Below are 116,181 nucleotides of genomic sequence, written 5' to 3' on the forward strand. Positions count from 1 at the left end.
CGTCACCAATTTATCCTCAATGTAATCATATTGTTCAGCTCCTGCACCACCTCCTCCATCTCCGAAATGACCACATCAGTCACAAGCTGACAGCACTGCAGCACTGCCTTGGCCAAGTGGCAACAGGCTGTGCTGAAGATAACATGCCTAATTGACAAACCGCCCAGCGCTGCAGAGTTGTTGAAACCTGTAACACAGCAGCCTGATCTGTGGCTCTCACCGCTGAACATACAGCCAGGCATGGTCGTGTGTGACAATGGGCAGAACCTGGTGACTGAGAAGTGACACCCAGAGTAGATACGGTTTCCCTCTATGCCAGTCCTTTCACCAAGCTAAATACAACTCTCAACAAAAAAAGCTGTGGACTCGCTCCGTACCGTCTTTGGCCACATTCACCTGTCCACGTGCTTATGGTCAGGCGGTCCTTCCCAGTAAGTGTACTGGGGAGGGCACGGGTAATGTTTTGGGACCCATGCTTGTGGAAGGCGGAGACTATACCGGGAGAAAAAGTGGTGGCTGGGGACTGAGTATGGACACCCGGCCGCCGCCGGCATGAGGTTATGAAAAGTTTCCCCCTCCACGAGCCTAAAAGGCCACATTTCAAGTGAAAGCAGCTTTAGAGGACTTCCTGGGAAAAATGACAGCTGGGTAGATATGGTTTCCCAAGTCCTTTCACCAAGCTAAAGAATATGGCTGTGGTGAAATACAACTCAGCAAAAAAAGCTGTGGACTGGCTCCTTACCGTCCCTGGCCACATTCACCTGTCCACGTGTTTGTGGTTAGGTGGTCCTTCCCAGTAAGTGCACTGGGGAGGGCACGGGTAATGTTGTGGGACCCGTGCTTGTGGAAGACGGAGACGACATCTGGAGAAACAGTGGCGGCTGGGGACTGAGTATGGACACCTGGCCGCCGCCAGCATGAGGTTATGAAAAGCTTCCGACTCCACTAGCCTAAAAGGCCACATTTCAAGTGCAAGCGGCTGTCAAAAATTTGGCAGTATAGTATTGCAGCCTGTGGGTGGATGGGTGGGTGGCTGACTGCATACTTGCGCTTGCATTCCAAGGAAAGGGGTAGGGACAACTGAACGCTGCACTGGGACAAGGATGTGGATGGTGATTGTTGCAAGTCTGCAATGACAGGTGCATGGCGGGAAGCCTCTTCGAATGTGCCAAGGATCACTTATGATGGGCACAATTTTAGGCAGTGACCTGGGAGTCAGAAATGTTTCCAGAGGTCTTCCCCATGCTGTTCCCATGTCTTTTCAGCACTGTATGCATGTGTCTGATGATGTATCACACACCACATGGCCAGATAAGGTTGTAAAATGTTAAAATGACATTTCCCAGTGAATGCATTTGTCTTTGTTGACAGCAATGCAAAAGTGCAAAAACGCATCAAAAACACAACTTGTGAACATAGCCCTAGGTGTGAAGGAGTATTTTTGGTTATTTATTTTGGCTTATATACAAGTCATTACCCTGGAAAGGATGTTCCTTAATATATTTGCCAGGAAAATCCATTTTGGTTTTGTTTTTGTATGTTTTATTGTGAGTCCGTAAAAGTGGCGTAATAGCTCTGACAACGTTGTTGACAGCAGTGATCTGGGAGTCAGAGATGCTTCCACAGGTCTTCCCCATGCTGTTCCCATGTCATTTGAGCACTGTTCCCATCGATTTGGGCAATTTTTAGGCCCTCTGCAGACCGCCGGGGGAGCCGCCTGAAAAATGCTCGAGTTTCCCATAGACTTACATTGGGCTCGTTACTCGGTCCGAGCACTCGAGCATTCCAATTTGCTCGACCCGCGCAACGAGTACCCGAGCATTTTAGTGCTCGCTCATCACTAATGTGAAAATAAATGGAACTAGATTACGACTTTAAGTTATGGGGAGCTTTTACAATATTACACACTGACATGTGACCGGTTGCCCAGGGTAGTAGAGTAGGGATTATGGGAGACTTTACCCAGATATTGACTGGGGTCATGGTTCTGCATCAACTTCAAAGAGTAGTAAATTCCTTGGTTTGTTGCAAGGTAATTTTATGGGCCTGTCCTTGGAAGACCCAACAAGAGGTGATGCTCTCTTTACTTCTGATCATTTCTTACTGCAGAGCTTTAATTAAAACCTGTTCACCTATAAATATACCACCAAATCGGCGGAATGTAATCCCTTGACACCAAACAATGAGTATCTTCTGATTAATAAATAATTGTCACATATGAATATCCTACATAATATAATTAATCAAGAAGCCCAAAGACTGAGGGAATATGAAAAAATATATTGAAGTTTATTACATAATATACAATAGATATAGCACAAAACAAGTAATTGGAAAGAGGAGAGAAGCGCAATAAAAAATGATAGGACAGAAGGAAAAGTCCTATAGATAAAAAATCCCAAAACACAGACTCCAAAACCGAATAAGCTAGTAAAGATCTAAAGATGTAACCGCTAGCATGGAAGGCACCTGCAACACATGTACAGGTATGCCCTAGGTATCCCGAACAGACTGGTAAGTGTTATGCAGAGGTATAAAGTCACACAGCAGTCAATAATAGCTGCTGAGTTAGATCAGAACACATAATTATATAAATACAAATGGGCTTATGGTAACGCTAAGAGAAATAGATTAATTAAAGCCTACACTTTATACCAAAATAGCATATTGTAATGTTATCCCCAGAGAGGGCATGTGATATAAATAGGCGAATCTAGCCTAGTTTTTTATTGTGTGGACTTTTATTTCAAATAAAGGATTGTTTTCAGGCTGTGTTTATTTACAAACTTTTACTATGGGGTTAGTAATGGGGGTGTCTTATAGACGCCTCTCCATTACTAACCTGGGCTTCATGTCAGCTGCCAATACAATTATTATTAATTTATCTAACATCAGCCTTTCTGATGAGCAGATTGAGGTTTTGAGGCTCGGTCTTACTTTTTACCCCCATATATTCATTTGATTTATTTACAGCTATAAAGGATTTACACCTTTTTGCTTGCAAACTTGTTTTGAAAAAACTACATGAAAAACCCAGAACGGAAGACTTGTGGACAGTACAGGAATTAGAGGCGATAAATATCATTGAACAATTATGTGAAGAACGAGACGAGGCCCCCAACTAGTGGTAAGTACGTATTTCCTAAAGTCAATAAATTTCCACCCCTTACTCTATTTCCTAATATTGAACTGTTTGTGAGACTAGTGACAGAAGAGTTTCAGAAAATTCCAAGTGGTATCCACAATGACAATCTTAAACCATCTCAGAGACCAGCCCTATGTGAGTTGAAAAACCTTAAAGGGGTAATAATCAAATCTGCTGACAAGGGTGGGAATGCTGTCATCTGGCCCACCAGCCTATATGCGAAAGAGGCTTTTAGGCAGCTAAGGGATAATACATGCTATAAGAAATTGACATATAATCCCACTTCCTCTTTTCAAGGACAACTTTGTGAGATTGTGGATGAGGCGTTTCAACAAGGAACCATATCCAAGGACAACAAAGACGGTCTTGTCCCAGCATCTCCTAGAGTAGCGTACCCAAGGTACACAAAAACATGGCTAATCCACTGTAACGGATCTGGGAGGTGGAACCTCTGTGCAACTATACAAGGGGGCAGTCCTTGTAAGGAAGCGGGTGGCTCCCAGGGAAGACGGGCAGGTAGTCACGGCAAGTGACAGGGACAGTCTCTGGGTAGAGGGGCAGGTAGTCACGGCAAGTGACAGGGACAGTCTCTGGGTAGAGGGGCAGGTAGTCACGGCAAGTGACAGGGACAGTCTCTGGGTAGAGGGGCAGGTAGTCACGGCAAGTGACAGGGACAGTCTCTGGGTAGAGGGGCAGGTAGTCACGGCAAGTGACAGGGACAGTCTCTGGGTAGAGGGGCAGGTAGTCACGGCAAGTGACAGGGGACAGTCTCTGGGTAAAAGGACGGGTACTCACGGCAAGTGACAGGGACAGTCTCTGGGTAGAAGGACAGCAGACAGGTGGCTGGTGAGCGCTCCCAGGTGAGTGGGCAAGAGTCTCTGGACGGACAGGTGGTCACGGCAAGTGACGGCAGAGCCTCCAGGTAGGCTAGCAGACAGGTAGCAGGTGAGCGCTCCCAGGTGAGCAGGCAAGAGTCTCTGGACAGGCAGGTGGTCACGGCAAGTGACGGCGGAGCCTCCAGGTAGGCTAGCAGGCAGGTAGCAGATGAGCGCTCCCAGGTGAGCGGGCAGGCTGGTCCATAGACAGACTGACAGGTGTCGGAAAGCAGATCGTCGGACCGCAGGCTTGCAAGCAGGTAAACGGATATCAGGCAGGTATCAAGCAGGAATCTGGCAGGTAACTGGCAGGTAACAGGCAGGAATCCGACAGGTGACTGGCAGGTAACTGGTAACGGGACCTGAGGGCTGAAGCAGAGTGAAGGCTTTGCAACAACATTGCTCGGGCACCTCCATTTTGGAGGAGGTGCCTTAAATATGGGAGGTCCTCCGGCAATTGGCCGGGGACTCCTTAGGACGGCACGCGCGGTCCCTTTAAGAGAGGGGGAGCGCGCGCGCGCCCTAAGCACACTGCCGAGAAGGAGCACGTGCCGGAAGCAGCGGGGAGAGAAGCGCTGGAGGACGCCGCGCCAGGAGCGGGGAGGTGAGAGGGACGGCGTCTCTGCCTAGTACGGGGCAGAGACGCCGATGCTACAGTACCCCCCCCTTTAGGCCCCCTCTTTTTTTGGCCAGAAAGAAATTTTTCAAGGAGAAGCGGGGCGTTTATGTTCTCCCTGGGTTCCCAAGTTCTCTCCTCAGGACCAAACCCCTTCCAATCTACCAGAAAAAAGGTCTTTCCTCTTACCCTCTTGGAGGCCAGAATACTCTCTACCTCAAAGACGTCATCAGCGGAAACCGGAGCAGGAGGGACACCTGGATTATTGGAAAAAGAGTTAAAGACAACGGGTTTGAGGAGAGATACGTGGAAGGAGTTGGGAATCCGTAGGGTGGCCAGGAGTTTTAATTTGTAGGCCACAGGGTTAATTTGCCTGAGGACCTCGAAGGGACCGATGAATCGAGGGCCCAACTTGAAGGAGGGTACTTTGAGCCGCACATGTTTGGACGAGAGCCAAACCTTGTCTCCCGGACGGAATTGAGGCGGATCCAGACGTCTCTTATCAGCATATCTCTTCATCCGCTCAGAGGACAGAAGAAGAGCGGACCTGGTACTCTCCCAAATAGTAGAAAATTCGCTGACAAGAGACTCCGCAGCAGGGTTGTCCACAGAAACGGAGACAGGGAGCGGAATCCGGAGGTGCTGGCCATAGACAATAAAGAACGGGGACTTGGAAGAGGATTCGCTCTCGTGGTTATTATAAGAGAACTCGGCCCAAGGAAGGAGGTCCACCCAATCAGAATGGTGGGCATTAACAAAGTGCCGGAGATAGCTGATAAGGATCTGATTGATCCGCTCCACTTGACCATTGGACTGAGGGTGGTAAGCGGAGGAGAAGTCCAGGGTGACGTCCAGCAGTTTACATGTGGCTCTCCAGAAGCGTGAGGTAAACTGAACCCCTCGATCCGACACGATGTGGAGGGGTAGGTCATGGAGACGGAAGATATGGCGAATAAAGTCCTTAGCCAGCTCTGGTGCAGACGGAAGACCAGGCAGGGGAATGAAGTGGGCCATTTTAGAGAAGCGGTCTGCGACCACCCAAATGACAGTACACCCGGCAGAGACAGGAAGATCGGTAATGAAGTCCATAGCGATGTGTTGCCACGGGGCAACAGGTATGGGAAGCGGCAGGAGATGACCAGCTGGTAAGTGTCTGGGAATTTTGTTGCGGCCACAAGATGAACAGGCAGAGACTAAGTCTACCACATCCTTACGCAGGGTAGACCACCAGTAATGCCGGGAAATGAATAGGAAGGTCTTCTTTTGGCTGGCATGGCCAGCTAGTTTAGAAGAATGACCCCAGCGAAGAACCCTCTCACGGTCTGGAGGCGCCACGAACGTCTTGCCGGGTGGAAGACGAGTCAAATCCAAGGGGGCCACATTCATCACCTTGGAGGGGTCGATAATGTGCATAGGCTCCTCCTCTTGGTCGGAGGACAGGAAGGATCGGGACAAGGCATCAGCTTTGACATTTTGTCCGCCGGGCGGAAATGAAGGATGAAATCGAAGCGGGCAAAGAACAAAGACCACCGGGCTTGACGTGGATTAAGTCTCTGGGCATTTTGGAGATATGCCAGGTTCTTGTGATCCGTATAGATGATCACCGGGTATAGGGCCCCTTCAAGCAGGTAACGCCACTCCTCAGGCGCCAATTTAACGGCAAGCAGTTCTCTGTCTCCTATGGAGTAAAAAGCCGCAGGTTAACATTCTCCCGGAGGAAGACTTCTGGGTGAGCACCGCTCCGGCTCCAGAGGAGGAGGCATCAACCTCCAAGTAGAACTGTTTGTTGCAGTCCGGACGGTGCAGCACAGGGGCAGAGGAGAAGGCTTGTTTCAGGGAAAGGAAGGCCTCCTCAGCTTCGGATGACCATACCTTGGTATTTGCTCCCTTACGGGCGCAGTCCGTGACGAGAAGTGAGGAATGAAGAGACGATAGTAATTAGCGAAGCCCAGGAACCGCTGTATCGCCTTCAAGCCCTCCGGACGGGGCCACTTAAGGACAGCAGAGAGCTTCTCGGGATCCATTCGCAAGCCTGTCTGGGAGATAACATAGCCCAGGAAAGGAAGAGAGGTCTGCTCAAAAAGGCACTTCTCGTATTTAGCATAGAGGTGGTTCTGCCTGAGCCTAAGCAGGACCTGACGAACATCCCTCCGGTGTGTGGGAAGATCCGGAGAGAAGACCAAGATGTCGTCCAGGTATACCACCACGCAGGAGTAAAGAAGGTCACAGAAGATGTCGTTGACCAGTTCTTGGAAGACTGCGGGAGCATTGCAGAGACCGAAGGGCATCACACGGTACTCATAGTGTCCGTCCCGGGTATTAAATGCTGTTTTCCACTCGTCTCCCTGACGGATACGGACCAGGTTATAAGCTCCACGTAGATCCAGCTTGGAGAAGATCCTGGCGCCTTTAAGACGATCAAATAACTCGGAGATGAGCGAAAGGGGGTATTTATTTTTAACCGTGATCTGATTGAGTCCTCTATAGTCAATACAGGGGCGTAGCGAGCCATCTTTCTTTTTGACAAAGAAGAATCCGGCTCCAGCCGGGGAGATAGATTTCCGGATAAATCCCCTAGCCAGATTCTCTTCAATGTACTCAGACATGGCCCGGGTCTCAGCTGCAGACAACGGGTAGATACGCCCACGGGGAGGAGTGGTGCCAGGTACCAGGTCGATCGGGCAGTCATATGGCCTATGGGGTGGCAACGTCTCTGCCTCCTTCTTACCGAAGACGTCCGCATAGGGCCAGTAAGGAGCAGGGAGACCTTGTAAATTAGCTGGAGTAGGCGGAGGGCGAACTGGGCGGACCGGAACCAGGCAGGTCCTATGGCAGTCTGGACCCCATCGGAGTACTTCACCGGATCCCCAGTTCAATACGGGTTCGTGTGTCTGGAGCCAAGGTAGACCTAGCAACAGGGAGTGAGAAAGTCCGGACAACACATGGAATGAGATTTCCTCAGAGTGCAGCATTCCCACCTGCAGGGTTATGGGTTCAGTGACGAGCAGGATGGTCTCTGAGAGAAGTCTTCCATCCACGGAGGCGACTGATAATGGTTCAGCCAGGGACTTGGTGGGAATACGGTATCTCTCTACCAGAGACTGGGAGATGAGGTTTCCAGCAGCTCCAGAATCCAGGTGGGCAAGTTCAAAGTGACTGTTTTCTCCCCAAGCAATAGAGACCGGTAAAGTCAGAGACGGAGAGGGCTTACTTTTGTCTAGGACGACCTCTCCGAGCAGTCCTAGACACTGGCGTTTCCCGGCTTCTCCGGGCAGGAACGGATGAAGTGCTCCATACTGCCACAATAGAAACGGCTTCCCTCGGCTTGGTGAGATTCTTGGCGAGATTTGACCATCTTGGTCTGGTCGATCTGCATAGGTTCAGGCGAGGGCGCCCGCGGAGTGACTGGTTGAGAGGCAGGTCTCAGGGAAGTAGGAGGAGAGTAAGAAAAGTCTTTCTCCCAGGTAGTCTCTTTGGCACGTTCTTGGAACCGGATGCCAATCCGGGTAGCTAGTGACACCAGGTCATCCAGAGTGGTAGGAATGTCCCGACCAGCCAACTCGTCCTTAATCCGACCGGAAAGACCCTCCCAGAAGACGGACACCAGAGCCCCATTTTCCCAGGCAAGCTCAGAAGCGAGGGTGCGGAACCGTATGGCATATTGGCCCACGGTGAGACTCCCTTGGCGAAGACGTAGCAGTGAGGAGGCAGAAGAGGTTTTCCGTCCAGGTTCATCGAAGACTTTCCGGAAAGCAGCGAGGAAAGACGGCAGGTCGGAAACCAGGGGATCCCCTCTCTCCCACAGGGGATTTAGCCATGCCAGTGCCTCCCCAGTAAGATGGGACATGATGAAGGCCACCTTGGCCCGGTCGGAGATGAACTGGTAAGCCAATAGCTCAAAGTGCAGGGTGCACTGGTTTATGAAACCCCGAGCTAAAGTAGGTTCGCCGGCAAAGCGTGGAGGTGCCAGAAGCCGAGGTCCATAGTCGGGTACCATGAAGGGACTGGATTGCGGTACCGCAGGAATGGGCACGGCTGGACCAGAGGTAGACATAGACAAGTCACACAATGCGCCTAGACGAGAGTTAACGGACCGTAGATAGGACAGTACCACCTCCTGCTGAGTTTTCTGACGTAAGACTTCCTGGTGCAGATCGGAGATCTGGGGGCCACCGGGTTCCATGGCCCAAGCAAACTGTAACGGATCTGGGAGATGGAACCTCTGTGCAACTATACAAGGGGGCAGTCCTTGTAAGGAAGCGGGTGGCTCCCAGGGAAGACGGGCAGGTAGTCACGGCAAGTGACAGGGACAGTCTCTGGGTAGAGGGGCAGGTAGTCACGGCAAGTGACAGGGACAGTCTCTGGGTAAAAGGACGGGTACTCACGGCAAGTGACAGGGACAGTCTCTGGGTAGAAGGACAGCAGACAGGTGGCTGGTGAGCGCTCCCAGGTGAGCAGGCAAGAGTCTCTGGACAGGCAGGTGGTCACGGCAAGTGACGGCGGAGCCTCCAGGTAGGCTAGCAGGCAGGTAGCAGATGAGCGCTCCCAGGTGAGCGGGCAGGCTGGTCCATAGACAGACTGACAGGTGTCGGAAAGCAGACCGTCGGACCGCAGGCTTGCAAGCAGGTAAACGGATATCAGGCAGGTATCAAGCAGGAATCTGGCAGGTAACTGGCAGGTAACAGGCAGGAATCCGACAGGTGACTGACAGGTAACAAGCAGGAATCTGGCAGGTGACTGGCTGGTAACTGGTAACGGGACCTGAGGGCTGAAGCAGAGTGAAGGCTTTGCAACAACATTGCTCGGGCACCTCCATTTTGGAGGAGGTGCCTTAAATATGGGAGGTCCTCCGGCAATTGGCCGGGGACTCCTTAGGACAGCACGTGCGGTCCCTTTAAGAGAGGGGGAGCGCGCACGCGCGCCCTAAGCACACTGCCGGGGAAGGCGCGCGTGCCGGAAGCAGCGGGGAGAGAAGCGCTGGAGGACGCCGCGCCAGGAGCGGGTAGGTGAGAGGGACGGCGTCTCTGCCTAGTACGGGGCAGAGACGCCGATGCTACATCCACCAGGCCATCGAATTGTGTCAGGTAATGGCAGTTTGTGAACAGACGTGTAAATATTTGGACCATTATCTTACACCAATGGTTGAGAATCTGCCATCATGTCTAAAGGACACCAATGATTTCCTGAATAAAGTGGATAACATCATCTTAGAGGAGGACGTGTGGATGGTAACATTGGATGTAGAATCTCGATTCGTCACGAAGATGGTATAGAGGCAACCAGATTTTTCTTGTCTATGACAGATACAAATCCTTCCCTGGTTCAATTCCTTCTTACCCTTTTGGAATTCGCCTTGAGACACAACCACTTCATCTTCAAAGTAAGGTAACTTCTTTTTACAGTTACAGGGAACGGCAATGGGGACGGCATTTGCCCCTCATACACAAATTTGTTTTTTGGGCTTTGGGAGAGGGGAATTTTACTTTCTAATCCACCATGGTTCATTGAAAATGTCCTATTATGGACTCGTTTTATAGACTATATGTTCTACATCTGGCAGGGGTCAGAATTGGACCTTAAATTGTTCATTCAGAACCTCCGTACCTAACCAGAAAAATATAAGACTAAGGCCACGGCCCCACTATCACTATTTGGTCAGTATTCAGTCAGTATTTTTTCTCAGGAGTGGGAGCCAAAACCAGGAGTGGGTGATAAATGCAGAATTGGTGCACTTGTTTCCATTATACCTTTTCTGTGATTGTTCCTGTGAGGCGCTGGCCACTTACTAAAGACTTTTCCAGCACGGAGCACCTATTTTCATCAATATTATTATTGTGTTTTATTAGATATTTGCTAGCTGTGTCTTATTAATGCTCTGCTTGCTCATCAGTGTATGTGCACTAATTTTACTTGTAAAGTGTCCAGCATTCCACTAATCTCCTCAGTATCTCTGGAGCCTCTAACCATTGTTCCAAAAGCAAATAAGCCCATTGTGTGAGTGTTGATTGTAGACACAGTGGAGTTATCACCACAGGGGGTCTTACATGCAGTCTAAGGTGAAGGCTCTTGGAATATTCTTCATTGTTTCAGCTAAGGCCTCCATTGGTTAAGTAAATGCTTAAGGGGGAGAGTGTCATCACTTCTGACCTTTTGAGGGGGCTGACCCCAGGGAGGAAAAAGGACACATGTTTTAGTGAGTTTTGTGGAAAGACGCCGAAGGAAGAGGATGGAGACTGAAGACTTGGAAGAATGGATAAGCATATTATCATTCATTGTGGGATCTGTCATTTGGATTTAAACTTTCTTAAAGGATTGTTGCTACTGGATACCTGTCTTTCCATTGTTTTATCTGTTGTCTGGAGGATCGTGGACACTGGCTACAGACTATACTGGCTGGAGACAGTGAGTATGGCCTGATACAAAGCCAGTGGAACTACTGATCCCAAGTTGGGAACTTAAAGACTGAGAGAACTGTATTTTGGCCATTTACCTGGAATTGATGTATTACCATGGATGTGATTAATAAAATATTGTTGCATCGTTAACCTGCCTAGGTGATTACTTACAACCCACAACCTCAGATCTTCACAGTTCCTCATCTGGTTTTGGCTCCCACTCCTGAGAAAAATTACTGACCGAATACTGACAAAATACTGATAGTGGGGCCATGGCCTAACAAGCAGGTACAGCCAAAACTTGATGGACTTCTTGGATGTTAGAATCTTCAAAGGTGAGGAAGGCATCATTAATACTGAAGTGTATAGAAAAGATACAGCAGTCAACTCCCTTCTTCACGCCACCTCATCCCACCCTAAACACCTTATAAATGGGATTCCCACAGGTCAGTTCTTACGTACTCGGAGAATCTGCACCATTGACTGTTCTTTTATCCAGCAGGTGGGCCATTTCAGTGAAAGATTCAAGAAGTGTGTATAACTCCAACCGAAGTATAAAAAATGGACTCAATAGGGCAATGCACTCTAGAAAGGAAGAATTGCTCCAGATCAAGCATAAATGTACCTCTGACCATAAGGTGAAATTTATCTCCACGTTTAAGAGCAAGTGGTGGAAAATGAACGAAGCACTCTAAGTATTGGCCTATCTTGAAAGTAGATCAAACTTTGGATGGATTCACAATGAATTTTCTATCAATCACTTATAGAAGGGCACTAGTGATGAGAGCGCAAGCTCGCAACTGCTCTGTACTCGCCCGAGCATCTCACTGCTCGAGATGCTCGGTGAGTAGTTCCGGGATGTTCAGACGAGAGCTTAAGTCCCCGTCCCGCATGTTTGGCACTGTTTTAACAGCGAATAAACATGCGGGGATCGCCTGCCACTCACTGTAATGCTGCAGCCATGTTGGTTGTGGCATTACAGTGAATGGCTGGCCGCATAGACCCGATGACCCTATATCAGACCCGGTGACGCTATGCTCATCACAGTCTACCCTTCAGACAGCCAGAGTAGGGAGAGCTGCAGCTGAGTGAGGGATAGACTTGGCGGTTTATTTAGTTAGGTATTTCAGAGAAAAATACATCTCAAATAACAGTCCTTCTAAGGAGTAATCCAGCTGCATATACACTGCTCAAAAAAATAAAGGGAACACTTAAACAACAGAATATAACTCCAAGTAAATCAAACTTCTGTGAAATCAAACTGTCCACTTAGGAAGCAACACTGATTGACAGTCAATTTCACATGTTGTTGTGCAAATGGAATAGACAATAGATGGAAATTATTGGCAATTATCAAGACACACTCAATGAAGGAGTGGTTCTGCAGGTGGGGACAATAGACCACATCTCAGTACCAATGCTTTCTGGCTGATGTTTTGGTCACTTTTTAATGTTTGATGTGCTTTCACACTCGTGGTAGCATGAGACGGACTCTACAACCCACAGAAGTTGCTCAAGTAGTGCAGCTCATCCAGGATGGCACATCAATGCGAGCTGTGGCAAGAAGGTTTGCCGTGTTTGTCAGCGTAGTGTCCAGAGGCTGAAGGCGCTACCAGGAGACAGGCCAGTACACCAGGAGACGTGGAGGGGGCCGTAGGAGGGCAACAACCCAGCAGCAGGACCGCTACCTCCACCTTTGTGCAAGGAGGAACAGGAGGAGCACTGCCAGAGCCCTGCAAAATGACCTCCAGCAGGCCACAAATGTGCATGTGTCTGCACAAACGGTTAGAAACCGACTCCATGAGGGTGGTATGAGGGCCCGACGTCCATAGAAGGGGGTTGTGCAGGACGCTTGGCATTTGCCACCGAACACCAGGATTGACCACTGGCGCCCTGTGCTCTTCACAGATGAAAGCAGGTTCACACTGAGCACATGTGACAGATGTGACAGAATCTGGAGACACCGTGGAGAGTGATCTGCTGCCTGCAACATCCTTCAGCATGACTGGTTTGGCAGTGGGTCAGTAATGGTGTGGGGTGGCATTTCTTTGGAATCATAGAATCATAGAATCATAGAATGGTAGAGTTGGAGGGGACCTCCTGGGTCATCTGGTCCAACCCCCTGCTCAAAGCAGGATTCACTAAATCATCTCAGACAGATTTCTGTCCAGCCTCTGTTTGAAGACGTCCATTGAAGGGGAACTCACCACCTCTCGTGGCAGCCTGTTCCACTCATTAATCACCCTAACTGTCAAAAAGTTTTTTCTAATATCTAATCTGTGTCTCCTCCCATTTAGTTTCATCCCATTGCTTCTAGTCTTTCCTTGTGCAAATGAGAATAAAGATGATCCTTCTACAATGTGACAGCCCTTGACATATTTGTAGACAGCTATTAAGTCTCCTCTCAGTCTTCTTTTTTGCAAGCTAAACATTCCCAAATCCTGCAACAGTTCCTCATAGGACATGGTTTGCAGACCAGTCACCATTCTGGTCGCTCTTCTCTGAACTTGCTCCAGTTTGTCTATGTCTTTTTTAAAATGTGGTGCCCAAAACTGTACACAGTATTCCAGATGAGGTCTGACCAAAGAGGAGTAAAGACCGATAATGACTTCACGTGATCTAGACTGTATGCTTCTGTTAATACATCCCAGAATTGTATTTGCCTTTTTTGCTGCTGCATCACACTGTTGACTCATGTTCAGTCTATGATCTATTAGTATACCTAAGTCTTTTTCACATGTACTGTTGCTTAGCTCTATTCCTCCCATTCTGTATATGCTTTTTTCATTTTTATTGCCCAGATGTAGTACTTTGCATTTTTCCCTGTTAAAAACCATTCTGTTGGTTGCTGCCCACTGCTCCAGTTTTTTAGGTCTTTTTGAATCTTCCCTCTCTCTTCTCTAGTATTAGCTATCCCTCCTAGCTTTGTGTCATCAGCAAATTTAATCAGTTTACCCTCAATTCCTTCATCTAAATCATTGATAAAGATGTTGAACAATACAGGTCCCAGGACGGAGCCCTGTGGTACCCCACTTGAGACATTCATCCAGCTGGATGTGAAGCCATTTACAACCACCCTTTGAGTCCGATCACTAAGCCAGTTATGAATCCACCTAACAGTTGCCTGGTCCATTGCATACTTAGTCATTTTTTCAATAAGGATGGTGTGAGATACTTTGTCAAATGCTTTGCTGAAGTCAAGATATACTATATCTACAGCATTTCCCTGATCCACCCAGTCAGTGATTCTGTCATAGAAGGAAATTAAGTTAGTCTGACATGACTTGTTAGTTACAAACCCATGCTGACTCTGGTTAATCACTTCATTCTTATCCAGGTACTTACATACATGTTGTTTAATAATTTGTTCAAAGATCTTTCCTGGTATAGAAGTCAGACTCACCGGCCTATAGTTCCCTGGGTCCACCTTCTTCCCCTTTTTGAAGATAGGAACAACATTTGCTCTTCTCCAGTCTTCTGGGACTTCTCCTGTTCTCCAAGAATTTTCAAAGATTATGGAGAGTGGTTCTAAAATTTCTTCTACGATCTCCTTCAGTACTCTGGGGTGTAATTCATCTGGACCTGGAGACTTGAACTCATTTATGTTAGCTAAATATTCCCTCACAATCTTTCTGTTTACAGATAACTTGGATTCCTCTATTCCTTTAAAAGGACAGTGAAGATTAGTTGATGTTACATTTTCTTTCTGAGAGAAAACAGATGCAAAATAGGAGTTAAAAAGTTCGGCCTTCTCAACATCCTCTCTTACCATTTCTCCATTTTCATCCTGTAAAAATCCTATAGCATCTTTGACTTTTCTTTTACTTTTGACATACCCCCAAAATCCTTTTTTATTGCTTTTGACATCTCTTGCAAGCCTTAATTCATTGTCAGCTTTAGCTAACCTGATACGTGCCCTGCAGGATCTGCAGACTGCATTATAATCTTCTTTAGATATGCCTCCCTCTTTCCATTTAATAAACATTTCTTTCTTTCTTTTTAGCATGTGTTTAAGTTCTGTGTTCATCCATCCTGGTTTCCTTAAATGCTTCCCATTCTTCCTACTTTTCGGGATTGTTAACGATTGTGCTTTGAGAATCTCATTTTTAAAAATTTCCCATCCTTCCTGGACATTTTTGTCCTTAAGGACATCCAGCCATTGGATCCCTCCTATTCTCTTTCTGAGTCTCTTAAAATCTGCCTTTCTAAAATCTAACCTTGAAGTTTGAGTCTTCACATGTCTTCCTCCTCTAGTTATCCAAAATTCTATAATAGCATGATCGCTGCCTCCTAGGGTCCCAGCCACCTTTACCTCCTCAACCATTTCCTCCCTGTTTATAAGGATTAGATCCAAAGTAGCAGATCCCCTTGTTTTCTCCCCTACCTTTTGGAAGATAAAGTTGTCAGCAAGAGAGGATAAGAATTTGCTTGACCTGTTAGTTTTACTTGAGAGAGATTCCCAACAAATGTCTGGATAGTTGAAATCTCCCATGACCACTACGTCATATTTTTTGGAGAACTTGGTCATTTGATACATAAAGAGTTCATCCATATCTTCAGCTTGCCCAGGTGGCCTGTAGTAAATGCCTACAATGGTGTCCTTTCCGTTGTTCTCTCCTTGTATTCTTACCCAAACAGTTTCCACAGAACTCCCAGTCTCTGAAGCTTCAATCTCTGTGCAGATATACGCTTTTCTAACATACAATGCGACACCCCCTCCTCGTTTATCAAGTCTGTTTCTTGCAAATAAGTTGTATCCTTTTAGCCTTTTATTCCAATCATGTGTATCGTCCCACCAAGTTTCAGTGATTCCAATGACATCATATTCCTTTTCCTGCATTAGTAGTTCTAATTCTCCTTGTTTGTTGCCCATGCTTTGTGCATTTGTATAAAAACATTTTAGTTTGTGATTGGTTTCTCTTCCTCCCATATTTTTATTATTTAAATTGTTTTGTCTTTGTTCTTCCTTTCCACTTCCAGTAGCAGAGATCTCAATAGTATTTGTCAGCTGTATGGCTTTTTCTGGCCTTTTGCTTCCCTTCCCACATTGTTCTAGTTTAAAGCTCTCCTGATGAGTGTAGCAAGGCGACTTCCAAATACACGTTTTCCAGTCTTCGTAAGGTGCACCCCATCTCTAGCAAGTAGTCCATCGTATAGGTAATTCATTCCGTGATCCAGAAATCCAAATCCTTGTTGACGGCACCATCGACGTAGCCAGTTGTTCACCTGTAGAATCTTATTCCACCTCATTGTTCCATGGCCATCCACTGGGAGGATGGATGAGAAGACCACCTGCGCTCCCAATTCTTTCACTTTCTTGCCTAAGTCTTCAAAGTCACTGCAGATGGTTTCCAGGTCCTTTCTTGCGGTGTCATTTGTCCCCACATGTATTAGCAGGAATGGGTAGTGATCTGTAGGTCTGAAGAGTCTTGATATCCTGTCAGACACATCTTTAATTTTTGCTCCTGGAAGACAGCACATTTCTCTTGAGGTTATGTCTGGTCTGCAGATAGCGGCCTCTGTTCCTCTTAGCAGGGAATCCCCCATGACCACCACTCTCCGTTTTTTCTTCACAACATTCTTCTTTCTCCATCCAGGAGGATTATGAGGGCTTACAAGGTTATTCATTGCTGGCAAAGTCTTATTTTGCGGTATTTCTTCATGGTTCTCCTGCGTGAGAGCCTGGTACTGGTTCCTGAGCAGTATGGGTGCTGACTGCCTCTCGATCCTCCTGCTTCTGTGGGTCACATGCTTCCATTCCTCTGTTTCATCAGGTGCAGTTCGAATTTCTTCTCTTTCTGAATCATGAAGAGATAATTCTGCTCTGTCTAAGAACTCTTCACCTTCCTTAATGATTTTCAAGGTAGTTAACCTCTCTTCTAGATTTCGCAACTTTTCCTCCAACAGGGACACAAGCTTGCATTTCTGGCATGTGAAGTTTGGCTTTTCCACTGGCAAGTCTGTGAACATGTAGCAGGATATGCAGCTCACCAAATGGCTCCTGGACTCTTCCATGTTCTTACTGTTAATGTTCTGAAAACAGTGAAAAAAGCTTCAAAAAATGGTTTACCGATGTCCTCTTTTCAGCTCCAACAGCCAAAATCCAATGTTCTTTGAGCTCGCGGAGACTCTTCACTTACCCCAAAATGCAGTGGGAATATGCAAATTATCTCCTCAGGACTCCTTCCCTGGTTTACCGATGTCCTCTTTTCAGCTCCAACAGCCAAAATCCAGTGTTCTTTGAGCTCGCGGAGACTCTTCACTTACCCCAAAATGCAGTGGGAATATGCAAATTATCTCCTCAGGACTCCTTCCCTGGTTTACCGATGTCCTCTTTTCAGCTCCAACAGCCAAAATCCAGTGTTCTTTGAGCTCCCGGAGACTCTTCACTTACCCCAAAATGCAGTGGGAATATGCAAATTATCTCCTCAGGACTCCTCCCCTGGTTTTGGGTTTTGAGCCCTCCATGTGCTCGCCAGAGGTAGCCTGACTGCCATTAGGTACCGAGATGAGATCCTCGGATCCCTTGTGAGACCATATGCTGGTGCGATTGGCCCTGGGTTCCTCCTAATGCAGGACAATGCCAGACCTCATGTGGCTGGAGTGTGTAAGCAGTTCCTGCAAAAAGAAGGCATTGAAGCTTGGACTGGCCCGCCCGTTCCCCAGACCTGAATCTGATTGGGCACATCTGGGACATCATGTCTCGCTCCATCCACCAACGTCACGTTTCACCACAGACTGTCCAGGAGTTGGCGGATGCTTTAGTTCAGGTCTGGGAGGAGATCCCACAGGAGACCACCTGCAACCTCATGAGGAACATGCCCAGACGTTGTAGGAAGGTCATACAGGCACGTGGAGGCCACACACAATAATGAGCCTCATTTTGACTTGTTTTAAGGACATTACATCAAAGTTGGATCAGCCTGTAGTGTGTTTTTCCACTTTTATTTTGGGGGTGACTCCAAATCCAGGCCTCCATTGGTTAATAAATTTGATTTCCATTGATGATTTTTGTGTGATTTTGTTGTCAGCACATTCAACTTTGTACAGAGCAAAGTATTCAATGAGAATATTTCATTCATTTAGATCTAGGATGTGTTATTTGAGTGTTCCCTTTATTTTTTTGAGCAGTGTATATTGTGAAGACTAAGTCTGATGACGTAGTCTGCCAGTGTGTATCACCAAGTGTGGCATTGAATTAGACCTGAATTAGAACAGAAGGAAACAGGATACCCAGGCAAAGTAAACAATGTTTCTGTTTCTTTTAACTCTCGCCCATATAGTCCTCCATCTCTCCCTTCATCCTCCCCATTTATCTCACCTCCTCCTCAGAACTATTCCTCAACATTCAATCCTGTGTCTCCAAACACTGACAGCCACCTCATGCCATCTCCTGCTCCCACCTACTAACACTTTCTCTGCTCCTTCTGACTGCAGGCTAAATCTCACCAAATCCTGGTCCTCCTCACCACATCCCCACAGTCACTTCCACCTCCTATCCACGATATGTCACAAACTCTCGCATCCTTTCAAACCTTATATCCATCCGCCCAGCCCCCGCTTCCCCAGTACCACTAATAGCTCTATGGAACGCTCGATCTGTCTGCAACAAACTTTCCTACATCCATGACCTTTTCATTACTAACAAACTTTCCTTCCTCGCCATCACTGAAAACTGGCTCACCCCCTCTGACACGGCCTCTCCAGCTGCACTTTCGTACGGCGGATTCCACCTTTCCCACACCTCCCCCTCCAGTGGCAAGCATGGTGGAGGAGTAGGTTTTCTCCTGTCAGATACCTGCGCCTTCACCCAAATCCCACTGCCACCCTCCGTTACACTCCCCTCTTTTAAGGTGCAATGTGTGCGCATCTACTCCCCCTCCAACTGGCAGTCATTTATCGCCTCCCCAGGGCCAGCCACCACTTTCTTCGACCACTTCACCACCAGGCTACTTCACTTCCTTTCTGCCGACATCCCCACTATCATCATGGGCAACTTCAACATCCCCATTGACACTTCCCACTCATCTGTCTCTAAGCTTCAATCCCTCACTTCCTCATTCGGCCTTGCTCAATGGTCTTCCACTCTCACTCACAAAGATGGACACACACTGGACCTCATCTTCACCCGCCTCTGTTCCCTATCTAACCTCTCTAACTCACCTCTCCTTCTTTCTGACCACAACCTACTTACATTCTCTTCCCTCTCCTCTCCAGGTCCACTATCCCTATTTGACAAACTTGCACACCCTTGCAGAAATGTCAAACACGTTGACCTACACTCACTCCCTGAATCCCTTCTCCCTCTCACAGGCATAAGTTCATTACACGATGCAGATGCTGCTGCCGCTTTTTAGAACACCGCAACAGCTGCCCGCCCCTCCCACACATACCACAGCTCGCACACTGAATAGGCAACCCTGGCACACCACCCAGACTAAAGAACTGCGAATAACCTCCAGGGTTGCTGAGCGGAGATGGAAAAGGTCCTACTCCAATGAGCACTTCATCGCATTCAAACAGTCCCTCACTTCTTTCAAGTCTATACTTACTGCTGCAAAACAAACCTACTTCTCATCTCTCTATCCTCCCTGTCTCACAACCCTAAACAGCTATTCAAAACTTTTAATTCTGTCCTCCGTCCCCCAGGGCCTCCTCCCTCTCCTCTCATCAGCCGAAGACTTTGCCTTATTCTTCAAGCAGAAGATTGACACCATCAGACAAAGCTTTTGCTTAAAGTCCCCATAGCCCCTCCTCATATCTACAAAACTCTCCTCCTCCAAAACCAGCTTCTCCACTATTACGGAAGATCAACTTTCCTCTTTACTCTCCAAATCACACCTCACCACCTGTGAACTTGACCCAATCCCGTCCCACCTCATCCCTAACCTTACCAAAATCCTTATCCCAACCCTAACCCACCTTTTCAACCTGTTACTAACAACTGGTGTCTTCCCCTCATGCTTCAAACATGCCTCGATCACACCCATCCTCAAAAAGCCATCCCTTGACCCATCCTCTCTGACTAGCTATCACCCCATATCACTTCTCGCCTACGCCTCAAACCTACTGGAATAACACGTCCATTCTGAACTGTCCTCCCACCCAGGGCCGGCGTCAGCACCCGGGCAAGTGTCGGGGCCCTGAGCAGGCGGGAAGGCCCACTCGCCGTCGGGCTTCCTGCCGTGCTATGGGACCTGTGAGCAGAGGAGAGCGGTGCCAGCGCCTGCTCCCCTCCGCTTGCTCAGGGCCCCGGCACCCGGCGCAATACTTACCTCTCCCCGTGCCTCCGCAGCAGCTCCTGTCTCTTCCGCGGCTGCTGCACAGTGACGTCTCAGGTCAGAGGGTGCGGTGAGGTCTTTCTGCCGCGCTCTCTCCTGAGTCATCACAATGCAAAGCAGGAAGACGCCGGCGTGCGTGAGGAGTCCGGAGCAGCGGTAGCAGGTGAGAAGTGAGGTGAGTATTGGATTTTTTCTTTTTTTATTGTATGGGGGGCATGGGGCATTATATGGTGGGGTGGGGGTGTGTGACATCCTGCATGGGGCATTATAAGCGAGGGGGGTGTGTGACATCCTGCATGGGGCATTATAAGGGAGGGGGGGTGACATCCTGCATGGGGCATTATAAGGGAGGGGGGGTGACATCCTGCATGGGGCATTATAAGGGAGGGGGGGTGTGTGACATCCTGCATGGGGCATTATAAGGGAGGGGGGGTGTGACATCCTGCATGGGGCATTATAAGGGAGGGGGGTGTGTGACATCCTGCATGGGGCATTATATGGTGGGGTGGGGTGGGGGGGTGACATCCTGCATGGGGCATTATAAGCGATGGGGGTGTGTGACATCCAACATGGGGCATTACACTGTGTTCCAAATTATTATGCAAATAATATTTTCTCAGATTTTCCCAAATTACCTATATGAATTGCAGTCATTGTAATTTTCCAGTCAAATAACTATTAGAGTACAATTGAAAGGTTTTTGTACAAACTGCCTATGATAACAGTATATTTTTAAAAAAATAAAAAACTCAAACTGCACTCAAAATGCATGTTCCAAATTATTATGCACAGCAGAGTTTTCAACCTTTTCATTTTAATAAAGAACAAAAAAATGGTAATTTTTTAAATTATAAGCATTAGCAGGTTATTACAAACGGAAATCAAACAGTTTTCAACTCAAAACTTTATTCTAGGTGATGTTACATTTGCACATAGGACCGCTTGTTCGAAAGGAGCTTCTGAACTCTCTCGTCCATTGAATGTCAGGTTTTGAATGGTTTCTGCTTCAATTGTTTTGCATGAGGACAGAATACCCTCCCAGAGCTGTTGCTTAGATGTGAACTGCCTCCCGCCATCATAGACACTCCTTTTGATGACGCTCCAGAGGTTCTCAATGGAGTTGAGGTCAGGGGAGAATGGGTGCCACACCATAAGTTTGTCCCCTTTTATGCCCATAGCAGCCAGAGATGCAGATGTGTTATGTGCAGCATGAGACGGGGCATTATCATGCATGAAAATGATCTTGCTGCGGAATGCACGGTTCTTCTTCTTGAACCATGGAAGGAAGTGCTGTTTGAGAAACTCAACATACATTATGGAGTTCATCTTTACCCCTTCAGGGATCCTAAAAGGGCCGACAATCTCTCTCATCATGATTCCAGCCCAAAACATTACTCCACCTCCTCCTGGTTAGCGCCGTAGCCGTGTTTGCATGGGGTGTCCATCAACCAGCCATCCTCCACTCCATCCATCTGGACCATCGAGATCATTTCATGCATGATAATGCCCCGTCTCATGCTGCACATAACACATCTGCATCTCTGGCTGCTATGGGCATAAAAGGGGACAAACTTATGGTGTGGCACCCATTCTCCCCTGACCTCAACCCCATTGAGAACCTCTGGAGCGTCATCAAAAGGAGTGTTTATGATGGCGGGAGGCAGTTCACATCTAAGCAACAGCTCTGGGAGGGTATTCTGTCCTCATGCAAAACAATTGAAGCAGAAACCATCCAAAACCTGACAAATTCAATGAACGAGAGAGTTCAGAAGCTCCTTTCGAACAAGCAGTCCTATGTGCAAATGTAACATCACCTAGAATAAAGTTTTGAGTTGCAAACTGTTTGATTTCAGTTTGTAATAACCTGCTAATGCTTATAATTTCAAAAATGACCATTTTTTTTGTTCTTTATTAAAATGAAAAGGTTGAAAACTCTGCTGTGCATAATAATTTGGAACATGCATTTTGAGTGCAGTTTGAGTTTTTTTTTTTTTTTTTTAAATATACTGTTATCATAGGCAGTTTGTACAAAAACCTTTCAATTGTAATCTAATAGTTATTTGACTGGAAAATTACAATGACTGCAATTCATATAGGTAATTTGGGAAAATCTGAGAAAATATTATTTGCATAATAATTTGGAACACCGTGTATAAGGGGGGGGGGTGACATCCTGCATGGGGCATTATAAGGGGGGGGGGTGACAATCTTGCATGGGGCATTATAAGGGAGGGGGGTGTGTGACATCCTGAATGGGGCATTATAAGGGAGGGTGTGTGTGTGTGTGTGACATCCTGAATGGGGCATTATAAGGGAGTGTGTGTGTGTGACATCCTGCATGGGGCATTATAAGGGGGGGGGGGGACATCCTACATGGGTCATTATAAGGGGGGGAAGAGCCTGCATGGGTCATTATATGGGGGGGGGGGAACAGCCTGGTGGGGCATTATGTGGGGGGGGGAACAGCCTGCGTGGGGCATTATGTGGGGGGGGGAACAGCCTGCGTGGGGCATTATGTGGGGGGAGCAGCCAGCATGAGGCATTATGTGGGGGCACATCCTGTATGGAGCGTTATATGGGGGCCAGTATCCTGTATGGAGCGCTATATGGGGGCCAGTACACTCATGTAATGTAAGAAGTGAAATCTTTGCATTGTACTATATATATATTTCTCTGCGGTATCTGTGCATCATGAATCGTGGTATGTGTTAAAGGGGCGTACTGAGACTCTTTCACCCAGGGCCCACAAAAACCTGGAGCCGGCCCTGCTCCCACCTCTCCTCCTGCTCTCTTTTTGACCGCTTACAATCTGGCTTCCGACTGCATCACTTCACTGAAACTGCTCTGACTAAAGTCACCAACGTCCTACTAACTGCCAAATCCAAGCGACACTAATGTCCTCCTCCTCTTAGACCTGTCATCTGCCTTCGACACAGTGGACCATTCCTTCTTACTACAGACTCTCTCATATCTGCATCACAGACCTGGCCGTATCTTGCATCTCCTCATACCTAACAGACCGAACATTCAACGTCTCCCACTCACACACCACCTCCTCATCTCGCCCCCTATCTGTCGGTGTCCCCCAAGGTTCAGCTCTTGGACCCCTGCTTTTCTCCATTGTAAGGCAGCGCTCGTCATCATACTGGGGGTAACTCGCTTCGCTGCGTCAATCAATGCACACGTGCAATGTCTTTACGTTTTTCACACAGTGTTGCAGTTTATTATGGCACTTCATAAACCGCTGTTCACACACAGTTCATCTTAGTCCGCCACCGGCAGGTTTACACACAAACAATTCATGAGCCAAGTGGCACACCGGCCCACTTGCTCCAGGGTACAGCTTACGGCAAGGTAATAAAGTAGCAATGTTCATATCACAATGTCCATATAGCACCGGGTATTACCTTTGCCGGGTATAGCTGTCTCAGTCCGTTACTCTGCCACCACTGTGGCTCTGCGGCTTCCCAGGTAGGGGTCTCCAGCCGTCGTTCCCTCAAAGGCCACTGACATCCACACAGGATCCAGGCTCTGCCTTCCAGGACTCTTACTCAAGCCGGCTCTCCCTCAAAGGCCACTGACATCCGCACAGGATCCAGGCTCGACCTTTCAGGTACCAGGCTTCACTTCAAAGCCGCTGCCTTCCAAGGCCACTAGCATCCGCACAGGATCTAGTCTTTGCCTTCAGGCTGCCAGGCTGCCAGGCTTCACGGTATCACGGTATCCCACACACATGGGGAACAGGCCTCACGCCTCTCACACCGAACACACCTGTCTCAAATTAAGCAGGTTTATATATGCTGTGCACAGACAGCCACATACTGACAGGACCTTGCTGATGTCACAGTCATGTGATCAGTCAGCTGTGTGTATAGGTCCTGTGTGCTGTCCCAGTCATGTATACAGAGCTTTACTGTGCATGCAGGACCTGGGTGATGTCACAGTCATGTGACCAGTCAGATAAAGGGGAAGGTACATGGTCCGGTAAGCACATCCTGGACCATTTACAGTAATGCTAGCAACCTGCTGCATTACATATCCCCCCCTCTGTTCAAACTTGTGGGGTTGAACACATAATATACACAATAACATTATAACCCCCAGCTCACATATAGACCATGAACTTTACAATTGTGCTACTCAGCCCCTGGAACCTTAGTCAATGACATTAGCCCATTCCTTAGGGACCTACCATTTGTCACTGTCACTGACTTCGTCAGGTCACCTTTCCGGGTCGTAACTTTGTCAGGTCTACCCCGCTCCCAGCGGTCAGTTGTAACCTTGTCAGGTCTCCCCCGCTCCCAGCGGTCAATCGAAACCCTGTCAGGTCTTCCCCGCTCCCAGCGGTCAATACAGCAGCGCGACTCACATGCCCCGGTATCTAAGGTCCGGTTCGACTCCGTACTGTCCCGTCCTCTATTGGGTCGTTTGTATGGGCTGCTCAAACCGGAGTTACTGGAGGTCTCACTACCTCTAAACCCACACCCTCTACTCTCAGGACATCCTAAAAGGTCCCTAACTTCAGTTGTAGCTGCTCTGTTATTTAGGGGGCCCTTTCTCTGTCGGGTCTCACTATTTCTAGACGGCTTCCATCTTCTGCTGCTCAGATGATGCTGTCTATCTACTCGCAGTCTAGCGAGATTCAATTGTTCTACCTCCTGCAGGTAGGTCACTCGGTACTCAATCAGCATGCGTATATATTCTAGGCTTTCTTCTGTTCCTACAGCAGAGAAGGACACCATGCCGTCTTCGTCTGGTATCCAGTCCTGTTGATCACGTGGACTGCTTACTCTCATCACACCAGACTTTTTGACCATCATCTGCATGGCTCGACCGCTTCTCCCAATGAGCTTTCTCACCAGAACATGAGGCACCCGGATGACCTCTTCACGCATACTGTGAGCTTTCCTCCTAAGCTCCAGTTGTCTAACGGCTTGCTCCGTCTTCAACCGGAGAAACCGCTTCGTGCGAATACATCGCCAGTGCATATCACTTAGGATCGCCACCCTCTTCACTGTGACTTCGGTCGTGGACAGGACCACCAGCTGTTTAGCTTCTGAGGTCAAGTACACCTTACAGGCTCCCACAGCCTTCTTATACTCTTCATGCACGGACTCACGGGTGCATTCTTCCCTCAAGTCCTCGGGTACATCTACGAGGCACTTGTACCGAGACGTTTCGGTCTCACCAGTGGTTTCCAGACGATCAACCAGCTCAGGTTTCAGGGACAACTGACTTCCAGCTTCTTCACCCTGGACGCTTCCCCTGAGCTGACTCACAGCTACCACTTCACAACTTTTCGTCTTGACCACCTCCACTTCACCTTTATCTTCCAACACCATACTTTTAGCTCTCCTCAGGTCCACCTTCTCAGGGTCTAAGGGAGTAAGTGCAACTTGTTTGCCTTTTCCCTTCTCCAAGGAGACCTCGTTCACCACGTGACACTTTGCTAGGCGACCTTTGAGCTCTAAAACTTCTCCTTCCAGCTCAGTTACTCGCCTCTCAGCGGCCCGTCTCTGAAGCTCTTCCTGCTTCAACTGCTCTTCCAGCAGCAGAGCTCTCTCAGACCTCTCCGTCTCCAATGTGCCCACTCGGCTCTCAATAGCCAGTCTCTCACGCTTCTCTTGCGTCCACTGGGTTTGTAGCAACTCCTTGAGCTCCCTGATCTCGGCTCTTACTTCCACTGAATCATCCAAGCTCGCATCACTCGAGGAGGTATCTGTTTCACACCTCCCCTCACCAGCGGCCAACTCCTGGCCCTGGTCTGTGGCTTCTCTGACGGACTCCTCCATCTTTTTCCGCTCAGCTTCCATCTTGCTGACTGTTTCTTTAAGGCACGTCTCCGCCCTCTGGAGAGTATCACAGGACATCTGTAGCTCCTTCACCTGAGCTTCCAGATCTAGGGTCTTTCCCCGGAGACCATCATTCTCCTCACGGGTGTCTTGCAGAGTGGTCTCAACCACTTGGCGCACTTGCTCTGCACCCGCCTTATCCTCCTCTAGTTTTTCCTTCACCTTGAGGAGATCCTCATAATCTCTCTTACTCTGTTGCAGTTCCCTACTGCGTTCACCACACTCCTTCTTGAAGTCACACAGCTCCTGGTTGAGCTGTTTGCGCAGTCGTTCTAGGATTTGTTCACGTCCAGAAACACCATCCTGCCGCGCCTCCTTCTCAAGCTTCAACTGCAAAACCTCTTCCTTGATTTTGCGGCGGTCCTCCTTAATTGCGTAGAACATTTCCTTCCAATGGTTAATTTCCGCGTTGCTTCCCTCCACGTCTCGCTGCCAGTTCCTCATAACCTGGTATATTTTCTGCTGTTCAGACTCCAGGTTCAGCTGGTCTGTGGACACGTCACTCTGACACTGTTGCCTGATAGGCTCCAGTTCCTGGTCATGACTGGCCACCTTCTCTTTCGGGGCTGTCAGATCCTGATCCGTCAGTCTCAGTACCGTACCGGAGGTTGCTACTGGAAACGTCACCTCCTCTTCTACCTCTAAAGGAGGATCCACACTTGAAGCATAGGCACACAGTACTACATTCTTTTTATTTTCATTTTCAGCCAAGTCTACAGGAGCAACCTTTTTGTGGCCCTTGCGCCGTCTACGAGATGGGGACTCTCTCACCTCGTCTAGCCCCTCCTGACTGAACTCACTTTTTACTTTCATAGTGTCACAGTCAGCTACGGGGTCTGTGTCACTACCCATGGTGTTGTGGACTAACAGGTCACCTCCCACTTTGACGTCACCCCCTTCTACTGGAGTTACCACGTTATCAACGGTCACATTGTCATTTTTAGGAGGCACCAACCCACCACCAGTAACAATTTTCAGTTTTCTACACTCCACACTCTTGTGAAAATCCGCCCCTTTTTTAGACTCCGCCGCCTTTTTAACAACCACACCGGCAGGGTAATTTTTACACAAAAAATCAGCAGTAGTCTTAGGACTCAGTTCACAACATCTCTTACCACCTCCCCGGGCACTCTGGGACAACACTGGCGCCCCCGGAGAGTCCATAGAATGGTCCACTGCCGCCATTCCATATGGTGCCCACAGCTCCTGCGGTTCCTGCACCATATCCAGTAAAAGTTTCCCAAATACCTGCTCCGGTCCCAACCGGCCCTTCAACCGCTCAATAGCTCCAGACAGATCTGCTGCTTTGCTCACAGCCATCGCGGTACACTGTTCACACTAGCACTTCATCGCTCTCCCGGAAAAATTTTCGTGGCCCCACCAAGCCACCGCAAAACCGGATTTGAGTGCGATGAGAATCTTCGCAACCCCGCCGAGTTGCCGCAAGATGCTTTATACTTCGTGAGCCCCGCCGAGCCACAGCAAACCAGGTTTGAGTGCGACGCCAATCTTCGCAACCCCGCCGAGTTGCCGCAAGATGCTTTATCCACACTCGTCGTCCTGTGCCGTTGCCCCTAGCAACCGGGGTTGTCGTTGCCACTAGCAACCGGGCTGCCGTTGCCCGCACTCTCGAACCATATGTAAGGCAGCGCTCGTCATCATACTGGGGGTAACTCGCTTCGCTGCGTCAATCAATGCACACGTGCAATGTCTTTACGTTTTTCACACAGTGTTGCAGTTTATTATGGCACTTCATAAACCGCTGTTCACACACAGTTCATCTTAGTCCGCCACCGGCAGGTTTACACACATAAACAATTCATGAGCCAAGTGGCACACCGGCCCACTTGCTCCAGGGTACAGCTTACGGCAAGGTAATAAAGTAGCAATGTTCATATCACAATGTCCATATAGCACCGGGTATTACCTTTGCCGGGTATAGCTGTCTCAGTCCGTTACTCTGCCACCACTGTGGCTCTGCGGCTTCCCAGGTAGGGGTCTCCAGCCGTCGTTCCCTCAAAGGCCACTGACATCCACACAGGATCCAGGCTCTGCCTTCCAGGACTCTTACTCAAGCCGGCTCTCCCTCAAAGGCCACTGACATCCGCACAGGATCCAGGCTCGACCTTTCAGGTACCAGGCTTCACTTCAAAGCCGCTGCCTTCCAAGGCCACTAGCATCCGCACAGGATCTAGTCTTTGCCTTCAGGCTGCCAGGCTTCACGGTATCACGGTATCCCACACACATGGGGAACAGGCCTCACGCCTCTCACACCGAACACACCTGTCTCAAATTAAGCAGGTTTATATATGCTGTGCACAGACAGCCACATACTGACAGGACCTTGCTGATGTCACAGTCATGTGATCAGTCAGCTGTGTGTATAGGTCCTGTGTGCTGTCCCAGTCATGTATACAGAGCTTTACTGTGCATGCAGGACCTGGGTGATGTCACAGTCATGTGACCAGTCAGATAAAGGGGAAGGTACATGGTCCGGTAAGCACATCCTGGACCATTTACAGTAATGCTAGCAACCTGCTGCATCACACCATCTAGACCTTCGGCTTGGGACAGATCATAGAGTCCCAAGGCTTTCAGTATCATCTCTATGCTGATGACACACAGATCTACCTCTCTGGACCGGATATCACCTCCTTACTAACCAGAATCCCACAATGTATGTCCACTATTTCATCTTTCTTCTCTGCTAGATTTCTAAAACTTAACATGGATAAAACAAAATCCATCCTCTTTCTCCCATCTCACTCAACCCCCCTCAATTGACCTATCCATCATAGTCAATATCTGCCCACTCTCCACAGTCCCGCAAGCTCGCTGCCTCGGGGTAACACTGGACTCTCATCTCACCTTCAAACCACATATCCAAACCCTTTCCACTTCCTGCCAACTACAACTCAAAAATATCTCCCGGATCCACACATTCCTCAACCGCGACTCTGCAAAAACACTAGTGCACGCCCTCATCATCTCCCGCCTCGACTACTACAACCTCCTGTTCTGTGGCCTCATCTCTAACACTCTCGCACCCCTCCAATCTATCCTAAACTCTGCTGCCAGACTAATCCACCTGTCCCCCTGCTATTCCCCAGCCTCTCCTGTCAATCCCTTCACTGGCTTCCCATTGCCCACAGACTCCAGTTCAAAACCCTAACCTTGGCATACAAAGCCATCCACAACCAGTCTCTTCCATACATCTGTGACCTAGTCTCCTGGTACTTACCTGCACGCAACCTCTGATCTTCACAAGATCTCCTTCTCTACTCCCCTCTTATCTCCTCTTCCCACAATCGCATACAAGATTTTTCACATGCATCCCCCCTACTCTGGAACTCTCTACCCCAACATATCAGACTTTCGCCTACCGTTGAAACCTTCAAAAGGAACCTGAAGACCCACCTCTTCCGACAAGCATACAATCTGCAGTAACCCTCGCTCCACCATACCGCTGCATGACTAGCTCTATCTTCACCTACTGTATCCTCACTCATCCCTTGTAGATTGTGAGCCCTCGCGAGCAGGATCCAATCTCCTCCTATACCAGTCGCTGACTTGTATTGTTCATGATTACTTATTTTTGCTATGTATACCCCTTTCAAGTGTGAAGCGCCATGGAATAAATGGCGCTATAATAATAATTCGCCGGTAGCACCTTAGCTACCTCCATCAGAGAATGAGGGATAGGTTTCACCAAGATGGCAAAGATAGTAGCACCCAAGCAACTGTTCTTACAAAATTTGCCCCAACTGACTACATCTCACGACCAGCAATCTATGACCGGATTATGTTTCTTCAGCCAGGGAAGGCCCAAAACGATGGGCGTAGGCAGACCCTCCACGACGTAGCACGACAGGAACTCACTATGTGGAGTCCCTATGCGCTAGTTCACATTCTGTATTACTTAGGTCAAATTCCTCTGGCCAAAGGAAGCGGAATCAATGGCAAAAGTAGAATGGATCTGAGCAAAGCGAGCGCCCACCAAACTGACTCCAGCTCAACTATCCCCCAAATCGGAATAGTCACAGTTTTCCCACCCACGTCTATGTCAGCTGAAATGGAAAACAAAGACGTATTATTGGGGAAATGTACACAATCTCCCTCCACACGACCAGGGGGACGCAGCTTATGCAATGGAATAGCAAGAATGGCACGAAATGGACAGACATTGATGTAATGATCCTTAAGACCACAGTAAAAACATGCCCGATTCCCACGGTGAACCGCAGGCAACCTAGTGTGAATGAAGGCACCCCCCAACTGCATGCGTTTCTCTGACAGCACCTGCATGGCCTCCTCCCTAGGAACCACAACAGTGGTCAGAATTGGTGTAGATTTCTCCTTGAGGCATCTATCCACCCTGATAACAAGGGCCATGGCAGCCTCCAATGACCTTAGATTAGCGTATTGGACCAGAGAATTCTGCAGCCTAACTGACAGGCCCTCACAAAAATAACTCCTAAGGGCTGGATCATTCCACTGAGTGTCAGTGGCCCACCACCGGAACTCCAAGCAGTATTCCTCAGCCGGCCGGGCCCCTTGCTTGATCCCACAGAGTCTTGACTCAGCCAGGGAGATGCCATCAGGGTCACCATATACCAGGGCCAAAGCCGAAAAAACTCCTCCACCAACCGCAAAGATGGAGAGTCGGTCGGTAGAGAGAAGGCCCAGGACTGCGGATCACCCCCAAGAAGGGAGACCACAATCCCCACTCGTTGTTCCTCAGGTAGTGAGGAACAAGGACGGAGCCTGAAATATAATTTGCAGGCTTCCCTAAAAAACACAAATTTATCTCTCCTTTCATGAAACCTGTTAGGGAGAGATATTTTAGGTTTAGGTTGAGCCGAGACCCAATACCCAGACATTTGCTGAAGCTGCTGCACCACCTGTGACCGCAACTCAATAACCTCATCTGTCAGGGTCTGAAGCAGCTGTGCAAAAGCTTGAGCTTGAGCCATAGGAACCCCCCAAAAAAATAAAAATGTGCGGGCCGGTTATAATGTCACCCTGGGAGCGAAAGATCGCCCAGTGTGTGGTGCAACATGAGGGAGACACCCGGGAAGATGTAGAAGGGAGACCTTGGCGATAGGGAGAAGGGAGAGAGGTCACCTCCAAACATAAATCTGAGTCTGATCCCTGTACTCCCTATCGCCCCTAGATGGGTCCTTCCCCCCTCCGTGCGCAATCAGGTGCCTAAGCCCTCGCTGTCCCTGGATTACCCTGGCTGGTGCGCAGGCTAGCGAGACACTAGTCTCATCACTGCAATAATACTACACGAGGAAGGTAAGAAACAATGGGAAGACAAAACATAGAATTCACTCAGCGCTTCACAGGAAACTTCACCACTGCAACAGAAACGAACACCACAACTTCTCGAGAGACTGGCTCCTTCAAAGAGGTCAGCATAGAATAAACTATAACCAGCGGACAGCTGATTGGTCATATGGCTATTTAAAGGGAGATGGGAGTGGTACCAAACAACATCAGCTGACCGTCTGCCAGCAAGAGACTAACATTAACCCTTGCTAGACCAAAGGAAAAAAAACTACATTTAAATTCCAGCATACCCAGAGCTACCATGAATCCCCAAATGATTTGTGACAGCCACCTCTCTTGGCAGGAGCTTCTGGCACAGGGTGTTCATGGCCCTTAGTGTCGACCTGGCTGAGCACAGCACCAAGGCCAAAGTCACTGGCGTCTGTCTGCACTACAAATGGCCATATAAAGTCAGTTGTCTGTAGCAACGGGGGCTAGAAATGGCGGTCTTCAGCGCCCGGAAGGCCGTCGTTTGTCCAATCGACTGCGGAGGGTAGCTTCTTCTTGGTGAGGTTCGTCAGGGGCTTCGCAGGCTACTATAGTGAGGAACGAACCTCCTATAGTACACAGCAGTGCCCAGGAAGAACATCACCTGTTTCTGGGGGTGGGCCAGGATGCGATGACATCCACCTTCCTGGACTCAGGCTTTAGAGCCCCCCCCCCCCCCCAGCCTACCCAGTCTCCCAGGTAGTGGACCTTACCCATACCCAGCTGGCACTTTTCCGGCTTAATGGTCAACCATGCCTGGCAGATCCGCCCAAGCACCTGCGCCAGATGCACCAGGTGATCCTCCGAGGTGGGACTGAAGGAGGCAGTGTCATCCAGGTACACAGCCTTGAGCAGCGTGTTGACCATCCGCTGAAAGGTGGCAGGGGCATTCTTCATGCCGAATGGCATCACATTGGACTCGTACAATCCGATCAGGGGAATCTGCCAATATCCCCAGCTCAGATCCATGATGGTCAGGTACTTGGCCCCGGCCAACTGATCGAGCAGGTCATCGATGCATGGCATTGGGTACGCATTGGTGACCATGACATCGTTGAGCCCCCTGTAGTTCACGCAGAACCGGGTTGTCCAGTTGTCCTCCAATCTCGGAGACTGCGAGGGTTTTCCCAGGTACCAAATCCTGTGGCGACACCAGCTCAGGCCGCACAAGAGTCATCTCAGCACCGGTGTCTCACAGTCCCATGGCCCCAGCCTGGCCTATGGAGCCTGTTTGAAGGTTGTCAAGGGACCTCCCACCACCCCACTCACACACAAAACAGTGGACGGTTTCTGGGACGGAGACAAGCCCTTCTGGCACTGGAGATACATGGCTTTGAAGTGTCCCGGCTGTGTACAGAGATGACACAGTCAGGGTTCCCCTACTGGCATGGAGGGGAAAGCATGGGTAGGTGCCCCCTTGGGCTTAGGGGCAGGGACAGCAGGCACCGCGTCCATCTTACTCCCTCTCCAGCTGGCAAGTTTCTTGGCCTCTTGAGTCCTATAGTTGGAGTACTCGTCGGCAAGTGTCGCTGTTGCAGAGGTCCCCTTTGTCTTGAGGTCACAGAGATACTGTTGGAGGTCCTCCAGGCAGTTCCACAAAAACTGCTCAGTCACGATGATCTCCTTCAGCTGCTGGACCATGGTGAGCTCCAGTCCCGTGGTCGCTGGAGATGGAGCTGAACTATTTTTTGCTGGTGCTCGCGCTCCCACTGACGTTCTGTTGCTGCTGTGGCTGCCTTGCGACATTCTGCTATGAGGGTCTGGTAGGTGGCCTTGTCCCCAGCCTTGAGACTGGCCAGGGCAGCTTGTATGAGGTTATACGAGCCTGCCTGGCTGGGGGGATAGGCAGGTGGTGAGAAGACCACTGCGGGACTGACCCCCCCTCTCCTAGAACGACATTGTCTTCCACCTCCTCCCCTCCATCCGTAGAATTGGCCATCTCCTTGGTTCTGCACCTGGGATCCATACTCTGCACCAACATGACATTCCGCACCCCCTCGGGGACACGTAATGTCAGATTGGTACAGTTCTACACAGACACTCCCTGTCCTCATGGGTTCAGAAAGGTGCGGGGAGTGAGAAGAGGTAGCCCACTCAGTCACTGATGTGACACCACACTCGCTCACACCCCTGACAGGCTGAGACCCCAGTGAGACAGAACCCTATCATCCTGGTAGAGCTGCCATCAGTTCCTAGTAGACATAAGCCCCAGTCCATAACGGGAATTATATCGGGCCAGAACCCAGCCCTGGTAGCATGTCAGTTGAAATGAACAATGGACGTGTGGATTCGTGGATCGAGATAAAAGAGCAGCCCGAAGTTAAATTCTATATTTAATCACCTTAAGGGCACACTAGACAATACACTATATACATAAGGGTTATACATACATAATGGTCAGAGATGCAAACATAATAGAAGTTGTACAAACGTATGCAGATATTAAGAGTCAGTTACCAGTCAGATGAAAGGCCTCGCTTGCGGGGGAGGGGCTATCACACGGGAGGCTTGTGGTTCCCTCTGTTGTGTTACTTCTCTCACATGTGTCGTCACGATCTGCCAGAGAAAAAGCAATAGGCCCAGAGATGCAGAAGCTTTTTAAACCTTCTGGGTCACCCCCCCTTCTGCCCCCTGGGTTCGACCCAAATCTCCACCCCTGGCTTATAGCAGCTAGAAACTCCAGAAACTAAGATGAGTCATAACTCCTAAATGGACGGTCCTAGGGAGCCGGTTCTAGTGTCAATAGATCCAGTTGGACCCCTGTTATGCGAGGAGACTAAACACAGTGGCCCTCTGGGTTTCTGAATGGCTGTGCTGTGTATCTCCCTATCCCTATGTGCTAGACTGGGTCGAGATCCAGGCAGACATTACCAAAGTTCTTGGGATTTCAAAAATGTGTTTGAGTTATGCCTAGGAGGTATAGTATTTCCATAACTCGATATGGTCACCCAGTCTCTTGACCCCCCCCCCCCACCCTGCAGCTGCTCAGGGGTCCTGTTACAACTGCACTCTGAAGGGGTTTATAATCCTCTGCCAAATAGGATACAATGATTGTCATGGAATTATATCTCCAATATTCTTCACAATAATGGTATCACTGTGGGGGACATAAAACATGGAAACATAATGATATCATTGTGGGGACATAAAATATGGGATCATAATGATATAACTGTGGGAGGGGCATAAATATGGAAACATAATGATATCACTGTGGGGGATATAATGATATAATTGTGGGGGATATAAAATATGGAAACAATGATATCACTGTGGGGGGTATAAAATATGGAAATAATGATATCACTGTGGGGGACATAAAATATGGGAAAATAATGATATCACTGTGGCGGGTGTAGCGTCGGCGTCCCTGCCTAATGCTAGGCAGGGACGCTGTTCCCCTCATCTCTCCGCTCCGTGTCCGCCGTCTTCCTCCCGCTCTGCTGGCATCGCGCGCTCCTTCCCGGCTACTGTGCTTAGGGCGTGCGCACGCGCGCTCCCCCTCTCTTAAAGGGGCCGCGCGCGCCGTCCTAAGGAGTCCCCGGCCAATGGCCGGAGGACCTCTCCATATATAAGGCACCTCCTCCAAAATGGAGGTGCCCGAGCAATGTTGTAGCATAGCCTTTCACTCTGCTTCAGCCCTCAGGTCCCGTTACCAGATACCTGCCAGTTACCTGCCAGTTTCCTGTTTGATACCTGCCTGATACGTGTCTATCTGCTGACATTCCTGCTGTCCGACAGTCTGCCTACCAGCCCTGCCAGTCTGTCTATGGATCCGTCTGCCCGCTCACCTGGGAGCGCTCACCTGCTACCTGCCCGCTAGCCTACCTGGAGGCTCTGCCGTCACGTGCTGTGACCACCTGCCCGTCCAGAGACTCTTACCCGCTCACCTGGGAGCGCTCACCTGCTACCTGTTTGCTAGCCTACCTGGAGGCTCTGCCGTCACTTGCTGTGACCACCTGCTTGTCCAGAGACTCTTGCCCGCTCACCTGGGAGCGTCCATCTGCTACCTGCCTGCTAGCCTACCTGGAGGCTCTGCCGTCACTTGCTGTGACCACCTGCCTGTCCAGAGACTCTTGCCCGCTCACCTGGGAGCGTCCATCTGCTATCTGCCTGTTAGCCTACCTGGAGGCTCTGCCGTCACTTGCTGTGAACACCTGCCTGGCCAGAGACTCTCGCCCGCTCACCTGGGAGCGTCCACCTGCTACCTGCCTGCTAGCCTACCTGGAGGCTCAGCCGTCACTTGCTGTGACCACCTGTCTGTCCAGAGACTCTTGCCCGCTTACCTGGGAGCGTCCACCTGCTACCTGCCTGCTAGCCTACCTGGAGGTTTAGCCGTCACTTGCCGTGACCACCCGTCTGTCAAGAGACTGTCCCCGTCACTTGCCGCGACCACCCGCCTGTCGAGAGACTGTCCCCGTCACTAGCCGTGACTGCCTGCCCGCCTTCCCTGGGAGTCACCTGCTTCCTTACAAGGACTGCCCCTTTGTATAGTTGCTCAGAGGTTCCACCTCCCAGACCCGTTACAGTTTGCTCGGGCCATGGAACCCGGTGGCACCCAAGCTCCCTCGCTCTCGGACCTATGGCATGAACTTTCCCGTCAGAGGTCCCAACAGGAGTCCATCCTGAGTCACCTGCGTAGTGTTAACTCCCGCCTGGACACATTGACTACCTCATGGGGAGCAGCCTCCACTCGCACACTTACTCCCCCGGCACCGCCGCTGCCCATCAACACTATGGCATCTCTTCCCGGTCCCCGCCTCTCCGCTCCTCGTTTTGGCGGAGATCCCTGCCAGGCCCGAGGCTTCATTAACCAGTGCACTCTGCACTTCGAACTGTTGGCACACCAGTTTTCCACCGACCGAGCCAAAGTAGCCTTCATCATGTCCCATCTCACGGGGGGGGCACTGGCTTGGCTAAATCCTCTGTGGGAGAGAGGAGACCCCCTGGTGTCCAACCTGCCAGTCTTTCTCTCGGCTTTCCGGAAAGTCTTCGACGAACCAGGACGGAAGACCTCATCCGCATCATCTCTGCTACGCCTCCGTCAAGGAAATCTCACCGTGGGCCAATATGCCATATGGTTCCGTACCCTTGCTTCGGAGCTGCCCTGGGATAACGACGCCCTGGTGTCTGTCTTTTGGGAGGGTCTGTCCGGCCGTATTAAAGATGAACTCGCCGGACATTCCTACCACTCTCGACGACTTAATAACTCTTGCCACCCGGATTGACATCAGGTTCCAGGAGCGTGCTAAAGAGGTCACCCGTGAGAGGAGGTTTCCACGTCTAGCCCCTACCTTTCAGAAACCCGTCTCTTCTCCCGCTACTCCCCAGGCGCACTCACCCGAGCCTATGCAGGTCGACCAGACCAAGATGGTCAAAACCCGTCAAGAGTTACGCCGAGCCGAGGGGAGCTGCTTCTACTGTGGCAGTAAGGAGCACCGGATCCGTTCTTGCCCGGAGAGGTCGGGAAACGCCTGTGTCTAGGATCGCTCAGAGAGGTCGTCCTAGACAAGAGTAAACCCTCTCCATCTCTGTTGCTGTCAGTCTCTATCATCTGCGGGGAGAACCGTTATTTTGAACTAGCCCAACTTGACTCTGGAGCTGCCGGAAATCTCATTTCTCAGTCCCTGGTAGAGAAATACCGCATTCCCACCAAACCTCTGGCTGTACCCTTATCTGTCGCTGCCGTGGATGGGGGCCTCTTACCACGTCCCATCCAGCTCATCACCGAATCCATTACTCTGCAGGTGGGAATGCTGCACTCTGAGAGCATCTTCTTTCATGTTCTGCCTGGACTCTCTCACGCCCTCTTGCTAGGCCTACCTTGGCTTCAGAAAAATGCACCCGTGCTTGATTGGCAGACCGGAGAAGTCCTTCGCTGGGGACAGGACTGCCATAAGACTTGTTTAGTTCCCGTCCATCCTATCCGCCCTTCTCCTACCCCAGGCAATCTACCTGGGCTTCCGGTTCCCTATTGGTCTTATGCGGACGTCTTTAATAAAAAGGAAGCAGAGACATTACCCCCTCATAGACCATACGACTGCCCAATCGACCTGATACCCGGCGCTACTCCTCCCCGTGGGCGTATTTACCCTTTGTCCGCTGCTGAGACCCGGTCCATGTCTGAATATATTGAGGAGAATCTGGCCCGGGGATTTATCCGGAAATCCACCTCCCCGGCGGGAGCAGGCTTCTTCTTCGTTAAGAAGAAGGACGGCTCACTCCGTCCTTGTATAGACTATAGAGGCCTTAACCAGATCACGGTGAAGAATAAATACCCCCTTCCGCTCATTCTGGAGTTATTTGACCGTCTGAGGGGGGCTAGAATCTTCACCAAGCTGGACCTCCGTGGGGCCTATAACCTGGTCCGTATCCGTCAGGGGGATGAATGGAAGACGGCATTCAACACCCGGGACGGCCACTATGAATACCTGGTAATGCCCTTTGGTCTCTGTAACGCTCCCGCCGTCTTTCAAGAGTTGGTCAATGACATCTTCCGGGACCTTCTCTACTCCTGCGTAGTGGTGTACCTGGACGACATCTTGGTCTTCTCTCCGGATCTTGTCACTCACCGGAGGGATGTTCGTCAGGTCCTGCTCAGGCTCAGGCAGAACCACCTCTACGCTAAATATGAGAAGTGCCTCTTTGAGCAGACCTCGCTTCCGTTTTTGGGCTACATAATCTCTTGGACCGGCCTACGAATGGATCCTGAGAAACTGTCTGCCATCCAGAAGTGGCCTCGACCAGAGGGGTTGAAGGCTATTCAGCGGTTCCTGGGCTTCGACAACTACTACCGCCTCTTCATACCGCAGTTCTATTCCCGGACTGCCCCAATCTCTTCGCTCACCCTTAAGGGTACTAATCCCAGAGAATGGCCGCCCGAAGCAGAGGAAGCCTTTCTTTCCTTAAAACAGGCTTTCTCTTCCGCCCCGGTGCTGCATCACCCGGACGGCAACAAACAATTCTTCCTGGAAGTTGACGCCTCCTCCTCTGGAGCCGGAGCGGTACTTACCCAAAAGTCGTCTTCCGGAAGAATGGTAACTTGCGGCTTCTTCTCCAAACTCTTCTCCTCTTCTGAGCGCAACTATTCGATAGGAGACCGAGAGTTACTGACCATTAAGCTGGCACTGGAGGAGTGGCGTTACCTGCTCGAGGGGGCTCTTCACCCGGTAATAATTTACACGGACCACAAGAACTTGGCTTACCTCCAGAGTGCCCAGAGACTTAACCCGCGCCAAGCCCGGTGGTCCTTGTTTTTTGCTCGCTTTGATTTCGTCCTTCATTTTCGCCCGGCTGACAAAAACATCAAAGCTGACGCCTTGTCCCGATCCTTCCTGGTGTCTGATCTCGAGGAGGAACCTAAACACATTATCGATCCCGCCAGAGTAATGCAGGTGGCCCCCGTGAATCTAAATCGTCTCCCTCCCGGTAAGACGTTCGTAACTGTACCTGATCGGGAGAAGATCCTACACTGGGGTCACTCGTCTAAGCTAGCTGGCCACGCCGGTCAGAAAAAGACCCTCCAGCTTATTACCCGGCATTACTGGTGGCCTACCCTGCACAAGGACGTAATAGACTTTGTTTCAGCCTGTGTGTCCTGCGCCCGCAACAAGGTTCCGAGACACCTGCCAGCCGGTCGCCTCCTTCCTCTTCCAGTACCTGCTGCCCCCTGGCAGCATATAGCTATGGACTTTATAACAGATCTCCCTGTCTCTGCCGGTTGTACGGTCATTTGGGTGGTCGCTGACCGCTTTTCCAAGATGGCTCACTTCATTCCCCTGCCGGGCCTCCCGTCTGCACCCGAGGTGGCTAAAGACTTTATCCGCCACATCTTCCGTCTCCATGGCCTGCCCCTCCACATCGTGTCGGATCGTGGGGTTCAGTTCACCTCACGCTTCTGGAGAGCCACATGTAAGCTGCTAGACGTCACCCTGGACTTCTCCTCCGCTTACCACCCACAGTCCAATGGTCAAGTGGAGCGGATCAATCAGATCCTGACCAGTTACCTCCGGCACTTCGTTAATGCCCACCATTCAGACTGGGTGGATCTCCTACCATGGGCCGAATTCTCTTACAATAACCACGAGAGCGAATCTTCCTCCAAATCCCCGTTTTTTGTAGTCTTCGGTCAGCATCCTCGGATCCCATTTCCCGTCTCCACCTCGGTGGACAATCCGGCTGCGGAATCTCTCGTTAGCGAATTTTCCTCCATTTGGGAGAGTACCCGATCCGCACTCCTTCAGTCGTCTGAGCGGATGAAAAGAAACGCTGACAAAAAACGCCTGGATCCTCCACAATTCCGTCCTGGAGATAAAGTCTGGCTCTCGTCCAAGTATGTCCGGCTCAAGGTTCCTTCCTACAAGTTAGGGCCTCGGTTCATCGGCCCACTGGAGGTTATCAGTCAGATCAACCCGGTGGCCTATAAATTGAAACTCCCGGCCAACTTGCGGATCTCTAACTCCTTCCATGTATCTCTCCTCAAACCCGTGGTACTTAACTCTTTTTCCAAGTCTACAGGTACGCCCCTTGCTCCGGTTTCTGCTGAAAACGAGTTTGAGGTAGAGAACATTCTGGCCACCAAAAGGGTAAGAGGAAAGACCTTTTTCCTAGTAGATTGGAAGGGGTTTGGTCCTGAGGAGAGAACGTGGGAGCCCTGGGAGAACATCCATGTCCCTCTCATCCTTGATAAATTTCTGTCTGGCCTAAAAAAGGGGGGCCTAAAGGGGGGGGTACTGTAGCGTCGGCGTCCCTGCCTCCTGCTAGGCAAGGACGCTGTTCCCCTCACCTCTCCGCTCCGTGCCCGGAGTCTTCCTCCCGCTCTGCTGGCAGAGCGCGCTCCTTCCCGGCCACTGTGCTTAGGGCGCGCGCGCTCCCCCTCTCTTAAAGGGGCCGCGCGCGCCGTCCTAAGGAGTCCCCGGCCAATGGCCGGAGCACCTCTCCATATATAAGGCACCTTCTCCAAAATGGAGGTGCCCGAGCAATGTTGTAGCATAGCCTTTCACTCTGCTTCAGCCCTCAGGTCCCGTTACCAGATACCTGCCAGTTACCTGCCAGTTTCCTGTTTGATACCTGCCTGATACGTGTCTATCTGCTGACATTCCTGCGGTCCGACAGTCTGCCTACCAGCCCTGCCAGTCTGTCTATGGATCCATCTGCCCGCTCACCTGGGAGCGCTCACCTGCTACCTGCCCGCTAGCCTACCTGGAGGCTCTGCCGTCACGTGCTGTGACCACCTGCCCGTCCAGAGACTCTTACCCGCTCACCTGGGAGCGTCCGCCTGCTACCTGCTTGCTAGCCTACCTGGAGGGTCTGCCGTCACGTGCTGTGACCACCTGCCCGTCCAGAGACTCTTGCCCGCTCACCTGGGAGCGTCCATCTGCTCTCTGCCTGCTAGCCTACCTGGAGGCTCTGCCGTCACTTGCTGTGACCACCTGCCTGTCCAGAGACTCTTGCCCGCTCACCTGGGAGCGTCCATCTGCTACCTGCCTGTTAGCCTACCTGGAGGCTCTGCCGTCACGTGCTGTGACCACCTGCCTGTCCAGAGACTCTTGCCCACTCACCTGGGAGCGCTCATCTGCTCTCTGCCTGCTAGCCTACCTGGAGGCTCTGCCGTCACTTGCTGTGACCACCTGTCTGTCCAGAGACTCTTGCCTGCTCACCTGGGAGCGTCCATCTGCTCTCTGCCTGCTAGCCTACCTGGAGGCTCTGCCGTCACTTGCTGTGACCACCTGCCTGGCCAGAGACTCTTGCCCGCTCACCTGGGAGCGTCCATCTGCTCTCTGCCTGCTAGCCTACCTGGAGGCTCTGCCGTCACTTGCTGTGACCACCTGCCTGGCCAGAGACTCTTGCCCGCTCACCTGGGAGCGTCCATCTGCTATCTGCCTGTTAGCCTACCTGGAGGCTTAGCCATCACTTGCTGTGACCACCCGCCTGTCCAGAGACTCTTGCCCGCTCACCTGGGAGCGTCCACCTGCTACCTACCTGCTAGCCTATCTGGAGGCTTAGCCGTCACTTGCCGTGACCACCCGCCTGTCAAGAGGCTGTCCCCGTCACTTGCTGTGACCTCCTGCCCTTCTACCCAGAGACTGTCCCCGTCACTAGTCGTGACTGCCTGCCCGCCTTCCCTGGGAGTCACCCACTTCCTTACAAGGACTGCCCCTTTGTATAGTTGCTCAGAGGTTCCACCTCCCAGACCCGTTACAGCGGGACAATACACATGGAAACATAATGATATCACTGTGGGGGATATAAAATATGGAAACATAATGATATCACTGTGGGGGGATATAATATATGGAAACATAATGATATCACTGTGGGGGATATAAAATATGGAAACATAATGATATCACTGTGGGGGATATAATATATGGAAACATAATGATATCACTGTGGGGGGATATAATATCATTGTGGGGGTCATAAAATATGGAAACATAATGATATCACTGTGGGGGGATATAATATCATTGTGGGGGATATAAAATATGGAACGCTTCACGAATTTGCGTGTCATCCTTGCGCAGGGGCCATGCTAATCTTCTCTGTATCGTTCCAATTTTAGTATATGTGCTGCCGAAGCGAGCACGAGTTCACAGGTGATTATATGGGTATATATAGTCCATTGACTGAAAGAATTTTAACCTATGGCGATTTAAATGATAATTGATTTTTTGCGTTGCTATCAGTGCACAATGTTGGGTAGCGCATTGTAGGTGTTCTTTTCCATGTATTTCACGTTAAGTTTTGATAGGTTACAACTTTCAGCAATCCATGATGCATCATGGGAGCGGAAAATATGCAAACCTCTGTGAGGTCATTATTAATCGACGTCGCTCAGCCACGGGCTTGTAGCTGCAGCTTGGTGTGTCACGGCCGTTCGCTGTGCAGAGCCCGGCGCTCGGGTGGCGCCGTCCCGGCTGTTCGCTGTGCAGACACTGGTGCTTGTCGCTTGGCTTCCTTTCATTCTGCCTCCCCCTCCGGCCGCACTCTGTCACCATGGACGTGGCATACATCTGTGAGTGGGACAGGAAGCCCCGTAGCAGCCATTGCCCCTCCATCCCGCTCGTCTGTGCCTGGTCTTGTCGCAATCTGATTGCCTTCACCACGGACCAACGGAACGAGGAGGAGAGAGGTGAGGGCTGTGCCCGCAGGCTCCGCTGTCCTGATGGGGAGGATTAGGTTTGGGGGTTGTTTACATGCCAGCCATATGACCATAAAGCTGATCCCTTCCTTAGAGTGGTTGTCCGGTTAAAACCGGTTTATTATTCTTTCATAGGGGATGTGCTAACTTATTGCTTTGTGGGGTCTGAACTCTGGGACCGGCACTCATTAACATAGAGAATTCCTAGACGAAGTTGCATATTCTACTGATACTGTATAGGGCCGCCAGGAAAGATCGGGAACAATCAGCGGGGCACGCGGCATCCCCATCGGGAGCGATCGGCGCAGCACGCCGCGGCATCCCCATCGGGAGCGATCGGCGCAGCACGCCGTGGCATCCCCATCGGGAACTATCCAGCATGCGCCCTGCAGCTCCCTATTAACTGGGATAAAAGTTCCTCATTCTCCCCTTCGGTGAGGATCCCAGTGGACAGACCACCACTATACTGTGGATAAATTATAACTTTTTTTTTTTAACCTAGCAGCCACTTTAAATATGGTCTGTGAGACTCTGCACATATATTAGGCTTTTTACACTACAGTATATCAACGTCCTGACCGATGGTCTGCTCAGGGGCGTAACGATCTCGGTTCCAGTGGATGCGATTGCATCTTGGCCCATCTCAGCTGGATGAGAGTCTGAGGACACACATTCAGCTGAGGTGTATTGTGGTGCAGAGACCCTCTGGCTCCCTGTGCTGGAGTACATACCACCGGCCAATCATGGGCCAACAGCTGACTTTGGTGTGCCGGTCACACGCCATGCATGGTGGTGATGTCATGCGAAGTCCAGGCGAGCACACTGAAGTCAGATGCTGGTCTCTGCTGATTATAGAAGATGCTGCACACCATGGATGGGTAGGAAGAATTGTCTTTTTTTTTTAAAATGTGTCACAGGAGTGCAGCAGAACGGGGAACATTATTTCTGGAAGTGGCCCAGGATGGGAAACATTATAGTAGGAAGGGGCCAAGGCTGGTGACATTGTTACTGGAAGGGGCCCGGTTTGAATGACATTACTGAAAGGGGACCATGATGGAGGACATTATACTAGGAAGGGTGCCAAGATTAGGGACATTATTACTGGAAGGGGCCTAAGATGGGGGACACTATTACTTGAAAGGGCCATCGATGAGGGATGTTATTACAGTAAGGGGCACAGGATTGGGGACTTTATTATAGGATAGGGACATTATTACAGGAAGGAGCTAGGATGGAGGACATTATATGGTGGGGGGAGGGGGGCGAACACTAGTGTTGAGCCACCCCCGTAGGGTTTGGTTCGTCGAACACCGGGATGTTCGTGGAACTGTTTGTCGAACACCGTTAAAACCAATGGCAGGCAAATAAAAACACATAGAAAACACCTTCAAAGGTGTCCAAAAGCTGACAAACTGCTCAGAAGACGCTCACTTTAAAAAAGCCGGCCGGCAATTCAGCATCGGTATCCGACAATTTAGAACAGAAAGAATAGCGCATCACACATAGATTAGAAACATGTCAGTCACATATATATGAAGTACAGTGATAGTGTTGATTACTGTACTTGTCATTTAGTGTTAAAATAAAGGATTTATTAAAAAAATTGGTGTGGGGTTCCCCTTAATTTTAGTCTCTAGCGGAGGTTAAGCAGACGGCTGGGGCAGATGTTTGAAGCCTGGGAAGGGGGTAATACCCACGGAGCTTCCCAGGCTACTAATATCAGCCCCCAGCTGAATACCTAGCCTTTACTAGCTATTAAAATGGGGGACCCCCCAAAAAACTGACGTGGGGTCCCCCCTATTTTAATAGCTAGTAAAGGCTAGGTATTCAGCTGGGGGCTGATATTAGTAGCCTGGGAATCTCCGTGGGAATTACCCCCTTCCCAGGCTTCAAACATCTGCCCCAGCTGTCTGCTTAACCTCCGCTAGAGACTAAAATTACGGGGAACCACACGCCAATTTTTTTTTTAATAAATCCTTTATTTTAACACTAAATGACAAGTACAGTAATCAACACTATCACTGTACTTATTATATATGTGACTGACATGTTTCTATCTATCTAATCTATGTGTGATGCTCTATTCTTTCTGTTCTAAATTGTCGGGTACCGGTGTATGCCGCTGCTGAATTGCCGGCTTTTCATGTTTCACTGTGAGCACTGTTCCCATCGATTTGGGCAACCACTGTAATGCCACAACCACCATGGCTGTGGCATTACAGTGAGTGGCAGACAATCCCTGCATGATGTGAAAAAATCCAGTTACGCTTTTGGTGCACGAACAGTTATCGAACATAACCTCGAACAGCCGAATTTTTTGCAAATCGTTTGCGTTCGTCGAACGACTCGAACACCGCCCAAAACAGCTCGAATTTGAGATTGGCGAACAGTTCTAGTCGAACACCGCTTATCTCTAGCGAACATATGTTTTTATCTGACCAACATACAGGTGGGAGCCATGCTCTAAATTTTGAGCCCTTTGGACACTAGACTTTAGTTATGCCACTGGGTCTGCTAAGATTGTTTGCTGGTCTAAGTTATGTAGGGCCTCATTTATAAACACTAATAAAGCAGAGTAATTGCCTATGACTTATCATATTCAATCTTCCTGTGAAGATGAGAAAATAATCACGGTGACCAGGGTGGTTATCTTAAGAAATGTCTCCATCATGCCAACCTCCACTAATGGGCACTCAGGATGGACATAGCCCTGTGGTCCATGTCAAGGTGACTAGTCATTTGAATAGAAGCTAGACTACAAAATGAGCAGATAATGATATTGAGTATCTTTCTTAGGAGGTTTGAGCTCCATCTTGGTTCTGACACAGTAGTTCCACATTGTACACCTTATTTATACTGTTTTTCCATTATCTTAGTGATGTAAAGTAATGGCAGCAGTAAAAAAAACACAATTTTAATTATCTGCAGAGCTGTGCTCAATTTTGATAAAATGTAAATTGGAAAGTTTTACAAGCGCCTTCCAATTATACTCATGTTTTAAGATGGAAGTGACCCCTTTAAAGATGCCTTAGATCTTAGAAATTGGCATATGCTTTATTGTTTAATAGGTACAGGTCCCAGAGGAGAAATTCTCATCTTAAAGACACTTATGGCATGTTCCTGTGGATCCTGTCCGGATATGCCATAAACGCTTAAAGGGGTTGTCTTGTGAAAACAAGCTATCACCTATCCGGTTACAAAGTGAAGCGGCAGGTTGGATGCCAGACTGGTGCTCCATTCAGTCTCTATGGGGCTGCCGGAAAAAGCTGAGCGCAGTTCTCAGCAGGCCCATGGAGCAGCAGTAGAGCATGCGCACGGTCCATGGGAATAAAAGTGCCCCGTTCTGCCAATTGGTGTTGGTACCAGTATTCAGAATCCTACCCATAAATAAGTTATCACCTATCCTCTGGATAGGTGATAACATATTTTCACTGGACATATACTTTAAACCTCATTCAGACATCAGTTACTTTTTCTTCGGACCAAGTATTGACAAAAAAAAAAAAATGGAAACCTGTCAATTTTTACTGACTGCTAGGAGAAGCTTGAGAAACAACTGTTTTTTTGCTCACTAGAAAAATTGATAAAAATGGACACTGACCAAGTGCTGATAAAAATGTATGCAGGAAACTGATGTTTTTTTTTTTCCCTATGCAATAAAAAAGGGACGTCTGAATGAGGCTTAAAGGGAATCTGTCAGTAGGATTTCACACACAAAACTATATGCACATGTAGCTCTTCCAAAGGAAAGACCAGCAATACCTTTACATGGCCAGTTTGTTACTCTGTTACTGAGAAATCAGCATCTGAATTGATATGCAAATTAGTGTGAAGTGCTATTGGAGATCTGAAACCTGTGTCACTCCAGCTCTATTTTTGTCCAGCACTGCGCCTTTTACTACTTGACCGACTGCCTCTATATTTTGTGACTTTAGGCAAAGGAGCCGTCTGTCAAGCAGGAGGAGGCGATGTTGGGCGAGAAATAGAGCTGGAGTGACAGAGGCTTCAGGGTTACCATAGTCATTTGCATATCAATTCAAATGCTGAATTCTCCATAACTGAGGAATGGACTGAATATCTAAAGGTGTTGCTGGATATGGCTTTGAAAGAGTTGCATGCGCAGATGGATAGCTCCCCACTGTGCATTGTGTAGTTGGCTGCAGCCATATTTAGTCTTCTACATACAGAATATGACTGCTAGATTTAGTGTTGTACTGCACAAGGGTCAATGGTTGGCTGCTGCAGTCATTTCAGAAAGGTGGCAGATTATTTCTCAGACAAGTAAAAAGGAAATGACCAGGAGCACTCCAGTAGAATGGCGAGAGAATTAATAGGTACATGTTGTGATTGTATTATATTGCAATCCCTTACCAATAAATTGTCTTCAGTTTTTAAGACTCAATAAGCTCTTTAAGTAAGTTATTTTACTGTTGTAAATGTTTTTTTGTTTTGTTTCCCGTTGAAGACCTTACACACATGATTCACATCCTGGACACAGAACATCCTTGGGATGTCTACTCCATAAATTCTGGCCACCAAGAAGTCATCACTAGCTTGGAGTGGGACCAATCTGGTAAGTGATGGCAACATTTTGTTTTTTTTCTTAAATGGGGAGGGGGGGGGGGTAACCCCTTACTTTGTAAATGTCTTTTAGACTTTCTTTATATAATGATTTGGGATCTTGATGATCATACTGCATTTTCAGTTTTACAGTAGTAAAGAGACAAAAGTAGTAGCTAGTCTCTTAGAGATCACAAGCCTTTGGATGGATGTATGAATATGTTCTCACTTCTCTTGTTTCATAGGTTCCCGCCTTCTTTCAGCTGATGCAGATGGACGGATAAAATGCTGGGGAATGACAGACCACTTGGCAAATAGCTGGCAAAGCTTGGTGGGAAGTGAAGTGGATGGTGACCCTATAGTTGCTCTTTCATGGCTTCATAATGGTGTGAAATTAGCACTTCACGTGGAAAAGGTGACATGGTTGTTTATAGCCATTTTTCATGAAAGTCTTTATATAAAATATTTTCTAATAAAATGATGTTTATCTCACTGGTTTTATTCTTTTACCAGTCTGGAGTTTCCAGTTTTGGAGAAAAATTTTCTCGTGTAAAGTTTTCTCCATCCCTCACCTTGTTTGGAGGAAAACCAATGGAAGGCTGGATTGCTGTTACAATTAGCGGATTGGTGACTGTGTCTTTACTAAAGCCCAATGGACAAGTGTTGACAGCTACTGAAAGTCTGTGCCGCCTTCGATGCAGGGTGGCCCTTGCTGATATTGCCTTTACAGGTGGTGGCAACATTGTTGTGGCCACTTGTGATGGAAGCAGCACATCCCCAGTACAGTTCTATAAAGTCTGTGTGTCTGTTGTAAGTGAAAAGTGCAAAATTGACACAGAGATCCTTCCATCACTCTTCATGCGTTGCACCACTGATCCTGCACGCAAGGACAAGTTTCCTGCAGTGACTCATCTCAAGTTTCTTGCTCGAGATATGTCTGAACAGGTAAATGCAAAGAGCAAGACAGTCTAGAAAGCAATAAAGTTCCAGAATTAACCCATATAGCTTCCTTTCATCCACATGATGCTCTTAACTCTATATGACCTTGATGGGCATATGTATTTTTTTAACCATATACTGATAAAACTCTTCTGTTTTTCTTAGGTTCTCCTCTGTGCTTCTAATCAGTGTTTTAGTGTCGCAGAGTGCTGGTCCCTGAGGAAAGAGGGGCTTCCTCTTAATAATATCTTCCAGCAGTTGTCCCCTGGAGGTACGAAATACTTCCCTTTGCTGTCCCCATAATGTATACAGTGTGGGAACTATACCTATATTTTACTGGTAAGACATCCTGCACTGATCTTTCATATTGAGCTATAGAATTTACAGGATTTTCTAGGAAAAAAAAATATGCACAAGGACTACCCCTATTGTCGTCAGTGGGGTCTAGTGGGCCTTTTTGCTGTATGTCATGAGAAGGATCCTACACTTTAAATAGCTCTTTTAATTGCTCATTTTTGTCTTTTGAGATTGGATAGCTATTTGATTTTATGCACCAGTTTGAATTGGCATATTAGAATAGCTGGCTACTTTGGACCTTATAGTGTATAATTGTCTATATGTGTGATATGTAAATTCCTCTGTTTTGTCTCTATGCCTTAGGCCAGCGGTGGCGAACCTATGGCACGCATGCCCAAGGTGGCACTCGGAGCCCTCTCTGTGGGCACGGATGCCAGGGCCGCAGCACACACGCTGCTCCCATCCCATGTTCAAATGTATTCGCTTCTTTTAGCCGCGTCTTTTTGATCAGTGCTGCGCCGGGACTGAGGCAGAGGAGCGCCTGTTAGACCCGGGTCCGACGTGCAGCAGTGTGATGACGTCATCCAGCTACTGACCTCATCACACTGCTGCCGGGGCCATAGACGAGCAGAGACAGCATGCTGGTCACGGGCACTAGTAAGAGCTCCACGAGGAGCCAAGCATTAAATGTATTAATGTGAAAGGGGCGCAGTTTGGCTTGAGGCAGTGTGTGGGGATGGGGGGGGGGGCTGCTTTATTCAGAGGGGCAATGTGTGTGTGTGTGTGTGTGTGTGTGTGTGTGTGTGTGTGTGTGTATGCTGGGGCGATATACAAAAAAAATTAAAGGTGCAGTGCCAACCCGGCTGCATCATTACTAGCAGACACAGCCGCACTGCTCGCGGCCATGTCTATTTAAGTGACAGCAGTAAAGCAGAGCACCCTCCACAGCCACAGGAGCTGGACAGGAGACAAGCCGGGGGCAGGTGAGGGAGGCTTGTTGCTGGAGTCACCATATTAAAAAAAATAAAAAATGTGTGTGCATGTATGTTTGATGTGTATATCTGTGTATGACTGTGTATATATTTATGTCTGTTTATATGTATTTTTGTGAATTTGTCTTTAAATATGTGTATGTACGTATCCCTGTATGTGTACTTATCTGTGTATATGTTTGTGTATGCCCGTGCCTGTCTGCACACTGTATGCCCGTGCCTGTCTGCGCACTGTATGCCCGTGCCTGTCTGCGCACTGTATGCCCGTGCCTGTCTGCATTTTGCACAGGGGCAGTGTGTGTGTGTGTGTGTGTGTGTGTGTGTGTGTGTGTGTGTGTAATTTGCACAGGGGCAGTGTGTGTGTGTGTGTGTGTGTGTGTAATTTGCACAGGGGCAGTGTGTGTGTGTGTAATTTGCACAGGGGCAGTGTGTGTGTGTGTAATTTGCACAGGGGCAGTGTGTGTGTGTGTGTGTGTGTGTGTGTGTGTAATTTGCACAGGGGCAGTGTGTGTGTGTGTGTGTGTGTGTGTAATTTGCACAGGGGCAGTGTGTGTGTGTGTGTGTAATTTGCACAGGGGCAGTGTGTGTGTGTGTGTGTAATTTGCACAGGGGCAGTGTGTGTGTGTGTGTGTGTGTGTGTGTAATTTGCACAGGGGCAGTGTGTGTGTGTAATTTGCACAGGGGCTGTGTGTGTGTGTGTAATTTGCACAGGGGCTGTGTGTGTGTGTGTAATTTGCACAGGGGCAGTGTGTGTGTGTGTGTGTGTGTAATTTGCACAGGGGCAGTGTGTGTGTGTGTGTGTGTGTGTGTGTGTGTGTGTGTAATTTGCACAGGGGCAGTGTGTGTGTGTGTGTGTGTGTGTGTAATTTGCACAGGGGCAGTGTGTGTGTGTGTAATTTGCACAGGGGCAGTGTGTGTGTGTGTGTGTAATTTGCACAGGGGCAGTGTGTGTGTGTGTGTAATTTGCACAGGGGCAGTGTGTGTGTGTGTGTGTGTGTGTAATTTGCACAGGGGCAGTGTGTGTGTGTGTGTAATTTGCACAGGGGCAGTGTGTGTGTGTGTGTGTGTGTGTGTGTAATTTGCACAGGGGCTGTGTGTGTGTGTGTAATTTGCACAGGGGCAGTGTGTGTGTGTGTGTAATTTGCACAGGGGCAGTGTGTGTGTGTAATTTGCACAGGGGCAGTGTGTGTGTGTGTGTGTGTGTGTGTGTGTGTGTGTGTAATTTGCACAGGGGCAGTGTGTGTGTGTGTGTGTGTGTGTGTAATTTGCACAGGGGCAGTGTGTGTGTGTGTAATTTGCACAGGGGCAGTGTGTGTGTGTGTGTAATTTGCACAGGGGCAGTGTGTGTGTGTGTGTGTGTGTGTAATTTGCACAGGGGCAGTGTGTGTGTGTGTGTGTGTGTAATTTGCACAGGGGCAGTGTGTGTGTGTGTGTGTGTGTGTAATTTGCACAGGGGCAGTGTGTGTGTGTGTGTAATTTGCACAGGGGCAGTGTGTGTGTGTGTGTGTGTGTGTGTAATTTGCACAGGGGCTGTGTGTGTGTGTGTAATTTGCACAGGGGCAGTGTGTGTGTGTGTGTGTGTGTGTAATTTGCACAGGGGCAGTGTGTGTGTGTGTGTGTGTGTAATTTGCACAGGGGCAGTGTGTGTGTGTGTGTGTGTGTGTAATTTGCACAGGGGCAGTGTGTGTGTGTGTGTGTGTGTGTGTGTAATTTGCACAGGGGCAGTGTGTGTGTGTGTAATTTGCACAGGGGCAGTGTGTGTGTGTGTGTGTAATTTGCACAGGGGCAGTGTGTGTGTGTGTGTGTAATTTGCACAGGGGCAGTGTGTGTGTGTGTGTAATTTGCACAGGGGCAGTGTGTGTGTGTGTGTAATTTGCACAGGGGCAGTGTGTGTGTGTGTGTGTGTGTGTGTGTGTGTGTGTGTGTGTGTGTGTGTGTGTGTGTTATTTTGCAAGTCTCCTGTGATATCTGCTTCAGCCCCAGGTTAATTTGCCGTGTTGGCACTTTGCTATAAATAAGTGGGTTTTGGGTTGCAGTTTGGGCATTCGGTCTCTAAAAGGTTCGCCATCACTGCCTTAGGCTGTCCCATTTTGTCTTGCAGTGAGTGATAAGCAACCAATGATCCTGAAGTGGCGAATATTATCTGCTACCAATGAACTGGAACGCGTGTCTGCTGTGGCATTGCCTAAACTGCCAATTTCCCTTACAAACACAGACATCAAAGTTGCAAACGATACAAAGTTCTATCCTGGCTTAGGTATGATATTCCTAAGATTCAGTGTGCTACAAATGACCTTTTTCTTATATTGAAGGTTAATTTAATGGATGTTATTAGAGTATTTGAATGTGCAAATTCTTTTCTAATGATTAGTCTTCAATCATTTGCAGGCCTTGCGCTGGCATTCCATGATGGCAATGTGCATATTGTGCACAGACTATCCCTACAGACAATGGCTGTGCTATTTGGCTCCTCCATGCGCCCATCAGAAGAACCTAGCTTAAAACGGCAGCGGTCACCTACCCCATGCATACACTTTAAGGCGTTGCAGATGTCTTGGACGTCTCTGGCTTTAGTTGGCTTGGATACTCAGGGAAAGGTTAGTTGAAAGTAAATATAGAACATGTATATGTACTATAATATGTTATCGAAGAAACCTATTTATTTGAAGGGAACCTGTCATCTGATTCATACTGCCCAAACCGCAGACACAATGAATTGCATGATTGCAGCTATGTATACTACTTTCTGAAAAGTGTCATTTCAGAGAGAATCTAGTTAGGTGATCTGGTCTGGCTCTGCCGCTGGCCGGCGCTTTCTGTCACTGCTATAAGTTATTGACAAGTCTCTTGCTATGGGAGAGATCTGTCAACCACCTAGAGCTCCCCTGGGAAAAGGCTGTGGTTGACGTTGGACTAGTGTCTTCTCCAGCTATGGTTTCTGACCTGATCTTTAAAGGTTTCCGTCTCTGAAATGCTGAAGCAATTCAGAGACAAATATACCTGGCTGCAATCCTGCGGCCAGGATCTAGTTTGTGCTACCCGCTGTGTGAGAAGCATGAATCAGGTGACTGGTCCCCATTAATGAGTAATTTTTGTTGCTCGCTTTCATTGTCTGTCAAAATGTGTGTGGGGTTTTTTTTTTGCTTTTCTTTTCTTTTTGAAGGTTACTGTTTTTTCTGTTTACTGAAAGCCATGAAAAGCTCACAGTAGACAATGACAACCAATAGCGTCCACCTGTGGTAATGGTATAATCAAAGTGCTTCTAAATCAGTTTCAATACTAATGGAGAAGAGGGTTGATGCTTCTATTCTACTTAATGTTAATGCAGAACTTTATTTTCTAAACTGTAATAACTTTTTAAAGAAAGTCATAAGGATTATTACAAGTGGTGACTGAGTATTGACTTTGAATTTGGTTTCACAGCTTTATCATATGTTTTCCTCTATTATGAGGAACATTAGAAATATAGAAGTACCTTAGAAACCACTAGATAGTACTCCGGGTCATTTTTCTTATGAAGGGTTCTTTACTGAATGGTTGCAGATCAATAGAGCATCCTCTGCATGAGTCTTTGTCAAATTTCAGTATATTATATGGTCAATCTTTATTAAGATCATTTTAAAGATTTATGTGGGTAGGAAAAGAAAAAAGACATTTTAAAATAAAGGCAACACTAACAAATGTTGCCAAGAATTTAGTTCAGGTGGAGCCGTACATACAGTAACAACATAGTGAGGAATCTTGAAAACAAGGTAACACCCTAAAAGCCATCTACTTTCCAAGATCTCTCCAGAAGTCATTAAAATCCTGGTATAGGTTGGATTAATGGCCTACAAGCCCAGGTATTTATAAACTTGGGCTATGTACACACGACATCTTTTTCAGACGGATTTCGCCTGGAACCCACTTGAAAACTGCTAAAAATTGCCCAAAAACTGAACAAATGCACAGCGATGTTATGTCAACTTACTGGGCATATGTTCTGTTTTTTGTAACCTCTTTTACCTGCTCCAGGCTTCGAAAGCCGTGAAGCTACTAAAAGTGACCTGACAATTCTTCAGGCAGCTTCCGTTTGAAAGCCGCCATTGGCTTATGTGTGAAAAGGATAAAGATAAAAAAAAGTCACAAAAGATATCAAAGAAGTCACTTTCTGGAAAATCATTGCCAGCATTGTCCTGAAGAGTTTTTTCTGCTTCAAAAATGATGTGAATATGTCCTTCTTTCATTCTCATACTGTGATTCATTTCTTTGAGCCACTCAGGAATGGAGGGTGGCCTGCCATCTGCAAGTGGTCCATTTTCATTTTTTTTTTTTGTGTTGAGACTATTGGTTCTGGGGTCATGGGAAAAAGCACAGAGGGGTTTACTATGAGGATTCCACACACCACATAGTAGATATCAATCATCTTAACCCAGGACTATGCAAGTCTGAGGCAAGTCTACCAAATGTGAGTCAAAGGTACAATACCTCTGCGCCAGGGGTGGGCTGTTAATTTTTCCAAGGGGCCACATGAGAGACCCCCAACTCTGAAGCCGGGTGTGCGCTTCTTGGATTCAGAGGAGCAATGATGTTGGCGAAGACAGCTGCACACATGCGCACTTTTTGCAGAGAGCTGGTGATGACGCCGTCTCTTGCAAATCATGTTTTCACGCACGCAGGGGCATGTTAACATGCTGTGAGAGACAACTAGTCTGGGGAAAACAATGCCCCACCAAGTAGTCAAAGGCCTAATTGGCATATGAAATGCAAAGTTTATAAAGCCTTTATTTAAATATGGGTCTAGGTGTTGAACACTATAGAGGGCTGGTTAGGCAGGGAATTTAGCAACAGATATTCTAATGCTGGTGGGTTGGAGGGCATGGGGGACATGACAGGTCCCCTTTTAAGGCTGCATAACAGGAGCAGTATAATTTACAAGTATAGCTGTACCTTGATCCACAGCCCAACTGCACAATCTGATGAAGCCAAATCACCCCCTCAAACAAGTACTGACCAATAATTAAAAAAAAAAAAAGACCTGCTCTACTCACCACCTTCCCTCAGATGCACTGCGTGTACTGAGTGCCCCCACACAGGCATGATGTCGTCGTGCCCATTGAGCAGAGACTTAGCCGCAGAGTCTGAATAATGGCTCAGGGAGCCGGTGGCTTCATGTTCAATCATTGCATTCATCTTGGGAGTAAGATATTGGTGAAATTCGAGATGCTGGTTGGGGGCAGCTGCATGGTGTGGTATGCCTCTGTATCCAGCCCTTTGGCTGTACCAGTCTGCAGGCTGGACAGGGACAGCTGTTGGGCCAGATATGGTCCGTGGGCTGCACTTTTGCCCAGGTCTCCTCTGTGCTCTCTCCAACACAAAGCCAAAAACGGTAGAGTAAGGGTAAGAGCTCTCGTATGATGGGAATTTTAGAATTTTGTTCCTGAGCAGCACCGGCTGTATATGAGCGAAAACAAAGGCTTTAAACTAGGGGTGGGGAATCTTTTTTTTTTTTTTTTTTTTTTTTTTTCCTGCCAATGGCCATTTGGATATTTATCCCACCCTTCGGGGGCCGTACAAATTGCACGCTATCTCCGCCCACAAAGTACGTCCTGGCGCTGGCACTGATATCAGGACGTAATCATTCATTGCACGTGTCTCAGCGTTCAGTAGTGCACACTGTGTGCATGCTCACAGAGCTCACAGGGCTGGCGGGCAGCAAAATACAGCTGCTAGCCCAAGTACTGCGGTCACTGGGAATCTGTCCGGGGGCCGGATAAAAGGTCATTGAGGCCCGTAATCAGCTCGAATGTCTGAGGTTCCCCACCATTGCTTTAAACCAATCCTTTCCAGATATTGGCTCTCCTATTTCCCTTTCCCAAGATTTCTACAATGAGAGACATGACTTATCCATGACGTGATGGAGAGATCCATGCAGAGTACTATCCTTGAGGTGACGACTCTTCAGTATATTTTAAATCTCTAATTTGCTAGTAGATTTAGTCACCAGTATGGTCAGCGTTGGGAGGTGCACACATGCCATTTCTTATTTTTGCAGCTATATTACACCTATAGGCATCACTTACTCCTTACTGTTTTATCACTGACTGTTCAGACGTTTTGTTTTACAGCTCAGTATGCTGAGGGTCTCCCCATCAATGGGGCATGCACTTGACATGACTACATCACTTCGTCACCTCCTGTTCCTTCTTGAATACTGCATGGTGACCGGCTATGACTGGTGGGACATATTGCTTCATGTGCAGCCAAGCATGGTACACAATTTAGTTGAGAAGCTGCATGAGGAGTATACGAAACAGAATGCTGCACTGCAACAGGTGAGTGCGCTTTACTCAATGCTTAAGTACCACTGAATAATGCCAACTTGTAGGTAATGGAGTATTATCATTAAAGTGTTAAGCCATCATTTTGTGAAATGAGAATATCACTAGTATATGCTTGTACTAAACTATGCCACACTTTATTGGAGGTATGATGTGGCTTCCGGAGCAAGTAGTGGCGAAGGGGGGCTGTAGCACTAAAGCAATGCAGTGGCGTTTACCAATAATGGTTCCAGAGGTCAGACCCCTACCACTCACAAAGTGATGGGATATTCTTGTAGTATGCCATCACTTTATGATATGGTAATAACCATGTGAATGGAAACTGTCTCAGAGATAGGTCTATTTCTCTTTTCTGACAGTTTGGACCCTACAAAATTGCTGACAGGTCTTGATAAGGAGACCTGTAAACTTTTCAGGAGGATTTAGCAGCAGCAACTACCTTCAGCTTTCTACAGTAAGCGATCCACAAAACTGCTTTTTGAGTGATGGCTGTAGCGATCTCCAGGTTGGACACTACAGCCAAATTTAAATACAAATGGATGATATATCAGTAAAACAGTTAACTCTTGTTAATCCTTTTAGGTCCTTTCCACCAGGATTCTGTCCATGAAAGCATCACTTTGTAAACTGTCACCTAGCACAATCACTCGCGTTTGTGATTACCACGCCAAACTGTTCCTCATCTCAATCAGCTGCACCCTGAAGTCTTTACTTCGGCCACATGTTCTCAACACTCCTGACAAAAGTCCAGGAGACCGGCTCACTGAGATCTGCAATAAATTTCCTGACACTGGTGAGGGTCTGGAAGCGCTAGTGTTACATTGACACAAGTCGATACCGACTCTATTATGTATTAATATAAGGAAATCCTTTTGTCTTTAGATATAGATAAGGTTATGATTAACCTGAAGACAGAGGAGTTTGTACTTGACATGCCAACTCTTCAGTCTTTACAGCAGCTCATCCAGTGGATTGGTGATTTTGTGTTGTATCTACTAGCAAGCCTTCCTAATCAGGTAATCCAACCTCCAAACTGTGCAGACTATAATTTCAAATTGTTTGAGAATTGAAATCTTTTGTAGTAAGAACTGCGTAGCCTTAAAAATCGTTATCCAGGCTATTCCTTATTTAGTCTTATAATAGCTGCCTATGTTCAAAAATGATGCCAGAAATACAGCAATTGACTGTTGTAGCCAGTGATTAACTGAATTGGTCAGGTTTTGTTGGCACGTAAGCAAATCTCAGAGTGTTGCAGGAGGGTAAAAGAGCAGGTAAGTTCTACTACCTATATTAGAATGTGGCAGTTGTTAAAATAAATTTGATATTATTATTTATTATTATAGCGCCATTTATTCCATGGCACTTTACATGTGAAAAAGGGGTATACATAGCAAAAACAATTACAATAATCTTGAACAAAACGTGACGGCGACTGGTACAGGAGGAGCAAGGACCCTCCCCGCGAGTGTGCGCAGTCTACAAGGAATGGGTGAGGATACAGCAGGTGAGGGCAGAGCTGGTTGTGCCGCGGTATGGTGGAACAAGGGTTACTGCAGGTTGTATGCTTGTCGGAAGAGGTGGATCTTCAGGTCCCTTTTGAAGGTTTCCACGGTAGGTGAGAGTCTGATATGTTGGGGTAGAGTTCCAGAGTAGGGGGGGGATGCACGGGAGAAATCTTGTATGCGATTGTGGGAAGAGGAGAGTAGAGCAGGAGATCTTGTGAGGATCGGAGGTTGCGTGCGGGTATGTATCGGGAGACTAGGTCACAGATGTATGGAGGAGACTGGTTGTGGATGGCTTTGTATGTCATGGTTAGGGTTTTGAACTGGAGTCTCTTGGTAATGGGGAGCCAGTGAAGGGATTGACAGAGAGGAGAGCCTGGGGAATAGTGGGGGGACAGGTGGATTAGTCGGGCAGCAGAGTTTAGGATAGATTGGAGGGGTGCAAGAGTGTTGGAAGGGAGGAGATGTCTGGTCCGGAGAGGAGAGGTAGATCTGTGTGTCATCAGCATAGAGGTGAGACTCTATGAGCTGTCCCAAGCCAAAGGTGTATATTGAGAAGAAGAGTGGTCCTAGGGCTGAACCTTGGGGGACACCGACAGATGGGGGGCGAGATGAGGAGGTGGTGTGTAAGTGGGAGACACTAAATGTCCTGTCTGTTAGGTATGGAGAGATCCAAGATAGGGCTAAGTCTGTGATGCCGAGAGATGAGAGAGTCTGTAGTAACAGGGAATGGTCCACTGTGACGAAGGCAGTTGACAGGTCTAGGAGGCGGAGGACAGAGTAGTGTCGCTTGAATTTGGCGGTTAGCAGGTCATTGGTGACTTTAGTCAGGGCAGTTTCAGTAGAATGGTGCAGTAGGAAGCCAGATTGGAGGCGGTCAAAGAGAGAGCAGGAGGAGAGGTGAGAGGACAGTTCAAAGTGGACATGTTGTTCCAGTAGTTTTGAGGCATAGGGGAGAAGTGATATGGGGCGATAGCTAATTAGAGAGGATGGGTCAAGGGAGGGTTTTTTGAGGATGCATGTGATCGAGGCATGTTTGAAGCATGAGGGGAAGACACCAGTTGTTAGTGACAGGTTGAAAAGGTGGGTTAGTGTTGGGATGAAGATAGTGGTAAGGTTGGGGATGAGGTGGGACGGGAATGGGTCAAGTTCACAGGTGGTGAGGTGTGATTTGGAGAGTAAAGAGGAAAGTTGATCTTCCATAATGGTGGAGAAGCTGGTTATGGAGGAGGAGGATTGAGTAGGTGTGAGGAGGAGCTGGGGGAACTTTAGGCAAAAACTTTGTCTGATGGTGTCAATCTTCTGCTTGAAGAATTAGGCATTCTTCGACTAAGAGGAGTGGGAGGAGGCGCTGGGGGGCGGAGGAGAGAATTGAAGGTGTTGAATAGTTGTTTAGGGTTGTGAGACAGGGAGGATATGAGAGATGAGAATTAGGTTTGTTTTGCTGCAGTGAGTGTGCACTTGAAGGTAGTGAGGGACTGTTTGAATGCGATGAAGTACTCATTGGAGTGGGACCTTTTCCATCTCCGCTCAGCAATCCTGGAAGCCCGTCGCAGTTCCTTGGTTAGGCTGGTGTGCAGGGTTTCCTGTTCATTGTGCGAGCTTTGGTATGTGTGAGGGGAGCGACCGAATTGAGAGCTGCAATTGTTGTGGTGTTATATAACGCGGCAGCAACATCTGCGTCATGTAAGGAACTGAAGTCTGATGAGCTGGATAACCCCTTTATAATGCATATCTCACTTTCTGGGAAACTTTGTGACGTAAAGGAGACCAAAATATAAAATTAGAAAATGTTTTATTATTCCTAATTTAATCCAAAACATAAATTGCTTAAAGAGGACCTTTCATGATTTTTACTTATAATACTGGCTATATCCCGCAGCCAGCCAATTAAAGTATCTGGCTGGTGGGGTTTTGGCCACTGGTGGGCGGGGTCTCGGCCTCCATTTTTTTTATATTAAATTATTTGTGGTGAACACATATTTAATGTTTGGGACCCAAGGGATTTTTTATTTATTTATTTTTTTTGTCAATGTAACCAAATGATCCAGCTAACCAAAAAGAGGCAGATTTCCTATCACCAGTTCTCTTCTCCTGACTCTACACTGTATGAACCAGGAAGTATTGGCAGTGAGGATTACTCACGCTGAGAATTCTTGGTCTGCCCTTCTGTGGGAGTGTATTCTGTATGTTCCCTCTCTCTGACACCTCATTCTTTTATTGACCAGCATCACAGAGGTGAAAATGGTGCACACCCCCTGAGAAGAATCTTTTACCACTCTTTTGACTGAAGGGAAAAAATAGATATCAACTTTATAAGCTTGTGTCTTGGGAACATCAAAGTCCATTACAAAACGAGGAAAAAAGTGTCAATCAGCTCTTCAGTTTCTTTCTGGGGATATAGCCTGTTTAAAAGGTAAGAGTCATGGAAGTTCCTCTTTAGGTAGTAAAAACGATCCTGAGAAGCATACCAAAATGTAAATGCAACAAAAAATCTTTAAAAGGAATCTATCAGCAGGTTTTTGCTGTTTTAATCTAAGAGCAGAATGATATACGGGCAGATATCCTAATTCCAGCAATGTGTCACTTGCTAAACTGCTTGTTGTAGGTTCAATAAAATGTGTTTTATCAGCAGGAGATTTTTAGTGGAGGATTATTTGTTTTGTGCCATGTAGATCTCCTGCTCTGTGTATTGTGCCTTCACATTATGTTTATCTTCACGTTCTAACCCCCTTACAAATTGGATTCTGACATATGCGCCGATGGGGCCATAGCTCTGCTGGCACCATTACAGTTTAACGCGTGCTCTCTCTGACAACTGGAGACGGACACCCAGACGAAGTCTACTACGTCTTGAGTGTCCGCCTCCAGTAGGCGTAAGTGCCCGAAAATGGTGCACGACAGAGTCCACATGGATAACTTATACACCGGCATCCAACTTTTTAAGACCTTCTCTGCCAAAGGTATCTTTCCATGTGGCATTGTGTGAAAAAAAAAAAAATGACAGGCCTCCCTAAGACGCTATTTGGGCAACTGGGTGAGCGCAGATCCCAATGTAGCGATAACATGCTGATAGTCCAAGTATAAGGGCAAGAGGGGGGATGTTGTTATCTTGACCACCATACACCATGACAACAGCTCTCTTGTCACTGTCCTAGGTACCACAACAGAAGTCCCAAAGCCAGATTGTATCCTGGATTATAATAAATACATGGGGGGTGTAGATCTCTCAGACCGGGTCCTGAAACCATACATTGCCATGAGAAAAGCTAAAATATGGTACAAAAAGTTTGCCGTGCACATTGTACAGATGGCACTGTACAATTCTTTTGTGCTGTTTCGATCTGCAGGCAATTCAGGGACCTTCCTTCAGTTTCAGGAGAGAGTTATCAAGACCCTAATGTTTAGCAGTCAGGAAGGTGAGGATCTCAGTTCTTCTGAAACTGATGTTGCCCGTATCGTCCCAGGTCAACATTTTCCAGGAGAGGTTCTCCAAACTGCGAGGAAGGGAAGATCACAGAAAAGGTTCAGAGTATACTCCAAGAGGGGAATACAAAAAGACTCGATTTACCATTATGAAACCTGACCTTTGCATTAAGGATTGCTTCAGAGCGTACCACACATCCATAAATTAATAACATTTGATTTTACCCTGTCACAACACCCTTTTATGCAAAACAGGGGAATAGGAAAGGAAATGTCAGCTCATCACATCAGAGATCACCAGTTCCACCTGTAGGGTCTCGCACGGAACCGTCCTAGGCTGGGACGTGGAAACATCATATGCGAAAAAACAGAAAAATCCTCCAACGATGGCAAATAATATTTAAAAATAAAAATCAGCTATATTATAACAAAGTTAAAAATGAATATACTGGTCACCATGAGACATCCAAGAAAAATTGAAGTCTCTTTAATTGGTTTCTTCAGTTTTTCTTGGATGTCTCATGGTGACCATTCAAACTGCCTCTTCAGAGAGGAAGAGTACCAGAACTCTAGTGCTACGTGCTACTTACAGGAAGTAGCAATCCTAAAAGTCAATAGTAACCCTTTAACGAGCCTTATCACATAATTTAGGATATAAGCCAGAACCTGAAATTCAATTTGCAGACACTGTGTTTCAGGGCACTGCACCTCGTCAGTGCAAAGTGTGAGTTCTGGTTGTCTCTCTGAAGAGACAATTTGCATTCCTTCCCTTCTGAGCCCTGCTGTGCGTCCAAACAGAATACAAACACATGGGCCATGCACACGGTGAACAAGTCTGTAGGAAAGTGTTCACGCCACCAAAAGACTGAAACACACAAGGACACAGTAAAACAAACGTATAAAAATACTCTTTTGTAAAAACAGGTGTGTCTCTAAGGCTATGTGCCCACGATGCAGAAATGCTCCGGATTTTTCCTGAGCGTTTCTGCATCTCCCTGGCAGAAAAAAACGCATGCGGATTGTACATGCGTTTTCCTGCCAGGGACAAGCGGATGTGAAGCGTTCTTCACTTGCATTTCCGTATGCGGGTTAACAAGCGCTTTCCAAGCGATTTTAGCATCACTTGGAAAGTGCTTGACAACTTGGTCACATTATATAAATCCATGCAACCGGCATGGATTTATATAGTGTGACCCGAGAGAATGTCAAAAAATAAATATATACTTACCCTCCGATGGCTCCCGCTGTCTTGCTTCACCGTCCCGGCTGCCAAGAGCGGTAGAGTGAAGGACCTGCCGACGTCAGCGTCGCGTGACCCGTCACATGACTCTGACGTCAGCGCAGGTCCATCATTCCATCGCGAAGTGCCGGGAAGCAAGGAGGAGCGCAGCGCGGGCCGCCAGAAGGTAAGTATACATTTATTTTTTATTTTATTCTTTTTTTACAGCTTTTTTAATGGTACCTGGGTGTGGATGAGACTCTCCTCTCCTCTACACCCGGGTACCATACGCACATTAGAACGCACCAATTACGCAAGTACAGATGCAGTCTTGCGGAATTGGCGCGTTCTAATGCAAGTCAATGGCTGCGAAAACGCAGCACTTCTGCAAAATAATTGGTAGTGCTGCGTTTTTTTCCGCAATGATAATCCGCAGCGGAAATTTCCGCAGCATGTGCACAGCGGATTATCATTGGGGAACATGGCAGGCCTTATACCATGCGTTTTTGCCGCTGCGGAAACGCTTAAAAAACGCATCGTGGGCACACAGCCTAACTCAGGTTTTTTGGCAACATCTATCAGAAGCTTCCAAACCCATGACATCATCATATGGGCAGTCCAGAATTATTTAAAGGCATAGCAATCTTAGTGGATGTAAACTTTTGACTTTGCAGTAAGTAATAAAAATGCCTTAAAACATTCTCTCTCATTATTCTGGCATCTAATTGACCTAAAACGGGAAAGGTTTATTCTGACTTCATGTCAGATATTGAGAAAAACATGCATACAGTGAAGGAAATAATTATTTGCTGTTTTTGTAAGGTTGCCCACTGACAAAGACATGAACAGTCTATAATTTTAAGGGTAGGCAAACAACACTTAATACTTGGTGGCAAAACCCTTGTTGGCAAGCACAGCAGTCAGACGTTTTTTGTAGTTGATGATGAGGGTTGCGCACATGTCAGGAGGAATTTTGGTCCACTCCTCTTTGCAGATCATCTCTAAATCATTCAGATTTTGAGGCTGTCACTTGGCAACTCGGAGCTTCAACTCCCTCCATAAGTTTTCTATGGGATTAAGGTCTGGAGACTGGCTAGGCCAATCCATGACCTTCCTGTGCTTCTTTTTGAGCCACTCCTTCGTTGCCTTAACTGTATGTTTTGGGTCATTGTCTTGCTGGAAGACCCAGCCACGACCCATTTTTAATGTCCTGGCGGAGGGAAGGAGGTGGTCACCAAGGATTTTACAGTACATGGCTCCATCCATTCTCCCATTGATGCGGTGAAGTAGTCCTGTGCCCTTAGCAGAGAAACACACCCAAAAAACATAATGTTTCCACCTCCATGCTTGATAGTGGGAACGGTGTTCTTTGGGTCATAGGCAGCATTTCTCTTCCTCCAAACACGGCGAGTTGAGTTGATGCCAAAGAGCTCCATTTTTGTCTCATCTGAACACAGCACCTTCTCCCAATAACTCACAGGATCATCCAGGTGTTCATTGGCAAACTTCAGACGGGCCTGCACATGTGCCTTCTTAAGCTGGGGGACCTTGCGGGCACTGCAGGATTTTAAACCTTTAAGGTGTAATGTGTTACCAATGGTTTTCTTGGTGACTGTGGTCCCAGCTGCCTTGAGATCATTAGCAAGTTCCCCCAGTGTAGTTTTAGGATGATCTCCCCTTCCTCGTGATCAAGGATACCCCAGGAGGTGAGATTTTGCATGGTGCCCCAGATCGATGTCGATTGACAGGCATTTTGTATTTCTTCCATTTTCTTACTATTGCACCAACAGTTGTCTCCTTCTCACCCAGCGTCTTACTTATGGTTTTGTAGCCCATTCCAGCTTTGTGCAGGTCTATGATCTTGTCCCTGACATCCTTAGAAAGCTCTTTGGTCTTGCCCATGTTGTAGAGGTTAGAGTCTGACTAATTAATTGGGTCTGTGGACAGGAGTCTTTTATACAGGTGACTATGTAAGACAGCTGTCTTTAATGCAGGTAACGAGTTGATTAGGAGTGTCTAACTGGTCTGTAGGAGCCAGAGAACTCATAATGGCTTGTAGGGGATCAAATACTTATTTCTCACTGCAAAATGCAAATACATTTATCTAATTTATACAATGTGATTTTCTTGTTGTTTTTTTTTTTGAGGATATTCTATCTCTCAATGTTAAAATTAACCTACTATTAAAATTATAGACTGTTCATGTCTTTGTCAGTGGGCAAACGTACAAAAACAGCAAGGGATCAAATAATTATTTCCTTCACTGTATGTGTCTTTTTATATAGTGTATGTAAACATCTGGTTTCAACTGTAGGTCAGTATGGATGAAAATGGAGACACATGATACCACTTGTTACTAGATAAATATACAGATGAGAAAAAGGGTAACTGGAAGAGGTAAAAACAGGTGGTGGTAGAGAAGAGTTGATCAGAGAGATGAAAGGGGCCATTCAGTCCAAAAGAGTTCTACATCTGTTCTCCTTAATGTCACATGACTTTTTTTTTTTTCTGGCCCCACCTGCAACTCAGCGGCCCCTGCAACTCTGGCCATGACTTGGGAGATGGCATCACTTTGCTGTTTTGACGGCTGCGTGTGTCCAGAGTGGAGTGCATGCTAACGGAGAATTACAATATATCTGCTTCCCTTGTTTCCTGTTTATAAAGTGAGCGCTTTCAGTTGGAACACACTCCACCTTCAATACTGGCACCACTCAGGAGAAAGATCCTATATTGGTATTGAGAATACTGGGTCCCCTATGTTTACATTGTCTCATACATTATGGTCTCATCCTGTTCCCCTGAAGAACCTCCCAATTTTGGAGAGGAAATGCGCCGGAACCTCTGACAATTACGTGGACCTTTGCTGACAGATAAATGGACTGGGGTTGGAGGGACTCTCATCTCTATTTTGGCATGATGTTCTACTATATACCTTATTATGGATCTGACCTTTGTTGTTTAGTTTTGTAGTTGCAGTTTAGAGAGTAATAAATTGTATATAGGGGAAAACAACAAGGAGTGAGGGTGTCATTGGGCTTTAGGGTGCCAACCTTTGCGGTTATATAGGTGATGTCCTAGAGTTTCATCAGGATCAGAGTTCATATTGTATATCCTTTCCTTTCTGCTTAACCCTTCTTTACCACCAACTAGTTTCCTGAGTTTTTTTTAATTACACCTTAGTTACCCCTTTCTTCATCTATCTGCTATAGAATTGTCTTATCCCGTCTGTCTGTCTGTCTGTCTTTCTGTCCTGGAAATCCCAGGTCGCTGATTGGTCCGGCCGCGGCCAATCAGCGATGCGGCATTTCTGAAAAACATGGCGGCCATTAGCGGCTCATGTGTGGCACGGAGGTCGGCGGCGATGCTGCCGGGAGATGCAGCCGGCTACTCGCAGCATAAGTCCCCCGACCGCAGGCGCCGCTGACCTACATGCGGCTATCGTCGGGAGATCAGCGGCTACGGCCGCTTATCTCCCGAGGACAAGTGTGATGCCCCGCCCCTCCCCTCCCCTCCTCTCCTCCCGTCCCTCCCCTCTCCTCCCGTCCCTCCCCCCTCCTCCCGTCCCTCCCCCCGCTCGATCAGGACCCCGGCACCCGGCGTCATACTTACCCCTCCTCTCCCCTCCCCTCCCCACTCCTCCCGTCCCTCCCCCTGCTCGATCAGGACCCCGACACCGGCGTCATACTTACCCCTCCCCGTGCCTCCGCAGCAGCTCCTGTGTCTTCCGCTGATGCTCTGTGACGTCTCAGGTCAGAGGGCTCAGTGACGTTTTTACACCGCGCTCTCTCCTGACCGGTCACAGCGCACAGCGTCAACATGCCGGCTACGCTGGAGTCCAGAGAAGTAGCTGAGAAGGGAGGTGAGTATTGGATTTTTTTTTTTTTTGTATGGGGCCATAGGGGACCTGCTTGGGGCACTATGGGGGGATGGATATACAGGGGATATGACTTCCTGCATGGGGCATTATATGGGGGGAGAGGTCACATCCTACATGGGGCATTATATGGGGGGAGAGGTCATATCCTACATGGGGCATTATATGGGGGGAGAGGTCACATCCTGCATGGGGCATTATATGGGGGGAGAGGTCACATCCTGCATGGGACATTATATGGGGGGAGAGGTCACATCCTGCATGGGGAATTATATGGGGGGAGAGGTCACATCCTGCATGGGGCATTATATGGGGGGAGAGGTGACATCCTGCATGGGGCATTATATGGGGGGGGGGAGGTGACATCCTACATGGGGCATTATATGGGGGGGAGAGGTGACATCCTGCATGGGGCATTATATGGGGGGAGAGGTCACATCCTGCATGGGGCATTATATGGGGGGAGAGGTCACATCCTGCATGGGGCATTATATGGGGGGGGAGAGGTCACATCCTACATGGGGCATTATATGGGGGAGAGGTGACATCCTGCATGAGGCATTATATACGGGGGATGTGACTTCCCGCATGGGGTATTATATACAGGGGATGTGACTTCCTGCATGGGGCATTATATGCGGGGGATGTGACATCCTGCATGGGGTATTATATACTGGGGATGTGACATCCTGCATGGGGTATTATATACTGGGGATGTGACATCCTGCATGGGGTATTATATACTGGGGATGTGACATCCTGCATGGGGTATTATATACGGGGGATGTGACTTCCCGCATGGGGTATTATATACGGGGGATGTGACATCCTGCATGGGGTATTATATACTGGGGATGTGACATCCTGCATGGGGTATTATATACTGGGGATGTGACTTCCTGCATGGGGCATTATATACGGGGGATGTGACTTCCTGCATGGGGTATTATATACTGGGGATGTGACTTCCTGCATGTGGCATTATATACGGGGGATGTGACTTCCTGCATGGGGCATTATAAAGGAGGGTCGGGAGACATATGCTAGAATACCCGATGCGTTAGAATCGGGCCACCATCTAGTATCTGTATATTTATCTGTTAACAGGGACTATCGCTACACTCTATTTTTACCCATAATGATATATACCGATCAGTCCTCTGACATTGGTCTCTTTTGTAATGTAACGTATCTTTTTTTCTTTTACTTGTTTAAAATGAGCTAATTTGGTAATTCACACTTTGGCGCTACAAGACTGTCAGAAGTCAGGCTCTCTGTTGTCTCACTACTTTGACAGCTTGCTGAGACTTCCCGTCTCTTGGCTGGGAAATACAACTTTGTGGGGATAGACTGTGTGTACAGATCATAAACAGATAGGGAGACACATGCTGCTGTTTTACTTCATGACTGATTGTTATATAAATGGGAAAGTAAAGTGGCGTTCTGTATATTATGAAATTGCATGGCATGTCTACTTATTAGACAACAATCGTTGTGTATTCAAATGTAATTTATAATCAGACATGTATTCAACAGGGCTCCTCTTTCCGACCCGGACACAGTTTTTTGCGTGATGGCACATCACTCAGTACTTTGCGTGAACTGATGGTCATGATCCGAATTTGGGGCCTTCTGAAACCCAGCTGCCTTCCAGTGTACACAGCCACATCAGATACACAGGACAGCATGTCCCTACTCTTCCGTCTTCTTACGCGCCTCTGGATGTGCTGTAAGGATGCTTTTTCTTGATGGTCAGAAATTGTTCTCTGCCTGAAATTGTAAAAAACATGAGCAATGTGATAATTTTCATTGTTATTTTTCAGCTTTATAATTGCTACATATAAAAAGGCTGATATGAGTGGGGAAAACCAATTCTTCTGCTAAGTTAAAAAAAACTCTGACTAGGCATCTCAACCATTTTATGTTTTCTATTGAAAGAAATCTATCGCCATGTGGGTCCATGCCAGTTATGTCCATACACCCATCAATACCACTTAAAAAGCTGACTTGTAATTATTATTTCCGTGTTACTAGAATGATTGGATGTGACTGTAGGAATTTTTTTTGTACTATAATTGCAGTAATGTACATATACAATGACAACTATTTCCAACGTTGAACGAATTGGAGCAAGTTTGAGTTTAGGATATGTAGTGAGAAACCTGCTCAAGTGTGAGAGCCATAGAATGTAAACTCAAATAAAAAATAAGTGCAAAAAAAAGCAAAGCAAGACCATTTCTTAATGTTAGAAATGAACAATTTTATTGAAAAAAATATATTTAAATCTAAAAACGTGTAGATATACATGTGAGCCAATAGGTGGCACCAAATAACAGCATAAGGGAAGAAAATTAGATATCTAGTAATCATAGAAACACATATGAAGAATCATGCAGCAATAACATGTTACCCATTAAGGTGTATATATAACCATCTATACTATCCTATGTGGCACATAAAACTAAGACTCCTTCCAGAAGAAAGCTTCAGCTCCGAAACGCACGTCGGGGACTTGGCACCATCAACAGCAAGGGTAATTTGATTTCTCATCTCATCTCTATACATTTTCTAATTGGTGATGGGGTTTCCTTGTCTGAGTCATCTTATGTGTTTTCACCAGGGCTGTGGAGTCATGGAGTCGGTATAAAATGAACCGACTCCATCTCCTAAAATATATAATAAATTGGGTACAGTAGTTCAGTGCAGTTTGTGGGGAATATTTTTCCATAAGAATTTGGGAAAGTTATTAAATGTCCTATAAATGTCTGTCCTATTCCTGATCTAAGGGTCTAGACTTTTAGCGGAGATGAATCTGTGCTACAGGAAATTCATCACTTAACATAGTCCCGCCCCCCTGTGGATGCCGTCTTCTCATTGGTCTATGCTCAGTTCCTTGTTTGCAGAGCTGCTGTAATGTCTGCAGGTCAGGAGTGTTCAGGAAGAGGGAAGCTGGGACTACTCCACCCATCTGCTGCACATAATGGGCAAGTAGCTGCTAAGTGGAGGCCCAGGAGCTGACACTGTCTGCTGTGCTGATCAGCTCACAGCACAGCGCTGCTTCCTTTCTCACACTGCAGTTTACTTTCAGTCTCCTGAGTCTTCCCCTGGCAGCTCAGGCTGATAGCAGATAACACTAGTATTTCTAGTGAATGACTCCAACAGTGAAGTGCCCCCCTCACCTGGGATATTCTTGGTGCTCCCCAAACTGCTCTTGTACTGCCCCCACATACTCTGCTGCCTCCCCATCCTTGAGTGAGGGTTAACCCTTACCTCACCCTTTGAACTGAGCTTTTTTTTGAGTTATTGTGCTGTTGTATGTCCTGTGCAGGTGAGGTAAGGGTTAAGGCCCCCCTCCCCCATCTGTGACTTATCACAGCCATAGATTGCAATAAAGATCCCCCTCCCTGCCTGTCACCTCCAGCCCCACATGTGATGTGGCTCTATGCATGCGGTGGGCAAACAACTTTTTTCCCAATGCTCCCAATTTATATATTGATTGATCAATTGCCAATGCTTGCTATGATAAACTTTATTGTAGCAATTATTATCAGGCTGTGTTCACACAACTGTATTTTCGGTCCTAGTGCTTTTCGTGAACAAAAAAATAAACCTGACTTCACATGGACAGGACTAGCAGCAATGCTCTGCAGTTGAGCTATTCAGACTACAGTTTAAGGCCACGGCCCCACTATCAGTATTTGGTCAGTATTTCATCAGTATTTGGTCAGTATTTTTCTCAGGAGTGGGAGACAAAACCAGGTGAGGAACAATCAGAGAAAAGGTATAATAGAAACAAGACAACAATTCTGCATTTATCACCCACTCCTGGTTTTGGCTCCCACTCCTGAGAAAAAATGCTGACCGAATACTGACCAAATACTGATAGTGGGGCTGTGACCTAATAGACCAAGTATCCGTGTGAAAAAGATCACTCACGCACCAGTCTCTTCTGTGTGTCGGGTAACATTCACCTATTGAAGTCTGAGTGTGCAACAAAAAAAAATAATTGTATCGCATATCAGTCATCAGTATGGCACCTGATTTTTACAGATACATTTCCATTACAATCATAGGAAACTGTATTCGTTCTTGTATTCACTTCTGATATATAAAAATGGATGACAATACAGATGATAAAAATAGTCTGTCTTTCTGCATGACACTCATGATATTTTTTCTACGCTCGTGTAAACGTAATCATCACCTGCTTTTGATAAAGCAATAAAATTGATATTGTGCAGAATTAAAGGGGCGGTCCAAAACCGAAGGTGAATTTCATACTAAATGTCTATTTAATTCAATCCAATCACTTTTCTAGTACAGTTCAATTAAAAATTCCCTACCATTTCCTCTCTACTTTAACTTCCTGTTTGTTTGTTTTTTCACTTCCAATGACGTTTTGTTGAGAATTCCAGTACATTTTGGGATACTCACATGGGACGTCATCAGGGGACAGAGGATGCGATCACTGGCAACTGCTTTCCCCACATTTAGACGAAGCATCATCAGTGACCTCTGTTTCGGAGGCTGGGTTAGTCCCTGCTTGCTGCGTGGTGTCCTTAAAATTTCCACTGACAGCGCACTCTCTTGCTGGCTCGTCACTTCTCTTTAGAGCCAGCAAGGGAGCGCACTGTCACTGTGCATTCAAAGAAATATAGTGCCGGGCGCTCATTCTGTCCATACTTCATAATTTATAACCGACACATTATCAGTAGAGGAGGGACTAGCCCAGCCACTGAAACAGACATACTTGATGCCACTTCATTTTAAGGAGGGGGCAAAAGCTGCAGCTTCTACCACCATCCTGTGTGAGTATTCTAAAAAAATGCCATTGGAGGTTAAAAAAAAAGACTGGAAGTCAGACTAGAGAGGGTATATTAGGGAATTTGCAATTGTTGTATATTAGAAATTTATGTGAATTAGATAGATGTTTAGTATGAAATTCACCTTTTGGTTTCAGACCGCCCCTTTAAGTTCAACCAACTGGTTCGGCCCTCCACAGCAATGCCAGTTTCTCATGTGGCCCCTTGGGAAAATTAATTGCCCATCCCTGCTCTATATGATACTTTTTAGGTGTTTGCCTAGTATTATATGCCACATAGGATAGTCTAGATGGTTATATATACACACCTTAATGTCTAGCATGTTATTGCTGCATGATAATTCATACTTGTTTCTATGATTTCTAGATATCTACGGTAATTTTCTTCTCTTATGCTGCTATTTGGTGCCACCTATTGGCTAATGTGTATAATGACATGTTTTTATATTTCCGGTAAATATATTTTTTCAATAAAATTGTTCATTTTTAACATTAAAAATTCTTACTTTGTTTTTTTTTTGCACTTTATTTTTTATTTGGTTTGAAAGGAATTGGTAGATATCATGAAACCTGTTCTCTCTTAACTAGCTTTTTGATAGTTGAAAAACATTTCAATATATATATTTTTTTCATGAGTGCAAAGTGACTCGTGTATGGCTTGCTATACAATGCCAATTTATATGATACAAAGGCTTAGGACTGATAAATGTATGGGTATTTAAGTGCTATAATTTTTATCAGCCCCCATAATGCAGATTTTCCTTGTGTATATACTTAAAATACCGACGTCTACTTAGTGTATTACATACCGTTAGGTCTAGAAATATTTGGATGGTGACCGAACCCTCGGGCTTTATGCTCTGCATACCACTATTTTTGATTTAAAATGAAACAACGGAGATGTTATTGAGGTGCAGATGTTCAGGTATCATATTAATCAGTGCAGCAGCCCCAACATGACACTGACTGTAGTTTACTTAGCAAAATCCTGCTGACAGGTTCGCTTTAAAAACAAACATGTTATTTTTGGTAAAAGTTATTTTGTCCAATTACTTTTAAGCCCCTGAAATGAGGAGGCTTTGTAGAAAAATGGTTGCAATTCCTAAACATTTCATAGGATATATTTGTTCAACCTCTTTAATTAACCCTTTAATACCTTCTAGAGAATCCTTTGCAGGCAATGACTTCTGGAAAAAGATTTCGGGTTTGTTCCAGCTCCTGGATTAGGGTTCAAAACTCGTTTCTTTTGCCTTTTTCCTTCTACCTGCGTCTTTCTGCTATTTTTTTCAAGAATATTTCAATAAAGAAAAATAAAATGTAACCTTCATACAGGAGCTGGAAGGTTTCCTCCTTTGTGATGCTTTGCCAGGCCTTTACTGCAGCTGACTTCAGTTGTTTGTGGGTCTTTCTGCCTGAAGCAAACCTGTCACCAGGTTTTCCCCATATAAAATAGGGCCAGCACCTGTAAGCCCCATGTGACAGCATTCTAGACTGCGGTATATATGTCCCCAGTGCACTCTCTGTAAATAAAAAATAGCTTTTATTATACTCCTCTGTGGGGCGGTCCGGTCCGATGGGCTTCACTGGCTTTGGTCCTCCTCTCGTCTTATTTCATATGGATGACGCATGATCCACACAGTGTTCGCGGCATCACGCTCCTGCGCAGGGGCACTTCTCTGCCATGCTGAGGGCCGAGCTATAAAGAACTATAATTCCTAAAGCCTTACTCCTATCAGGATGTTAATATCCTCAAATTAAAGCTGAGTGTCTGCACTTTAAGCCCATATTGATTATATAACTGTATCTTGAATACGTTTTGGTAAACGGCTAAAATGACAAAACTTATGTCACTGTCCAAATATTTCTGCACTTAACTATGTGTGTGTATATGTATATATACAGTACAGACCAAAAGTTTGGACACACCTTCTCATTTAAAGATTTTTCTGTATTTTCATGACTATGAAAATTGTACATTCACACTGAAGGCATCAAAACTATGAATTACCACATGTGGAATTATATACTTAACAAAAAAGTGTGAAACAACTGAAAATATGTCTTATAATCTAGGTTCTTCAAAGTAGCCACCTTTTGCTTTGATGACTGCTTTTCACACTCTTGGCATTCTCTTGATGAGCTTCAAGAGGTAGTCACCCGAAATGGTCTTCACTTCACAGGTGTGCCCTGTCAGGTTTAATAAGTGGGATTTCTTGCCTTATAAATGGGGTAGGGCCCATCAGTTGTGTTGTGCAGAAGTCAGGTAGATACACAGCTGATAGTCCTACTGAATAGACTGTTAGCTGCTTTTTTCTTGCCATAATAAAAATTCTAAGTAAAGAAAAACGAGTGGCCATCATTACTTTAAGAAATGAAGGTCAGTCAGTCCGAAAAAATGGGAAAACTTTGAAAGTGTCCCCAAGTGCAGCTGCAAAAAACCTCAAGCGCTACAAAGAAACTGGCTCACATGAGGACCGCCCCAGGAAAGGAAGACCAAGAGTCACCTCTGCTTCTGAGGATAAGTTTATCCGAGTCACCAGCCTCAGAAATCGCAGGTTAACAGCAGCTCAGATTAGAGACCAGGTCAATGTCACACAGAGTTCTAGCAGCAGACACATCTCTACAACAACTGTTAAGAGGAGACTTTGTGCAGCAGGCCTTCATGGTAAAATAGCTGCTAGGAAACCACTGCTAAGGACAGGCAACAAGCAGAAGAGACTTGTTTGGGCTAAAGAACACAAGGAATGGACATTAGACCAGTGGAAATCTGTGCTTTGGTCTGATGAGTCCAAATTTGAGATCTTTGGTTCCAACCACCGTGTCTTTGTGCGACGCAGAAAAGGTGAACGGATGGACTCTACATGCCTGGTTCCCACCGTGAAGCATGGAGGAGGAGGTGTGATGGTGTGGGAGTGCTTTTCTGGTGACACTGTTGGGGATTTATTCAAAATTGAAGGCATACTGAACCAGCATGGCTACCACAGCATCTTGCAGCGGCATGCAATTCCATCCGGTTTGCGTTTAGTTGGACCATCATTTATTTTTCAACAGGACAATGACCCCAAACACACCTCCAGGCTGTGTAAGGGCTATTTGACCAAGAAGGAGAGTGATGGGGTGCTATGCCAGATGACCTGGCCTCCACAGTCACCAGAGCTGAACCCAATCGAGATGGTTTGGGGTGAGCTGGACCGCAGAGTGAAGGCAAAAGGGCCAACAAGTGCTAAGCATCTCTGGGAACTCCTTCAAGATTGTTGGAAGTCCATTTCCGGTGACTACCTCTTGAAGCTCATCAAGAGAATGCCAAGAGTGTGCAAAGCAGTCATCAAAGCAAAAGGTGGCTACTTTGAAGAACCTAGAATATAAGACATATTTTCAGTTGTTTCACACTTTTTTGTTAAGTATATAATTCCACATGTGGTAATTCATAGTTTTGATGCCTTCAGGGTGAATGTACAATTTTCATAGTCAAGAAAATACAGAAAAATCTTTAAATGAGATGGTGTGTCCAAACTTTTGGTCTGTACTGTATATAGATATAATTTTAAACTTTTGTATTTAAAAATTCCACAGGATAATGGTTACAAACAAATACTGTCATATTATAAGGTCAGGGTAATACCTAACTGTATATTTAGCAAAACTTGCATGTAAAGAGCCATTGTTAATGCATGCTGAAAGAATCACTTGTGTTGAATGACTGATGCTCTTTTGTGAGGTACCCATAGTTCCATTATCACTTCCCCAATGTGTTAGTACTGTGAATTACTTCCTTGTAGATGTACACGTTGTGGGGTTTTCTTATGTTTTAAGTAAATTGAAATGGTTAGACTACAAGTAATGACCTATATCTTATAGGCCGCGATGAAAATCATCCATGTGAGCCGGATGAAGCTTTGATAGATGAGTGCTGCCTGCTACCTAGTCAATTTCTTATTCCTAACATGGACTGGTTGCCCCTGGGAAATGGGTTAATCAGCCGGCTTCAGAGCAAGCTGCCTATACGCCTGCAGTTTGGGAAACCACCTGGTGCCCCTAGCCATGCTTCGATACAGTATGAAGCTTATACAAGGTAAGCAGAGCAGGTTTGCTGGAAATCTCAGAATATTGAGAGAAGCGGGTGAGAAGTTTGTCAGCACGTGACTGTAAGTATGAAAATCGCATGCTTGCAGTCTTGTGACGACCACTGAAACCAGCCAGCAGAGCTGTATCCCAACAGAGCTGAAAGTTTGCCCTAGGTTGAAAAACTCCTTTTAAGATGATTATATTCCTGTTACATTTAGAGCCATTGTAGTCAACTGCCAAAGCTAGCTAATCACAGGATTTATTACACCAGTTATTTAAGAAAATCAAATGGGTATGACCCAATGCCGACGCTCCTGTGCACAGTAGAATGCTACTTTCATCATCTTTCAATGGTAGCCGTTCTGTGGCTTAAGTATAAGGCTGTATGCTCACTATGCGTTTTTTAAGCATTTCCGCAGCGGCAATCCCGCTGCAGAAACGTTTAAACGCTTGGTAGAAGGCCTGCCATGTTCCCCAATGATAATCCGTATGTGCTGTGCACATGGTGCGGAAATTTCCTCTGCGGATTATCATTGCGGAAAAATCCGCAGCACTACCCATTATTTTGCGGAAGTGCTGCGTTTTCGCCGCCATTGACTTGCATTGGAACGCATGGAATCCGCATCACTGCATCTGTACATGCGGAATCCAAGCGTTTCAATGTGCGGATGGTACCCGGGTCTGGAGAAGAGGAGACCATAGAAACTGTAAAAAAAAAGAATGAAATAAAAAATAAATATTATACTTGCCTTCGGATGGCCCCCGGTGTCCTTGTCTCGGCTTGCCGGCAGCTCGCGGTAGACTACAGGACCTGCGGTGATGTCATTTAGTCATGTGACGGGTCACACGACCGCTGACGTCGGCAGGTCCTTTAATCTACCGCGAGCTGCCGGCAAGCCGAGGCAAGGACACCGGGGGCCATCAGAAGCTAAGTACAGTGCCTACAAGTAGTATTCAACCCCCTGCAGATTTAGCTGGTTGACACATGCGGAATTAACTTGGCATTGTGACATTTGTACTGTAGATCAGCCTGGAAGTGGGAAATGCACTGCAGCAAATTTTGTTTTTGTTTTTTTTTTAAACGTAAAAAGTTAATTCAGAGTGTCATTTATTATTCAACCCCTCAAACCACAAGAATTCTGTTTGGTCCCCCTAAAGTATTAAGAAGTAGTTCAGGCACCAAGAATAATGAGCTTCACATTTGTGGATTAAAGATCTCTTTTGTCAACCTTTTCTGACTATTTAAGACCCTCCCCAAACTTGTGAACAGCACTCAGACATGGTCAACATGGGAAAGACAAAGGAGCATTCCAAGGCCATCAGAGACAAGATCGTGGAGGGTCACAAGGCTGGCAAGGGGTACAAAACCCTTTCCAAGGAGTTGGGCCTACCTGTCTCCACTGTTGGGAGCATCATCCGTAAGTGGAAGGCTTATGGAACTACTGTTAGCCTTCCATGGCCTGGACAGCCTTTGAAAGTGTCCTCCCGTGCCGAGGCCAGGCTTGTCCGAAGAGTCAAGGCTAACCCAAGGACAACAAGGAAGGAGCTCCGGGAAGATCTCATGGCAGTGGGGACATTGGTTTCAGTCAATACCATAAGTAACGTACTCCACCGCAATGGTCTCCGTTCCAGACGAGCCCGTAAGGTACCTTTACTTTCAAAGCGTCATGTCAAGGCTCGTCTACAGTTTGCTCATGATCACTTGGAGGACTCTGAGACAGACTAGTTCAAGGTTCTATGGTCTGATGAGACCAAGATCGAGATCTTTGGTGCCAACCACACACGTGACGTTTGGAGACTGGATGGCACTGCATACGACCCCAAGAATACCATCCCTACAGTCAAGCATGGTGGTGGCAGCATCATGCTGTGGGGCTGTTTCTCTGCCAAGGGGCCTGGCCATCTGGTCTGCATCCATGGGAAGATGGATAGCACGGCCTACCTGGAGATTTTGGTCAAGAACCTCCGCTCCTCCATCAAGGATCTTAAGATGGGTCGTAATTTCATCTTCCAACAAGACAACGACCCAAAGCACACAGCCAAGAAAACCAAGGCCTGGTTCAATAGGGAAAAAGTCAAGGTGTTGGAGTGGCCTAGTCAGTCTCCTGACCTTAACCCAATTGAAAACTTGTGGAAGGAGCTCAAGAATAAAGTCCACATGAGACACCCAAAGAACCTAGATAACTTGGAGAAGATCTGCATGGAGGAGTGGGCCAAGATAACTCCACAGACCTGTGCCGGCCTGATCAGGTCTTATAAAATATTAAACCTAGGGGTTGTATAATAATTGACCCACACTTTTATGTTTAAAATTTAATAAAATTCAACTGAGCAACATAACTTTTTGGTTTGTAAGATTTATGCTTCTGTTCATAAAACCTACTCTCGTTTGCAGTTTGAAGGCTCTAACTTATTTGCATCTTATCAAACCAGCTAAATCTGCAGGGGGTTGAATACTACTTGTAGGCACTGTATAATATTTATTTTTACCATTCTTACGGTCACAGTATATAAATCCATGCTGTTTGCATGGATTTATATAGTGTGACCAAGTTGTCAAGCACTTTCCAAGTGATGCTAAAATCGCTTGGAAAGCGCTTGTCAACCCGCATGCGGAAATGCATGTGAAGAACGCTTCACATCCGCTTGTCCCTGGCAGGAAAAACGCATGTACAATCCGCATGCACAATCCGCATGCACAATCCGCATGCACAATCCGCATGCACAATCCGCATGCGGTTTTTCTGCCAGGGAGATGCAGAAACGCTCAGGAATAATCCGGAGCATTTCTGCATTGTGGGCACGTAGCCTAAGGGTAGTTTTTACTGTGAGCACTTGCTGTTTTTCAAAATTTCTTTTGCTTTTTCTCAGGTCACCCACCCAACCAAAAATTGATCATCTGAGAAGACTGCATCTGGGAATCTTTCCCACTGAGGCCTGCAAGTCCTGCACTCGGTGAGCTTAGTGGTGTCTAAGAAACAGTGATGCTATAGTGTATTATTAACCCCTTCCTGACATGACCAATTTTTATTTTTGTATTTTCGTCTTTTCCTTTCCTCCTTCCAAGAGTCATACATTTTTAATATTTTTCTGTTCACGAAGGAGAAGTAGTGGCGCTAGTAGGCTGGTCAATAAGACCTGCAGCGAATTCAGACACTTACCATATGGTGTCAGAAGAATGTAAATAATAGGAATTATGATTCGCGCTGGGCTAGTAGACACAAATAAAAATAGAAGGAGTTAAAATACTCGATTTTTATTTTTAGATTTAGATAAATCATAAAATGGTGCCCACATCCTGGGTTTGTTTCAGATCTAGATGTGGTTGAGGACAGTTATTCTATTGCGAGAAGGAAAGGATAAAATTAGTAGTAATTTATATACTAAATTGGTTTAATATATTATAAAATATTAAAAGACGGGTATACCTGGACGTGGGTGCAGGTACTGTAGCTGTTCTAAAGGGTCCTGAGTAGGGCCTCTGCAGGTCCTGGATGAGGTCTCCTAGGGCTGTGATAGAATAGGTATATTATGGCGGTCTAGAATACTGGTAGATAGAGGAGTGAGACAATTACCTGAGGAGGTCAGTCATGACATGGACGTCCTGGTGGATGTGCTAGATTTTGCGTCCGGGCAGTAGTTTTTATCCTAGGGTGAATTTAGATAACATATGTTATAGGGGGTAAATTATGTAGTAGTATTCCAGTAAAAAGTTACTGGAGAAAGGAGGTAAATACCTTGTGTATTGTAGTGTATTGTAGTGATATGGGTCTGGCGCCTGTTGCCACTTAGTGGCCTGCCAAGTGGTCAGGTTAGATTGGTACCTGGTTCAAGTTTATAGCCCTGGATCTTGCAGGGACTAAACTCGGCGTGCTCGTTGCTTAGGGGAACAAGAAGAAAGAGAAGGAGTCTTAGTGGGGGGTATCGGTCTGGTGCGGCTGAGAGTGTGCCCCTTGGTGGAGCGGAACTACCGTTGGTAGTAGGGGGGTATCTGTGCATTGAGATACCTTGTTAGTTGGGTGGATCAATAGTCCTTGGTGGTACAGTGGCTGGTGAGGGAAGATCCCTCGGTAGTGTGTACTAAAGGCGGGTTCGTTGTGACTGACCTCATCCAAGTGGTCTTTAGATGTAGAATAATCTTAGGAGGAGCGCAGGATGGGCAGCACTGTCTGTGCCGTTTGGTGTGCGGTGGCTGCTCGTTGCTTCCAGGGGTGGATGCTGCAGAAGCTGGCTGGTAGGAGCGAGTGCGGAGTACCGGCCGGTGATGTCCGCCAATTGCGGTCTCCTGGAGGTGTGCGTGTAGCGCTTGTGAGATCAGGCAAGGCGTCACGTGGTGTGGTACGGGAGCTGATTAGGACCAATTCCAATGCGTTTCAGAAGCCACTGCTTCCTTCCTCAGGGATGGTCCTATACTGGTATGGGGTGCCTTATATACTGAATGGTGACTGAATCGTGATCATTCATTTAAGGCAAATAATTCTATTTGTTCCCCAGTTCCTTTGGGACTAAACAGTGAAATCAAATTATTTGCCTGTGCAACTTACCCTGTACGGAAGGCGCTTCTTCTTCCTGCCGTCTGTGTAGTCTTGTGGAGCAGGAAACTTGTGCGCAGGTTCTGGTGAGTCACGCTGCCTTCCCGGCGCCTGCGCACAAGTTTCCTGCTCCACAAGGCTACACAGACGGCAGGGGTACTGCGCATTACGTACAGGGTAAATTGTGCAGGCGCGGGATCCGTCCGGGAACTGCACGTCACAGGGCCCTGTGATGTGCAGGGGAGTGGGGGATATGGAAATGAAGCTAATAGGCGGGGATTTCTTTGCATCCCCTGGACACACAGCTTGCCAAAACTAATTGAATAAAAGGCTATTACAAAGCAAGCAGACCTCTACTATGGGCCATACAGGTAAGTATAGATTCACATCTCTATCACCTGAATGCCCATATTAGAGGTCTGATAACTCCCAGGGGTGACAGATTCCCTTTAACTCTTATTTTTATTTGTGTCTACTAGGCCAGCGCGAATCATAATTTCTATTATTTTTCTGTTCACATAAACGTTTGAGAGCTTGCTTTTTGCAGGACAAGTTGTACTTTTGAATGACACGATTCATTGATACAATATATAATGTAGTGGAAAACAGAAAACCTTACAAGTGCAGTGAAATTGCAAACAGAATTGCAATTCTGACATTGTTTTTTTGGGAATTGTTATTATGGTATACATTGTGTGGTAAAATTGACCAAGCAATATTATTATTCTCATTAGGGCGATATCAAAATTGTCCATTTTCTTATTATTTTAGTGGTGAAAAAAAATCTGAAATTTGTTTAACCCCTTCACGATCTTGCAATTTTTTATTTTTACATCAAAGTAGCCGTATGAGGGCTTGTTTTTTGTGGGACGAGTTGTACTTTTGAATGACACCATTGACTTTACCATACAGTGTACTGGAAAAAGAGGAAAAGATTCCAAATGCAGTGAAATTGCAAAAAAAAAGGTGCAATTTTTGAGTCTCCTATTTGCCGTGTTCACTATATGGTAAAACTGTCCTGGCAGTATTAATCTCCAGGTCAGTAGATGTACGCAGATATCAAACATGTATAGATTCTTATTTATTTAAGGGCCACTTTTCATTTTTACGAATCAATTTGTGAAGCACCTGGGGGTTCCAAGTGCTCACTATGCATCTAGATAGGTGCCTTGGGTGCTCTAGTTTCCAAAATGGGGTCACTTGTGGGGGAGCTCCAATGTTTAGGCACACAGGGGCTCTCCAAACGCGACATGGTGTCCGCTAATTATTCAAGCAAATTTTACAATCAAAAAGTCAAATGGCGCTCCTTCCCTTCTGAGCCCAAACAGTGTTTTTTCCCCACATATGGGGTTTATGCGTGCCCAGGGGAAATTGCACAACAAATTTTGAGATCCATTTTTTCTTGTTACCCCTGCAAAAATAAAAAAAATTGGGTCTAAAGTAACATTTTTGTGAAAAAAGTTAAATGTTCATTTTTTTCTTCCACATTCAAAAAATTCCTGTGAAGCACCTGAAGGGTTAATAAAGTTCTTGAATGTGGTTTTGAGCACCTTGAGGGGTGCAGTTTTTAGAATGGTGTCACTTTTGGGTATTTTCTGTCATAAAGACCTCTCAAAGTGACTTCAAATGTGATGTGGTCCCTAAAAAAAAATGGTTTTGTAAATTTTGTTGGAAAAATGAGAAATCGCTGGTCAACTTTTAACCCTTATAGCTTCCTAACAAAAAAAAATGTTGGTTCCAAAATTGTGCTGATGTAAAGTAAACAAGTGGGAAATGTTATTTATTAACTATTTTGTGTGACATATCGCTCTGATTTAAGGGCATAAAAATTCAAATTTTGAAAATTTCAAAATTTTCGCCAAATTTCTGTTTTTTTCACAAATAAACGCAAGTGATATCGAAGAAATTTTACCACAATCATGAAGTACAATATGTCACGAAAAAACGTTCTCCGAATCAGGGGGATCCGTTGAAGCGTTCCAGAGTAATTACCTCAGAAAGTGACAGTGGTCAGAATTGTAAAAATTGGCCTGGTCATTAACATGCAAACCACCCTTGGGGGCAAAGGGGTTAAATCAGCCTTCATGTGCGGAGAAAGACGCGGGCTCCGTATGAGAGCCTGCATCAAAGGCAGGGACACTACTTTTGACATACAAGTAAAATTATGATTTTTTTTGTCACTTTTTCTGAGACATATTCAGTCAATAAAGCTGTTTGAGGACTTATTTTTTGCGGGGCAAGACAACATTTTTGTTGATATAATTTTGGGACAGATATGACCATTTGATCACTTCTTACAGTCTTTTTTTATGTTTTTGAATTTTTTTCTGCTTGCTGTGTTCACAGATTAATTGTATATTTTGATAGATCAGACTTTTATGTCCACAGCAATACAACATGTGTACTTTTTTTATCATCTTTATTTTTAATGGAGGAAAAGGGTGATTTGAACTTTTTACTGTATTAGTCTCCTTGGGGAATTCCAACAGCAATACCCCAGTATTGCTGCATGTAGTGAAAATCGCTGTCTACTTTGAAGCACGGCCACAGGCTGGATTTCAAAGGAGCCCCAGAGTGACAGGCATGAAGGTCTTCAAAAGACCCCCGGTTGTCATAGCACATATTGGCACATAGAATGATGCTCTCCCACGCCGGCGTGCTCTTAATCCCGCTGTCTGAGTTCGACAGAAGCATTTAACAGTTCAGCAGTGGTGGGTGGAGCCTGTGGCAGATAAAGGCAGATCCTGGCTGTGTGTCACAGCCATTATCTGCTGGGTATGGGTATGGGTCAGGCTCACCCTATGAACCTGCTCCATGCACACCATACATATATGGCGGATGTTGGTAATATGTTAAAAGCTAGTCATTCCCTTCCAAGGTTTCTAATAGGTTTACTTTATCTAATTAGTACTGTTTATGCACAGAGCCATATGGTTTTGTTCTAAATAGTATTTATTTTATTCCCTCACAAATTTCATTTGATTTTAACTTGCAACTATTGCATATATCACGACCTGAACGCATCCAAGCACGCAGGGTTGAACTGGCCCTTTGGCGAATCCTCTGGTAGTGCATCCATAGAGTCTTGGAGAACCCAGTGCTGAATGGTGCCCCGGCTTTGCCACCACCATCTGGATTTCAGTGTTCTCTGTATCTTGGGAGTGCAGATACCAACTAATACATTTGTGGAGTATAGGTAGCTATACAGTGTATAGAGCTGCGAGGGCCATCGTACAGTGTAGAAAAGCTGTGGGGGTCATCGTTCCTCATTTAGGAGAGCTATGGGGGCCATTGCAGTGCGTATAGAAGAGTTGTGTGATCCATCGTACTGTGAATAGGAGAGCTGTGGGGGCCATTGTACTGTGTATAGCAGAGCTGTGGGGGCCATTGTACTGTGTTGAGGAATCAAACATTGCCGGGGTCACACTGGGATCATCATACTGTGCTCTTGTGTGCAGGAATACACTGTGGTCTTTCTACCGTATGTCGGGGCATTTTCGAGACGCCATGAAATAGCTATCATAGTAGGTGTTAACACTAAGGTGCTTCTGTGAAGACCCGGGGTCTTCTGTGAGCGTAATACTACTCCGACAACAGAGAGTGAGGGTAAAACAGTGTGGCAATACTTTATTGAACCACAAAATGGACAATAAACACCTAGAACAGTCCCAGCAAATACCCAAGATGGTACAACATTACACAGTCTCACCCTTCCGCTCCTCCCACTTGGGATAGAACAGCTGCGAATTTGGGAATTCCAGGGTTCAACTACCTCAACCAGTTGCCCCTTGCTTCTGGCATGCCCCCACAGAGAGAAGGTAGCGGCAAGCTTAGGAAGCTTGCAGTCCATCGAGGTACAAGGCCAAGAGACCCGACGGTCCCACCCTGGCCTCTCTGAGAGTTTCCATGGGGCCAGATGACCGGCTGGGCCCAATCTGGCTTCTCCGAATGTCTCCGTGGGTTCCATGCGACCAGACAGTCCCTCCTGGCAACCCCAAACAACATATCCATGGGGCCGGGTGACTTCATCGTCCCAACCTGGTCTCTCTGATGGTCAGTGGAGCAGATCTGTATCTTTCCAGTCAGGTCTATATACCCTTAGACTAGAATCATGTAGAATCCAAATCTGTGTCTCTTTGGTTGGAGCCGCCATGCGTTTACTGTCCTGAAGGATGTCTCTCGTTCTCCTTGTAAAGTCTTTTTGATGCTCCTTGACTCTGCTTCCAGCACTACAGACATCCCTGTTTATATTTACATCTGTGTAAAGTCATCAGTCACAGGTTGGGGAGAAAGGGCAGCCCTCAGATCTCATTGTTTGAGGTAATCAATTTACATAGCTGGTATAGCAGGGGCTCTTTAAATCAACATTCAGCTGACTTAGTATAATATGCAATTAACATAGTAAAGGTTCCACCCTATAAATATTTGTAGCAGAGTACTCGGCTACTAATCGTCTAATTGTCACAGCTTCTATAGGCAAATTACATTGATGACTTCTCTCTCGGATAGGTCATCAATTTTGGATCTGTGGGAGTCCAACACCCAGCACCCCTGCCAATCAACTGTAATAACCTCTGGCAGCTATCAGATGTAAAAGTTTATTGAGCTACACTGCACAACTACAGTGGTGTTAAAAAGTGTTCGGCCCCTTCCTGATTTCTTATTCTTTTGCATGTTTGTCACACTTTAAATGTTTCAGATCACAAAAAATTTAAATATTAAACAAAGAGAGCACAAGTAAACTCAAGATGCAGTTTTTAACTGAAGGTCTTTATTATTAAGGGAAAAAGAAATTCAAACCTACAGGGCCCTGTGTTTAAAAGTGATTGTCCCCTAAACCTAATAGCTGGTTGGGCCACCCTTAGCCAATGTTCTGGAGGAATTGTGGCCTACTCATCTTTGCAAAATTGTTGTAATTCAGCCACATTGGAGGGTTTCCGAGCATGAACCGCCTTTTTAAGGTCATGTCACATCATCTCAATCGGATTAAGGTCAGGACTTTGACTAGACCGCTCCAAAGTCTTAATTTTGTTTTTCTTAAGCAATTCAGAGGTGGACTTGCTAGTGTGTTTTGGATCATTGTCCTGCTGCATATCCCAACTGCGCTTCAGCTTAAGGTCACGAACAGCTGTCGGGCATTCTCCTTCAGGATTTTTTTTGTAGACAGCAGAATTCATGGTTCCATTTACTACAGCAAGTCTTCCAGGTCCTGAAGCAGCAAATCAGCCACATACCATCACATTACCACCACCATATTTTACGGTTGGTATGATGATCCTTTTTTGAAATGCTGTGTTACTTGTATGCCAGATGTAATGGGACATGCACCTTATAAAAATTTCAACCTTTGTCTTGTAAGTCCACAGAGTTTTCTACCAAAAGTCTTGGCGATCATCAAGCTGTTTTCTGGCAAAACTGAGACGAGCCTTTGTTCTTTTTGCTCAGTGGTTTTCGCCTTGGAACTCTGCCATGCATGTCATTTTTGCCCTATCTTTTTCTTATGGTGGAATCATGAACACTGACCTTAAGTGAGGCCTGCATTTCTTTGAATGTAGTTGTGGGGTCTTTTGTGACCTCTTGGATGAGTTGTCACTGCGCTCTTGGGGTAATTTTGGGTGGCTGGCCACTCCTGGGAAGGTTCACCACTGTTTCATGTTTTTGCCATTTGTGGATAATGGCTCGCTGGAGTCCCAAAGCTTTAGAAATGGCTTTATAACCTTTTCCAGACTGATAGAGCTCAATTACTTTGTTTCTCATTTGTTCCTTAATTTTCTTTTGGATTGCAGCATGATGTCTAGCTTTTGAGGATCTTCACTTTGTTAGGCTGGTCCTATTTAAGTGATTTCTTGATTGAAAACAAGTGTGGGAGTAATGTGCGTGGCTAGGGAAATTGAACTCTGCTTCCCAAAGATGTGATAAACAACAGCTAATTTATGTTTTAAGGGGGATGGGGTAATCACTTTTAAACACAGGGCCCTGTAGGTTTGGATTTCTTTGCCCTAATAATAAAGACCTTCATTTAAAAACTGCATTTTGTGTTTACTTGTGTTTATCTTTGTCTACTATTTACATTTGTTTTGTGATCTGAAACATTTAAGTGTGACAAGCATGCAAAAGAATAAGAAATCCGGAAGGGGGAAACACTTTTTCACACTACTGTATCTCCAATGTGTATTTTTGCATTATCATTACAGGTGTTTTCCAGGTCAGGGCTAATCTTCTCCAGGCACTGTGTCACACGGTATACTAACATCGTGTAGTATACTCACTCTTATGATTCAGCTCTACATACCATTTTGATCAGTTGTCAAGTGATCTTTCATATACGATTTGCATATTTGTGGTCATATGCTTACTAACTAACATGTGCTTTAATATTAACGCCTTCCTTCAAAAGGATGTTGTATTCACGTCCTGAGAATGGGTCTTCAGGTGTGGAGGGGGATCACAGGTGGCTGATATCTGATATCTTATATAGCTAACATCTGTCTGTAACAGACACCAGCTTACCTGAGTTCTGGCCCTGGCTGTTAACCATGTAAATGCCTCTGTTAAATGCTGCTGTCAGTGAGGGACTGATGGGTTACTGTGACCTCATCCCCCTTTGAAGTTCATCCATAGGCTGAGCTCCATAGGAGACTGAGATTTTCACTATCCTGCAATACTTTGATATAGCAGTATAGGGTATAAATGATCAAAACCATTGCAGGTTAAAGGGATCCTATCACCAGTTTTTTTTTTACATATAAACTATGCCTATCACCTTTAAGATCATAAGAATGGGGTTCCTGCAACCCCTTTATATCGTCAGATTTGCCCCTGCATATCTCAGAAAAAGTGTTTTATACTTGTCCCGCTCTGTATGTAAATTGTGCGGTTTGGTCTGATGGGTGATTGTGATCAGTGCCGCCTCAGCCTCTTCTAACTGCATGTAATGGATGACCTCTCTCCGTCATCCACGTAGTGCCCGAAGTCTCACCCCTACGCAGTGGAGTCACTGGCTGTTCAATAGGGCACGAGACTTCGAGCACCACATGGATGACAGAGAGACCTCATCCAGATACATGCAGTTAGAAGAGGCATTTTTTAAAGGGACCGAGGTGGCGCTGATCACAATCTGTAGACACTCATCGGACTGGACTGCACAATTTACATGCAGCACTAGACAAGTATAAAACGCTTATTCTGAAGTATACAGCGTCCCGTCTGAGGGTATAAAGGGGTTGCAGGAACCCCATTCTTATAAACTATGCCCATCACCTTTAAGATCATAAGTGAAAAAACTGATGACAGGCAGGGATGTGGAGTCTGAGTCGGTGTCCATTTGGTGGAGTTGGTATCAAATGGACCAACTCCCACTCCTAATATATATAATAAATTGGTACAATAGTTGAATGCAGTTTGTGCAGTAAATGTTTTCATAAAAATTTTGGAAAGTTATGAAATGTTCTATTTCTAATCTAAGGATTTAGGCTTTTAGTTGAGATGAATCTGTGCTGCACTTTATGTACTTGCTCAGCAGTGAGGCCGGGCTGTGGAGTCAGGGAAATTGAGGAGTCAGTCGGTGGTTTGGCCCTTTAAAGGGAACTAGTCATGTAAGAAAAAAAACAAAAAAAACCTATTAACCTGCATATATAGGATTAGTCTGCAGGTTAACCCCTTCCCGACCTTGCATGTATCCATACGTCCAAGTCGGTAGGTAGGTAGTTAACGACCTTGAAAGTATGGATACGTCTAGGCGATCTTGCGCGTAGGGAGGCTGTGTGCAGTCGCCGCCAGATGTCAGCTGATTCTGACAGGTGACACCCGGCACTCAGTGCCAGAACCAGTGCCACACCACGCCGGTACTTTAACCCCCTAAATGCTGCGATCAAAATCAATCGCAGCATTTAGAGAGCAGGTAGAGGGAGGAAGCCCCCTCTGCCCTTTGATCAGCGCCCCTGCGACATCATCGCGAGGGGCCAATAGTTGCTGTGGTAACCTGATGTCGTCATGACGATATCGGGTCACCAGAGCTAGCAAACTTGCTAGATCATGCACAGTGCATGATGTAGCAAGTTTGTCAGTGCAGCGCTGACATCTTGTAAAGCATAGAATTGCTATATTTTATAAGCAATCAGCCTGCAAAAAGTGAAAGTCCCATAGTGGGACAAAGTGAAAAAGTAAAAAAAAAAAAAAAACTGTCAAAGTATGAAAAAAAAATTGCACCCATTAATAAATATTTTAATGAAAAAAAAAAGTACTTATTTGGTATCGCTGCATCTGGAACGACCCAACCTATAAAACTGTCCGTCTAATTAAACCCTTTACTGAACACCATAAAAAAAAAATAAATGAGGCAAAAAACTATGCTATATCATCATACCACCGAACAAAAAGTGAAATAAAACACGATCAAAAAGACAAATGTAAATTAAAATGGTATAGATGAAAATGTCATCCTTGTTCTGCAAAAAATAAGCCGCCATACAGCTCAATCAGCGGAATAATAAAACTTATAGCTCTCAGAATAAAGCGATGCAAAAATAATTACTTTTTCTATAATCGTTTTTGTGTAAAAGCGTTAAAACATAAACTATATAAATCTGGTATCGCTGTAATCGTACTGACCCGAAGAATAAAGTCGTCTAATCACTTACAATGCATGAGGACCGGCGTAAAAAATAAATAAAATTAATTCTTCACCTGCTGTTGATTTATTCATTCTGCCTCCCAAAGATCGCAGTATGGCTCAGCTCACATTTATCCTTCACTCTACGATGAACGCTTACACCGGGGTTTCCATGTAAATCTTTGACATACGTGATTGAGACAGAAGCCCCGGCGGAAGATTCCCTATAATGAGGCAGATGGGGACACTGGACACAGTCTGGCCTGTGATCCGGCGGTGTCTGTCTTTTTAGGTGTGCATAAAAGTGCCGTCGGTGACAGTTTTGTGCACCTCTTGGAAAAGGACACCGCTAAACAGAGGGCAGATGGAGCCCACAGTAACTCTGCTGCCTCATTATAGTGAATGGATCCCTCGGGGTTTCATCTGAATCACGTCAGAGATTTAGATGGAAACCCCAATGTAAGTGCTCAGTGTAGAGCACCGGTTAATTGTAGTCCCAAACGTTATGTAAAATGTTCCTAACAAAATCTTCAACTCAATCCACAAAAAAAGCAAGTCCCCACTCAGGACCGTCATCTGTTTTTGGAAATCTAGGGGGATTCCACGTTACTGGTAGCACAAAGGCTCTGGAAAAGCAAAATGGCTCCTCGCCCTCCAAAGAAATCCAGTGAATTCTCCGCTCCCAAATATCCCCTCTTTTCTGAGCACCAGTGTGCATAAACCACAGTTAGCGTCCAAATATTTGGCATTTCTGTAGCAATGAGCGCTTGCCTAATTTACTAGTGCATGTCTCCAGAAGCACGAGCTGGGCATAATGTACTTGATACTACAATGGCAGTTTGCAATTTTCACTCCCTAACATCCACTGCTGATTTTTTCAGTAAAACATCCAAAATTGTCACTACACTTGTAGATAAATTCCCAAAGGGGTAGAATTTCCAAAATGGGGTGACTTGAGGGGGAAATCTGCTCTTCTAGCACTTAGGAGCTGTGTGTATGGAGTCAGCAAACTATTCTAGAAATATTTGCTCTCCAGGAGACTAATAGCGCTCCGTCCCTCCCGAGTCTCGCCGTGTGGCTAAGCAGTACTGTACAGCCACATATGGGGTATTTCTACATTCAGCAGAAATTGTGGGACAAATTTTGGTGCCATTTGTACCGATTTCCCAGTGTGAAAATGTAAAATCTGGGGCTAAAACAAACTTTTGGTGTTAAAATTGTAATTAATTATTTATTTCACTGCCCAATGGTATAAAATTCTGTGAGCTATCTGTGTTGTTAATGTGATCACTGCACCTCTGCGTGCTCAGCAGAAATTGCACAACAAATTTTAGGGTCCATTTTCTCCGAGCACCCTTGTGAAAGTAAAAAAAAAAAAAAAATTGCGTCTAAAGTAACGTTTTTGTGAAAAAAAAAAAAAGTTAAATGTTTATTTTTTCCTTCCACATTCCATTAATCCCTGTCAAGCACCTGAAGGGTTAAACTTATTGAATGTGGTTTTGAGCACCTTGAGGGGTGCAGTTTTTAGAATTGTGTCACTTTTGGGCATTTTTTGTCATAAAGGCCCCTCAAAGTCACTTCAAATGTGATGTGGTCCCTAAAAAAAAAAAAAAAAAAAAAAATTTTTATAAAACTTTGTTGGAAAAATGAGAAATCGCTGGTCAACTTCTAACCCTTCTCACTTCCTAACATCCTAACAAAAAAAAAATTATGTTTCAGAAATTATGCTGATGTGAATTAGACATGTGGGAAATGTTATTTCTGAACTACTTTGTGTGACATTCTCTGATTTAACCCCTTTATTCCCAAGGGTGGTTTGCACATTAATGACCAGGCCAATTTTTACAATTCTGACCACTGTCACTTTTAAGTAATAACTTTGGAACACTTCAATAGATCCTGAGATAGTTTTTTTGTGACATATTGTACTTCAAGATAGTGGTAACATTTCTTCGATATGACTTGCGTTACTTTGTGAAAAAAATCGGAAATTTGGCAATTTTCAAACTTTGAATTTTCATGCCCTCATGAATTTTGTTGGGAAGTTATAAGGGTTAAAAGTTGACCAGCGATTTTTCATTTTTCCAACAAAATTTACAAAAACATTTTTTTTAGGGACCACATCATATTTGAAGTGACTTTGAGGGGCCTTTATGACAGAAAATACCCAAAAGTGACACCATTCTAAAAAGTGCACCCCTCATTGTGCTCAAAACCACATTCAAGAACTTTATTAACCCTTCAGGTGCTTCACAGGAATTTTTGGAATCTGGAAGAAAACAATGAACATTTAACATTTTTTTTCACAAAAATGTTACTTTAGCCCCAATTTTTTTTTATTTTTGCAGGGCTCGGAAGGGAAGGAGCGCCATTTGACTTTTTGAATGTAAAATTTGCTTGAATAATTAGCGGACGCCATGTCACGTTTAGGCACATCGGGGGCTCCACAAACAGTGGAAACCCCCACAAGTGACCCCATTTTAGGTAAACTAGACCCCTCAAGGAACTTATCTAGATGTGTGGTGAGCACCCTGAACCCCCAGGTGCTTCATAGAAGTTTATAACTTAGAGCCATGAAAATAAGAAAAATCAAACTTTTTCCACAAAAATGATCTTTTAGCCCCAAATGCTGTTGTGCAATTTCCCCTGAGTACGCCGATACCCCATATGTTGCCTAAATAGTGGAAACCCCCCACAAATGACACAATTTTGGAAACTAGACCCCTCAAGGATTTTATCAAGGGGTATAGTGAACACTTTGAACCCAGAGGTACGACACAGAATTTGATAACATTAGGTCATCATATTGAATAAGTTGTCATTAGTCTTGAGCGCAAGTGCTCTCTACTTGAGTTTGCATCGGGTACTCAGGTATGCACCATGTATCTCGCGTGCTCGAGTGACATGCTCGAGTCCCTGCCCGCATGTTTCACGGTTATTAGACACCCCAAAAAAACATGCGGGGATCGCTCGTGCATGGCAAGAAATCCCCCCGTGTTTTATTTTGGCTGTACAGAAGCCTTGAAATATATGGGGCGAGGACTCGAGCATGTCATTCGAGCACCAGGGTGCATACCCGAGCACCCGATGCAAACTCAAGTAGCGAGCACTTGGGTTAAGGGCATAAAAATTAAAAGTTTGGAAATTGCTAAATTTGTCAAATTTCTGTTTTTTTCACAAATAAATGCAAGTGATATCGAACAAATGTTACCACCATCATGAAGTACAATATGTCACGAAAAAACAGTCTCAGAATCAGGTGGATCCGTTGAAGTGTTCCAGAGTAATTACTTCATAAAGTGACACTGGTCAGAATTGTAAAATTTGGCCTGGTCACGAAGGTGAAAACAGGCTTGGGGGCTGAAGGGGTTAATAGTGTGCTAAAGCTGTGTGGTGGAACTGAAAGGCTGGCAGCTGGGAGGAAATGAAATCTCTTCCTCCCAGCAGCCTCTGGCTTCAGTCAGAGGTGCAGCTTCTGTAACCCTCACTAATGCTATTAACCCCATATTTATTATTTATTTTTAGAGCACCATTGATTCTGTGGTGCTGTACATGAGAAGTGGTTACATACAAAACACAAATAGAAATTACTGTGAACAAACTACAATAACTGACTGATAGAGTGGAATTTTACTCCCTTATATAGCACAATTAATTCCACAGCGCTTTAGACAGATCAGACTTTTATGACCGCAGCAATATCCAAATGTTTACTTACTTTTTCTTTTAAATGAGGAGGGTGATGTGAACTTTTATATATATATATATATTATTTTTTTTTTTTTAATTTCTGAATTTATTTACATTTTTTAGTCCCTTTGACATGGCAGGTTCCCTTTTTAAAATACCCTAATGCAGTCATTCGGGCAGCATGTTGGCTTACTTTTTTGCACTGTTGCTTTGCAGTGCTGGGGTCCTGGGTTGAAATCCCAAGGACAACATCTGCAAGAAGTTTGTATGTTCTCCCTGTGTTTGTGTGGGTTTCCCCCGGGTTCTTCCCACACTCCAAAGACATACTGATAGAAAATCTAGATTGTGAGCCCCAATGGGGACAGTGATTATAACTATAAAAATGTAGTATTTTTGATTTGCTATGCCACTTACCTCATGTGCAGGCATTGCAGGACCATAGGTATCCATGGTTACGACCACTAGCAGCTAGCTAACTAACTGTCACTTTATCAGTGGTCGTAACCATGGATACCCAAGGTCACGCAATGCCTGCACATGAGGAAAGAAACATAGCGAATCATAAATACTATACTACATTTCTAATTGGAGGTATTTGCTAATATTATTATTACACCTACTACATATTGGGATAGGATTTTGGAGATGGGAATACCCCTTTAATGAATCTGATTGGTTAATGCCATAAAGAAAAAAATCAAAATGCCAGAATTGTGGGGTTTTTTTTTTTTTTTTTTGGTCACCTCACCTCCGTTAAAAAAAAAAAAAAAAAGCATTACATATACACAGAACTGGTATCAATAAAAACATCAGCTCATAGCTCAAAAAAATAAGCTCTCGGCACAGACAACAGAAAAATGAAAATATTCCAGGTCTTGAAAAATGGTAACACAAAGCAAAAAAAAAAAAAAAAGATTTTGCAATAATCAGAATTTTTTGTTTCCGTCATTTAAATAGAAAAATTTGTGCAGGTTTTGGAATCGCTGATATTGTTCTGACCTGGACAGTCTTGTTTCCAGGTTATTATTTCCATACAATGAATGCCGTAAAAACAACCCAAAAAACAATTGTGGGATTGCTTCTTTTTTTTTTTCACCATTTTATCACACTTTGGGTATGTGCACACGATGCAGAAATGAAGCAGAAAATTTCTGCATCATTTCTGCATCTCCCTTGCAGAAAAAAACGCATGCAGATTGTGCATGCGTTTTTCCTGCGGATTACATGCGTTTCCGCATGTGGATTGACAAGCGCTTTCCAGGCGATTTTAGCATCACCTGGAAAGTGCTTGACAACTAGGTCACACTATATAAATCCATGCAAACAGCATGGATTTATATAGTGTGACCCGAGAGAGTGTATATACTTACCTCCGATGGCCCGCGCTGTCCTGCTTTACACTCCGTTCTCCCTCGCCGGCAACTTTGAATTGAAAGACCTGCCGACGTCAGCGTCACGTGACCCGTCACATAACTCGGACGTCAGCGCAGGTCCTACAACTCACTGCAAAGTGCCGGGAACCAAGCAGGAGCGCTGCGCGGGCCGACAGAAGGTAAGTATACATATATTTTTTATTTTATTCTTGTTTTACAGCTTTTTTAATGGTACCTGGGTGTGGAGGAGAGTCTCCTCTCATCCAGACCCGGGTACCATCCGCACATTAGAACGCACCAATTACGCAAGTACAGATGCAGTCTTGCGGAATTGTCGCGTTCTAATGCAAGTCAATGGCGGCGAAAATGCCGCGTTTACGCAAAATTAATTGACATGCTGCGGATTTTTGAGCGCAGCGTTTACGCTGCGGAAAAATCCGCATCATGGGCACAGCATATGCGGATTTCAATTGGGGAACATTGCTGCCCTTCTACCATGCGTTTTTAATGCGTTTCCGCGGCGTTTACGCAACTGCAAAAACGCCGCGGAAATGCATTAAATACGCATCGTGTGAACTCAGCCTTTATCACATTTTTCCCCTGCTATTCAGTATATTATATGGTATAATGAATGGTGCTATTCAAAATTACTACTTGTCCAGCAAAAAAAAAAAAAAAAAAGCTCTCACACATTTATGCTGACCGAAAAATAAAGAAAGTTATGGCTCTTGAAAGAAGGCAAGGAAAAAATTAAAGCCCCAAAACATTCTGCTCCTTAGAGAGATTTATTTTCCACCTCCGAAGTTCGGGTCCCCATTGATTTTCTCTGGGATTCCGGTTCAAGTTCGGGTACCCGAACTGAACTTTGGACCAAAGTCTAGTCGAACACGAAAATCCACAGGTCCGCTCATTCCTACATGTAACCACAAGAATGGAAATGGCAAATGAGCAATCATGCGATGATCAACAGAGCCAAATACTAACCTTGCTGTAAGTACAGTTCCTGATGAAAATTTAGCTTTGGTCTGAAAAAAACAATTTATTGATGATTAATTGGTTTTGTATGGATGAAAACTGGTTAGGATGAAAGGCTCACTATTAATGTTTGGTTTCTCTTGTTTTGGATGTTTTTTTTAATTTTTTTTTTTGTTCCGGGTCCTCAGATGTGGCTGTGTAACAATGCTCAAGTCTCCGAACAAAGCTACAGCAGTGAAGCAATGGGAGCAAAGATGGATAAAAACCTGCCTATGTGGAGGACTGTGGAGAAAAATGCCCCATACCTATTCATGACCTTTCGCACTGTTTCCTTATATGTTATAAGACTGCCACTGATAGTCGCTCTGGCACTTCAGTAGTAAAACTCTACATATATTGTAGTCCAAAATAACTTTTTTTATCCATCCAGTTTAAGTCCATTGATGTTTCAAATGGGTTACCTAAAGAGGTCACGTAAACCTCAGCAGACTACAGTTGTAAATGAGTTGCCATACTAAGAATAAAAGTTTTTTTGTTATTTATTTTGTCAGAAAACTTGGAACTAGCGTGAAGTAATAGCCTATATTACAATTTTTGTTTTAATTGTACCTGCTGATCAGTGATTGGTTGAGTTTTGATTAAAAGTTTAGAAAGGTGGGTAGCTTTTAGATGTTGATCAGAATGGTTGAGGGTACAATATCGCTGGGTACACCTCTCCCTTTATACAGTTTTGTGTTCCATGTTGCCACTTATTGTTCTCTAGCAACCCTAAGCATTCTATTCTGTGAAGTGGATGGGAAGGGGCATAATTTTCTGCCACTATTACACAAAGTTAATAGTTTAAAATTTGCTTACCAGAGTCCAAATGCAGCACGGAAAGGGTTAGGATTTATCTCCTCTAGTGATGAGTGAACCCGAACAGTAAAGTTCAGGGTCTGTACCGAACATCTACTGTTCGGGCATGGACCCCAAACACGTGTCCTCAGTATCTCTGAAGGATGGAAGGCTGAATGGTCGCGTTCAGCTACAATACAGCCTGCCATCCAGATGTAGCTGGACACGTTGTGGGACACATGGATGTTCTTCACGTCGGAAACGTGAGGATGAGGTTGGTTTATTATTTTATTTTTATTGCAGGTGGCAATGTCTTCAACTGGAATGAGCGTGATGGTAAGTATGGTTTAATTTAGAACATTAAAAGGCGTCTGTGTTTATTTCAAAGTATTTTATTCTGGGTGTGGGTGTCTTTATTTTACATTTCACTTCCACTATGTGGTTAGTAATGGGGGCGTCTTATAGAAGCGTCTCCATTACTAACCTGGGCTTGATGCCTTAGTATATCCATAAAAAACAAAGGCAGCACTCCATAGTCCAATCTGTGAAGATTTATTGACCCATCATGTCAGGGCAAGCTTGAGAAAGGTCTCCACTGTTGGACTGAAATGTTGCCCTGACATGATGGGTCAATAAATCTTCACAGATTGGACTATGGAGTGCTGCCTTTGTTTTTTTTTTTTAATAGATGGATTGATAGATAGATATATAGATAATTAGGTAGATAAATAGATGGACGGATGGATATACATATGCGAGATATATAATCCGTGCTTTGCGTGTGTACCTTACTGTTCATGTAATTTATTAATAAATGATTACATTTCTTAAAAAAAAAAATGGCGTGGAGTCCCCTGTAATTTTATTAACCAGCAGAGGGAAATCTGACAGCTGGGGCAGATGTTTTTTTGCCAGGGAAGGGGGTAATACCCATGGAGCTTCCCAGGTTACTAATAACCCCCAGCTGTATACCTAGCACAGGTACATCAAGCCCAGGTTAGTAATGGAGAGGTGTGTATAAGACACCCCCCAATTACTAACCAGATAGTGGAAGTGAAATGTAAAATAAAGACGCCCACACCCAGAATAAAATACTTCATTTGAAATAAACACAGACACCTTTTTTGTTGAAGTTGTTATTCCAAAAAAATAATTGATTAAAATAAACTTTCATTCATGGGAAAAACCCCTTTAAGCAATGCACTTTATTTGGGATGGGATGCTTGTGCTGCATTCGGACTAAAGGAAAGAAATATTTTAACCTTCCTTATTGTCCTACAGCAAACTCACAAAGTGAATGTCAAAACAATAAGAAATAAAATAGTGGTTGAAAGACTAACTGCAGAAGAAAGCACTTGGATGGTAGAGACTCTGCCTATGGTGATTTCCTCGTGGTTTTCATCAGGAAAACTGATGCCACTTTGATTAGAATAATCATATTAGTTTTCTAGGCTGTGGAGAAATCAGTCATGTGAACCTACAGTATGGCAGACAATTGTTAGTGATGGTCAAATATACAAGATGTCCAGGTTGCTAGTTTGCTGATTTATTCCACAGGGACGCCTCTGAAAGGGAATCTGTCACCAGGGTTTTGCTTCCCATATAAGAGTAGCATAATTTAGCAGCAGAGACGCTGATTCCAGTGCTGTGTCATGTACTGAGCTGCTTGCTGTTGTTTTCTTCAAATCACAGTTTTATCTCTTGCAGATCTAGCGGTTCTCTTAATGCTGAGCTCGGTATAACTCCGCTCCCATCACTGCTAGGTAGCTTTGTGTGTACACGGTACATAGACAGAAAGCTGCCAATCAGTGGTGGAAGGTCTATGTGCTGCCAATAAGATATTAACCAGAAAGTGTTTTCTGTGCTAGTCGCTGCCTGTCAATCTCCAAACTGTAAGATGAAAATTTTCTGGGTGCGGATGACAAAACCCCACTTGACGAAGGAGATCCGGTCAATTTTGGCAGCTTCCACAAACATGGTTCACAGAGGAGAACATGTCAAGGTTCCTGATGGCTACTGATGTCACAACATCTATAGGGGGTATAACACACAGGTTGGTTATTTGCAGGAAGACTGCATTGTTCAGGTACCACTCCCAGGAATTAATTGGCTCAGCAGATATCCAATCTGCCTGTACATTTAGAGCACCTCTGATATGAATGGCTGAAATATTCTCGATGAAGTTCTGGGCCGAGGTTATGATAATTCTACGTTCTTGGCAGCGTGTGTGTGGTCTCGTTCCCCCTCTTTTGTTATATAACGATCGGCACCAATGTTGTCTGACTGCAACCGATCAGTTCTTGAAGAGTGATTGGAAATGTAAGGGACTCCAGTGAATTGTTCTCCTCTCTTTCATGTTGGAGGACATACATTTATCTTGTAGTAAACTTTTCTGGACTCTCTTGAGCAGCACATACTCTGAAACAACGGTCGTCCATTATCACTTGAGGAGAAAGGAGAGCACTTCCATTGGAGAGGTTCAGTTTCCTGATCCATGTGAATAAGGACCAAATGTTATTCTGTGCAGTGAGAAAAAGAATCTCCATGTTTTTTTTTGTTTGTTTTTTTTAGAACTAATGTTACAGAAAGGAACAAATACATACAGCAACAGCACGACTTATGAAAAAGAACCCCATCAAAATCCTTCAGGTCTGTGCAGGAAACAAGAACTGCCGAAAAATAGAACTGTGAGAAAGGAAAGGGGAAATGGGAAAAGATGTGGATATATAAATTGATTACATTTTAAAAATCAATACTTTTATTTGAATTTCTTAAAACCTTATAGTTATAAAATTGCTCATGCATCTACAGATGCATATAAGGCAACCATCCTATATGGTACAGGGATGGTACCCACTAATAAATCTGGCTGAATGAGGTATAGGACAAATTTGGGACGCCTCAGTCCAGTCCCTCTTTTATTGGACTGTGGCTATTGGACCGGTGAAACTGCTCCTCACTGTAACAAGAGATATCGACCGCCTGGCAGTGGTGATAGAGGATAAATCACCCCTCACCGTGATAATACCATTAACCGCTTGACACTTGCTCGTTAAGAGATATACGCTCACAGGCGGCGACCAGCTGTACCAGCTAGGCAAATTGACATATGATGTGTGGTAATATAATCACAATCTGCTATGATATCATCTAGCAATTCAATTAATTTTTCCAATGTTATAGTCAATTCAGTGAAACCGTGTCACTTGACATAAACACCAAGGCAATTTCAACATAGAGGGAGTCCATGTAAAATACAGAGCCACAGTCCAATAAAAGAGGGACTGGACTGAGGCGTCCCAAATTTGTCCTACACCTCATTCAGCCAGATTTATTAGTGGGTACCATCCCTGTACCATATAGGATGGTTGCCTTATATGCATCTGTAGATGCATGAGCAATTTTGTATTTATAAGGTTTTAATAAATTCAAATAAAGTATATGATTTTTAAAATTTAATCAATTTATATATCCACATCTTTTCCTATTTCCCCTTTCCCTTCTCACATGACTTAATTGGTGGTGGATATAGAACTGATGAGAATAGACTACGTCTTGAAAAATAGAACTGACTTGTCAATTTCTCAATGTATAAAGGGAAGTACAGCACTCCTAATGTGTATCAGGTGCACGGATAGGGTCCCAATCCTTCCTCAGAACATACCCTGGAAAAAAGAATATTCAAAATACAGAAATGAAGTAAAAGCTTACGGCAGAGCGCCAATATACAGCAAAGAAAATGTAATAACATAGGTGTGCAGACTTATGAACAGATATCAGAAAAACAAAATATAATAGTTACCTAGTGTTCTATATACATATATGTGTGCACAAGCTTTTAAAGATTCCAGCCGATCAAAATTCAAATTGACAGCCTGTCAGATAAGAGAGGTTATGAGAAGCACATCATGAAAGCAGAAGTAATGCCCCAATACAGTCCATCTTACCTGCATAAGACCCGCATGTGGTACAAATAATCCCAGCATCTGTGCTTACCCATAGATAGCTGGGTGGAGGGCCATCTCTACTCCCTGGATGAGGGGACAAAACAAGTGGGGGGTTGATCAGAGTGATCACCCTAATGTGCTGTGTGGAGCGATGTGCAGGAATTCAGTCTTACCCCTGTCTGTCCCGCGCCGCGACCTCGGTCACAATGCCTGCCTGTTCTTATCTCTCCTCGGCATTCTCCTGCCGTGATTTTATATGCATCATACGGTGTTACCACTTCCGGTCTCCGCAATGGGGAATCATGTGATGTGAGGCCGGCTGAGTATATGGACAATGTGTCATCACATTCTGCAGGGCCCACTAACGCTGCCGTCTATTTGCATTGTGGGTGAAGCTAGTTAAGTGATGCCCGGCACCACATACAAGAAACACGATCCAGCTACTGTGGGGCAGTGTGTATGCAGATTTATATGGGCCAGAGTGTGGTGTTATCAGCAAATCATGACCTGAGCTAGGAACAGTGTGACCTGAGCTAGGAACAGTGTGACCTGAGCTAGGAACAGTGTGACCTGAGCTAGGAACAGTCTGACCTGAGCTAGGAACAGTGTGACCTGAGCTAGGAACAGTGTGACCTGAGCTGGGAACAGTGTGACCTGAGCTAGGAACAGTATGAACTGAGCTAGGAACAGTCTGAACTGAGCTAGGAACAGTGTGACCTGAGCTAGGAACAGTATGACCTGAGCTAGGAACAGTGTGACCTGAGCTAGGAACAGTGTGACGTGAGCTAGGAACAGTGTGACCTGAGCTATGACCAGTCTGATCTGAGCTATGAACAGTCTGACCTCAGATAGGAACAGCATGACCTGAGGTATGAACAGCATGGCCTGAGCTTTGAACAGTGTGACCTGAGCTTTGAACAGTGTGACCTGAGATAGGAACAGTGTGACCTGAGATATGAACAGTATGACCTGAGCTATGAACAGTGTGGCCTGAGCTATGAACAGTGTGGCCTGAGCTATGAACAGTGTGGCCTGAGCTATGAACAGTGTGGCCTGAGATATGAACAGTGTTACGGATCCGGGTGGTGGAACCTCTGTGCTGCGGTGCAAGGAGGAACCAGAGGGGCGTGACTATCTACTCGGCCTGACCAAGGTCATTGACTCCGTGAACCAGGGAGGGACCGAGCAGAGGGACCAGGTGCCACCTGGGACCGACCTTGTATGAGAGCAGGTGACTCCCACGGGTCACAAGGCAGGAACTGACCGGTACAGCTGAAGAGTACGGCAGGCAGGCTGACGGGTGGTCCGGGTAGACAAGCAGGCTGATTCTGGTTATAGCCAGACAGGTGCTCCGGGTAGGCAAGCTGGCGGGCACAACAGGTAACAAGGCAGGTGCTTCCAGGTATGTTGGCTGGTGGGCACGGCAGGTAACAGGCAGGTGCTTCCAGGTAAGCAGGTGGGCGGGCACGGCAGGTAACAGGCAGGTGCTTCCAGGTAAGCAGGCGGGCAGAGCCCATAGACAGACTGGCGGACTGGACTGTAGGCAGACTGTCGGGCTGGAAAGTAGTCAGACTGGTGGACTGGACTGACTTGCAGAGGACCTGAGGGCTGAAGCAAAGTAAGAATAACAGAGCAACAACCTTGCAAGGGCACCTCCATATTGGAGGAGGTACCTTTTAGAGAAAGTCCTCCGGCCATTGGCCGGGGACTTTTTAGTCGGCCCCTTTAATAGGGAGGGAGCGCGCGCGCCCTAAGCACAGTGCCAGGGAAGCTGCGTGCACCAGTAGCAGCAGCATAGAGGCCGGAAAACGCAGGAGCAGGATCGCGGTGGTAGTCCGGACAGCGTCTCTGCCTGGCAGGGGGCAGAGACGCCGATGCTACAAACAATGTGGCCAATGCTACAGAACCCCCCCCCCTTTACACCCCCTCTTTTTAAGGCCAGCATGAAATTCTTTAAGAAGAAGAGGGGTATGGATGTTCTCCCTGGGTTCCCAAGACCTCTCCTCCGGGCCAAACCTCTGCCAATCCACCAGAAAAAAGGTTTTTCCTCTTACCCTTTTGGTGGCCAAAATTTTCTCTACCTCATGGACGTCCTCAGCAGAGACTGGAGCTGGAGTGGTACCTGGATCATCAGAAAAAGAATTAAGAACAACTGGTTTGAGGAGAGATACGTGGAAGGAGTTGGGAATCCGTAAGGTGGCCGGGAGTTTTAGCTTGTAAGCCACGGGATTGATTTGCTTGAGAACCTCAAATGGGCCGATGAACCGTGGACCCAACTTATACGATGGTATTTTGAGCCGAACATGTTTGGAGGAGAGCCAGACCCTGTCTCCCGGATGGAATTGAGGTGGATCCACATGTCTCTTATCGGCATGTTTCTTCATCCGCTCAGAGGACGGAAGAAGTGTGGATCTGGTGTTTTCCCAAATAGTAGAAAATTCGCTGACCAGAGACTCCGCGGCAGGATTGTCCACAGAAGTGGAGACGGGAAATGGAATCCGGGGGTGTTGACCGTAGACCACAAAGAACGGGGATTTGGACGAAGACTCGTTCTCATGGTTGTTATAGGAGAACTCGGCCCAGGGCAGGAGCTCAACCCAATCGTTATGGTGAGCATTGACGAAATGCCGGAGAAAGCTGGTAAGGACCTGGTTGATATGTTCCACTTGACCATTGGACTGTGGATGATAAGCAGAGGAGAAATCCAGGGTGACATCCAGCAGCTTACACGTAGCTCTCCAGAAGCGCGAAGTGAACTGAACCCCGAGATCAGACACAATGTGGAGGGGAAGGGCGTGGAGACGAAAGATGTGATGGATGAAGTCCTTAGCCAGCACAGATGCGGACGGGAGACCAGGCAGAGGGATGAAGTGGGCCATTTTAGAAAAGCAGTCAGCGACCACCCAAATGACTGTACAACCGGCAGAAACAGGGAGATCCGTAATAAAGTCCATAGCTATGTGTTGCCACGGGGCGGAAAATACGGGTAGAGGCAGGAGACAGCCGGTGGGAAGATGCCTGGGAACTTTGTTACGGGCACAGGAGGAACAAGCCGTGATGAAATCCGCAACATCCTTGCGTAGAGAGGGCCACCAGTAATGCCGGGCGATGAGCAGGAAGGTCTTCCTCTGGCCTGCATGGCCGGCTAGTTTGGATGAATGACCCCAGAGAAGAACCTTCTTACGATCTGGAACAGCTACAAAAGTCTTACCGGGAGGAAGGCGAGACAGGTCAAACGGGGCCACGGTCATTACTCTGGAGGGGTCGATGATATGCAGAGGCTCCTCCTCTTGGTCGGAGGACAGGAATGAGCGGGATAGAGCGTCGGCTTTAATGTTCTTGTCCGCAGGGCGGTAATGTAGATTAAAGCAGAATCGGGCAAAGAACAGAGACCACGGGGCCTGACGTGGATTGAGTCTCTGGGCGTTTTGTAAATAAGCCAGGTTTTTGTGGTCTGTGTAGATGATTACCGGGTGCAGAGCCCCTTCCAGCAGATAGCGCCACTCCTCCAGCGCCAATTTGATGGCAAGCAGCTCGCGATCTCCTATGGAGTAGTTGGGCTCGGATGAGGAGAAGAGCTTGGAGAAGAAGCTGCAGGTTACCATTCTCCCGGACGGGGATTTCTGGGTGAGCACCGCTCCGGCTCCGGAGCAGGAAGCATCAACCTCCAGGAAGATCTGCTTGTTGCAATTCGGACGGTGCAGCACAGGGGCGGAGGAGAAGGCTTGTTTTAGGGAGACGAAGGCCTCCTCCGCTTCGGAAGTCCATTCCTTGGGATTTTCTCCCTTACGGGTGATCGCGGAGATGGGAGCAGTCCGGGAGGAGAAATGAGGGATGAAGAGGCGGTAATAATTTGCGAAGCCCAGGAATTGCTGAATCGCCTTCAACCCCTCCGGTCGGGGCCATTTTAAGATGGCTGAAACCTTCTCGGGGTCCATTCGAAGACCAGTCTCGGAGACAATATATCCCAGAAACGGAAGGGAAGTCTGCTCGAAGAGACATTTCTCAAATTTTGCGTAGAGACGATTCTGCCGGAGCCTTAGCAGAACCTGACAAACATTCCTCCGGTGTGTGGGCAGATCCGGAGAGAAGACCAAGATATCGTCCAGGTACACCACTACGCAAGAATACAAGAGATCTCGGAAGATGTCGTTAACTAGCTCCTGGAAAAAGGCTGGAGCATTACAGAGACCAAAGGGCATAACGTGGTATTCATAGTGACCGTCCCGGGTGTTGAATGCTGTCTTCCACTCGTCTCCCTGGCGGATCCGGACCAAATTGTATGCCCCACGAAGATCAAGCTTGGTGAAGATCCTCGTGCCTTTAAGGCGGTCGAACAGCTCCGAGATGAGAGGCAGGGGGTACTTATTCTTGATAGAAATCTGGTTAAGGCCCCTGTAGTCGATACGCGGCAGCAGTAAGCCGTTTTTCTTTTTAACGAAGAAGAATCCTGCTCCAGCCGGGGAAGTAGATTTCTGAATGAATCCCCTAGCAAGATTCTCCTCAATGTACTCAGACATGGCTCGGGTCTCAGCCAGAGACAAGGGGTAGATACGCCCGTAGGGAGGAGAAGCACCGGGTACCAGGTCGATTGGGCAATCACACGGCCTATGAGGTGGTAGTGTCTCAGCTTCCTTCTTGTCGAAGACGTCCGCATAGGGCCAGTAGGGTGCCGGCAGACCAGGTAGATTAGCCAGAGAAGACGGAGGTCGAGCCGGACGAACCGGAACCAGGCAGGTCTCACGGTCATCCTGCCCCCAAAGGAGCACTTCACCAGATCGCCAATTCAGGACGGGTTCATGTCTCTGTAGCCAGGGTAGACCTAGCAATAGGGAGTGAGAGAGTCCGGATAGCACATGAAAGGAGATCCTCTCCGAGTGCAGCATTCCCAACTGAAGGGTTACTGGCTCTATGACGAGCAAGATGGTCTCCGGAAGGAGTCTCCCATCCACAGAAGCGACTACCAATGGTTTGGCCAGACGTTTGGTAGGAATCTGATACCGCGCCACAAGGGCCTGAGAAATGAGATTCCCAGCAGCTCCGGAATCCAGGTGGGTGGTCTCAAAGAAGCGGGTCTCACCACTGGAAATAAAAACCGATAGAGTCAAGGACGGAGAGGATTTACTCTTGCCTAGGACAACCTCTCCAAGCGGTCCTAGACACTGGAGTTTCCCGGCTTCACCGGACAGGAACGGATCAGATGCTCCATACTGCCACAGTAGAAGCAGCTCCCCTCGGCTCGGCGCGTCTCTTCGCGAGACTTGACCATCTTGGTCTGATCAATTTGCATGGGTTCGGGCGAGCGTGCCCGGGGAATTGCTGGTTGGGAGGCAGGTTTCTGGAATACAGGAGCGAGACGAGGAAATCTTCTCTCCCGGGTAGTCTCCTTAACTCGTTCCAAGAAACGGATGTCAATCCGGGTAGCTAGTGACACCAGGTCGTCCAGGGTGGAAGGGATGTCACGACCGGCTAGATCATCCTTGATCCGTCCGGAAAGACCCTCCCAGAAGGTGGACACCAGATCCTCGTTGTTCCAGGCAAGCTCAGATGCGAGGGTACGGAACTGTATGGCATACTGGCCCATGGTGAGACTCCCTTGGCGGAGACGGAGAAGAGAGGAGGCAGTAGAAGTCTTTCACCCGGGCTCATCGAAGACCTTCCGGAAGGCAGTGAGGAAAGCGGTAAGATTGGACACCAGGGGATCCCCTCTCTCCTAAAGAGGGTTTAGCCATGCCAAAGCTTCCCCAGTGAGTCTGAGACATGATGAATGCCACCTTGGCCCGGTCGGAGGGAAACTGATGTGCCAGGAGTTCAAAGTGCAGCGTGCACTGGTTTAGAAAACCCCGACATAAGACGGGGTCACCACCAAAACGTGGAGGCGCAGAGAGCCGGGGGCCAGGACCAGATGCCATGACACTAGTAGGTTGAGGCGCCGCCGGAGCAGGTGCAGCTCAGCTCGAGACGGACACAGGTGGGATGGACAGCGTGTCCAGGCGGGACTTGACAGACCGCTGGTTGGTCAGGATAGTTTCCTGTGGGGATCTCTGACGAGAAACCTCCTGGTACAGGTCAGAAAGTGAAGGAGCCTGGGAGCCACTGGGTTCCATGGCCCGTGCAAACTGTTATGGATGCGGGTGGTGGAACCTCTGTGCTGCGGTGCAAGGAGGGACCAGAGGGGCGTGACTAAGTATCTACTCGGCCTGACCAAGGTCACACGGCGGCTCAGTCGACTCCGAGAACCAGGGAGGGACCGAGCAGAGGGACCAGGTGCCACTCTGGGACCGACCTTGTATGAGAGCAGGTGACTCCCACGGGTCAGAAGGCAGGAAATGACCGGTACAGTGGAAGAGTACAGCAGGCAGGCTGACGGGTGGTCCAGGTAGACAAGCAGGCTGATTCGGCTGATAGCCAGACAGGTGCTTCCAGGTAAGCAGGCTGGCGAGCACGGCAGGTAATAGGCAGGTGCTTCCAGGTAAGCAGGCTGGCGGGCACGGTAGGTAACAGGCAGGCGCTTCCAGGCAAGCGGGCACGGCAGGTAACAGGCAGGTGCTTCCAGGTAAGCTGGCGGGCAGAGCCCATAGACAGACTGGCGGACTGGACTGTAGGCAGACTGTCAGACTGGAAAGTAGTCAGACTGGCGGACTGGACTGAAGAACAGACTGGCGGACAGGACTGACTTGCAGAGGACCTGAGGGCTGAAGCAAAGTAAGAATAACAGAGCAACAACCTTGCACGGGCACCTCCATATTGGAGGAGGTGCCTTTTAAAGAGAAAATCCTCCGGCCAGTGGCCGGGGACTTTTTAGGACGGCAAGGTAAAAGCATAAAGGTAATGCCCTTGAGAAAGCGGTCGGTCACACCGCGAAACGCGCGTCGGGCTCCTGGCACCACTCCATCTCTTCTCCCCCCCTCCACTCTGACTGTGCTTGTCTGTCAGGTAATTACCTATGACTCTGTATACTGATTTGGTGCCTGGTTTTTATACATTACCTTTATGCTTTTACCTTGCCATCTTATAGATGTTAGGTCCTCTTGCTTAGGATCTGCCACTAGAGATTGTTCTTATGCTTATTCTATATATTCATATTTATGATTGATATATACATATATATGTATTTTTTGATTATGGGCATTTGTGCAATTTCTTCTGTTCCAGGCACCTCTGTTATTACCTCTATATTTGTATGCGCCTGACTCTCTAGCATTTATTTCCATCTAGTCACCTCTTTGTGTCTTTCATTTATAATTTTTCCCTATTTTTTGACTTCATAAAACCTACTTTTTCTTGCAATGTTATGCTGGGTTGTTCTCCTTTTTTTCTGAGCTATGAACAGTATGGCCTGAGATATGAACTGTATGACCTGAGCTGTGAACAGTGTGACCTGAGCTATGAACAGTGTGACCTGAGCTATGAACAGTATGGCCTGAGATATGAACAGTATGGCCTGAGATAGGAACAGTATGGCCTGAGATAGGAACAGTATGACCTGAGATAGGAACAGTATGGCCTGAGATAGGAACAGTCTGACCTGAGATAGGAACAGTCTGACCTGAGATAGGAACAGTCTGACCTGAGATAGGAACAGTATGGCCTGAGATATCAACAGTATGGCCTGAGCTATGAACAATATGGCCTGAGATATGAACAGTGTGACCTTTTAATATCTCAATCTGTTATGCATGTTTTGCCGACATCACACATTGGCTGCGTTTTTTGCCATAGCTGCTTGATTCTATTTGAAATCCCTCCACCCAGCTATATATTGGTAAGCATAGACTCTTCCATTGACCTGGGATTACTTGTACCACATGTGGATCTTATGCAGGTAAAATGGTTGCGAATAGGGTCATTAGTATGGGGAGAGAACTCATAGGGTCAGCCATAGTGACCATGATTACCTCATGAACAGAGACTATCACACAACCCCCCGTTCTTTGATTACTTTCTTATCATTTGTTTTTTTTCTCTATTAATCTGGACTATGCTTAAATCAAGTGATGGTATATTCATTTTGGAGATGACTGTATTGGGGCATTACTGCTATGTTTTCATGATGTGTTTCTCATATGCTCTCCTTTATCTGACAGGCTGTCAATTTGAATTCTGATTGTCTGGAATCTTTAAAATGCACATGCACATATACAAGTGCTTCTCACTAAATTAGAAGATCATCAAAAAGGTAATTTATTTCAGTTCTTCAATACAAAATGTGAAACTCATATATAGAGTCATTACAGAGTGATCTATTTCAAGTGCTTGGATACAATACTTTGTGAACAGCCAGCTTTTTTAGCGATGACCTTTTGTGGCTTGCCCTCCTTGTGGAGTGTGTCAATGACTGCCTTTTGGACATCTGTCAAGTCAACAGTCTTCCCCATGATTGTGGAGCCTACTGAAACAGACTAAGACTTTTTTAAATGCTTAGGAAGCCTTTGCAGGTGTTTTTGATAATTATTCTAATTTACTAAGCTAATGACTGGTGTTTTCATTGGCTGTAAGCCATAATCATCAACATTAACAGAAATAAACACATGAAATAGATCACTCTGTTTGTAATGACTCTATATAATATATGAGTTTCACTTTTTGTATTGAAGAACAGAAATAAATTGCAATATTGTTCAGACTATAAGACGCACCGGACCATAAGACGCACCTAGGTTTTAGAGGAGGAAAATAGAAAAAAAATTTAAGCAAAAATGTGGTCATGATGCCCTGTTAAGGGGGAGGGGTCTGCTGCTGACACTGTTATAGGGGTAATGTCCCCCAATTCTGTTAATATCCCCATCCTGGAATATATGGCCCCCTCCTTCCTGTTATACGTGGCTCTCATCCCCAATCTGATATGCATGGCACCCTTCATCCCTCTTCCTGGTATGTATGGCACCCATCATCCCTCATCCTGGTATGTATGCCCCCCTCATCCCTCTTCCTGGTATGTATGGCACCCCTCATCCCTCTTCCTGGTATGTATGGCACCCTTCATCCCTCTTTCTGGTATGTATGGCCCCCCTCATCCCTCTTCCTGGTATGTATGGCCCCCCTCATCTTGGTATGTATGGCCCCCCTCATCCCTCTTCCTGGTATGTATGGAACCCCTCATCCCTCATAGTGGTATGTATGGCACCCTTCATCCCTCATCGTGGTATGTATGACCCCCCTCATCCCTCTTCCTGGTATCCCTCACACTGTGAGATGCTGTGCCGGAATAGTCACTGCTCCCCACGCTGGGACTGTGTGCATGGGAAGCAGTGACCATTCACTCACCTTAATAGCGAACACACTGTACCCACAGTGTGGCTCCTGCTGCCGCTCTGTGGTCTGTGTGCCCGCTATTAAAGACCATGAATATGCACTACAACCAATGGGTGTGGATTGTAGTGAATATTCATGGTCTTTAGTAGCGGACACACCGACCACAGAGCGGCAGCAGGAGCCACGCTGCGGGTACAGTGTGCGTGCTATTAAAGTGAGTGAATGGTCACTGCTTCCCATGCACACAGTCCCGGCGTGGGGAGCAGTGACTATTCCGGCACAGCATCTCACAGTGTGAGGGCGCATGGCAGTTACGCCATGCGTGGCTCACACAGTGAGATCCCTGTCGGCAGCAGAGCAGGACACAGCACTGGAGGACAGAGGGAGTGAGCATAATTGTTTATTTTTTGTGTGCAGCGTGATCGGGATCAAGGGGTGCCAAGCATACCAGGATGAGGGGTGCCAAGCATACCAGGAAGAGGGATGAGGGGTGCCATACATACCAGGATGAGGGATGAAGGGTGCCATACATACCAGGAGCCGCGCTGCAGGTACAGTGTGTGTGCTATTAAGGAAAATTAATATTCACTGCTCCGCACGCCCATGGCCCATGACATTCCTGTATGTATGTATGTATGTATGTATGTATATATATATTACCAGCAGTGTTCTGCAGTGACCGTGGACATTCCTGTATGTATGTATATATGTATGTATGTATGTATGTATATATTACCAGCAGTGTTCTCCAGTGACCCCGGACATTCCTGTATGTATGTATATATTACCAGCAGTGTTCTCCAGTGACCGCAGACATTCCTGTATGTATATTACCAGCAGTGTTCTCCACTGACCGCGGACATTCCTGTATGTTTGGAGTGTGGACCAGGACTCAGTAGCTGCATGCACCACACACACCCCATTTCCGAGGGACAGCTCAACGGTGCTCCCACTAGACAGAAGTGCAGGCACGACAGCATCTGTCCCTGGCTGGAGTGGGGAGGGGGAGGAAAACCCAGTGGTGTAGGAGCAGATAGGGGTGGGTTTCTGGGCATAGGTAGGAGCCCATTGGTTGCAAGTCACCTGGGCTCAGGTGTTAGAAGGAGGTATATAAGGTGGGCACCATCTTAGGACAGGAGCCAGTTCAGAGAGGAGGAGAAGAAGACAGGAGTTCAGCCAGAGAGGGCTGACAGGGAGCTGTGGCTCAGTCTGAGCCCAGCTCCAGAGGCAGGCCTGGAGTGGAGGCCAGAAACAGCAGAAAGAGAGAGGCGAAGGAACGGAAAGGAAAGTAAGAAAGGAACTGGAACAGAGGAGAAAGGAAGCAAGGAGCACAGAGAAAGGCCCAGAGACACGAGGACAGAAGGAACCCCATATGCCCAGGAGATACAGGGTGAAGGGTTGGCAGAACAGAGTACCGGAACCCAAATTGGTGGAGGCAACAGATTCCTCAGCCAAAGACCGGAGGTTGTTACCACATCTTGGTGCGACCCCTCACTACATCCACCAGGAAGGCATACCATATAGGGTCAGGGACGCAGAGATCAGCGTGCCCAGAGAAGGCCCGAGGGAGCTGGACAAAGGTGGGTCACTGGTGGGGACGGCCAGAGAAAGGAAAGGAAGGGAGCCCTGTGCCACGCTCTGGAATTGCCTGGGAGTTGGTCGAGTCCCTTGCCTGGTGAACGCAGCACGGCTCAGGCGGTCCCTCATGTTCACAAGTGACCAGAATAACAACCGTGAGTAAAGCTTTGGAAACTGCAATTACAAGTCTCTGTGTTTCATCGCCGCACCAGCACCATCAGTACTGGGACGCTCACACCATCACTCCCAGCATCCACACTAGCTGCCCTGAGGCAATACTTCTCCCGTGGGGAGTTATCCCATACTCGGCTGCGCAAACAACATCAGCCTCAGCGGTCGGCAGCGCAGCGGCGGTCCCCACTGACCGCAATCCACAGGTGGCGTAGTCGGACATTGTTAGTACTTAAGACTGCCACTGGTTTGACCGCCCTGGGCACGGACCGGGTCACCGCCACGGAGACTACAACCCCCAGCGATCCGGCTCAGAGTATCCCCCTGCACAGCACAGGCCCAGGGGGCGCGTCAACTTTTGGCGTAGTCGGCAGGATCGAGACCAACCCGCCACAAACGGGTATTGCGTGCCTGAAGAAAATTGTACATGTACCTGGAAAAGAAGTCTCCCGCCATTTCCAGAAGTTTCCCGCCCTGGCAGAGCGGACGCCATTATGTGCGCACCAAAAGACAGCAGGAAGCCACCTCCCATCGTGGGCCAGGTCCCAGAATGGCGCCAAAGGAGGAGTCCGCCCCCACCAGCAATGAATGCAGCAGTGGGGATGTCCATCAACGTGGGGGGGCTGCCCCTGAAGGTGATTGTCAGCAGATGCCCCCAAGACCAACCCCCATGGGGGCGGATAGGAAAGAAAACTGAGGGGCTGGGTGCGGCCTGGATCAGTCTGGACCTGCTGCACCCGGAGATGGAGGGAGCAGAGAACTCCACCAGCACCCTGGCCCGCACCCTGCTGCAAGCGGAGCCACCTTGCAGCCTGACAGAATTGCTGGCACAGCTGCCTCGAGACCCGGGCAGTGCGCGCGCAGCGCTGGAAGACCTGAACAGGAGGATGGTCCGGGCGCAGCGGGATGTGGTTTGCCAGGTGGAGAGAGGAGATGGCCCGGCAGCACGAAGGCAGCCAGTGGAGGACCCCACCGGGACCGGGCAGAGTGCTTACCGCTTGGCGCGGAAAAAGAGGGACCGGCAGCTGCAGACGACGCCGCGGAGGAGGCCACGGAGACCGAGGCAGGTAATGGGGACTCCACCACCCCAAGCCCTGGGAACACCAGCCTGCCCTCACCCTCCGTTGCGGGACCCGAAGCCCCGGGGACCGTACCTGACATCATGCCTCCACCGCCGCCAGCTAGGCCTCAGGCTGCAAACGTCACCTTCACGCCACGCCCCGCGCTGTGCCCTCTGAACCCGGGCGCCGTAAAGCGGGAGATGTCACAGGCCAGGACGCAAGGCCCAGTACACCCGGGCGCCGCTGCCTCACCAGCGCCCCCTACCTTGGCGGTGCCACCCCCGGGCGCGACCAACAAGCGACCACCAGCCTGGTCGCACGGCCGAGTGCCCCCGGGCGCTGCCACCCGTCCGAAACCCGCGGTGCCACCCCTGGGTACGGACCTGTACGCCCAACATACTAGCCCGGACGGGCTGCCCTTTGAGTGGCCACCGGAGTTTGTCAACCCCCGTCTTCGGAGAGAACAACCCCTGAGCGAGCCTCTGATCCCGGCCCCGGAGCCCGCCAACATCGCTCCACCCCCGCTGGAGGATGCCCAGTTTGCATGGGACCCCACCGGCAAGAGTCTCATGGGGTTCACCCAGGAGACCCGGGCAGAAGCAGCCCAGCGCCTGGATTGCTGCTGTCAACAGCTGGCCACCTATGAAAGGGAGCGGCGGCATAGGCGCATCAGGGAGGAGCGACTCCAGGCCAGGAGCGCGGAACAGAAGAGGAGGGTCCGACAAGACGCCCACGCCATCCGCGGTCCCAGAGCCACCGGGACCGTAGTCAAGTTCCAGCTAGAGCATGGCTGGGGCTTCATCAGAGACCCGGAGGCTGACACCGACGTCTTCGTCACCAGAAGGGACGTCGAAACCCACTTGCCAGAGGGACATCACGGCCGTGACCTGTACCCCGGTGACGTGGTCACCTACACCCGGCACAAGGGCGCAAAGGGACTGTACTCCCTCCATGTCCACCGTCTAACGGAGGAGGAACTGCGGTACCGCCCAGACATGGACTACCCTGAGGGTCCGGACGGACCTGAAGACTACCCGGAAGAGCGAGGAGGACACCGTTACCAGTGAACGGTAAAGTGGAACTGTAAATAGTTACCCGTCAGGGTACAAGAACTGTTGTGAAACTGTTGACTGTGTGAACTGTTACCTGTGTGCCCCTAATCCCTAACCAGGCTGAGGACTGTGAGCGGCCATTCCCCTATCCCAACTGGCCGAGGACTGAGAGCGGCCAATCCCTTGTATATAGTTGCGCTTCTTAAAGCGCCCCCTACTGGTTTTATACGAAACTGCAACGTCTACCTCGGAATCAAATGGACTGTTGCACCTTAAGAAGGAGGAGCAACCAGTCGCAAGTTGCACGGCGGCCGGTATTCAAGAATCTGCTTGAAAATGTTTTACTTGAAAATGTTTTTGTTTAAGAATGTCTTATACTGAAAAAGTTTCATATGCTGCTAAAGGAGTTTATAGTATTCTATATGTGTGTGAAGAAAGTCTTATAATGTTTTACGATGTTTATACCAGTAACGTTTAAAAGGAAAAGAGTACCTCCCATAAAGGGATGGGTTAATTGTTGAATGTCTTATATGCGAATGCATTCTAAAAATTTTGTATGTTGAAAATTGTTTTATTCTATTCCAGCCCGAGGACGTGCTGTGATTTACCAGGGGGGAATGTAGCACCCCGAGGGCTCGGCTGCTACATGGGTATTGCACCTCAGACCAGAGGTGTGATATTCCACTCCCGGGTAAGGATGGAGTATGGACCAGGGCTCAGTAAGCTGCATGCACCACACACACCCCATTTCCGAGGGACAGCTCAACGGTGCTCCCACTAGACAGAAGTGCAGGCACGACAGCATCTGTCCCTGGCTGGAGTGGGGAGGGGGAGGAAAACCCAGTGGTGTAGGAGCAGATAGGGGTGGGTTTCTGGGCATAGGTAGGAGTCCATTGGTTGCAAGTCACCTGGGCTTGGGTGTTAGAAGGAGGTACATAAGGTGGGCACCATCTTAGGACAGGAGCCAGTTCAGAGAGGAGGAGAAGAAGACAGGAGCTCAGCCAGAGAGGGCTGACAGGGAGCTGTGGCTCAGTCTGAGCCCAGCTCCAGAGGCAGGCCTGGAGTGGAGGCCAGAAACAGCAGAAAGAGAGAGGAGAAGGAACGGAAAGGAAAGTAAGAAAGGAACTGGAACAGAGGAGAAAGGAAGCAAGGAACACAGAGAAAGGCCCAGAGACACGAGGACAGAAGGAACCCCATATGCCCAGGAGATACAGGGTGAAGGGTTGGCAGAACAGGGTACCGGAACCCAAATTGGTGGAGGCAACAGATTCCTCAGCCAAAGACCGGAGGTTGTTACCACATCTTGGTGCGACCCCCTCACTACATCCACCAGGAAGGCATACCATATAGGGTCAGGGACGCAGAGATCAGCGTGCCCAGAGAAGGCCCGAGGGAGCTGGACAAAGGTGGGTCACTGGTGGGGACGGCCAGAGAAAGGAAAGGAAGGGAGCCCTGTGCCACTCTCTGGAATTGCCGGGGAGTTGGTCGAGTCCCTTGCCTGGTGAATGCAGCACGGCTCAGGCGGTCCCTCATGTGCACAAGTGACCAGAATAACAACCGTGAGTAAAGCTTTGGAAACTGCAATTACAAGTCTCTGTGTTTCATCGCCGCACCAGCACCATCAGTACTGGGACGCTCACACCATCACTCCCAGCATCCACACTAGCTGCCCTGAGGCAATACTTCTCCCGTGGGGAGTTATCCCATACTCGGCTGCGCTAACAGCATCAGCTTCAGCGGTCGGCAGCGCAGCGGCGGTCCCCACTGACCGCAATCCACAGGTGGCGTAGTCGGACATTGTTAGTACTTAAGACTGCCACTAGTTTGACCGCCCTCGGCACGGACCGGGTCACCGCCACGGAGACTACAACCCCCAGCGATCCGGCTCCGGGTATCCCCCTGCACAGCACAGGCCCAGGGGGCGCGTCATATATATATTACCAGCAGTGTTCTCCAGTGACCGCGGACATTCCTGTATGTATGTATTACCAGCAGTGTTCTCCAGTGACCGCGGACATTCCTGTATGTATGTATATATTACCAGCAGTGTTCTCCAGTGACCGCGGACATTCCTGTATGTATGTATATATATATATATATATTACCAGCAGTGTTCTCCAGTGACCGCGGACATTCCTGTATGTATGTATATATTACCAGCAGTTTTCTCCAGTGACCGCGGACATTCCTGTATGTATGTATATATTACCAGCAGTGTTCTCCAGTGACCCCGGACATTCCTGTATGTATGTATATATATTACCAGCAGTGTTCTCCAGTGACCATGGACATTCCTGTATGTATGTATGTATATATTACCAGCAGTGTTCTCCAGTGACCCCGGACATTCCTGTATGTATGTATATATATTACCAGCAGTGTTCTCCAGTGACCGCGGACATTCCTGTATGTATGTATATATATATTACCAGCAGTGTTCTCCAGTGACCGTGGACATTCCTGTATGTATGTATGTATATATTACCAGCAGTGTTCTCCAGTGACCGTGGACATTCCTGTATGTATGTATGTATATATTACCAGCAGTGTTCTCCAGTGACCGCGGACATTCCTGTATGTATATATATATTACCAGCAGTGTTCTCCAGTGACCGCGGACATTCCTGTATGTATATATTACCAGCAGTGTTCTCCAGTGACCCCGGACATTCCTGTATGTATGTATGTATATATTACCAGCAGTGTTCTCCAGTGACCGCGGACATTCCTGTATGTATATATATATTACCAGCAGTGTTCTCCAGTGACCCCGGACATTCCTGTATGTATGTATATATTACCAGCAGTGTTCTCCAGTGACCACGGACATTCCTGTATGTATGTATGTATGTATGTATGTATATATTACCAGCAGTGTTCTCCAGTGACCCCGGACATTCCTGTATGTATGTATGTATGTATATATTACCAGCAGTGTTCTCCAGTGACCACGGACATTCCTGTATGTATGTATGTATGTATGTATGTATATATTACCAGCAGTGTTCTCCAGTGACCGTGGACATTCCTGTATGTATGTATGTATGTATATATTACCAGCAGTGTTCTCCAGTGACCGCGGACATTCCTGTATGTATATATATATTACCAGCAGTGTTCTCCAGTGACCCCGGACATTCCTGTATGTATGTATATATTACCAGCAGTGTTCTCCAGTGACCACGGACATTCCTGTATGTATGTATGTATGTATGTATGTATATATTACCAGCAGTGTTCTCCAGTGACCCCGGACATTCCTGTATGTATGTATGTATGTATATATTACCAGCAGTGTTCTCCAGTGACCACGGACATTCCTGTATGTATGTATGTATGTATGTATGTATATATTACCAGCAGTGTTCTCCAGTGACCGTGGACATTCCTGTATGTATGTATGTATGTATATATTACCAGCAGTGTTCTCCAGTGACCGTGGACATTCCTGTATGTATGTATGTATGTATATATTACCAGCAGTGTTCTCCAGTGACCACGGACATTCCTGTATGTATGTATGTATGTATGTATGTATATATTACCAGCAGTGTTCTCCAGTGACCGTGGACATTCCTGTATGTATGTATGTATATATATTACCAGCAGTGTTCTCCAGTGACCGTGGACATTCCTGTATGTATGTATGTATATATTACCAGCAGTGTTCTCCAGTGACCCCGGACATTCCTGTATGTATGTATATATTACCAGCAGTGTTCTCCAGTGACCGTGGACATTCCTGTATGTATGTATGTATATATTACCAGCAGTGTTCTCCAGTGACCCCGGACATTCCTGTATGTATGTATGTATATATTACCAGCAGTGTTCTCCAGTGACCGTGGACATTCCTGTATGTATGTATGTATATATTACCAGCAGTGTTCTCCAGTGACCCCGGACATTCCTGTCTGTATATATTACCAGCAGTGTTCTCCAGTGACCGCGGACATTCCTGTATGTATGTATATATATTACCAGCAGTGTTCTCCAGTGACCGTGGACATTCCTGTATGTATGTATGTATATATTACCAGCAGTGTTCTCCAGTGACCCCGGACATTCCTGTATGTATGTATATATATATTACCAGCAGTGTTCTCCAGTGACCCCGGACATTCCTGTATGTATGTATGTATATATTACCAGCAGTGTTCTCCAGTGACCGCGGACATTCCTGTATGTATGTATGTATATATATTACCAGCAGTGTTCTCCAGTGACCGCGGACATTCCTGTATGTATGTATGTATATATATTACCAGCAGTGTTCTCCAGTGACCGCGGACATTCCTGTATGTATGTATGTATATATTACCAGCAGTGTTCTCCAGTGACCGTGGACATTCCTGTATGTATGTATGTATGTATATATTACCAGCAGTGTTCTCCAGTGACCGCGGACATTCCTGCATGTATGTATATATATTACCAGCAGTGTTCTCCAGTGACCGTGG

At 46.8% G+C, this 116,181-nt stretch overlaps 1 protein-coding gene, 1 long non-coding RNA gene and 1 other non-coding gene across 5 annotated transcripts; 1 reads left to right on the forward strand and 2 right to left on the reverse strand.

Annotated features, from left to right (window-relative positions):
* Window positions 1–41,964: 41,964 nt before the first annotated feature.
* LOC141174791 (U6 spliceosomal RNA) lies at window positions 41,965–42,071 on the reverse strand. Its single transcript, XR_012252986.1, has one exon. It is a non-coding gene; the product is annotated as a U6 spliceosomal RNA (small nuclear RNA).
* Window positions 42,072–42,299: 228 nt separating this feature from the next.
* MED16 (mediator complex subunit 16) lies at window positions 42,300–94,361 on the forward strand. Its single transcript, XM_073685521.1, has 14 exons — window positions 42,300–42,617; window positions 47,092–47,199; window positions 47,432–47,601; window positions 47,700–48,131; window positions 48,291–48,396; window positions 51,516–51,671; window positions 51,803–52,011; window positions 55,522–55,728; window positions 56,317–56,527; window positions 56,617–56,750; window positions 67,292–67,484; window positions 74,436–74,649; window positions 77,514–77,597; window positions 94,012–94,361. Exons 1-14 carry the CDS (start codon window positions 42,482–42,484, stop codon window positions 94,136–94,138), a joined length of 2,487 nt encoding a protein of 828 aa, XP_073541622.1. The 5' UTR covers window positions 42,300–42,481; the 3' UTR covers window positions 94,139–94,361.
* Window positions 66,666–98,899, reverse strand: LOC141273542 (uncharacterized). Of its 3 annotated transcripts, XR_012322106.1 has the most exons (7): window positions 98,778–98,899; window positions 98,605–98,688; window positions 98,460–98,532; window positions 98,231–98,322; window positions 93,833–93,873; window positions 71,387–71,447; window positions 66,666–67,525 (listed from the first exon to the last, which is right to left on the reverse strand). It is a non-coding gene; the product is annotated as an uncharacterized lncRNA (long non-coding RNA). The 3 variants fall into 3 exon arrangements; XR_012322105.1 differs by lacking the exon at window positions 98,231–98,322; XR_012322104.1 differs by lacking the exons at window positions 71,387–71,447; window positions 98,231–98,322.
* Between the last annotated feature and the right edge of the window lie 17,282 nt (window positions 98,900–116,181).

The sequence above is a fragment of the Phyllobates terribilis genome, unplaced genomic scaffold (assembly GCF_046119375.1).
Source record: "Phyllobates terribilis strain yellow unplaced genomic scaffold, ASM4611937v1 Scaffold_1__5_contigs__length_1240528914, whole genome shotgun sequence".
In the NCBI taxonomy this organism is placed as follows: Eukaryota; Metazoa; Chordata; class Amphibia; order Anura; family Dendrobatidae; genus Phyllobates; species Phyllobates terribilis.

Coding starts and splice junctions, on each gene's coding strand:
- MED16 (XM_073685521.1), top strand. CDS start 42,482: ATGGACGTGGCATACATCTGTGAGTGGGACAGGAAGCCCCGTAGCAGC. Junction 56,751..67,291: donor TAGCAAGCCTTCCTAATCAG/GTAATCCAACCT, acceptor TGTATTCAACAG/GGCTCCTCTTTCCGACCCGG. Junction 67,485..74,435: donor TACGCGCCTCTGGATGTGCT/GTAAGGATGCTT, acceptor TATATCTTATAG/GCCGCGATGAAAATCATCCA.